We start from the raw sequence: 144,179 nt of genomic DNA on the forward strand, positions 1-144,179 counted from the left end.
TAGTTTGTTTGCTAGTCTCTGTCTGTTTTTCTGTCATTAAAATCTTACAGACTTTTTCTTCGATTTTTATCTTTTCTTAAACTTTTATCTTTTATTTATCTTTGCCTCACTAATATGTTCTTACCACTCCCTAAGTGTTTTATGAAGGTAATTATGATATTCTACACTTAAAGTTGTCTTTCTAAAGCTTTTACAAAAAACTGCCTTTTTCGCATTATTTTATTATTTTTATTAAAATATTATTTTTAATTAAATATTATTATTTAATATTTTATTATTATTTATTATTTTATTAATATATTTTCGAAAATTAACTTTACTTTAACCTTTAACCTTTAAAATTCACTTTTTACCACCCGTAACTTTTAATATTTCTACTTTTACCACCCTAACTTTCAGAAATTATCAAATAACCCCTCAAACACCAAAATAATTACTTCCTTGCCCTTTTATGAATCAAAAAGGTGTTCTTCATTGTTCTTCACCACACGCAAAGTGTTCTTCATATTCTTCATAAATTCTTCAGATTCTTTCTCTGTTTTTACCCGTTTTTCAGTCTTTTCAGCAAACGATTTTTACTATAATTCATAATAAATTAGCAGCCACTAAAACCCCATCTTTTCTACATGATTTCAACACAAATTGAACCTCAATTTAATCTTAGGGTTTCGTTTTTCCAGCTGCCCAAGAACATGAACTTTAAAGCTTGAATTTCATCAAATTTCATCAAAATTTCACCAAATTTTCACCAAGAATCAATCATATATGAAACCAATTTTTAGCACAGCCAAATTATACAACATTCACACATCTCAAACACAAATAATCAAGATTAATTTCGTGGCACCCTACCTGATTTCGCTGCCCCTAATTCAGTTAGATTTTTAGGTGGTCCTTAAGCACTTTTTCCTCCTAAATCACATCAAGAAAACACATATTTAAGCATGTTTCCTTGAAACTGAATCAAAAGAGAGATGGTGCAGCCAACTCACCTTGATCCCAGCCTTGATAAGTCATATAATCACGTAGAGAAAGAAGAGAGGATCATTTTGGTTGGATTGGAATTTTGATTTGAGTTTTAGTTCAGCAGAAATCAAGCTTTGAATATTTGGAACTAAGAACTTTTCTCTCTTTTTCTCTCTACCTATTTTCGGCCACAAAGTGAAAATGAGCCAGCCTTGGGGGTTTTGGGGGTGTAGGGTGAGTTGTGATTGGTTGGCTTGGAGGTGGATTAAAATAATATTAAAATATCTTAGATGTATAACTACTAAAACTAGGTGTATCAAAACACTTGTGAAAACATCTCTAAAAATTATTTTCTGAGCTACTAGCATAAATGACACTAGTAACATATTTATTATGAGAATAAAACATGTATAATGAGGCCTTAGCATTGCTAAAGTCATCAGAGAGTGCTGGTGCTAAGCTGCACCAGTAAATTGTGAACCCGGTTAAACCGATTTTCTATTTTTAACTAAAACTGACCAGGTAACCTTATAATATTATTCAAGAAGCTTCTAATACTAATATAATGATAATATCATCCTATTATCTCTCTTCTCTCATAAATCGAGTCCGGTTTGTCAAACTGAGACTATTTACGAAAAACCGAATTAAAACTCCTAACCGATACGGTTCAAAAACTAGGTTCTTCGCGACTGCATCATTGAGCTTGCCTCGGGAAAGGTTCTAACTTAAAGATGACATAATGACAATGAGGATTGAGATTCTTGATGATATATCAAAGGTTTTCTCCTTACTGATCTTCCGGAGAAATTCGTACTTTCAGAAAAAATCTCGTGTACTCGAAAATCGGGGTTGTTACAGGATTTATCAAACCTCCCCATATTTAAACCAAGCATGTCCTCATGCTTAAAGTTAAAGAGAAGATAAAGAACAGGAAATCAACTTTTTATGCAACTTCCTAAATGCAACTATTTCTATTCATGCAACTATTCTATCTAATTCTATCATCTATCAACTATATGTATATGCTTAATCAAAGTAATGCTATTTCCAAGGAAGCACATTCCGCAAAAAGAACCAAGAAAATAGCTACGTAATCAATTCAAATCCAAGAATTCAATTTGAGTTATCTCAAAGAAATCACAACTTGCAAGAATGAATAAGTGTAGGTGGAAGCATACAATCGAGCAATTGAACCCTCATCGGATGTGTATACTCTCTAGTCACTCAAGTGTATAGGGTCAATTCACTCGGATCTCCTCTAATCATTATTTCTAAAATATGCCCTTCATCTAACAATCGACAATCATTCTATGCATGCACACGCTCATCATGAGGTCTTTCTAAAGGTTGTAACGGGGTTAGGGTTAAGGTGGGAATGAATATGGTCAAGTGAGCTGAGATTTAAATCTTTTGATTGACTTAAGCTCTCATAAAACTCATATACAAAACAAACAATGTCAAAACAATTTACCCCTTTATCCTTCCCTTTTCTTACAATATCATGCATCTCCTTTTAATTCAAACCTTCATATGCATCCCCATTATTGAATTCTTTGTTAGGGTCCTTTGTCCCCTTTGTGCATTATATATATATATATATATATATATATATATATATACACACACATGGATCAAGAGCTAATGCGTATGAATCAATCCTTGAAAAGCATGATTTATACCCAATTCCAAGATTTTTACAATGAGTAATTAAGACAACTTCTATCTACCAATGTGCTTAATACTCCATATTTGCCTATTACACAACCTTCACCACTTAAATCAATCAAAGATCCAAATTAGGTGCTTGTACAATTGTTTTTCACTTAAGACTTGTATTGTGCTAAATTTGAGAATCAAAAAGGGATTATTAAGGCTCAAACTGGTTAGCAAGGGTAGATGAGAAGGGTTGGCTATTTGGGTAAGTCGGCTAATTGAAAAGAGGGCTTCAATCATTCAAATGCATGTACACCTAGAACAATGGATATATAGAATTGAACAAATTAAAGATCACAATCATAGAGGGAGAAACACACACAAGAAATGAATTAGTGATTGTATAATGCAACCACATGCAATAAAGTTCAAAACTCACATGTTAATGTGTTCTAGATCATCAAATATGCTTCACAAAATGTGCATTTCCTTTGCAAGTTTCCATAAAATTTTCCTTAACTCAAATCAAACTTTTGGATTACTCTAAAGAAAGTAAAGTTTATATACATATATATCATGTATGCTCCTATTTGTAAAAATGTTTTTTATTTTCTTTTATTTTTGTGTGTGTGTACATATATATATATATATATATATATATATATATATATATATATATATATATATGTATGTATGTATGTATGTATGTATGTATGTATGTATGTATGTATGAAAAATACGGTTTTTGGGATATGCTCCGGAAAATGTTCTTAAATTGATTAAGCTTATTCTTGAATATGTATGCATATGTATGTGATGAGTAACATTATGGTCAGTCTAGATTTTATCGAACAAAGATAATGTCATAGTATAGTCCTAAACCAACGTGTAACCATATCATCAAATTTTCATATAGTTGTCACAAAGTCAACCCCAATATAAAGTAACCGAGATTATTGGTCTCGGGTCGTCTTCAAGGGAATGGGCAAACATGTGCATCAATATTGGTTAGAATTCTGGGGTTGGGAGTCATAAACAAGAATTTAAACTACTAAGCTTAGCATGCAAGAAATCTTAAAGTGCAAGAAACTAAGTTAAAGAAACTAAAGCAAGGTGTAAGCAATTTCAATCTAGTAAGGACACATAAATCTACCTCTATTCTAGAACTAAGTAAACAACCAAACTAATTATAACAAGAATCAAGCAATTGAGATTTTTGGGTTTCAAATATGAATAATAAAAGGAACTCTTGGCTAGGTATAGGAATTGGGGTCACCATCCTTGTCTAATAACCATATCTTAACAATTATGAGGAAGCAAGCTCATTAAGTCTACTTCTACAAGTGAAGTACATCAAATGGCTTGATCAATTTCAACTCATAAGTCCCAATCCAACTACTAATTGGCTTAGTAATAGACTGGTGTCAATGGATATCAATTAGACCACTAGGATTCTCAAATTACCAAATCAATTAGACCCAATGACTCAAGTTTACCCAATTCCCTTAGCCTAGGCCAAGAGTATAGAAAACTACTCCATAATTAAAGGAAACATTTCATCAAACACATGGTATGCACTAACTAAAGACATATTCAAATTACAAATTAATTGGAAATTACAAGTACTCACTAACAATTATCAAGAGAAAACAACTCGAATAACACTATCAATCATAGAAAACATCAATACACTAATAAAAATTCAAAATCCACAAAGGTCATAAAATGAGAAAAAAAGATGAAAATGACAAGAGAACACAATTCCAACACAAGATCTAAACAAATTATAACTAGAGAACTCAAATTAAGTAATTGAAACTGAAATTAACAAGACCCAATTCAAAATTTCAACAAAGGAAAATCAAAACAAACTAAATCTAGAGAGAAGTAGGAGTTTCTCTCTCAAGAAAAAAAGAACCAAAAACTAGCTAAAATTATGTGTATTATGTGAATGATTGGATCCCCCCTTTCCCCCTTCAATTCCTAGGTCTTTTCCATGCAGAATCAAGTTAGATTTGGGCTTGGAGTCTCTCAGAAATCACCAGTCACGATTTCATTAATGATGACACGTGCTAGGCATCACATGTGCACGTCATCTGAGTTCTGTGAGCCACGCGTACGCGTCAGGCATGCGTACGTGTCGGTAGGATTTTGCAACACCACGCAAATGTGTCAACTTTCACGCGTCATTCCTAGCCACATGAGACCATGCGTGCGCATCGGCCACGCGTGTGCGTCACCACCAATTCTCCAAAACTCCATTCTTCATGTCCCTTCCACTTTTTCATGCCTCCTTTCCATCTTCTAAAACATTCTTGCCCTATAGATCCTGAATCCACTTAACAAACACATCACGACATCGAATGGTAATAGAAGATAATTAAAATATAGCATTTTTTAAGGTTAAAGAAGCATGTTTTAAACCATGAAGCAAAATTAGGAAGGAAATACAAAACCATGCAATTTATATGAATAAGTACGGAAAATACTGATAAAATTCCCAAATTCTACACAAGATAAATCACACAATTGGGGTTTATCAAACCTTCCCACACATAAACCAAGCATGTCCTCATGCTAAAAATTAAAAGACCAAAGAATATAGGAGAATGAGGTTTATGAAATGCAATTTACCTACATGGATGCAACTAATGCAAATGCTTTTATCTACTTGGTCAAAAGTGAATCAACATCCAACAACACACATGAACGAGTAGGGCTAAGGTAATATGATAACTCATGAACTCTACCAATTCAAATATCAAAATGACGTGTAAACAACTTGCAAGAAGAAAGCTTGTGAAAGTCATGAACAAGGAGTCGAGCATCAAACCCTCACCGGAAGTATATCCGCTCTATTCGTTCAAGTGTATAGGGTTGATCACTCAATTCTCCTCTAGTCATGCTTTCCAAGATTTTTTTTCATCTAACAATCAACAGTTATTCGGTGCATGCGTACATTCATCATGAGGGCTTATCTTTAGGTTGTAATGGGGCAAGGGTAAAAATATGGATGCATATATGATCAAGTGAGCTTGAAATTTGAATCCTTGATTAACCTAGGCTCTCACCTAACACATACAACAACCTATACAATTCTAATACACAACCTAACTACCCATTCATTCACTTTTCACACACATGCATTCTCTTTCAATTCACAACCCATATGCATTGGTTATTATTGGCTTTGCCTTGGGGCATTTTGTCCCCTTTTTATTGCTTTCTTTTTTTCTATATATTTTTGTTTCTTTTATTTTTCTATTTCTTTTTCTACATTTTTTTCTTTTTTTTTTCTTTTGCTTTTCTCTTTTGATGAATTATGTACAACGGTGCCATGTGCCAATGCATATGCTTCAAAAATTCAATATATAAGTGTGCACCCAATCCCCAATATTCTAATAAAAATACAAAAACACACATTTACCACTACAAGAAAAAGGCACATTTGTAACAAAAAATATTGTTACAAAACGTCGAAATTTTGAAACAAAAGTTTTTTGTAACAAAAAAAGGGTCCATTGTAGTAAGTCCCGTTACAAAAAGTTTTTGTAACGAAAAATAGAATTGTTACAATTCAAAACCATATTTCGTAACAATTTTTTTTGATACAAAAAACCAGAAGCCGTTACAAAAGTGGTAACAATTTTTTATCTTGAAGGTATTTTTCGCGACAGTCAATTTTTTTCCTATCAAAAAATTTTGTTACAAAATGTAACATGATTTTGTAACATATTTTTCTTTAGTTACGAAAGCAAATTAATTATTTTGTAACTACTTTTTTTTTATTACAAATTACATGCATAATTTACTAAATTATTTTTTAAATTAACTAATATATTAACAATGATAATGAGCAAGTTTACATGTATATAATATGCAAAAACATACATAAGTCAAACAAGATCTTTTTAGCTAAAATTGTCTTGAAACAAAATAACATTAGCTAGTGAGTACATTGATTAGTTCAACCAAAACATAAAAGTTCTAACATACAAAGTTCAACCAAAACATAAAAGTTCTAACATAGATTAGTGTCTCTATGCATCAAAACATTGTTGAGCCCTCAAAGTAGCATATGGTTACCATTTCAGCACTCCTGTAAATAAGAAAAACCAAAACAAAGAAGTTAGAAACAAGATATAACACTAATTATAATTTTTCCACTAAGCAATGTTTCTAAGCTTCCCCCCACTTAAGTGACACACACCCTCACTCACCTAAGCTAATCAAAGATCTAAATCAGAGGACATTTATTATTTTTCACTTAGGGGTATTGATATGCTAAATTAAAGAACAAAGGGGGGTTTAACGAAGGCTCAAAATTGGCTAACAATGGTAGATAAAAGGGTTAAGGCTATTTGGGTAAGTGAGCTATTGAAATAACGGCCTCAATAATGTAAATGCATTCATACACAAAATAATGGACATATAGAATCAACCAAATCCAGGATTGCAATCATCGAAAGAGAACAATGCACACAAGAATGGAAATAAGTGATTATAAGATGTAACCACATAATTGGGCTCAAAATTCACATGCTTGTGTGTTCTTTGCTCAAAAACCTTTTCCAGAATTAATTCTTTCAAGCAAGTTCAACCAAAATTTTTTTTTCAAATTGGTAGGGTTCCCTAAAAGTGGTTTCTTGAAAAAGAAATCATTACCCTAACGAAGTAGTCCTAGCAAGAAACAACTACCATGCAAAGATTGTTTAAATGCAAAAACTAGCCATGCAATGTAAATTATCCTAATTAACAAAAGAAAATTAAAATCTGGGTGTTGAAAAGAAGGGTTATTACCTATGGAAGTCACTAAACGACCTCCTCACACTTAGAAATTTGCACGATCCTCCATGCTATCGGTAATGCGCAAGGTGGGATTGGGGTCGGCACTTCCACTATCCATCTCTTGAGTGCTCACTTCACTTTGGTCTGAAGTGGATTCTGAAGTGTCCTGCTTCTCCATAGGTGGGTTAGCACAACCCAAGAGCTTTTTCAAGTAAGCAAAGCGGCGTTTGTTCCACTGCTCATATCGGTCTACCTTTTGAGTGAGCTCAACAAGCAATTGGTGGGATGATTTTTGTGGTGCTGATGAGGTGGTTGGAATGTCGGAAGGAATGACCATGTCAAGGCTTGCAGTTCCTGCAGGAGGCTTGAGATACTTTCCACTCAGGACGATATCGTCCTTCACTGGAATTATCGCCTTCACATTCTTAGCCTCGTGGGGAACTCTTGTGGCAGCAATCAAATTCGTTACCAAGGCGTGAAATGGAAGGTTGCCCTTAGTGTGAACGTGGTCCATTACTTGTCGGATGAGGTAAAGAATGTTGATAGGCCTCTCAGTGAGGATGCACTAGACAAGAAGGGCCAAGTCCGCTATGATGGAGGACTTGTGGGTGCTCAGGAGTACGTAGTGGGACATGATTTGGGCCCACACCCTAGCCTCTACAGTAAGCACTTGTGCCGAAATGCACTTAGGCTGGGCCTTGGCTCTCCCTTGGGTCCATTCTTCTCCAGGTTGGGCAAAGACCCTAAGGATAGAGCCCCAATCAAAACCGAGTCCGCTGCGCTATGGTAGGTCTTCTTGCTTACCATCCGTCCTATCTGGCACAGGTAAGACCTTGAGTATCCGCTGAATGGCTTCCTCCGATATGGGGACTTGCTTCCGGCACACAAAAAATAGTTGAAGAGAAGGTGAGTGATAGTTGGAGTAGAACTCCTCCACCCAAGAAGGATTAGCTTCCTGCAGTCTCCGATTGAGAAATCCCCATTATCGCCACTCGATGCGGGGTATGACAAATTGAACAAGGTGCTCCAGAGGAATGAGGAGAGGTTCAGAGTGGTAATTCCTTTCAACTAAAATAGGGAACATGAGCTCACAAAAATGATTGTAAACCTTGTGGAGTCCTTTGCAGGGTTGCCCTTCTCTTTATCATTAATTTGAATGACCCTTTTCACCCTCTTGGAGGGAGGCTTAACTTTTGGTACAGGGCGTGCCTTGGTAGTTGTTCTTTGAGGTGCCCTCTTTGTAGACAGATTTTTCGAAGCCTTTTCCTTACCCTTTTTGATGGCCATCCTGAAAAAAGAAGAAAAAGAGAAAATATTAAACTCAAAGAAACAACACTAAAAGAATAACATGCAAGTGAGCAATAATACCACAAAGGAATAAAGTGTCCTGAAGACATGGCAGCTGCAACATGTAAGCACAACAACAATATAATCATGGAGGCATATCACTAGCATGAGATGCAAGAGTGAGAGAATCATACAAGGATAAACCATGAGAAGAGTGGACTCAAGCATCAATAACATCAACAAGCAACACATGCAAGAAAGGTACTAAACACAAGAAAACCATTTACCTAGTCTAACCCTAAGACAATGAAGCATGCAAATGGAAAAAGGTGGGGTTAGAAAAAGTGGAATCACAAATCTTGCAATATGGTACAAAGAAGCAAGTCATAGGTAATGAGCACATGGATGGTAACGATGAAGCACAATAGGCTCAATACACATGAAGAAAAGCAAGTGTAATGAGAAAGAAGTACTAAGTTGAAAGCATAATATCAAATTTGAACTAAGATGTCATTGGTGCCTTTTAACAAATACTTGGTGTGCATCTTCCAAACAACAAGCAAGTTGGAGAAATTCAAAAATGTAATACCCTTAAATGAAATGCCAATCATCAAAATAACACAACATAACACAAATAATCCAAGAATTATCAAAATAACCTACCAATGCAAGAAATATAATGAAGTGCAACACCCATGGAAGAATGTAAAAATAAAGAGAAGAAGCAAAAATGGAATATAAACAATAAAATCAAAATGCAACTAAGAAGGAAGAAAGTACAGTAGTGAAATGCAATGAAAAGAGGGAATTTCAAAAAGCAAAAGAGAAAGATGAGAAATAAGACCTTGAGAGGAGGAAGAAAGTGAGGTTGAGTGTAGGTGAGAGTAGGAGAAGAGAGAGAAGAAGAAGAAAGGAGAGAGAAAATATGGGACCGCCGGAAGTGGTGGTTGCCGGTGGCTGAGGTCGCCGGTCGTTGTGGGCAGAGAAGTGGTGGTAAGGAGGGGGAAGAAGAGAGAAAGAAGGAATAGAATAGAGAAAGAAAACAGCGGCGCTGCACTCTAGTTGCGTCGGTAAGATGACGCGTGCGCGTTGCCCACGCTCATGCGTGGATGGCAAAAGAGCAATCGATACGTATGCGTCGTTTACGCTTACGTGTGGGGAGCAATTGTGCTCAACGCATAAAATTGTGCTAAACTGATGCGTGCGCGTCACCTACGCTTATGCATCGGAGAGGAAAAAACCTAGTGACGCGTAGGCGTTAAATGACGCGTACGCGTGGGAGTGATTATGCTCCTAGCACCCCTCCTGCATAATTCTAGCGCAACTCTCTGGTTTTTGTACTAGAAGTTGTGGAAATGTGATCGACGCGTACGCATCACCCATGCTTACATGTGGGGCGACCCTTTTTTATCTTTCATAAACATTTCGAAAGGCAATTTTAACACAATCTTTGTAGTCATTCAGGCTAGATAGTTTAAAAACACTCAAAATTTTATGCAATACTCAAAATTAAGCATTTTCTTCAACATTACCAATTCAACCAAACCAAGATCAATGAAATCCTCATGAAGATTCTAACAAGCTCAACAAAATTAAACAAAATCAAGCACACTTAGACAAACTCACAAAATCAAACAAAGACTCCAAAACTACATGCAATAAATTATGTACAAAGAGGATCATACCATGGTGGGGTGTCTCCCACCTAGCACTTTTCTTTAAAATCCTTAAGTTGGACGGTCATGAGCTTAAGATTCTCCTCCTCCGGGTGCATCCTCAAGAAGGAACACCTCCAATTCCTTTGGTGACTTATAACCATGATACTTCTTTACCCTGTGGCCGTTGACTTTTAAATGTTGCACCACTTTGAGGGTGGAATAGCTCAACCACTCCATAGGACTTCACTTTCTTCACTTTAAAGGGACCATCCCACCTTGAACGGAGCTTTCCGGGTATGAATCTAAGTCTTGAATTGTATAGAAGAACTTTATCACCCTCTTGGAAATCTTTCTTATAGATATGGTGATCATGAAATGCCTTAGTCTTCTCCTTATAGATCCTTGCATTCTCATAAGCTTCCATCCTAAGACATTCAAGTTCTTATAATTGCAACTTCCTTGTATACCCGCCTTGGTGAAGTCCATGTTTCATTGCTTGACCGCCCAATAGGCTTTATGTTCAATTTCAACTGGGAGGTGGCACGCCTTCCGAAAGATAATCCGAAAAGGACTCATCCCTAGCAGAGTCTTGTAGGCCGTCCTATATGCCCACAATGCATCACCCCATCGAGAACTCTAATCTTTCCTTTGTGGGTTCACCACTTTTTCTAAAACCCGCTTTATCTCTCAGTTGGACACCTCTGCTTGGCCATTAGTTTGGGAGTGGTAAGTGGTTGCAACCTTTTATAGTACCCTATATCGCTTCAGTAATGCTTCTATCTTCCTGTTGCAAAAGTGAGTACCTTGGTCGCTTACAATTGCTCATGGCGACCCATAGCAGCATACAATATTGTTTCTAATGAAAGAAACCACAGTATTAGCATCATCAAGGCGGGTAGGAATCGCTTCCACCCACTTTGATACGTAATCAACCGCCAATAGAATGTAAAGATATCCACTTGAGTTAGGAAATGGCCCCATAATGTCTATGCCCCATACATTAAAGATTTCAGAAAACAACATTGGTTGTTGAGGCATTTCATCCTTTTGGGATGCATTTCCTAAGTTTTGACATTGGTGACATGACACACAATATTGGTTAGCATCCTTGAATAATGTTGGCCACCAGAATCCGCAATTCAAAACTTTTTTAGTCGTCTATTTTGGGCCAAAGTGGCCACCACACTCGAATGAATGACAAGATTCAAGAATAGTTTGGAATTCGGACTCCGGGACACATCTACGAATCACTTGGTCTACCCCCTATTTCCACAAGTGAGGGTCATCCCAAATGTAGTACTTGGAATCACTCCTCAACTTGTCTCTTTGATATTTTGAAAAGTTAGGAGGGAAGATATTGGCGACCAAGTAATTTGCCATAGGTGCAAACCAAGGAGAGCTATTCGAAATAGCATGCAAACCATTTAAAGGGAATGAATTGTCAATCAGAAATGGGTCATACTTAAGATTTTCAAGGTGGCTCAGATGGTCTGCAACCAAATTTTGTGACCCTTTTCGATCCCTAATCTCAACGTCAAACTCTTGCAAGATCAAGATCCAATGTATGAGCCTAGGTTTCGACTCATTCTTTGTCAACAAATATTTTAGGGCTGTGATGAGCGGATAATTTATACGCTTTTTGGCATTATTTTTAGTATGTTTTTAGTAGGATCTAGCTACTTTCAGGGATGTTTTCATTAGTTTTTATGTTAAATTCACATTTCTAGACTTTACTATGAGTTTGTGTGTTTTTCTGTGATTTCAGGTATTTTCTGGCTGAAATTGAGAGACTTGAGCAGAAATCAGATTCAGAGATTGAAGAAGGACTGCTGATGCTGTTGGATTCTGACCTCCCTGCACTCAAAGTGGATTTTCGGGAGCTACAGAACTCGAAATGGCGCGCTTCAAATTGCGTTGGAAAGTAGACATCCAGGGATTTCCAGCAATATATAATAGTCCATACTTTGGCCAAGAATAGATGACGTAAACTGGCGTTCAACGCCAGCTTTCTGCCCGAATCTGGCGTCCAGCGCCAGAAAAGGAGCCAAAACCAGAGTTAAACGCCCAAACTGGCACAAAAGCTGGCGTTCAACTCCAAGAAGGACCTCTACACGTGCAACACTCAAGCTCAGCCCAAGCACACACCAAGTGGGCCCCGGAAGTGGATTTATGCATCAATTACTTACTTCTGTAAACCCTAGTAGCTAGTTTATTATAAATAGGACCTTTCACTATTGTATTAGACGTCTTTTTGACCATCTTTGAATGCATAGTTCTTAGACCATGGGGGCTGGCCTCTCGGCCATGCCTGGAACTTTCACTTATGTCGTTTCAACGGTAGAGTTTCTACACTCCATAGATTAAGGTGTGGAGCTCTGCTGTTCCTCAAAGATTAATGCAAAGTACTACTGTTTTCTATTCAATTCATCTTATTTCGCTTCTAAGATATTCATTCGTACTTCAATCTGAATGTGATGAATGTGACAATCATCATCATTCCCTATGAACGCGTGCCTGACAACCACTTCCGTTCTACCTTCGACTGAATGAGTATCTCTTAGATCTCTTAATCAGAATCTTCGTGGTGTAAGCTAGAATGATGGCGGCATTCAAGAGAATCCGGAAAGTCTAAACCTTGTCTGTGGTATTCCGAGTCGGATTCAATGATTGAATGACTGTGACGAGCTTCAAACTCGCGAGTGCTGGGCGTTAGTGACAAACGCAAAAGGAGGGTGAATCCTATTCCAGCATGATCGAGAACCGACAGATGATTAGCCGTGCTGTGACAGAGCATGTGAGCATATTTCTCACTGAGAGGAGGGGATGTAGCCACTGACAACGGTGATGCCCTTGCATAAAGCCAGCCATGGAAAGGAGTAAGACTGATTGGATGAAGATAGCAGGAAAGCAGAGGTCCAGAGGAACGAAAAGCATCTCCATTCACTTATCTGAAATTCCTACCAATGATTTACATAAGTACCTCTATCCCTATTCTATTAATTATTATTCGAAAACCATATTATTATTTTATATCCGCCTGACTGAGATTTACAAGGTGACTATAGCTTGCTTCACACCAACAATCTCCGTGGGATTCGACCCTTACTCACGTAAGGTATTACTTGGACGACCCAGTGCACTTGCTGGTTAGTTGTATCGAAGTTGTGAACCATGGTATTGGCACCATGTTCTTGGCGCCATTGCCAGGGAAAGAAAGAGCCATGAATTTTATATAATCAAAGTGTAATCACGATTCCGCGTACCAAGTTTTTGGCGCCGTTGCCGGGGATTGTTCGAGTATGGACAACTGACGGTTCATCTTTTTGCTCAGATTAGGTAATTTTCTTTTTGTTTTGTTTTCAAAAATTTTTCAAAAATCTTTCAAAAATTTTTCATCTGTTTTCGAAAAAAAATTAATTAAAAAAAATAAAAATAAAAATGTTTTCAAAAATCTATTTGTCTTCAGAATTTTTAAGAATGAATTCTAGTGTTTCATGAAGCATGTTGAAGCCTGGCTGGCTGTAAAGCCATGTCTAATTCCTTTGGGAATGAGTATGTTGGGCGTGTCATGTCTGAGTTACATACTAAAGCTTGGCTGGCTATTCAGCCATGCCTGACCCTTTGATTGGAGCTTTAGAGCATAAGATTCCTGGAATTCATATTAAAAATTTTGAATCCTTATTTTTCTCTTTTCTAAATAATTTTCGAAAAATATAAAATAAAAATCCAAAAAAATTCATAAAATCATAAAAATCAAAAATATTTTTCTGTTTCTTGTTTGAGTCATGTGTCATGTTATAAGTTTGGTGTCAATTGCATATGCATCTTGCATTTTTTTCGAAAATTCATGCATTCATAGTGTTCTTCATGATCTTCAAGTTGTTCTTGGTAAGTCTTCTTGTTTGATCTTGATGATTTTTTGTTTTGTGTTGTATGATGTTTTTCATATGCATTCTTGAATTCTTAGTGCGTAAGCATTAAAGAATTCTAAGTTTGGTGTCTTGCATGTTTTCTTTGCATTAAAAATTTTTCAAAATTGTGTCTATGATGTTCATCTTGACATTCATAGTGTTCTTGGTGTTCATCTTGACATTCATAGCATTCTTGCATACATTCATAGTTTTGATCCAAAATTTTCATGCATTGCATCATTTTAGTGTTTTTCATAAAAATTCAAAAATCAAAAATTAAATCTTCCCCTTTTTCTCTCTCATAAATTCGAAAATTAGATTTGAGTTTTTCAAAAGTTTAAAAAAAAAATCTAGTTGTTTTTATGAGTCAAATCAAATTTTCAATTTAAAAATCTCATCTTTTTCAAAATCTTTTTCAAAAATCAAATCTTTTTCAAAATTCTTAGTTATTTTCGAAAATTCCAAAAATATTTTTCAAAAATCTTTTTCTTATTTTTATATCAAATTTTCGAAAATAACAATAACAATTAATGTTTTGATTCAAAAATTTCAAGTTTGTTACTTACTTGTTAAGAAAGATTCAAACTTTGAGTTCTAGAATCATGTCTTGTGATTTCTTGTGAATCAAGTCATTAATTGTGTTTTTAAAAATCAAATCTTTTTCAAAACTAATTTCAATCATATCTTTTCAAAAATATCTTCTTATCTTATCTTTTTCAAAAATTTGATTTCAAAATATCTTTTCTAACTTCCTAACTTCTTATCTTTTCAAAAATTTGTTTCAACTAACTAACTTACTTTTTGTTTGTTTCTTATCCTTTTGAAAACTACCTAACTAACTCTCTCCCTCTAATTTTCGAAAATATCTTCCCCCTTTTTTTCAAAATTTCTTTTTAATTTACTAATTATTTTTATTTTTGATTTTAATTTTCGAAAAACTACTAACCTTTTTCAAAAAAAAAAAAAAACTTTTTTCAAAAATCACTAACTCTTTTTTAAAATTTATTTTCGAAAATTACTTCTCTCTCATCTCATTCTATTTATTTATTCATCTACTAACATCTCATCTCACATCTCTACCCTCCTCACAGTTGTGTTTCTTCCATTACATTACATTCTTTATCTCCCTCTTTTCTTCCACTCACTAAGGGATCCCTTTACTGTGGTATAAAGGATCTCTATTATTATTATTTTTCTGTGCCCTCTTCTTTGTCATATGAGCAGGAGCAAGGACAAGAACATTCTTGTGGGAGCAGATCCAGAACCTGAAAGGACTTTGAAAAGGAAACTAAGAGAAGCTAAAATACAACAATCCAGAGATAACCTTTCAGAAATTTTCGAACAGGAAGAGGAGATGGCAGCCGAAAATAATAATAATGTAAGGAAGATGCTTGGTGACTTTACTGCACCAAATTCCAATTTACATGGAAGAAGCATCTCCATTACTGCCATTGGAGCAAACAACTTTGAGCTGAAACCTCAATTAGTTTCTCTGATGCAGCAGAACTGCAAGTTTCATGGACTTCCATCTGAAGATCCTTTTCAGTTCTTAACTGAATTCTTGCAGATATGTGATACTGTTAAGACTAATGGAGTAGATCCTGAAGTCTACAGGCTCATGCTTTTCCCTTTTGCTATAAGAGACAGAGCTAGAATATGGTTGGATTCTCAACCTAAAGACAGCCTGAACTCTTGGGATAAGCTGGTCACGGCTTTCTTAGCCAAGTACTTTCCTCCTCAAAAGCTGAGCAAGCTTAGAGCTGATGTTCAAACCTTCAGACAGAAAGAAGGTGAATCCCTCTATGAAGCTTGGGAAAGATACAAACAGTTGACCAAAAAGTGTCCTTCTGACATGCTTTCAGAATAGACCATCCTGGATATATTCTATGATGGTTTATCTGAGCTATCAAAGATGTCATTGGATACCTCTGCAGGTGGATCCATTCACTTAAAGAAAATGCCTGCAGAAGCTCAAGAACTCATTGACATGGTTGCTAATAACCAGTTCATTTACACTTCTGAAAGGAATCCTGTGAATAATGGGACGCCTATGAAGAAGGGAGTTCTTGAAATTGATACTCTGAATGCCATATTGGCTCAGAACAAATTATTGACTCAGCAAGTCAATATAATTTCTCAAAGTATGAATGGAATGCAAGCTGCATCCAACAGTACTCAAGAGGCTTCTTATGCAGAAGAAGCTTATGATCTTGAGAACCCTGCAATAGCAGAGGTAAATTACTTAGGTGAACCTTATGGAAACACCTATAACTCATCATGGAGAAATCACCCCAATTTCTCATGGAAGGATCAAAAGCCTCAACAAGGCTTTAATAATGGTGGAAGAAACAGGTTTAACAATAGTAAACCTTTTCCATCATCCACTCAGCAACAGATAGAGAACTCTGAACAAAATGCTTCTAATTTAGCAAATCTAGTCTCTGATCTATCTAAGGCCACTGTGAGTTTCATGAATGAAACCAGGTCTTCCATTAGAAATTTGGAAGCACAAGTGGGCCAGCTGAGTAAAAGGATCACTGAAATCCCTCCCAGTACTCTCCCAAGCAATACAGAAGAGAATCCAAAAAGAGAGTGCAAGGCTATTGACATAAGCACCATGGCCGAACCTACAAGGGGAGTGGAGGACGTGAATCCCAAGGAGGAAGACCTCCTGGGATGTCCAGTGATCAATAAGGAGCTTCCCTCTGAGGAACCAAAGGACTTTGAGGCTCATCTAGAGACCATGGAGATTCCATTAAACCTCCTTATGCCCTTCATGAGCTCTGATGAGTATTCCTCTTCTGAAGAGAATGAGGATGTTACTGAAGAGCAAACTGCCAAGTTTCTTGGTGCAATCATGAAGCTGAATGCCAAATTATTTGGCATTGATACTTGGGAAGTTGAACCTCCCTTGTTCATCAATGAACTAAGTGATCTGGATCAACTGACATTGCCTCAGAAGAGACAGGATCCTGGAAAGTTCATAATATCCTGTACCATAGGCACCATGATCTTTAAGGCTCTGTGTGACCTTGGTTCAGGAATAAACCTCATGCCCCTCTCTGTAATAGAGAAACTGGGAATCTATGGGGTGCAAGTTGCAAAAATCTCATTAGAGATGGCAGACAATTCAAGAAAACAGGCTTATGGACAAGTAGAGGACGTGTTAGTAAAGGTTGAGGGCCTTTACATCCCTGCTGATTTCATAGTCCTGGATACTGGAAAGGAAGAGGATGAATCCATTATCCTAGGAAGACCTTTCCTGGCTACAGCAAGAGCTGTGATTGATGTTGACAGAGGAGAATTAGTCCTCCAAATGAATGAGGACTCCCTTGTGTTTAAAACTCAAGGATCTCTCTCTGCAACCATGGAGAGGAAGCATGAAAAGCTTCTCTCAAAGTAGAGTCAAACAAAGCCCCCACAGTCAAACTCTAAGTTTGGTGTTGGGAGGCCACAACCAAACTCTAAGTTTGGTGTTGAACTCCCATATCCAAACTCTAAGTTTGGTGTTGGAGAGTTTCAACAATGCTCTGAACATCTGTGAGGCTCCATGAGAGCCCACTGTCAAGCTATTGACATTAAAGAAGCGCTTGTTGGGAGGCAACCCAATGTTTATTTATCTAACTATATTTTTCTTAGTTATATGTCTTTATAGGTTCATGATCATGTGGAGTCACAAAATAAACAAAAAAATCAAAAACGGAATCAAAAACAGCAGAAGAAAAATCACACCTTGGAGGAGCATCTGTCTGGCATTCAAACGCCAGAATAGAGCATGGTTCTGGCGCTGAACGCCCAGAACAAGCATGGTTCTGGCGTTCAATGCCAGAAATGGCAGCAAATGGGCGTTGAACGCCCAAAATGGGCACCAACCTGGCGCTGAACGCCCAGAGTTGTGTGCAAGGGCATTTTACATGCCTAAATTGGTGCAGGAATGTAAATGCCTTGACACCTCAGGATCTGTGGACTCCACAGGATCATCTCAGGATCTGTGGACTCCACAGGATCCCCACCAACCTCATCATCTCTCTTTCCATTCATGATCATCCCTTCTGTTTTCCATTTACCACTCACATCCATACACCCACTACCTTCAAAATTCAACATCTCTCTCCCACCCAATCCCACCCATATGACCAAATACACACTCCCACCCATCTCCTCCATATCTTCTTATTCTTCTATTCCTTCTTCTTTTGCTCGAGGGCGAGCAACATTCTAAGTTTGGTGTGGTAAAAGCATAGCTTTCTTGTTTTTTCCATAACCATTGAGGGCACCTAAGGCCAGAGAAACCTCTAGAAAGAAGAAAGGGAAGACAAAAGCTTCCATCAAGGGTCTATAGCTCAGTGGTAGAACATTTGACTGCAAATCAAGAGATCCCTGAGATACCTCAGGGGATACATTTTCTTCCACACAATTATTAGAAGCAACTAAGTGTGGAACATCAAGAGCACTCCATCATCCTTCATGAAATCAGAGAAGATCTAAAAGCAATGAAGGAGGAGCAACAAAGACAAGGAAGAGACATAGAAGAGCTCAAAGACATCATTGGTTCCTCAAGAAGGAAACGCCACCATCACTAAGGTGGATTCATTCCTTGTTCTTATTTCTTCTGTTTTTTGTTTTCTATGTTATGTGCCTATCTATGTTTGTGTCTTCATTACATGATCATTAGTAGTTAGTAACTATGTCTTAAAGTTATGAATGTCCTATGAATCCATCACCTCTCTTAAATAAAAACTGTTTTAATTCAAAATAACAAGAAGTACATGAGTTTTGAATTTATCCTTGAACTTATTTTAATTATATTGATGTGGTGACAATGCTTCTTGTTTTCTGAATGTATGCTTGAACAGTGCATATGTCTATTGAAGTTGTTGTTCATGAATGTTAAATATGTTGGCTCTTGAAAGAATGATGACTAGGAGACATGTTATTTGATAATCTGAAAAATCATAAAAATGATTCTTGAAGCAAGAAAAAGCAGCAAAGAACAAAGCTTGCAGAAAAAAAAATAGGCAAAAAAAAATAGAAAGAAAAAGAAAAAGCAAGCAGAAAAAGCCAAAGCTCTTAAAACCAAGAGGCAAGAGCAAAAAGCCAGTAACCCTTAAAACCGAAAGGCAAGGGCAATAAAAAGGATCCCAAGGCTTTGAGCATCAGTGGATAGGAGGGCCTAAAGGAATAAAATCCTGGTCTAAGCGGCTAAACCAAGCTGTCCCTAACCATCTGCTTGTGGCGTGAAGGTGTCAAGTGAAAACTTGAGACTGAGCGGTTAAAGTCAAGGTCCAAAGCAAAAGAAGAGTGTGCTTAAGAACCCTGGACACCTCTAATTGGGGACTTTAGCAAAGCTGAGTCACAATCTGAAAAGGTTCACCCAATTATGTATCTGTGGCATTTATGTATCCGGTGATAATACTGGAAAACAAAGTGCTTAGGGCCACGGCCAAGACTCATAAAGAAGCTGTGTTCAAGAGTCATCATACTGAACTAGGAGAATCAATAACACTATCTGAACCCTGAGTTCCTATAGATGCCAATCATTCTGAACCTCAACGGATAGAGTGAGATGCCAAAACTATTCAAGAGGAAAAAAGCTATAAGTCCCGCTCATATGATTGAAGCTATGTTTCATTGATAGTTTGGAATTTATAGTATATTCTCTTCTTTTTATCCTATTTGATTTTCAGTTGCTTGGGGACAAGCAACAATTTATGTTTGGTGTTGTGATGAGCGGATAATTTATATGCTTTTTGGCATTGTTTTTAGTATGTTTTTAGTAGGATCTAGCTACTTTCAGGGATGTTTTCATTAGTTTTTATGTTAAATTCACATTTCTGGACTTTACTATGAGTTCGTGTGTTTTTCTGTGATTTCAGGTATTTTCTAGCTGAAATTGAGGGACTTGAGCAGAAATCAGATTCAGAGGTTGAAGAAGGACTGCTGATGCTGTTGGATTCTGACCTGCCTGCACTCAAAGTGGATTTTATGGAGCTACATAACTCGAAATGGCGCGCTTCCAATTGAGTTGGAAAGTAGACATCCAGGTCTTTCCAGCAATATATAATAGTCCATACTTTAGCCAAGAATAGATGACGTAAACTGGCGTTCAACGCCAGCTTTCTGCCCGAATCTGGCGTCCAGTGCCAGAAAAGGAGCCAAAACCAGAGTTAAACGCCCAAACTGGCACAAAAGCTGGCGTTCAACTCCAAGAAGGACCTCTACACGTGCAACACTCAAGCTCAGCCCAAGCACACACCATGTGGGCCCCGGAAGTGGATTTATGCTCAACCCTAGCAGCTAGTTTATTATAAATAGGACCTTTCACTATTGTATTAGGCGTCTTTTTGACCATCTTTGAACGCATAGTTCTTAGACCATGGGGGCTGGCCTCTCGGCCATGCCTGGACCTTTCACATATGTATTTTCAACGGTAGAGTTTCTACACTCCATAGATTAAGGTGTGGAGCTCTGCTGTTCCTCAAAGATTAATGCAAAGTACTACTGTTTTCTATTCAATTCATCTTATTTCGCTTCTAAGATATTCATTCGTACTTCAATCTGAATGTGATGAACGTGACAATCATCATCATTCCCTATGAACGCGTGCCTGACAACCACTTCCGTTCTACCTTCGACTGAATGAGTATCTCTTAGATCTCTTAATCAGAATCTTCGTGGTGTAAGCTAGAATGATGGCGGCATTCAAGAGAATCTGGAAAGTTTAAACCTTGTCTGTTGTATTCCGAGTAGGATTCAATGATTGAATGACTGTGACGAGCTTCAAACTCGCGAGTGCTGGGCGTTAGTGACAAATGCAAAAGGAGGGTGAATCCTATTCCAGCATGATCGAGAACCGACAGATGATTAGCCGTGCTGTGACAGAGCATGTGAGCATATTTCTCACTGAGAGGAGGGGATGTAGCCACTGACAATGGTGATGCCCTTGCATAAAGCCAGCCATGGAAAGGAGTAAGACTGATTGGATGAAGATAGCAGGAAGCAGAGGTTCAGAGGAACGAAAAGCATCTCCATTCACTTATCTGAAATTCCTACCAATGATTTACATAAGTACCTCTATTCCTATTCTATTAATTATTATTCGAAAACCATATTATTATTTTATATCCGCCTGACTGAGATTTACAAGGTGACCATAGCTTGCTTCACACCAACAATCTCCGTGGGATTCGACCCTTACTCACGTAAGGTATTACTTGGACGACCCAGTGCACTTGCTGGTTAGTTGTATCGAAGTTGTGAACCATGGTATTGGCACCATGTTCTTGGCGCCATTGCCAGGGAAAGAAAGAGCCATGAATTTTATATAATCAAAGTGTAATCACGATTCCGCGTACCAGGCTGCATGATCCGTATACACCACTATTTTGGAGCCTAGCAAATAAGATCTAACTCTATCCAATGCATGAACAATCGCTAGAAGCTCTTTTTTCGTAGTGGTGTAATTGGATTGCGCCGCATCCAATGTCTTTGAGGAATAAGCAACAATGTAAGGGAGCTTACCATTGCGCTGTGCAAGCACGGCACCTACGGCATGATTTGACGCATCACACATGATTTCAAACGGCTGTGTCCAGTCAGGACCCCTCACAATTGGTGCCGTGGTAAGAGCTCTTCTCAACTCCTCAAATGCTTCTGCGCAAGCACTATGAAACTCAAAGTCTACGTCCTTTTGTAGTAGGAGCGATAACGGCAATGTAATCTTGCTAAAATTCTTGATGAAGCGCCTATAGAATCTTGCATGTCCCAAAAAAGAACGGACCTCCATCACAGAAAAGGGGTGAGGTAAACTAGAAATGACATCAACCTTGGCCGAGTCCACGAAAATGCCGTTATCAGAAACTACGTGTCCTAACACTATGCCTTGTCTCACCATGGAGTGACATTTTTCGAAATTGATGACAAGGTTAGAGTCAACACACTTCTCTAAGACCTTAGCCATATTCTCCAAACAGCAATCAAAAGAAGTCCCATTGATAAACCACTATTTCATGGTTTATCTTGTGCTCATTTGAGTGGTTTTTATCAAGTCCTTACCCACTTCTTCATATGATTTTCATGATTTTACAATTACTTCCTAGTGTTATTCTATGGTTGAAAACTTGCTTCCTAGAGTCTTTAATTTGTGTATTCTAATTCTCCTTTATACCATTCGATGCCGTGATCCGTGTGTTAAGTGTTTCAGGCTTTATAGGGTAGGAATGGCTTAGAGAATGGAGAGGAAGCTTGCAAAAATGGAAGGAACACAAGAAACTAAGGAGAGAACCAGCGAGCATCGATGCGCACGCAAGGCTCACGCGTGCGCGCGACATGGAGAAATTTGCAGCGACGCGTGCATGTGTCTGACGCGTACGCATGGATTGGAGTTCGCACAAAGACACGTGCGCGTGGATGACGCGTACGTGTGACACGCCAAGACAACCAGTGACGCATACGCGTGACTGACGCGTACGCGTGACATGCGCGATCTGCAAAAAATTCAGAAAATGCTGGGGGCAATTTTGGGGCGAGTTTTGACCCAGTTTCCGGCGCAGAAACACAGACTAGAGCCAGGGAACATGCAGAGACCCAACACACATTCTCATTAGCATAGTTTTAGTTTTTAGATATGAATCTAGAGAGAAATCACGCTTCCTCTAGGTTTTCTTTCCATTCACAGTTTTATAGTTTTATGCTTTTGCTTTAGATATTGAGAGATTCATTACCTCCGTTGAAGTTATTATTCTAGTTTGTTTCCTTATTCCCTTACTCTTCCATATTCTTAATTCTTGTTTAGAGTTACAATTGGATTGTTTTTAGAAATTATTAATGAAAAGGATTATTTTTACTTTTAATTAAATTGTAGTTATTGTCTATCATGTCTTCCTTTTATTCCCCTTTTAATTCTGTGCAAGTAATTCCCATGTCAATGGAGTAGATTCCCAACTTGACATGGGGGTTGATTAAAAGGAGACACTTGAGTTAGAATGCTCAAGTGATTAGTTAAATTGGACGTTGTTGGCTAATTCTCTATTTACTAATGCTAGACCTTTCCAAGGGAGAGGACTAGGATTTGCGAATAAGAGTTTTGTCAATCACTTGACTTTCCTTTATTTAGTAAGGGTTAACTAAGTGAAAACAAAAACCTCTTTATACTACACTCGAGAGAATTCCAACAAGGATAAAACTTCCAATTAATCATTCCCCTAGTCAAGGCTTTTATTCTGAATATATAAATCCCTTTTTAATTTTCACTGCATTAATTTACAATTATTTATTTTCTGTTATTCAACTCTAAAAAATTCTCGGAAAACGCCTGATTAATAAGATAGCACCCTTTTGTCAACTCGTTGGGAGACGACCTGGGATTCATACTCCCAGTATTTTTATTCTAAATTTGTGACAACCTTTCTAAATTGATGAGTGGATTTTTGCTGGTTAAGAACTATACTCGCAATGTATTTCTATATTGATTTCTTAATTGGCCGATTTCCGCCCCCATCAATTTTTGGCGCCGTTGCCGGGGAGTTGCAATAGCGTGCTAAATTATTAGTTGGTGTAAATATTTTTTCAATTTAATTTATTTGCATATTTTATTTTATTTTATTACCATAAGCTATATGTTTCTCTCATTGAATGACGCATTCACTACCTGATCCGAGTTTAGCAGCATTTGAACCTGAAATTGAAAGAACTCTTTCACGTATTAGGCGAGCTCGGCGTCGGTTAGCCTCTGAGGGTGGTGAAGTGGTTGTTATCAATTCACCAGTCTCTTCTGAAGGCGAATCTGAACCGCCATCTGAGGGAGAAACAAGCTCTTCTACTACTAATTTGGTTGATTTACGTGCAACTAACATGGCAGCACCCAGGAGGATCACTCTATAGGAAGCTGGAGCCCCAGATTTTACACTGCAGCTGTATCAAGTGTGTCTTCCAAATCTGGCTACAGATTTTGAACTGAAGACTGCATTAATCAACTTGATGCCCAAGTTTCATGGCTTACCTGCTCAGGAGCCTATCAAGCACCTCAGGGATTTTCAGACAGCCTGTTCTACTGTTAGACATCATGGTGCAGATGAAACTTCTATTTTGCTAACCGCCTTCCGATTTTCTCTTGAGGGAAAGGCGAGGGAGTGGTACTACACTCAACTTGAAGCAACCGTTACTAACTGGGACACGCTCAGGAGAGAATTCTTGGAAAAACACTTTCCAGCTGAAGTTACCGACAGACTAAAGAAAGAGATCTCTTGCATTGTTTAAGGTGAATCAGAGACTCTTTATGAGTACTAGGAGCGCTTCAAGAATCTTCTGGACGCATGCCCCCATCACATGATTGACAAGTTGGTATTGATCAGCTACTTTACTCAAGGCATGAAGCCTCGGGATAAGACTATATTGGATGGTGCTAGTAATGGTTCTCTGAAAAAGTACAAGACTGTAGATGAAGCAAGGCAACTGATCAGCGACCTAGCTGAGTCCACTCGGAATCACAAGCACAGAAACAGCCACTCAAAGGCTGTTGCAGAGGTTTCCTCTAGTAGTGAGACTACTGCCATCATACAAGCTATATGTGAAATGACCAACCTACTGAGGCAGATGCAGTTGAATCAACAACAACCTCAACCTCCCCCACCACAACAAAGCCAACAGTTGGTTCCTGATGCACGGAAAACTTGTCTCTCAACAAATCTCCCTTCAGCAAGTGTACCGAAGTTGTCGTCAAGTAAAAACTCACAATAGAGTGAGGTCGAATCCCACAGGGATTGATTGATCAAGCAACTTTAATTAGAAGAATGTTCTAGTTGAGCGAATCCAGAATTTGGGTTGAGAGTTGCAGAAATTAAAATGGCGGGAATGTAAATAACAGAAAAGTAAATGCTAGAATTAAAGGACTGGAAGTAAATGACTGGAAATAAATTGCATAATTGTAAATGGGAATGGGGGATTTGCTCATAAAAGTAAATGACAGAAATTAAAGAGAATGGGTAAGATCAGAGATGGGGAGTTCATTGGGCTTAGGAGATGTTGCAATTCTCCAGATCAAGTTCATTTTCATCTCTTCCTCAATCAATGCACTCATTGATCTCCTTGGCAATCTTAAGTGATTGAATTACAATTTCTTGCAATTCAATCTCTCAAATCTTGATCAACAGCCAATTCCTTGGTCAATTGCTCATGAGAAGAGATGAAGTATGGTCACTGATTATACCACATGAATTTCCCAAACCAAGTATTGAGAGGGTTATAGTCACATACCCATCCAAACCCAATTTGGTCCAGCATGAGAAAGCATTTCTAGCTTGATCTCTTCATTCCTCTTTCAAGGTTCAAAAGAGATCCAAGTTTGAATAGCTTCTCTTCCAAGATAACTACTCAATGGGATGAAGATTGAAAGCTTTCAAGTAAAATCAAGAGGAAAGATAGAAGAAGAATAATGAAAATTAGTATTGATCCATCAAATTACAACAGAGCTCCCTAACCCAATGAAAGGGGTTTAGTTGTTCATAGCTCTTGAAAATGAAAACAAAGATGGAGAATACATCATAAAACTAGAAATTGCAAAGAAAGTAAAATATAGAGAATAGTTCCCTCTTTCCCAGCCTCCAGAACTCCTTTACAATTCAAAGCTACTCCTATATATACTACTCTTCTCAGCTTCTAGTTTACTCTTCAAGTCTTGGGCCTTTGGATCTTGAGTTTGAAGCAGTTCTTTTCTTCATTTGGGCTTGGCTTTACTTGCAGAGAGAAGGTGCTAAGTGGGTAGAGACTTCAGCTCAGGACGTTAGGGGTGTTAATATTTAGTGAGAATATAAGTTCGAGAACATTAGTGACACTTAACATTGTCACTAACGTTCCAATGCACCCCTTTGCCTTACGTTAAAACCCACGTTAACTAGGTTAACGTGGCTTTTAACGTTGCCTTGTTAATCCTTCGAGAACGTTAGTGACACTCAACATTGTCACTAACGTTCCAGTGTGCCCCTTCTTGTTTCAGGTTAAAGCTCACGTTAACTAGGTTAACGTGGCTTCTAACACGGTCCTTGCCAACCTTCGAGAACATTAGTGACACTCAACATTGTCACTAACGTTCCAACGTGCCCCTGGGTCTCACGTTAGAGTCCACGTTAACTAGGTTAATGTGGCCTCTAACGTAGCCATCTTTAGCCATCCCAACGTTAGTGACAATGTTGAGTGTCACTAACGTTGGCTCATCCTTCATTCCTCATCGTTAGCTTTCACGTTAACTAAGTTAACGTGGAGGTTAACGTGACTCTTGGGGGTTGTGTGGTTGCTTCAACGTTAGTGACAATGTTGAGTGTCACTAATGTTGTCGACAACTCTTCATCCTTTACGTTAGTTCCCACGTTAACTAAGTTAACGTGGGAGTTAACGTGGTACTTTGCACCATAGGCCAACGTTAGTGACAATGTTGAGTGTCACTAACGTTGGCTTCTCTTCCCCCCTTAACGTTAGAGGCCACGTTAACTAGGTTAACGTGGCTTCTAACGTGGCCACTTATGAGTAATTGCCAACGTTAGCGACAATGTTAAGTGTCACTAATGTTGGCTCAACTTCTCTTCTCCACGTTAGAGTTCACGTTAACTTAGTTAACATGACTCTCTAACGTGGGCATTGATGGCTTTTTGAGAATGTTATTTGCAATCACTTTTCTCATTAATCTTGCAAGTTACCTCCCCTTTTCTTGCTTCCTTTTTGGTCCTGAAATCAAGCAATAAAGTGCATCAAAGCTCTAGTCCAAGTCATGAGTAATGCAACATAATATTTGTCACTAAACTTATGCAAAATCCTCATGAAATTATGTAAAATGCACAATGTATGCTTGAATCAAGGCATAAGTGAATATTTACCCAAAACTAGCTTATTTCCTAAAGAAATGTATGAAACTATCCTAAAAACAGTAAAGAAAAGGTCAGTGAAACTGGCCAAGATGCCCTGGCATCACAACACCAAACTTAAAGCTTGCTTGTCCCTAAGCAAGTACTAGAACAAGAGAATGATGAATGGAATATCCAGAGGAATGAGTCATCCTTGTGGAAGTCATATTTCTGATTTTATGGTGGTTTCATGCATAGCAACTTAGGTTCATTCCATTACTGGCTTTCAGACCTTTATCATGTCCCTAAACACTTACTTTGTTTATATCTCATGAGACTTTTATTCATTGATCCTTTTATTGTTATTTCAAGGGTTATTTGTGTTATTTAGGCTAAGTGCTCTGTAAGGGGGCAACTCTTTAAGATAAGCTTTCAGCCAACACTCCCGAACCAATTGGTTCAAGGTGCTAGGTATTGAAGCACCCCTAAGGACTTACTCCCTCAAGTCTCTCCCCCATACATACACACCACAGGCATATAGTTTATTTATTTTCTTTTCTTGAGACTTTGTTGTCCAGCACCTCTTTGGGTTACTAAATGCTCTGTAGTGAGGGTTACTCTTGATAGTGGATTTTCAGCTGATAATCCCGGGTTAGTTAACCCAAGTTACCAAGTGATAAAGCACCCCTAAGAGCTTATTCATCCAAGTAGATCCCTCACACAGGAGCACCACAGACACTTGGCTCAAGATTAAAACCATTGATGCCTAGCCTTGTTGCTTACTCTTTTTCTTTTGTTTTTCACTTCCATTGTTCTTTCCCTTTTCTCTTATTAGGATCTTGTTATTAACTTAGTCTCATGAGTATATCCAAAGTCAAGTATTCAGGATAGATAGTTGTCCTCCTAACCTTGTGGTTGAACCAACTTAGCTAACTTATGACTACCCCAAAGATTCATGAATGCACCTCCACATTAGGAACCCTACTCTGGTCTTTTAAAAACATAAACATTCTCTTCTTCAATTGATTTAAAGGGGCAAGCATACAAGTAAGTTAAGTGATGGTGCAGTAACATAAAGACTAGTGCACATAGACCTATTCAGAACTTAAAAGACAGAATTTAAAAAGGGTTCAACTAAGAGTAACTATAAATCAGAAGAGCATTCGAGCTTCTAACTTTCAACAATTCTGAGTACAATGGAATTAGGTAACAATACAACCTTCGGTTGATGATCTCTGGTCCCCCTCTTTCTTTGTCATCATCTAGTTTTTGCTGCCTCGCTTCTTTGGGTGAAGTTGCACCATTTCCTTATAAGATTCCTGCAAGGTTACTGGAAGTTGCTTGTTCCCAAAGCACTTGAGATATAGTTAGCTTACATGTATGCTTGTGCCTCTTGAACTCAATTTGGTGTGTGAACACCAAACTTAGTTCTTTACCCAGTACAAGACATTGCATATATGCAGAGACCCTCATATCTTGTTATCAATAAAGCAATGATCACCTATAGTCTAACTACATCTAAGTGGTTTCTCTTGATTGGATGGAGCTAGTAATGTTCTTTTGGAGTGGAATGTAATTCTAACCAATGTCCTTTAGTGGAACACCAAACATAGAACTACACTATCACTCTTGGATTGTTCTGGTGTGGAACACCAAACTTAGCTCCTTACAATACAGGGGAAACAACTTTGTGATTTTTATTGAAATAAAGATGAAAGTGAAACTACCTGAGGTTGGGTTGCCTCCCAACAGAGCGCTCTTTTATCGTCGCTAGCTCGACGAGTCCTTGATTACTTGAGGTGGTATTTTACTCTGGAGTTTTCCCCCATGTTGCCCAGATAATGCTTGAGTCTTTGTCCATTCACTGTAAACGTCCTCCCTGAACCTTCATCTGTGATTTCGATGTGGCCATATGGTGATACTTTTGTAACCATGAAAGGTCCGGACCACCTCGACTTGAGTTTTCCTGGGAACAACCTTAATTTAGAATTGTAAAGGAGTACTGGCTGCCCTTTTTCGAAACTCCTGGGTGCCAAATGCATGTCATGTTTTCTCTTTGCCTTCTCTTTATACATCTTAGTGTTTTCATAGGCTTGAGTCCTGAATTCCTCCATCTCTTGCAGCTGCAAGATCCTTTTTGCACCAGCAGCAATGCTGTCAAAATTTAGTATCTTGATGGCCCAAAGAGCTTTGTGTTCTAGCTCCAATGGTAAATGACAAGCCTTCCCATAGACTAGTTGATATGGAGACATTCCAAGTGGAGTTTTGAATGCTGTTCTGTATGCCCAAAGAGCATCATCCAACTTCTTCGACCAATCCTTTCTAGATGCACCCACAGTCTTTTCCAGGATCCTCTTCAGCTCTCTGTTGGATATCTCAGTTTGCCCACTTGTTTGAGGATGGTAAGGTGTGGCTACTTTGTGTTTTACCCCATATCGTAAGAGGAGAGCTTCTAGTGGTTTGTTATAAAAGTGGCTCCCTCCATCACTGATGAGGGCTCTTGGGACTCCAAACCGGCTAAAGATATTCTTCCTGAGGAAGTTCATGACTACCTTGTTATCATTAGTTGGGGTTGCAATAGCCTCTACCCACTTGGAAACATAATCCACTGCTACCAGGATGTATTTGTTTGCATATGAGGTTGGGAATGGTCCCATGAAATCAATCCCCCACACATCAAACAGTTCCATTTCCAAGATGAAATTTTGTGGCATGGCGTTTCTTTTGGGCAGGTTTCCAGCTCTTTGGCATTCATTGCAGCTTTTCACTAGTTCCTTGGCATCCTTGAAAAGGGTGGGCCAAAAGAATCCGCTTTGTAACACCTTTGCTGCAGTTCTGTCCCCTCCAAAGTGCCCGCCATAGCATGAATCGTGGCAGTTCCACAGGACTTCTCTCCCTTCCTCTTCCGAAACACATCTTCTAAGAATTTCATCCGAACATTTCTTAAAGAGATATGGCTCATCCCAGACAAAGTATTTTGCATCATTCATGAGCTTCCTCTTTTGATGTTTATTGATCCCTGGGGGTAATGCCCCAGTTGCCTTGAGATTTGCAATATCTGCGAACCATGGTGCCTTGCGAACTGTCATCAACTGCTCATCAGGGAAGAGCTCGTTCACATTTCTATCATCTTCTCCACCTTTCTCATGAGGGATTCTGGAGAGGTGATCTGCCACCTTGTTCTCCACTCCTCTCTTGTCTCTGATTTCAATATCAAATTCCTGCAACAGTAAGATCCACCTTATTAGTCTTGGCTTTGATTCTTGCTTGGCAAACAAATACTTAAGTGCTGTGTGATCTGTAAAAACAATCACTTTAGCACCAATGAGGTATGATCTAAATTTGTCAAATGCAAAAACTATTGCTAGCAATTCCTTTTCAGTAGTGGTATAATTTCTTTGAGTTTCATTAAGGACTTTGCTAGCATAGTATATCACACGAACTAGGTTATCTTTCCTTTGTCCTAACACTGCCCCAACTGCAAAATCAGATGCATCACATATCAATTCAAATGGTAGGTTTCAATCAGGTGGGGAAATGATAGGAGCAGAGGATAACCTCATTTTCAAATGTGCAAATGCTAGCATGCATGTTTCATCAAAGATGAATGGTGTATCAGATACAAGGAGATTGCTTAAGGGCTTGGCTATCTTTGAAAAATCTTGAATGAACCTTCTGTAAAAACCAGCATGCCCTAAAACACTTCTAATTGCCTTGACATCACTGGGTGGGGGTAGTTTTTCAATAAGTTCTACTTTAGCTCTATCAACCTCAATGCCTTGGTGAGAGACCTTGTGACCGAGGACTATTCCTCCTATCACCATGAAGTGGCATTTTTCCCAGTTCAAGACCAAATTGGTCTCTTGGCATCTTTTCAATACCAAGGTGAGGTGATGTAGGCAACTAGGAAAAGAATCTCCGAATACCGAGAAATCATCCATAAAAACTTCAATGAATTTTTCTATCATATCTGAAAAGATAGAAAGCATGCAGCGTTGGAAAGTTGCAGGGGCATTGCATAATCCAAATGGCATGCGCCTATAGGCAAACACTCCATACGGACAGGTAAATGAGGTTTTCTCTTGGTCTCTTGGATCAACCACTATTTGGTTATATCCTGAATAACCGTCGAGAAAACAATAATATGCGTGTCCTGCAAGTCTTTCCAACATCTGATCCATGAATGGAAGGGGAAAATGGTCCTTTCGTGTAGCCTCATTTAGTTTCCTGTAGTCTATGCACATCCGCTATCCTGTGACGGTCCTTGTAGGTATGAGCTCGTTCTTCTCATTGGTAACCACAGTGATCCCTCCCTTCTTTGGCACAACATGTATGGGGCTAACCCAAGGGCTGTCTGAAATTGGGTATATGACTCCTCCTTGCCAAAGCTTCATAACCTCTTTCTGTACCACTTCCTTCATGATTGGGTTCAGCCTTCTTTGGGATTGAATTGATGGCTTGGCATCATCTTCCAATAGTATTTTATGCATGCATATGGCTGAACTGATTCCTTTCAAGTCAGCAAGGGTCCATCCAATGGCATCCTTATGCTCCCGCAGCACCTTGAGTAGCCCGTCCTCTTGATCTTGACTGAGGGATGAATTTATGATCACTGGGTAGTTTTCATTTTCTCCTAGATATGCATATTTGAGAGTGGGTGGCAATGCTTTGAGTTCAGGTTTGGGTGCTTCTGATTTTTCGTTCCCTTCCTTTGGTGCATCTGGTATATGTATTTCTGCTGTAACTACCTCTTCACTTGATTCAGATTCTTCCTCCACCAATCTCTCGTTTTCTTCAGGTTCATCTTCTTCAAATTTCTCCTCCACTTCATCCTCCAGTGCATCTAACCTCATGCATTCCCCCAATTGTTCCGGTGGATAACTCATGGCCTTGAACACATTGAATGTCATCTTTTCATTGTGTATAATCAGTGACCATAGAGTGCAGAATTCATGGAGAGTATGCATTGATTACAGGCGTCTCAACTAAGCTACTCACAAGGATCACTACCCCTTGCCATTTATTGATCAGATGCTTGATCGCCTATCAGGTAAATCCCATTACTGCTTTTTAGATGGTTATACAGGCTATTTTCAAATTCATATAGCTCCTGAAGATCAGGAGAAGACAACTTTTACATGTCCCTTTGGAACGTATGCATATAAAAGGATGCCTTTTGGCTTATGTAAATTTACCGGCTACTTTCCAAAGATGCATGATGAGTATCTTTTCAGATCTTATTGAAAGCTGTATGGAAGTTTTTATGGATGATTTTAGCGTATATGGCAATCCTTTTAACCTTTGCTTGGATAATTTAGATAGAGTATTAGACAGGTGTGTTAGTTCAAATCTTGTATTGAATTTTGAAAAATGTTATTTTATGGTAAAACAAGGGATTGTTCTACGACATGTTGTTTCTAATACTGGTATTTCTGTAGACCGAGCAAAGGTAGATGTCATTTCTAGTTTGCCTCACCCCTCCTCCGTGAGGGAAGTCCGTTCGTTCCTTGGCCATGCAGGTTTCTACAGGAGATTTATCAAGGACTTCAGTAAGGTAGCATTGCTTTTATCCAGACTGCTGCAGAAAGATGTTGAGTTCTAGTTCAGTGAGGATTGCATGCAAGCATTTGATAAGCTGAAAATCACCCTGACTCAAGCTCTGATTGTGAAAGGACCAGACTGGAGCCAGCCTTTTGAGATTATGTGTGATGCCTTCAACCATGCAGTAGGAGCGGTGCTGGCTCAGCGCAAAGGTAAGGATCCTTTCGTAATTGCTTATGCATCTAAAACCTTAGACGCTGCTCAGTCTAATTACACCACCACTGAAAAAGAGCTTCTGGCTATTTTTTTGCTCTGGATAAATTTCAAGCCTATTTACTTGGTACTAAGGAGGTAGTGTACTCAGACCATGCAGCTCTAAAATATTTATTAGCTAAAAAAGAGTCCAAACCAAGGTTGATACGTTGGATACTGTTGTTGTAAGAATTTGATTTAGAAATTAAGGATAGGAGTGGTACCCAGAATTTAGTAGCAGACCACTTGAGTCACCTTGAGCACATTAAGACTAACTCCACTCCTATCAACGATGCTTTTCCATTTGATAGCTTTAATGCAGTATCTGAAGTAGTTCCTTGGTCTGCACCTGTAGCTAACTATCTAGTCAGCCGTACTTTCCCTCCCAATTTTACAAAGCATCAAAGAGACAAGCTGAAAAGCGAGTCCAAATATTACATATGGGATGACCCATATTTATGGAGGTGTGGTGCTAACCAGGTAATTAGAAGGTGTGTGCCCCAATAAGAATTCCAGTCCATTTTAGAGGCCTGTCACTCTTCTGAGAGTAGAGGACATTTTGGCCCTCAAAGAACAGCTAGAAAAATTTTAGACTGTGGATTCTGGTGGCCTACTCTTTTTAAGGATGCTGCCGCCTTTTGTACATCTTGTTCCCTATGCCAAAGGTTTGGGAATATATCCAAGAGAGATTAGATGCCCCAACAGATTATGCTTTTCTGTGAAATTTTTTATGTTTGGCGTATTGATTTTATGGGTCCATTTCCAAACTCTAGTGGTTACCTTTATATACTATTAGCAGTAGATTATGTTTCTAAATAGGTGGAAGCAATTCCTACCCGCACTGATGATGCTAACACTGTTGTTTCCTTTATTAGAAACCATATTATCTGTCGCTTTAGATCACCACGAGCAATCGTGAGTGATCAAGGCACCCACTTCTGTAACAGGAGGTTAGCAGGATTACTGAAGAAACATGGGATAGTTCACAAAGTGGTAACAGCATACCATCCCCAGACCAATGGGCAAGCAGAGGTATCCAACAGAGAGATAAAGCACATTCTGGAGAAGATAGTAAAGCCTCATAGGAAGGACTGGAGCACCAGACTTGTTGATGCACTCTGGGCATATCGGACAGCGTATAAGACACCCATTGGGATGAGTCCCTTCCGCTTAGTGTACAGAAAGGCTTGCCACCTTTCAATAGAGGTGGAACACAAGGTTTTCTGGGCTGTGAGGGAGTGCAACATGGTATTTGAGAAAGTTTGTGCTGAAAGGAAGCTGCAACTGGCAGAACTGGAGACTCTTCGACTCAAAGCTTATGACAACGCCAGATTATACAAAGAGAAGGTGAAGGCTGTGCATGACAAGCATATTAAGAGAAGAGAGTTCAGACCTGGAGATCTGGTTCTCCTTTACAAGTCCAGGCTGAAACTCATGCCAGGCAAGCTGAGATCTAGATGGGAAGGCCCCTACAGAGTGGAGAAAGCAGAGCCATATGGAGTCTTCCACCTGAGTCATCCTTCAAGTCCCAATTTCATCAAGGTCAATGGACATCGCCTAAAGCTTTATCATGGTAAGAAGATGAAGGAACACAAAGCGCTAGAGGTCTTCCTCTTGGAGGACCCGCCAACAAAAATAGAATGAGCCTGAAGACCGTCCAACTTAAGGACGTAAAAGCAAAGTGCTAAGTGGGAGACAACCCACCATGGTATGATCGTTTCTTCTCACTCCTAGTTTGTTTTATTTTACTTTTCATAGTGGTCATTCATAATTCTGCATATTCATTCTGAAATCTAAATAAAAAAAAACATGCACACGACGCGTACGCGTTATAAGTGCATGCGTGAAAAAAAGGGAATTGAATAGAGAGTTGCACGGGAGCATGGCTGGAGGCGTTCCTTAGACACAAACACGCCCACGTGTACGCGTCCCTGGTGCGTACGCGTCGCTTGCGAAAACCCCAGCCCACGCGTACGCGTGACCCTGCAAATCGGCGTAAACAAGGTTTGGGCAGAGAGTTGTGATGGCTTGATGCTGGAAGGGTACTAGGAGAACAAGGAATGTCACGCGTGCGTATCCCTAACGCGTACGTGTCATTTTTCCTCCAGACCATCCATGCATGCGCGTCCCTCACGTGAATGCATCGGTTGAATTTTTGGTAATAGTGCGTGTGGGACAGAGAGTTGTGCATGCGCGACGCTGCCTTCGTGCCAAACGCACAACCCATGTCACACGTACGCGTCCCTGACGCGCATGCGTCAGTTGAAATTAGCGCGATCCACGCATACGCGTGCTCCACGCGCACGCGTTGCATGCGACGCACAGTTTAACTATATCTGCACCAGAATTCTTATCTTTTCTCACCCAATCCTAATTCTTTCTCCTTCCTTCTTTCTTCTTTATTCTTTCTTACTTTCTACTACTTTCTCCCTCCTTCTTCATCCCCTTCATCAAGGTTCTTTTCTTCTTCCCCTTTTACTCTTTTATTATTACTTTAATTTATATTCCTTTCTTCTTTTTCTTTTTAATTTCATAATCTATGTTTTCTTTGTCTTTCTTTTTCTTTTTACATCTTTTTAATTGGTGTTAGAAATTTAATTGGGTGATTCTTTTCTCCTATATTTTGCTTGTGGATATATTGAAGGATTAATTGACAATTTATATTACTTTTTTTTGGGTTTTTTGCATATTCAAATTCAATACTTTCAATAACATATTTACCATGCACACTAAGTGTTTGTGAACACTACAAGAAAAAAGGCCTATGGCCACGCTTTTTTCTTGCCACGCTTCAAAAGCGTGGCCAAAAGTGGTCAATGGCCACGCTTTTATGAGGGTGGTGATAGATTAGAGATTTGGCCACTTTTTTTTTGCCACACTTCAAAAGCGTGGCGAAAAGGATCAACGGCCACGCTTTTTTATGGGTGGCAATTGATTAGAGAAAAGGGCACGTTTTTTTCTGCCACGCTTCAAAAGTGTGGCCATAGAGAGAAACAAAGACGTTTTAAAAGCGTGGCGACAGGGTTTCATTACGGCCACGCTTACAAAACGTGGCTATATGCTGGTACACTTTTGCCACGCTTTAAAAGCGTGGCCAAAAGTTTCTTTTCTGCCACGCTTCAAAAGCGTGGCCAAAAGTTTCTTTTCTGCCACGCTTCAAAAGTGTGGCCGTAGAGAGCAACAATAACGTTTTAAAAGCGTGGCGAGAGGGGCCCCAACTGATTGAGCCAATCCCGGCTCCCAAACCCGGCTCCCAACCCGGCCCAAACCCGGCCCCCAACCCGGTCCCCAACCCTAATCTCTCTTTCCCCTTCGAAACCACTAACCCTAATCTCTCTTTCACCTTAGAAGCTACTCGCCTGTATCGGAAGAGCTCCTCCCTTCGCCCTTCGCCTTCCCCTTCGTCACTGATGGAAACCACTTCTTCTTCATCTTGTTAATCTTCATACCCTTCTTCTTTTTCTTGTTCTTCTTCGAATCATTGTGGATCTCTCTGTTCACCTTCAAGCTACAGTAAAGACGGGCGACGGCAAGCTCCTCCCTCTTCTTCTCCTCCAAGCCCTCGAATTCCAAAAGGTATGATCGATTTTCCTCTTTTTATTTTCTCGATTTTTCCGTTGTTTTTACTTTTAGGGCTTTCCCTTTTCATTTTCATTTTCCCCTTATTCGTTCTCTCTGATCGCATGTTCCTTCTTTGTTAAATGATAATGCTGAACACGCGTTGCTTGCGATGCTGTGGACGTACGTGTTTTTTTTGTGGAATGAGAAAGCCAGAAAGGTGCACTCTATTCACTATATTCTCCTATGATTTTCGACATCTTATGTTGACTGTTAATATATGTTGTTCACGGTACTAATGGATTCCATGAACTTTTTCCTACTATGATGAATGCTGATGATGATGAATGAAATGTCTCAGCCACGTGAGACACAAGGCTTCTGTAATTTACTTGTGTTGGTGTCAGAAAGAGTAAAATCTATCTTCTTCCTTGTGCAGTTGTGAATGATTGAAGTCAAAACCATATTTTATGTTGATAAATCGAATTATAGAAGTTGACTAGAACCAAATATTAATCTCATTATTTAAGTACATTAAATTGATGTTTTTAATTTTAATTTTAAACTAGTTATTTTAATTTTATTTTTATTTGGTGGATCGATGTTTTTTAAGTTAAGAGTATTACTTAATTTGTATGGACGATGATGAAGGAGCATTATTTCATCATCACTTTGTTTGTGTGTCTTGAATAATACAATGGTGGCCTGGGAGCCTAAAACAGTTGCATTTTTAAGACCAGCATCTTAGCATTTTTTTTTATTTCTTTTTAATTCTCCGCTTGATGCTTGTTAAGTGATTATATGTGCCAGTGTGTGTGTGCGTCTGTGAGATGATATGGTTGAAACTCCCGTGCTCATTTTAAGGGACTAACATCACTCATTTCTATTAAATATAAATATTATCTAACATGGTTCAAACTTTCTGTCCCGTTTTAAGGACTATTTAACGTTACTTATTAGCGTCAATTGTATTTTGTTTTGGATTCTTCTCTCTACTTTGCATAAAAACTCGCTTCTGATGAAAGATGCTGAAGTCACATAAAAAGTGTGTTTTCTTGATGGTTTTGGTATTCCATTAATTCTCACTATTTTTTGCCTTTTGCCTAAAAAATATTTTCACCACTAATGGCCTTCTTTATTATTAGCTTTCCCCTGAAGAGGTTTTAAGTTACTGACTTTATATGATGTCATTTCTATTGGTGGACTGTGACTTTGTGAATGAATTTTAAGATAATCATACAATCGTCTTACTTATCAATACTTGATATGATGTCGTTTATTTGAACTAATTAGTTACCTTTATTCTTTTTCAGCATGGCACTCTCGGGGCACTTGTCCAAGATTCAGTTAAGAGCCAGTACTAGACCCTGTTTTACTGTTTTCCCTTCCTTTCCCCTACTCCAATTCCCTGCTTCCCAGGTTCCCCATTCATCTCATTTGATTTTATTTCTGTTTGATTAATCTAGTTTAGCTCATTCTGTTTAGCTTGTTTAGTTCAACTAATTTAGTTTAGTTGAATTAGGTGGTTAGAGAATCTGGACTGGTTAGTGGATGTAGATTTTATTTTGTTTACTGCTGCTGTTCGGAATGAATTTGTCTTTCCTCTGAAAGTTGCTCTGGATGAACTTGTTTATTGTGCTGTTTTGGTGTTGAATTCTGGACTTGTGATTGTTGTTTGTTGTATTTTTTTTTTCATTGTCCAAAATAGATGTTGTGGAAGTGTTCTGTTTCATTAATTTTTCTTGGTTTGTTGTTGCTGAGTTCTGCTCTGCTTGTTGCTTGGTCCATATTATATGAACTGCAATGATTTCAGTCTGTGGAACTGGTTAAGTCATATGAATTCTGTTTGCTGCTTGCTTGAACTTGGGAAACATGCTATTTACTGCTGCTATTTAATAAGTGTTGCTGCTTCGTGCCATGTGTTAGCAACTTGTTTCCTTGTTGCGATTCTTTGTGCTTATTATGCATTCATGCTCATTACATCCTTAATCATTGGTTGCTACTGATTTCTCAATTTGTATTTCCTCTTCTGCTCACTTTCTATGCATGCATATATGATGTTCATTCTTGAATTCTTTTGGGGGGGGGGTGTTTGTCTAAATTTGCATGGTATTGGGAAATTATTGTGTGATCATGCAATTGCACTTGGATTCTTTTGCAACAATTATGCATGGATCTTATTTTTCATTTTCTTTTCACTATTAAGTAAATAATTAAATTAATTTCACATTGTACAAAAGCACATGGGACTGTGGCCAAAAACATTGGATATCTGAAAGTAAATAGAAATTAAATTGATGTTTTCAATGAGAAGGATTTCTGCTAATTCTGAGAGATTGAGGTTATTCATTTGTTTGTGATAGAAAACATTGTGTCCCTACTTTGATATGATTTCTGATGCTTGCATTGTACTGCCATTATCTAATATAATCTGAAATTCTGAACAGCCATTTGAATTTGTATTTGCATTTCTCAATCATGCACTATTATTATATTGTCTATTGTTAATTCAAGTATAGTACACACGTCCTTTTTTTTTCTTTTAGCCAAAAAAAAGCCTGAAAATATATAGAATAACATTGGAAGTATTATTTTTGCAGTAACAACCACTAATAACACTGAAGCTATTGAGAGAGAAGAAGAACAACTTTGAAGAGGTTCCACTATTTTGGCTTTGGTCCTTCCTCCCTGCTGGTGCCTTCGTCTCTGTCATTCCCTACTCAGTCTTCTCTGCCATTAGTCACAGATTTTGCAGTTTATTGCTTAGTTTTAAGGTGTAGAGCCTGGACCAAAGTAGTAGCTTCATCCACACTGAACATAAAACTTTCATTATTCTTTTTTCTTTTTTTCTTTTTTCCTTTTTTTTTCCACGCCACATAAATTGGAGCACATACATCCACCTTCCACTGTTCTTCTTCCTTTTCCCTTTATATCATTTATTTATATTTATAATTATAATGTCATTCTATTTTTTTTATAAAATTATATACAGTTTTTTATTTTTCATAGCATCTTTCAATTTATAAGGGTAAGAACTAATTCGTCACAAATTTCTTTTTAAAATTTGTTGTTAGCCAATAGATTATTATATATATAAGAAGGAACTCAAATTTTTAACACTTACTTAAATAGACAATAAATTAATTACTTGACCAACTTAAGTAAGTTTTGTTGTATAATTCTTTTATATAGAAAAAAAAGCTTTAGATAAAAATGGTTATCCCTTCACTTTTTTGTCTAAGAAAAAACAGATTTAGAAAAATAATATTTTAAAATTGGGAATGCTATTAAATACTATTAAATGAATTAGGTCATTTAAGGACATTCTACTCTCTTGCTATTTTTAATTAGCTGTTTAGGTTTCAATGTAGCTTATTATAGTGTTAGATGTTTGGAGCCACTTGAGGAGAGATAATTGTTTCATTTTATCTCATGATCGAACATGTGAATAATTACTAATAAAATTTATTTGTTAAAAAATGATTTATTTATACTAAAAAATATTAAACATATTTATATTTTAATATTTACTTAAGTCTTAGTCTATTTTTGTTCAGGCTTTCGATAGTTATCTATCCACTACTACTGCCACTTCTCTGTTCTGTTGCTCCTGTGGTAATATAATAATCTACTGCTGCTGAGTAGCTGTTCGCTGACGCTGCTACCTCTCTAATTCTAGATCTGCTGTTCTACCACTTTGTTGCTGTTGTGGAATGAATTAAGGCAGTAATTAAGGTTGGTTTATGCAAATTTAAATACATCTATTAATTTGTTATTGATATCATGCGTGCAACTTGGTGCTTTCCTGAGGCACTCATCACTTTAGGCACTTCTTTAAGCATTGCTAAAATTCAATTTTCTCTGTTATTTTATGTCTAATGCCTTCAAAGTATTTTCGAGGCTTGCACAATATTGTCTCTTAGTTAAGTAGGAAGCTAGATTTGTAGTTAGTGAGACGAACAGTAAGGACTTCAATTTAGAAACTTAGCTATCTACGTGAAATATATAGGTTTTCGATGGATATGTCAAAAGACTGGATGGATACACCACGTCGTGAGAAAGAATATCAAGTTGGTGTAGAAAGATTTTTACACTTTGCTTTCTCATCAAAGGGAGTTCCTCAAGGGGAAGAAATTCAATACCCTTGTGCAAAGTGTTGTAATATATTTTTCTTAAAGAGAGATGACGTATATGATCATCTAATATGCCATGGTTTTGTAAAAGGTTATAGGCGGTGGTTTAATCATGGGGAATCACTTTTTGCTATGGATATTGACAGTGACATAGGCGGTGAATATAACTGCAATGATAACATTGATGAGTTGTTACGTGATACATTTCGAGATAATACATAAGTTAACGGACAAAACATGGGGCCTAACGAATGTGCAAAGGAATTTTATAAATTGGTAGACGAGGCAAGCCAAGAACTATACCCCGGGTGTAAAGGATTCACAAGATTATCCTTTACCATTCGTCTTTAATTGTTAAAATGCTTGCATGGTTGGAGTAATGCGTCATTTACTTCTCTCTTGGAATTATTGAAAGAAGCAATGCCATATTTGAATATTCCTATTTCTTTTGATAAAACCAAGAATATGGTGATGAACATGGGTCTTGACTACCAAAAGATCGATGCATGTCGTAATGACTGCATGTTGTATCGGAACGGGTATGAGAATGACTTATCTTGTCATGTCTGTGGAACATCCCGTTATATTGAGCATCATGAAGAAGAGGATGATGTTACCTCATCTAGAAAGCCTCGCAAAGTAGCTGCAAAAACTCTTAAGGCATTTCCTTTTGATTCCCAGACTTCAACGGCTTTTTATGTGCACAAGAACTGTCCAAGCTATGTCTTGACATCACAATGAGCATGTTAAAGACGGGTCCTTAAGGCATCCTGCCGATGGTGAATCTTGGAAAGCATTTGACAATCGACATGAAGATTTTGCAAAAGAGCCTCGTAATGTAAGACTTGGGTTAGCAAGCGATGGATTCAATCCATTCCGAACTTTAAGCAGTACACACAGTACATGGCCTGTTGTTCTGATAGTGTATAATCTACCCCCTTGGATGAGCATGAAGCCTGATTATTTTATGCTTTCTTTACTCATTCCTGGACCACAATCACCGGGAAATGACATTGATGTCTATCTTCAACCGTTGGTTGAAGAATTAAAAGAATTATGGGAGTCAGGTGTTGAAACATATGATTCGAAAGAAAACAAAACATTCAACATGAAAGCATGCCTTTTGTGGACAATTAATGACTTCCCTGCGTATGCTATGTTATATGGGTGGAGTACAAAGGGAAAATTGGCTTGTCCATGTTGTAATGATGAGACTTCTTCTATCTATCTGAAACATAGTCACAAGACTGTTTATATGGATCACCGAAGGTTTTTATCCATTAATCATCCATGGAGGCATAACAAAAGGTCTTTCAATGGAAAAAATGAACTCAGGTCTCCACCGCAGTTATTAGAAGGTTCAGCTGTATTTGATATATTGCGAGAGGTAGATAATTCTTTTGGAAAGAAGCAAAAGAGATCAAAGAATGGCATATCAAATTGGAAAAAATAGTCAATCTTTTTTGATTTACCATATTGGAAGTCCAACATGTTTAGACACAACCTTGATGTCATGCACATAGAGAAGAATATAGTTGATAGCATAATTGAAACTCTTTTAGATATTCCCAGAAAGACAAAAGATCATGCAGCTGCTCGTTTTGACCTTAAAGACATGGGTATTAGAAAAAACCTTCAACCAAAAGATATGAAGGATGGAAAAAAAACTAAGTTAGCAAAGGCATGCTTTTCAATGACTCTAGCAGAGAAAATAGTCTTTTGTAGTGTGTTGAAAGCGGCAAAATTACCAGACGGTAGTGCTTCCAATATTGCTCGATGTGTGCATGAAACAGAAAAGAAGATTTCTGGTTACAAGACCCATGATGCTCATTTCATGTTGCATTACTTGTTGCAAGTACCAATCAAGAACATACTTCCTGACCATGTTGCCATCGCTCTAGTTCGATTATGTTCATTTTTTCGCCGAATATGTCAGAAGGTAATTAGCCTAGATGAGGTAGTTAACTTAGAAGCAAAGATTGCTGAGACATTATGCCAATTGGAGAGGATTTTCCCTCCTAGATTTTTTGACATAATGGTGCACTTGCCTATTCATTTGGCAAATGAGGAGAGGTTAGGTGGTCCAGTTCAATATCGTTGGATGTACCCTGTTGAACGGTATATGTGCACACTAAAATTGTATGTTCGTAATAGAAGTCGTCCAGAAGGATCTATTGCCGAAGGATATTTGGTGAATGAGTGTATAAATTTTTGCTCAAGATATTTGCATAAAGATGTTCATACAAGATTTAATAGAATCCCTCAGAACAATGATGAGTGTGTTTCAGATGAGGTGCAAACTCCTAGTTTGTTTCCATGCAAAGGATGTCCTCTTGGTGGAAGAATGGGAGATTTGTTTATTTTAGATGAAAAATCAGAAATACAAGGTCATGCATACATCCTAAATAATTGTGATAAGATCGAAGTCTACATGAGGTATTTTGTTCTATTCATTATCATTTGTTAGATCTCAATCATCATATTTAACCTTACTAACAACTAAGACTATGAATATTTAATCTCTTCAGAGAGCATGAGGAGGCAGTTAATGATAACAATCCACGAAGAACAAAGTGAGAGAAAGCCAAGGACCGCAGTCAACAATTTTTAGAATGGTTTAAAATTCGTGCCATGAAAAAGGATGTACCTGGTTGGGCAAAAGGGTTGGCTAGGGATCCAAATCGAGTTGCAAAAAGATTTTCAGGTTATATTATCAATGGGTATAGGTTCCATACAAGGCACCGTGTTGCGAGACGTAAAACTCAAAATAGTGGTGTCACATTAGAGGCATTGACGCCTAGTTTTGCTAGTGTGAAAGATAAGAACCCAATTGAAGCAAAAGTAGCCTACTATTGTAGAATAGTTGATATGTTTGAGTTAGATTATTATGGCCAATTTAAGGTAGTCTTGTTTAAGTGTGATTGGTATACAGTTGCAAAAGACAACTTTGGTCTTTCATATGTGTATTTCAATAAAAAATGCTACCAAGAAGAACCATTTATGCTGGCATCTCAAGTAAACCAATGCTTTTATGTGCAAGACCCATATGTCAGTGACAAGCACTATGTTATGAAAACAATTCCAAGAGATTTATTTAGGGTAAGTGATGACCTTGAGTCTGATTCCCCCATAATATATGCAAGGGAGCCATGCGAACCTGAAGTGATTCCAAGTTTTCCAAATGATAATGGCAAAATTGATCTAGTGAGGAATGATCTACGAGCAACTATTATAGATATGGATCCAAACATGTTTGCCAAACAATATTGTGAGGAAGACGAGGAAAGCGAATATGAATACATGGAGGACCTTGACTCTGAAACATCTTGACAAGTTTTTTTGGTAGAATCCTAAACAACCCACTTTCCTTAGTTTTTTTGCTTAGTTAATTACTTGCTTCAGTTGATTATGCTCATTTAATTATTATTATTTAATTAGCATTTTATTCATTGTTATTATTTTGTGTATGCAGAATGGAGAAAAGGGAGATCATTAAAAGAAAGCGGATACTTACCTTAGGCCAAAAAATGAAAGGAAAAAGCCCAAAAAAAAAACAATTCCTTTGAGGTTACACAAGTGAAGTCAAGTGCTGAATTGCTAAAACAATACAATATTAAGAGAGAAAGGACCATGGCTGAAAATAACAAGGCTACCTTGCAAGCTCAAGCTCCAAAGGATCCAACAAGCAAACAACCCATCACAATAGTGGAGGATGCATTTGAAGAGCAAGTTAGGACTTCGAATAAGACAAGGAAGGCTCAACCAATTGCACTTTTCAAGAATGCACGCATAATTGAAATGGGACAATGTTTGAAGTTGAAAAGAACTCTAAAACTAGGAATCAAAAGACTGCTGAACCTGATGCAATGGATCAAAATGACATAAATTCTGATGATGACGGAGAAGATACAAGCGAGATGAGTGCAACTTCAAATAAAAAAGGAATGAGTCTTGACATGTATTTTAAGGTACATGGGATAAATTTGGAAGATGAAGAAGATGAGGAAGATGAAGAAAATGAGCTTGATGATAATGCAAATGATGCGGGTAGTGGAGGACAAACTAGTAATAAAGGTACTTTTCTTGTTTAATTTATTGGCTAATTAGAGCTTATATTACTTCTCAATTGAATTATGTTATTTTATTCGGACTTAGGCACAATAAAGAAGAAAACCCATGGAAAAACTACGTGCAAAAAGCTTCATGCTACAGATTTTAATGATCGACGGGAGGTGGTATTTTTTCAAGGGCAGCCTGTAGGTCCAACCAACGAGGTTGTATTTGACCTCAATCAACTATTGGGCACAACAGTTAGAAACCCTCGTTTTGTGACTTTGTTATATACTAGTTGGCATGGTGTGCCTAATAAACTCAAAGAGGACATGTGGGAGTATGCTAATGTATGTAAATATGGCATTATAGATAATTTTTTGTTAATTTATTTGTCACATTATTTGTGCTAACCATTGATATTCTAATGTGTTGTGTTGCACAGCAAAAGTTCATTCTTCCCATAAGTTCAAAGCCGTGGGTAATGCAGGGATTTTGTGGTGCATGGAAAAAATATAAGAGAGAAATAAAAAAGAGCATTTTGTGAAGTACAACACGAAGAAAGAAATGATAAAGAACCGACCATTAGATATTCGCGAGGTTCAATTTCGCAAACTAATTCGGTATTGGAGTCTTCCGGCCATCAAGGTAATATTGCCTTTTATTTCTTCCTATACCATCAAGCATACTATCATTGATTCTTCATGTTCCTAAACTTAGGTTGATTCTTTATATTTAGGCTATCTCTGCTAAGAATACTGAAAATAGGTTGAAACAAACATGTCCTCACCGAATGGGATCCACAAATTTTTGAATAGTGCGTAAGCAGCTGGTAATATAACTTATTCTATGTGATTTCTCTTTTATATGTATTCATGGTGTAGTTGCCTAGTTAGTATGCTTCATGTAAAATTTTCTCTATGTACTCTAGCGCGACTCTAAAGAGAACAGTGAAGAACCGTCAAGGGCTGAAGTTTTCATAGCAACTCGCACAAGTAAAAAAGGAAAAGAAATTGATGCTAAAACACAAGCCACAATTGTGAGTTGTTTGTATTTGTATTTTGGATATGTACATTATGAATTATGATGTGATTTCTATCTAAATTGAGTTAATGCAACTTTGAACCTTATTGGTTGTTGCTTTTTGATAGACTGAACTTCAGAACCGCTTAGAAGCAGGAGAAAATGAAGAGGATGCATTTGTAGGAGTGTTAGGAAAAGACCAACCAGGTCGAGTTCGTTGTTATGGGGCTTCGATTACAAGAAGCTCTCTTAAAAAAGATGAGGAGATTTGCCACATAAAAGTTGAATATAACACTAAGGTCTCATCATTAGAGAAGAATATGGATGGTGTATGTGGTTTATTAAAGGTATTGGTGCACCAACTCAACCCTGGAATGAGCGATGAAGAGGTAGCAGCCTTAGTTCAAGCTGCCCAAGATTTTCCTTTGGATACCTCAAGTAGCAGAGCAAAAAATACTCCTCGCTCCTCCGAATCAACTCACATTCCACACAAAGATGATATAAGTAAAATTATAATATTTTTATTAATAAAAATGTTGGAATATAACCAAGTACTTCAATTTTGTTTGTTGTTGTTGAATTCGAACTTGGAAGGTTCTAATATGATTTTGAATAACTATGACTGGTGGAAAGAGTTAAGTTTGTTAGAACTTAGAAGGAATGAACTAGTTGCCATTGTTGTTCGTTTTGCATCTTCTTTTTCACTTATTTCACTTACTGGTTCCTTCTATATGAAAATTCTAAATGCACGATTCAAATTTCAGTGTGTTGTGAAATGTTAGAGAGATATTAATGGTACTGGCTGATATCATCATATTGTGTAGGCGCATGATCAAAATTAAATTGCTGCCAGAGACCTTATGCCACATTTACATCTTTATTTTGTTAAAAATAAGTAATATATGTTTCAGTTTTAGTTTGTTAGGTTTAGGCTTGGCTCAACAATAGAATATCAAACATTGGCTGAAGGAACATGAATGTTGTATCACGTTTTCATTGATGCTATAAATCAGATTTATTTATTGAACAATAAGTTGTTTGTTTGATATCAAATATAAAGGAGATTTTGAGAATCCTTGTGCAGATTAGTGGATATATGTAGCAAAATTAAATCTGATTGTTAGAACACTTTTTATATTACAAAAATTAAGTTTGATGTCAAATCTGATTGTTAGAAAAATTAGTGGGCTGAAGTTTACTGCATCATCCATTTTTCATTTGTAGTTGTTCATTTGTGTTTTTTATTTTGTAGGGCACAGGTCAAAATAATTTACCTTGCAATGATACATGAAGTTTTTATATCTTGGCATGAAGTACAAGAAGACTTTGATTAATTAGGAATTCTAATTCATGTATTAGGAATTTCATGAGAAGTTATGACTTTCACTTTTGGTATTTTGAAGAAGACTTTGATTATGAATTCTAATTCATGTATTAGGAATTCATGAGTAGTTATGATTTTCACTTTTGGTATTTTGTTAGTGTATGTTGTTATGTGATTACACACTTATTTTGGTGACAATTTTATGAAAGTTGGATTACTTAATTATTGGTCATTGACTAAATTAAAAATTATCTATGAATTCATGTAAGGTTTTATTTATGAAGATTAAAAAGGGAACTAGGTTACTGACCATCTTTTTTGCCACGCTTAGAAAGCGTGGCTGTATCTAAGCTTTTTCGCCACACTTTTCAAGCGTGGCCATACCTGCTCTACTACCACGCTTTCGCCACGCTTTACACGTGTGGCCGTACCTCCCCTTTTGCCACGCTTTAAAAGCGTGGCCTTATCTCCTGTTTTTGCCACGCTTTACAAGCGTGGCCATATCTGCTCTTGTTTCCACGCTTTAAAAGCGTGGCCATATCTGGTCTACTGCCACGCATGAATAGCGTGGCTAGATCTGCCCTATCGCCACGCTTTTACAGCGTGGCCATATCTCTACCTATCGCCACGCTTTTAAAGCGTGACCATATTTCCCACCTACAGCCACGCTTTTCCAAGTGGCAGTTTGTAAAAAAGCGTGGCAAACAAAAAGCGTGGCAATAAATTACAAAAAGCATGGCGATAGAGCAACCGCCACCGTTTGATAGGCCACCCTTTCGAAAGCGTGGCGATAGCTTAAAAAGCGTGGCAAAAGACGTGTTTTCTTGTAGTGGAAAAAGCCCATATGGCATTGTGTATTCTTTTTAAATTATTCTATCCTTCTACTCTAATGCCTGTTTTTCACAAAACCCCTTCAATATTTTATTAATTGAATATAATTGTCAATACAAACGTGCTTGTTAGTTTGTTACGAGTGATAATAAATTTAAGTTATTGATGCTTGATATATGCTACTCATGCCTTTGCCGGCATGTTAATAAACATCATGCATCTATTGCCATAACATGCACTTGCTATATTTCCAGGGATGAACTGATCACATATTGTCACGACCATGTGTTAACGTCATCCTTCTTTACCATGGCATTGATTATCACTTGTATTATCCTCCTCCTTGCTTTAACCCTTAGCTTTACATGTTACTTTCCTTTTCCCTTTTCAGGATGGCCACCAAGAAGGGTAAAGAGAAAGCTACTCCCAAACCACCGACAAGGAAAGGAACAAAAAGAGCACTAGCTGCGGAACCATCCTCAACAGCAGTCAAACCAACAACAAAGAGGGTTAAGAGAATCATTAAAGTCAATAAAACAGAGAAAGCCTTTCCAGCAAGGAATACTGCGCAGTTCACTAACCGCTGCTGTGAGCAGATGTTCCCTATCCTAGCTGAGCGGAACTATAACAATGAGCACCTATTCATCCTCTCGACCCACATTGTTGATTTCGTAGAGCCCCGGATTGAGCGTAGATAATAGGGATTCTTATAGAGACAGCCACGGCAGGTTAATCTCTCATGGGTAGTTAAATTTTACTCCAATTTTCACATGCCAACCCTACAGTCTGTCTATGTCCGTCAGAAGCAAGTCCCCATAACTGAAGAGGCTATTCAACGAGCTTTAGATCTTCCCCCTGCTCTAGAAGGATTGGATGCATTCCAAGAAGCTTGCTTCAAATGCCAGACATACCAATCTGATTGGGACACCGTCTTCAGAATTATAGCACAACCTGGCAGCAGATGGATGATACGTGGTCAGGAGGGCATTTTCGTCATCTTAGAGTTAAGGGACAGAATGGTAATATCGTCACATTCAAAGATATGAATACTAGAAGAATCATACCATGCCGGTCTTGGACATCTAGAAGACCAAGAGTTCGTCTCAAAAACAGTGGTGCTGAAAGGGCGACAACTCATAAGGCCCAATAGGCTAAGTCAGGACAGCAAGAAGCCCAATAATGCTTTTCAAATTCAGTGCGAGGCATAATTTATTATTTATTTCGAATTTATTAGGCTTTTATTTTAATTTTTTTTTCTGTTAGAGTTTGTTAGAAGATTTGATTTAGTTATAATTTGCTTAGTAGTATTTTTAGGATTTTAAATTTAAATCAAATTTGATCAAATCCAATAAGATCAAATCTGATTTAAATTAGTTATCATATCTTTAGGATTTTAAAATTTAAATCAAATCTGATTTAATCTAATAAGATCAAATCTGATTTAAATTAGTTATCTTATCTTATCTTTTAGCTAGTTTGTTTGGGGTCTATTTAAACACCTCCTAGTGAGACAATTTTAATAACTTTTGATGAATAAAATTTCCTTAGTGCTTTATGCACGTTTTTTTTAAGTGTGATTAAGTGAGGTGAGTGATTTGGTTCGCTGGTTGTATGGAGAAGATTGAGTGATTCAATTTTCATCCCTCTGATCTAGGTTGTCAAGGACAAGTTCTTTTAAGGTCTAGTAGGGAATCCTTTCCGGTGACCTAGGTTGCTAAGAACAGGTTTCTTAGACATCTAGTAGGAAAACCCCTTTATCTATCCATCCTTGTGTTTTATATTTCTTATCATCTGGTATCAGTTACAGGTCGTAGGTAAATTCTTATTTATCTACACGTTCCATGGGTCTTGTTTAGTCTTTTTTTTTTCTCTTTAATTTTCTGTAAATTCACGTTAGAGTCAAACGAAAAAAAAAACGAAAAAAACAAATTTTCTTTTTTTAATTTTGTTTTTGAAATTATTCCATCTTTAAGTTAGTGTTTGGAAAAAAAATAATAAAAAAAATGATTGCTTATCACGATAGTGATGAATAAGAAAGCTCATATGCGAAAAAGAGTTCTCTGTTTCAAATCCCTGCATTCAAAGGGAGGGATGATCCTGAAGCGTATTTCAGATGGGAAAGGGAGGTATAATCGATTTTTGCAAATTGAATCCTTTCGGAAGAAAAGAAGGTTCACGATAAGAAAATAATAAGATAGATAAAGGGTTTTTCCTACTAGACCTCTAAGATACCTGTTCTTAGCAACCTAGGTCACCGGAAGGGATTCCCTACTAGACCTTCAAAGAATCTGTCCTTGACAACCTAGATCAGAAGGACGAAAACTGAAAGAAACCACCACGTAGATCACCTTAGTGTTGGATCCTCCAATCTTCCTCATGCAACAAGTGAAGCAAATCACTCACCTTACTTCTCACACAATAAAAAGTGCTTAAAAGCAGCTGAAATTTATTCATCAAAGTTATGTAAATTGTCTCACCAAAGGTGTTTAAATAGGCACCTAATAACTAACTAAAAGATAAGATAACTAATTTAAATCAGATTTTATCTTATTGGATTAGATCAGATCTGATTTAAATTTTAAAATCCTAGAGATATGATAACTAATTTAAATCAGATTTGATCTTATTAGATTAGATCAGATTTGATTTAAATTTAAAATTCCTAAAAATACTACTAAGCATAGCAGATTTAAAATAAGTCTTCTAACAACTTTTGACCACATAACAAACTAAAACAAAAGTCTAGAATTTCGAAATTTAAAGATAAATTATGCCTCCCACTGAATTCGGAAAGTATTATTGGGCTTCTTGCTGTCCTGACTTAGCCCAATGGGCTTTGCCCATTCTTCCTTGGTTAGAACTTGATGTAACTCCATATGCACAAGCGCTGCCAGGTTCCCAAAACTCTCCTTGAGCTTCTTTGCACGTGCTCTAGTGATGGGGCCCTCTAGAAGTGTGAAATTCCCATTCTGCCCTTTTGTCTGAGAATGCCCCTGTTGTCTTTCCGAGCATGTATCATTCCCTCCTTCCTCAAAAAGATTCATCCTCGAATCTGTGTCCATATCAAAAGGAGAGAGATCAGAAACATTGAAAGTAGCAGAGACATTATACTCACCTGGTAGGTCAATCTTGTAGGCATTGTCATTGATCTTCTCAAGCACTTGGAATGGGCCATCCCCTCTAGCATCAAGTTTAGTCTTCCTCTGAGTAGGAAATCTCTCCTTCCTCAAATGTACCCAAACACAATCTCCTGGTTCGAAGACTATATGCTTTCGGCTCTTGTTAATCCTTTCAGTCGTGGTTTTGTTCTTCCTCTTAATTAGGTCACGAGCCTTTGCATGTATTGCTTTAACTATCTCAGCCTTGCTAGGTCCATCTAAACTAATAAGATCACTCAAAGGTAAAGGCATTAAATCTAAGATAGTGAGAGGATTAAAACCATAGACAAGTTCAAAGGGTGAAAACCCAGTGGAAGAATGGATTGTCCTATTATAAGCAAACTCAATAAAAGGTAAACAATCTTCCCAGGTTTTCAAATTCTTACCAACAACAGCACGCAATAAGGTTCCCAATGTCTTATTTACGACTTCAATTTGACCATCAGTTTGAGGGTGACAAGTAGTTGAGTATAACAATTTTGTTCCCAACTTACTCCACAAAACTTTCCAAAAGTGACTTAAGAATTTGACATCACGATCAGAAACAATAGTTTGGGGAACACCATGTAAGCGCACAACTTCTCGAAAGAATAGGTCAGCAATATGTGTGGCATCATCAGTTTTATGGCAAGCAATGAAATGAGCCATTTTACTAAATCTATCTACCACAACAAAAATGCTATCTCGACCTCTCCTAGTTCTAGGCAAACTAAGAATAAAATCCATAGAAATATCAACCCATGGATGCACAGGAACAGGTAAAGAAGTATACAAACCATGTGGTAAAGACTTAGATTTAGCTTGCTTACATGCAATGCATTTAGCACAAAATTTCTCAATATCTTTACGCTTGTGGGGCCAGTAAAAATGCTCAGATAAGACATCCAAAGTCTTATGCATACCAAAATGACTCATCAAACCCCCACTATGTGATTCTAGAACAAGTAACTCCCTAATAGAACAAGTAGGTACACAAATCCTATTACCCACCCCGAAAAAGAAAGCCATCATGCTTATAGAATTTGTTATATGCACCATGTTCGCATGCAACATAGATATAGGTAAAAGCAGAATCAGTTGCATACAATTCCTTCATACACTCAAAACCTAACAGTTTAGAAGTAAGGGTTGTGATTAAGGAATACCTTCTAGATAATGCATCAGCAACCATATTCTCTTTACCTTGCTCATAGGCGATTACATATGGAAAAGATTCAAGGAATTCTATCCATTTTGCATGTCTCTTGTTCAGCTTCCCTTGGCCCTTCAAGTGTTTGAGGGATTCATGGTCAGTATGTACCACAAATTCCTTAGGTAGCAAAAATGCTGCCACACTTCCAAAGCCCGCACCAAGGCATAAAGCTCTTTATCCTAAGTGGAGTAGTTGAGACGGCCCCCATTCAACTTCTCACTGAAATAGGCGATTGCTCGCTTTTCCTGCATCAAAACAGCACCTATACCAATTCCGGAAGCATCACATTCGATTTCAAAAGTTTTAGAAAAATCTGGTAAAATAAGAATGGGTGCAAAACACAATAATTCTTTCAAAGATGTTAAAGGCAAGTTCTTGTTCCTGATCCCATTTAAAGTTGACATATTTCTTGATGATTTCAGTTAAAGGTGCAGTGATAAACCACTATTTTATGGTTTATCTTGTGCTCAATTGAGTGGTTTTTATCAACTCTTTACCCACTTATTCATATTATTTGCATGGTTTTACATTTGCCTTCCTAATTATGTGCTTTGATTGAAAACATGCTTCTCTGGCCTTAAGTTCCCTATGTTTAAATCCTCTCTTATTACCATTAGATGCCATATGTGTGTTAAGTGATTTCAGAGATTACAGGGCAGGAATGGCTCAGAGGATGGAAAGGAAGCATGCAAAAGTGGAAGGAATACAAGAAGTTGGAGAAATTGCTAAGCTGTCCAGCCTGACTTCTTCGCACTAAAACGACTATAACTTTAGCTAAGGAGGTCCAAACGATGCGGTTTTAGTTGCATTGGAAAGCTAACGTCTGGGGCTTCGATTTGATATATAATACGCCATAGAATGCTTATGAAAAATAAGAAAAGACACAAAACAAGAAAATATAAAGATCAAATAAGAAGACTGGCCAAGAACAACTTGAAGATCATGAAGAATGCAATGCATGAATTTTCGAAAATAATTTTTAGAAAATTAAAAAGATGCAATTGACACCAAACTTAAAACTTGACTCTAGACTCAAACAAAAAACACAAAATATTTTTGGTTTTATTATTTTATTAAACTTTTTTTTGATTTTTTTTTTCGAAAATTAATTGGGAAAAACGAAAAAGAAGAAAATATTTTTTTTTATTTTTCGAAATAAGAAATAAAAAGCTTAAAATTAAAATAAAATTACCTAATCTGAGCCACAAGATGAACCGTCAGTTGTCCAAACTCGAACAATCCCCGGCAACGGCGCCAAAAACTTGGTGCGCAGAAATCATGACGGTTCCATTCCTTGGTAACGGCACTGAAAACTTTATACGCACGTTCATAATCTTAATTCTTTGTCACAACTTCGCACAACTGACCAGCAAGTGCACTGGGTCGTCCAAGTAATAAACCTTACGTGAGTAAGGGTCGATCCCACGGAGATTGTCGGCTTGAAGCAAGCTATGGTCACCTTGTAAATCTCAGTCAGGCGGATTCAAATGGTTATAGAGTTTTAATAATTAAAAGATAAATAAAACATAAACTAGGATAGAGATACTTATGTAATTCATTGGTGAGAATTTCAAATAAGCGTATAGAGATGCTTTCGTTCCTCTGAACCTCTGCTTTCCTGCTGTCTTCATCCAATCATTCATACTCCTTTCCATGGCAAGCTTTATGTAGGGCATCACCGTTGTCAATGGCTACATCCCATCCTCTCTGTGAAAATGGTCCAATGCGCTGTCACTGCATGGCTAATCATTTGTCAGTTCTCGATCATACTGGAATAGAATTTACTATCCTTTTGCGTCTGTCACCACGCCCAGCACTCGCGAGTTTGAAGCTCGTCACAGCCATCCCTTCCCAGATCCTACTCGGAATACCACAGACAAGGTTTAGACTTTCCGGATCTCAAGAATGGCCATCCATGGGTTCTAACTTATACCACGAAGATTCTAATATCTCGGACTCCGTCCCCTGTATTAGATATCAAAGAGATATTCATTCTAGCTTGTTTGCATGTAGAACGGAAGTGTTTGTCAGGCACGCGTTCATAAGTGAGAATGATGATGATCGTCACATAATCATCACATTCATCATTTTCTTGGGTGCGAATGGATATCTTAGAATAGGAATAAGCTTGAATTGAATAGAAAAACAGTAGTACTTTGTATTAATTCATGAGGAACAGCAGAGCTCCACACCTTAATCTATGGAGTGTAGAAACTCTACCGTTGAAAATACATAAGTGATAAGGTCCAGGCATGGCCGAATGGCCAGCCCCATGATATAAGAACTAAACGTCCAGAGATGTAAATACAATAGTAAAAAGTCCTATTTATAAAAACTAGTTACTAGGGTTTACAAAGATAAGTAAATGATGCAGAAATCAACTTCTGGGGCCCACTTGGTGTGTTCTTGGGCTGAGCATTGAGCTTTACACGTGTAGAGGCTTCTCTTGGAGTTGAACGCCAGTTTGTAAACTGTTTCTGGCCTTTAACTCCACTTTGCAACCTGTTTCTGTCGTTTAACTCCAGAATGCAGCATGGAACTGGCGTTGAATGCCAGTTTGCATCCTCTAATCTTGAGTAAGTATAGACTATTATACATTTCTGAAAAGCCCTGGATGTATACTTTCCAACGCAATTGAGAGCGCGCCATTTGGAGTTTTGTAGCTCCAAAAAATCCACTTTGAGTGCAGGGAGGTCAGAATCCAACAGCATCTGCAGTCCTTCTTCAACCTCTGAATCTGATTTTTGCTCAAGTCCCTCAATTTCAGCCAGAAAATACCTGAAATCACAGAAAAACACATAAACTCATAGTAAAGTCCAGAAATGTGATTTTTATTTAAAAACTAATAAAAATATACTAAAAACTAACTAAATTATACTGAAAACTATGTAAAAACAATGTCGAAAAGCGTATAAATTATCCGCTCATCACTTATGAACCTTCCCATGTTAAGATTTGAATGTTCTATTTAATATATTTTGAGGTATTTCAGTTTATGATTGTTTTATTCTATTTATGAATGCTTTTTATTTAATTTAAAATTTTTCCTTTTGGCTTTGGTTGAGTCAATGGAGACACTTGAGTTATCAAACTCATTGTTGATTGAAAATTGGAATTCTTCAAGAATTAATTCAAGTTCCAATAACTCTAGCCTTTCCCAAGGAAAGACTAGGACATGAGGAATCAAAATTAATTCATCCACTTAACTTACCTTCATAGTTAGAGGTTAACAAAGTGGGAGAAAAATCCAATTCTCATCATAATTGATAAGGATAACTAGGATAGGACTTCCAGTTCTAATACCTTGCCAAGAGTTTATTTGATTATTTCTATTTTTTTTTCTTATCATTTAACATACTGGTTCCTTACTTTCAAAACCCCCAATTTACAAGACTCATAACCAATAATAAGAACATACTTCCCTTCAATTTCTTGAGAAGACGACCCGAGGTTTAAATACTTGGTTATCAATTTCAAAGGGGTTTGTTACTTGTGACAACCAAAACGTTTGTAAGAAAGGTTGATTGCTTGGTTTAATAACTATACTTGCAACGAGAGTTTACTATAACTTCTAAACCATCAACATTCAGTTCTTCAAAAATGGCGCCGTTGCCGGGGAATTGCAAACGTGTGCCTTATTGTTGGTTATTGTAAATATTTGCTTTTTACTTGTTTATTTGTTTTTATTTTTGTTTCTATTTTTGCTTTTTCATAAATTAAGAGGTTATTGGTTTTTAATTAGTTATTAAAAAAAAAGTTTTTTCAAAAATTTGTTCTCCGTGTTCATCTTAACCTTCAAGTTGTTCTTAGTTGTTTTCTTCATTTTGATCCAAAAATTTTAAGTTTTGTGTCATTTTATTGTTTTTCTCTTTCCTCATTAAATTCAAAAATTCAAAATTTAAAACTCAAATTTCAAATTTCAAATTTCAATTTTCAAAATTCAAATTTATAAAATTCAAAATTCAAAATTTCAAATTTCAAATTTCAAAAAATTGAATTTTCAAATTCAAAATTTAAATTTAAATAACCTTTTAATTTAAATTTATTTTTATTTTCATTTTTAATTTTTATTTGCTACTATGAACACTCACCCCTTTGGCTATGAGTCTGGTTACAATTATATTGCAGGAAGAGGAAATTACAATGAGAACAGGCATCAAGGTTGGAACAATCGAAGATGGGAGGAGCCACAAGGATTTGATCAACTCTCATGGCAACAACCACCTCCAATGGACTATCAACAACCACCACCATATGCCTATAAACCCTCTCCTCAACATGACTTTGGACCACCATACTCACAAGCCCCTTTTCACCATTCACCTCCATATGACCTTAACCCGTATCCACCATACCAACCACATTATGAGCCAAATGAACCCTCCTATCCACCCCAAACCTCCATGGAGAAAGCACTTACTGATCTAAACTCTACTATACAAGCTCTCGTCGCCCAAATCGGACCACCAAATACCTTCAACAATCAACCCTCAAGCTCTAGTGCACTTCCTTTTCAACCACAGAATGATCTCTCCATCCCATCACCACCACCTCAATATTTGCCATCTCCATATCCATCAAACCAAGAGCACTATGATCCTACTTATGGTTTATCTTGTGCTCAATTGAGTGGTTTTTATCAACTCTTTACCCACTTATTCATACTATTTGCATGGTTTTACATTTACCTTCCTAATTATGTGCTTTGATTGAAAACATGCTTCTCTGGCCTTAAGTTTCCTATGTTTAAATCCTCTCTTATTACCATTAGATGCCTTGATATGTGTGTTAAGTGATTTCAGAGATTACTGGACAGGAATGGCTCAGAGGATGGAAAGGAAGCATGCAAAAGTGGAAGGAATACAAGAAGTTGGAGAAATTGCTAAGCTGTCCAGCCTGACCTCTTCGCACTAAAACGGTTATAACTTTAGCTACAGAGGTCCAAACGATGCGGTTCTAGTTCCATTGGAAAGCTAACGTCCGGGGCTTCGATTTGACATAATATGCCATTGTTGCCCTGACGCTAGGTGATGAGAACGTGTGCTGCACGTGGACGCATCGCAGTTTTGAAAATCAGCGTGGCAGATTTCTTCTCCAACGATTTCTAGGCTGTTTTCGACCCAGTTTTCGGCCCAGAAAATACAGATTAGAGGCTATAAAGTGGGAGAATCCATTCATTCATATAACAAGCTGATATTTTAGGATTAGATGTAGTTTTTAAAGAGAGAGGTTCTCTCCTCTCTCTTAGGATTTAGTTTTAGGATTTAGGATTATTTCTTCTTCATCACAGGTTCAATGTTCCTTTAATTTATGTTTATACTTTTATTTTATTGTTCTAATTGATATTTATCTTTTCACTTTAGCTTATGAACCTTCCCATGATATGATTTGAATGTTCTATTTAATATATTTTGAGGTTTTTCAGTTTATGATTGTTTTATTCTATTTATGAATGCTTTTAATTTAATTTAGAATTTTCCCTTTTAGCTTTGGTTGAGTCATTGGAGACACGAGTTATCAAACTCATTGTTGATTGAAAAATGGAATTCTTCAAGAATTAATTCAAGTTCCAATAACTCTAGCCTTTCCCAAGGAAAGACTAGGACCTGAAGAATCAAAATTAATTCATCCAGTTAACTTACCTTCATAGTTAGAGGTTAACAAAGTGGGAGAAAAATCCAATTCTCATCATAATTGATAAGGATAACTAGGATAGGACTTCCAGTTCAAATACCTTGCCAAGAGTTTATTTTATTATTTCTATTTTATTTTTCTTATTATTTAACATACTGGTTCCTTACTTTTAAAACCCCCAATTTACAAGACTCATAACCAATAATAAGAATATACTTCCCTGCAATTCCTTGAGAAGACGACCCAAGGTTTAAATACTCGGTTATCAATTTCAAAGGGGTTTGTTACTTGTGACAACCAAAAAATTTGTAAGAAAGGTTGATTACTTGGTTTAGTAACTATACTTGCAACGAGAGTTTACTATAACTTTTAAACCATCAATCTTCAGTTCTTCATGCAGCAATAGTAGAAAAATCTTTAACAAACCTCCGATAAAAACCCGCAAGACCATGAAAACTTCTAACATCAGAGACACTCTGAGGTGTGGGCCATTCTTTAATAGCCTTCACCTTCTCGTCATTTACCTCAATTCCTGCAGAACTTATCACAAAACCTACGAATACGACTTTACTCAGACAAAATGAGCACTTTTGGAGATTAGCATACAATTTTTCTTTTCTAAGTACCTCTAAAACAGATTGAACATGCAAAATATGATCATCAAGACATTTATTGTAGATAAGGATATCATCAAAATAAACAACCACAAATTTACCTAAAAACTCTCGCAAAACATGATTCATTAGTCTCATGAATGTAATAGGTGCATTAGTCAAACCAAATGGCATAACTAACCACTCATACAAACCATATTTAGTTTTGAAAGTTATTTTCCATTCATCACCAAGTTTCATTCGTATTTGATGATAACCACTCCTTAAATCTATTTTAGTAAAAATAACAGAACCATGCAATTCATCAAGCATATCATCAAGTCTAGGAATAGGAAGGCGATACTTTACCGTAATCTTATTTACAGCTCTGCAGTCAACACACATCCTCCATGAGCCATCCTTCTTGGGCACTAATAGTACCGGAACAGCACAAGGACTCGTGCTTTCTCTCACAAAACCCTTAGCCAAAAGGTCCCGACTTGCCGTTGCAGTTCTTTCGTCTCCTCAGGATTGGTCCGGTAAGCTGGCCGGTTAGGAATGCTTGATCCGGGGACAAAGTCAATCTGATGTTCAATGCCTCGTAATGGAGGTAAACCTGAGGGCATCTCATCTGGAAACACATCGCCAAATTCCTGCAAGAGTGAAATAAAAGCACTAGGAAGGTTATGGTTAGTTTTAATGGTAGAAATTAAAGACTCTCTAAATCGTACTAACACCAATGCTTTTTTTCCTAAACTAGCATGCTTCAGATCCCTCTCTTTTGCATAAAAACATATTTTGTGAGCACTCTCACTGACGTGGCAGAAATTGGCGAGTTAAGAAATTGTTATAAGAGATGCGTTGCAAGTACAGTTCTTAACCAACCAAAAATCCGTTTATCAATTTAAAAAGGGTTGTCACAAAAATTAGAATTAAAATACTGGGAGTATGAGTCCCAGGTCGTCTCCCAACAAGTTGCAGGAAGATGTGCTATTTTATTAATCAGATGTTTTCAAAAATGGTTTGAGTTGATAAACAGGAAATTAAATCAGAGAATTTAGATAATTTAAATAAAAACCTTGACTGGGAGTAGATTAGTTGGAAGCCCTATTCTTGTTGAAGTACTCTCAAGATTAATTGATAATTGAAGGTTACTCTGCTTAGTTATCCCTTACTAGGTAGAGGAAAGTCAAGCAAGTTGGAAAGCTATTTCTAGTCACAAGTCCTAATCCTCTCCCTTGGGAAGGACTAGTGTCAATGACTAGAGGGTGATCCAACAATAAACCCAATTACAATTTTTCTCTTGAGTAATCCAACTCAAGGTTTCCTTTCAATCATCTCCCAATCAAGTTATGGAACTACTTGCTCATTATATTTGTAAAATCCACGAAATAAGAAAAGGAAATATTGAAAGACATGATAAATAATAATCAAAGAAATCAATTAAAAATAAAAATAGTTCTTGTATTAATAAATTCTAAAAATAATCCAATAATAATTCTTGAGCAAATAAAGGACATGGAAGAGTAAGTGACAGGTAAGGAAACAAACTAGAATGACGAAGTCTTCACGGAGGTAATAACTCTTCTCAATATCCCGATCCAAAAAGCAAATAAAATCAAAATCTTAAGAACTATGAATGTGTAGAGAGAAAACCTAGAGGACCGGAAAAATCAGATCTAAAACTAAAACTAGGTGGAATGAATGTTGTCGTTTGGTTTCTGCATGTTCCCTGGCTCTAGTCTGCTTTTCTGGGCCGAAAACTGGGTCAAAATAGGGCCCAAAATCGCCCCCAGCGAATTCTGCAGATTCTGCAGATCGTGCACGTCACGCGATTGCGTCATCCAGGTGTTCGCGTCATCTAGCGTTTTTCCTTGCCACGTGTACGCGTCGTCCACGCCTTCGCGTCACTGGTGCAGTTTCCAATCCGTGCGGTCGCGTGAGCCATGCATCCGTGGTGCACGAAATTGTGATTCACACTTTTCACAATTCCGCACAACTAACCAGCAAGTGCACTGTGTCGTCCAAGTAATACCTTACGTGAGTAAGGGTCGATCCCACGGAGATTGTTGGCTTGAAGCAATCTATGGTTACCTTGTAAATCTTAGTCAGGAGATTAATTATGATTATCAGTTTGAATTGCGAAAAATAAAAGAGCATGAAATAAATACTTGTTATGCAATAATGGAGAATATGTTGGAGTTTTGGAGATGCTTTGTCTTCTGAATCTCTGCTTTCCCCCTGTCTTCTTCTTCACGCACGCAAGGTTCCTCCTATGGTAAGCTGTGTGTTGGTGGATCACCGTTGTCAATAGCTACCATCCGTCCTCTCAGTGAAAATGGTCCAGGTGCGCTGTCACCGCACGGCTAATCATCTGTCGGTTCTCACTCATGCTGGAATAGGATCCATTGATCCTTTTGCGTCTGTCACTACGCCCAACCCTTGTGAGTTTGAAGCTCGTCACAGTCATTCAATCCTTGAATCCTACTCGGAATACCACAGACAAGGTTTAGACTTTTCGGATTCTCAAGAATGGTGCCAATGGATTCTAGCTTATACCACGAAGATTCTGATTAAGGAATCCAAGAGATTGAGAACGGGAGTGGTTGTCAGGCACGCGTTCATAGATTGAGAATGATGATGAGTGTCACGAATCATCACATTCATCATATTGAAGTGCGAATAAACATCTTAGATAGAAACAAGCGTGTTTGAATAGAAAACAGAAATAATTGCATTAATTCATCGAGACACAGTAGAGCTCCTCACCCCCAACAATGGAGTTTAGAGACTCATGCCGTTAAAGAGTACAAAGTTCAGATCTAAAAATGTCATGAGGTATAAAATAAATCTCTAAAAGTTGTTTAAATATTAAACTAGTAACCTAGGTTTACAGAAAATTAATAAACTAAGATAAATAGTGCAGAAATCCACTTCTGGGACCTACTTGGGGTGTGCTGGGGCTGAGACTTAAGCTTTACACGTGGCTAGGCTGTTTCTGGAGTTAAACGCCAGGTTGTAACCTGTTTCTGGCGTTTAACTCCAACTTGTAACCTGTTTCTAGCGTTTAACGCCAGACTGCAACATGGAACTGGAGTTGAACGCCATTCTATATCGTCTATCCTTGAGCAAAGTATGGACTATTATATATTGCTGGAAAGCCCTGGATGTCTACTTTCCAACGCAATTGAGAGCGCGCCAATTGGACTCATGTAGCTTCAGAAAACCCATTCCGAGTGCAGAGAGGTCAGAATCCAACAGCATCAGCAGTCCTTTTTCAGCCTGAATCAGATTTTTGTTCAGCTCCCTCAATTTCAGCCAGAAAATACCTGAAATTATAGAAAAACACATAAACTCATAGTAAAGTCCAGAAATATGAATTTTGCCTAGAAAATAATGAAAATATACTAAAAACTAACTAAAGCATACTAAAAAGTACATGAAATTAACCCCAGAAAGCGTATAAAATATCCGCTCATTAGTCCGCGTCACTTCTCGCTGGTCATCTCCTTAATTTCTTGTGTTCCTTCCATTTTTACAAGCTTCCTTTCTAATCTCCAAGTCATTCATGCCCTATAAAGCCTGAAACACTTAGCACCCAGGTCACGGCATCGAATGGAATAAAGGAGAATTAAAATACAAAATTAAAAGTCTACAGGAAGCAAGTTTTCAACCATGAAGTATTTTTAGGAAGGAATTATAAATGCATGCTTATTTAATGAATAAGTGGTTAAAGATTTGATAAAACCACACAATTAAACACAATATAAACCATAAAATAATGGTTTATCAACCTCCCCACACTTAGATATTAGCATGTCCTCATGCTTAGTTGAAGGAGATAAAATAAATGAGTAGGAACATGTAGAACTCATGCAATGCAATGCAACCTATATATGTGAATGCAACTACATGATTTTTTGTCCACTTGGTCAAAAGTAAATAAGCTCTTCAAGACAATCACAAATCAAATTCCACTAATTCAATTCTTATACAGTAACAACAGATAAAAATGCAAGAAAGTCGCTAATGAAAACAGGGAACATAGAATTTAAGCATTGAACTCTCACTGATGATGTATGTATGCTCTAATCTCTCTAGTGTATAGGGTAATCACTCTATCCTTCTCTAGTCATGCTTTCTAATTTTTGTTCTTCACCTAACCAATCAACAACATTTAATATACCAATGCAAACATCATGAGGTCTTTTCAAGGTTGTAATGGGGCCAAGATAACGGTAAGGATACAGATATGGCTAAGTAAGCTTATAAATTGAATCTTTAATTAACCCAAGCTTTCCCTAACACACATATATATTCTTTATAGCTTAAATTTTATACCTAGCTACCCAAAATTTCTCTTTCACATTCCATACTCATGTATCAACTTTTATTTTAATTTTATCATACATGCATTGATCTTTGAATTCTTAACTTAACATTGGGGTAATTTTGTCCCCTTATTTATTTATTGAAAATTTTTTTTTTCTCTTTTTTTTTGAACATAAATATAAAAATAAACATAGCTTATCAATGCACATAGATTTTTTTATTCTTATGGTTTCACATGAGCAGGTACCCAAATTTCCATTATATCATCGTGACACATTCCCTCATTATCTTTTGTTCCCACAATTTTTCCATACTTAATTAACACATAATTCTATCTTAAGCTAACCAAAGATTCAATTGGGATATGAAATTGTTTTTCCGCTTAAGGCTAGTAATGTGGTAAAATAAAGAACAAATGGGATTTAAAGGCTCAAAGTGGCTAACAGGTAATTGCAAGGGTAGGCTTAATTTGGATAAGTGAGCTAAACAAATAACGGCCTCAATTATATGCAAGCATATAAGTGTATTAAATATTGGACATATAGGATGAAACAAAATATAAATTACAATCATAGAGAAGTAAACACACAAGAACAAAATCATCATGGTTAAATAATGTAACCATGTAAATAAGCTCAAAATCTCACAGGTTGTGTGTTCTTTTAGCTCAAAAACCCTGTTCCAAATACAACTTCAAGCAGATTTATCATAAAAGTTTAGATTAAAATTAGTGAAATTTTGTTCTAAAAATAGGGTCTTAGAAGAAACTTATTGTCTTTTCAATCAAGTAGAACATGCATGCAACTAATCTATTACTATGCAATCTATCCTATTCTACAAAAGAAAAACTAACTAAATATCCTATTTTATTGGTTTTAGGGAAGAGAATTTACCTCTGGAAGTCAGGTACTGACCAACCTCCCCACACTTAAGGCTTTGTACCGTCCTCGGTGCCATCTGTTAGAAACAAAGGTGGGCTGGCAGTAGTATCTCCACAGTCGGGATCATCATGGCTCCCTGTGCTGGTAAAGAAAGTAGAGTCTGGGGTGTCTGAGTCTCTGTATTTTCCTTTAAGTAGCTCCTTGAGGTATGTGAATCGCGCTTGTTACGGCGCTCTCTTAGCTTGGCTTTGTGTTCTAGTCGATCCAACCTTTCAAGTATCTGATGGAGCAGTTGATTGGTTGTAGGTGCTTGTGGTGTTGAAGGAGGAAGCTCTTCAGCCGGTTCAGGAGGCTGGCTTGTAGTGGCTGCTGGAGGTCTGATGTATTTCCCGTTAGGGACGTACTGATCATCCCGTGGAAGCATGGCTTTGGTGTCGCCAGCTCTGTAGGAGACTCCGGCTGCTGAGACAAGATCTAAGACCAAGGCGGGAAAAGGTAAGTTGCCCGCAATTTGTACGTGTCCCATGGCATTCCGGATGTGTCTTGATAGGTTCAGAGGCTGGTCTGTAAGGATGCACCATAGTAGAATGGCCATGTCTGTAGTGAAGGAGGACTCGTGGGTGCTCGGAAATACGTAATGGGACATAATCTGTGCCCATACGCGAGCCTCCAAGGTAAGTGCAGAAGCCAATATTCCCTTAGGACGGGAACGATGGTATCCGTAGATCCATCTGCTGCCAGGTAGTGCGATAACTCTAAGAACAGCGTCCCAATCAAATTGGTACATCTGGCGCTTGAGTGCGGCTTCTTGAAATGCGTCCAGTCCTTTTGGAGTAGGGGGAAGATTTAGAGCTCGTTGAATGGCCTCTTCTGTAATGGGGACTTGCTTCTGTCGAACATAGACAGACTGCAGGGTCAACAGGTGGAAGTTGGAGTAGAACTCGACAACCCATGAAAGATTAACCTGCCGTGGCTGTCTCTGGAGGAAACCCCATTGTCTTCGTGCAATTTGTGGCTCAACAAATTCAGCAATATGGTTTGGGAGGATAAGAAGGTGTTCGTTGTTGTAACTCCTTTCTTCCAGGATGGGGAACATATGCTCACAGTAGCGATTGGTAAATCGCGCAGTGTCCTTTGCTGGGAAGGCTTTCTCTTTATCATCAACCTTTATAATCCTCTTAATTCTTTTCGTTGAGGGTTTGACTGCAGTTGAAGATGGCTCTGCCACTAATGCTCTCTTTGTTCCTCTTCTTTCTGGTGGTTTGGGAGTAGCTTTCTCCTTGCCTTTCTTGGTGGCCATCCTAAAAGGGAGAAAAGAGAAAGTATGTCAAAATGTCAAGGGATAGAGCAAGGAAGAGAACGGAAAAGGTGGTAATGAATGCACATTAAAAGGTAAATGATGTTAACACATGGTCATGACTACATGTGAAAAGTTATCAACGGAAAATAGCTAGTGCATATGATGACAAGTGAATGCAAGGTGTTTATTGATATGCAGGCAAATGCATGAGTAGCATAGATCAAACATTCAATGTCCAAGTTAGATTACCATAGAATTCAAACTAACAACCTGTTTGTAATAACATTTATATTAAATTAATAAATAATAAAAAGGGTTTTGTGAAAAGCAGGCATTTAGAGTAGTAGAATAAAAGAGATCCAAAAATAGTGCACAATGCCATACGGGCGTTTTCACAAACACATAGCATGCATGGTAAGTAAGCTACGGAAAATAATAAATGGAACATGCAGGCAACCCTTAAAAAATTAGCATATAATTGCCAAACAAGTTCTTAATAATCCACAAGCAAACCATAAGGAATAATAATGACCTTACTAAATATCTAACACCAATTAAAAGAAAAACAAAGAAAAAGAAAAACATGGCTAATGCAAGTAAAAAGAAAAAGAAAAAGAGAAGAAAACATAAATTAAGAAGGAGAATAGAAAAGTAAAAGAGGGGAGAAGAAAAGAAAACCCTTGATAATGGTGGTGAGAGAGAGAAAGTAGAAAGTAAGAAAGAAAGAAGAAGGAAGAAATAAGGAGGGAAAAGAAAAAGTAGGATTTGGGGAAGAGAAAGATAAGATATTTTGGCATATTAGGTTAAGCTGTGCGGCGCAAGCGATACGTACGCGTGGAAGACGCGTTCGCGCGACTTGCGCCTAAATTAACTGACGCGGTCGCATCGGTCAAGCGGACGCGTGACGCATTTTGTGCTACTGGCGTGAGGGCAGCCTCGCGCTCGCACAACTCTCTGTTCAAAATGCATTATTGCCAAATATCAGGGTGACGCGGTCGCGTGGTCTATGCGATCGCGTGAGTGGTCATGAGAGGGATGTGACGCGGACGCGTGAGCCATGCGTCCGCGTGGTAAGGCTTGTGCGTTCAGCACCAGTCCAGCACCAGTCCAACACAACTTTCGGTCGTGCACCCTTTCTGATGTCGATTTTCAGGTCACGCGTCCGTGTGGGTGACGCGGACGCGTCAGTGATGCGGTCGCGTGGGGTGATTTGTGCTAAAGGCACGCCTTCAGCCACACTCTCGCGTGACTCTCTGTTTGTTTATTTATTCTTTCTGAACCACCTGCGACGCGGACGCGTCGGCGACGCTGTCACGTCGCGTGCTCTCCCTCTTTTTTTTATAATTAAAATTAAATATGCAAATGCAGATGCAAGCGGAATGTGCTAATAAAGAGAAGAGTTATTGGAAAAGAAAACTAAGAGAAAAAGAAAGGAACGATCATACCATGGTGGGTTGTCTCCCACCTAGCACCTTGCTTTAACATCCTTAAGTTGGACGCTCCATTAGCTCAGTCTTCTGCTGTGAGTGGATTCTCCAAGAGGAAGATATCTAACTCCTTTTTTTTCATCACCTTCTCACCATGATAGAGCTTCAAACGATGTCCATTAACTTTAATGAGTTCAAAGCTTGAAGGGTGACTTAGGTGAAAAACTTCGTACGGCTCAGCCTTCTCGACTCTATATGGACCTTCCCACCTTGATCTCAACTTGCCTGGCATGAGCCTTAGTCTAGAGTTGTAAAGGAGGACTAAATCCCCAAGTTGGAACTCTTTCCTCTTGATGTGCTAATCATGTACAGCCTTCATCTTTTCCTTGTACAGCCTTGAGTTCTCATAAGCTTCTAGGCGAAGGCTTTCCAATTCTTGCAGTTGCAACTTCCTTTCAGCTCCGGCTTTCTCAAATCCCATGTTGCACTACTTTACTGCCCAAAAGGCTTTGTGCTCAACCTCAACTGGGAGATGACAGGCTTTTCCATAAACTAAGCGGAAGGAACTCATCCCAATGGGTGTCTTGTATGCTGTTCTGTATACCCAGAGTGCATCTTGTAGCCTAGAGCTCCAGTTTCTTCTATGAGGTTTGACTATTTTCTGCAATATATGCTTTATCTCTCTGTTTGACACCTCGGCTTGCCCATTAGTCTGAGGATGGTAGGCTGTTGCTACTTTATGAGTTATCCCATGCTTCTTCAGTAATCCTATCAGTCTCCTGTTACAAAAATGGGTGCCTTGATCGCTCATGATTGCTCGTGGTGATCTAAAGCGACAGATAATATGGTTTCTAACAAAGGAAACAATAGTGTTAGCATCATCAGTGCGGGTAGGAATTGCTTCCACCCATTTAGAAACATAATCTACAGCTAACAATATATAAAAATAACCATTAGAATTTGGAAATGGACCCATGAAGTCAATGCCTCAAACATCAAAAATTTCACAGAAAAGCATAATTTGTTGAGGCATCTCATCCTTCTTGGATATATTACCAAATTTTTGGCATGGGAAACAAGATTTATAGAATCCAGCAGCGTCTTTAAAAAGAGTAGGCCACCAGAATCCACAGTCTAAGATTTTTCTAGCTGTTCTTTGAGGGCCAAAATGTCCTCCACTCTCAGATGAGTGACAGGCCTCTAAAATGGACTGGAATTCTGATTGAGGCACACATCTTCTAATTACCTGGTCAGTGCCACATCTCCATAAATATGGGTCATCCCATATATAATATTTAGACTCACTTTTCAGCTTGTCTCTTTGATGCTTAGTAAAGTTTGGAGGAAAGGTGCGGCTAACTAAATAATTAGCTACAGGTGCATACCAAGGGACTACCTCAGATACTGCTTGCAGGTTATCAAATGGAAAATTATAAGCTATAGCAGTGGAGTCATCTTTAATGTGCTCAAGGCGACTCAAGTGGTCTGCCACTAGATTCTGGTTACCACTCCTATCCTTTATTTCTAAATCAAATTCTTGTAGTAGCAATATCCAACGTATAAGTATTGGTTTGGATTCCTTTTTAGCTAATAAATACTTTAGAGCTGTATGGTCTGAATACACTACTACTTTAGTACCAAGTTAATAGGCTCGGAATTTATCCAGAGTAAAACCAATAGCAAGAAGCTCTTTCTCAGTAGTAGTGTAGTTAGACTAAGCAGTGTCTAAAGTCTTAGACGCATAAGTAATGACAAAAGGGTCTTTACCTTCACGCTGAGCCAGTGCTGCTCCTGTTGCATGGTTGGAAGCATCGCACATGATTTCAAATGGCTCGCTCCATTCGGGTCCTCTCACAATTGGAGCTTGAGTCAGGGCAGTCTTCAGTTTATCAAATGCTTGTTTGCAATCCTCACTCAACTCGAACTCAATGTCTTTCTGCAGTAATCTAGATAAGGCAAGTGCTACCTTACTAAAGTCCTTAATGAATCTCCGGTAAAAACCTGCATGACCAAGGAACGAACGGATTTCCCTCACAGAGGAGGGGTAAGGTAAACTAGAAATAACATCCACCTTTGCTGGATCTACAGAAATGCCAGTATTAGACACAACATGTCCGAGTACAATACCTTGTTTAACCATAAAGTGACATTTTTCAAAATTTAATACAAGGTTTGTACGGACACATCTATCTAATACTCTAGATAAACTATCCAAGCAAAGGCTAAAGGAATCACCATAAACGCTAAAATCATCCGTAAAAACCTCCATACAGTCCTCAATAAGATCAGAGAAAAGACTCATCATGCACCTTTGGAAAGTCACTGGTGCATTGCACAAGCCAAAGGGCATTCTCTTATAAGCATAATTCCCAAAAGGACATGTAAAAGTAGTCTTTTCCTAATCTTCAGGAGCTATATGAATTTGGAAATAGCCTGTGTAACCATCTAAAAAGCAATAATGTGATTTACCTGACCGGTGATCCAGCATTTTATCAATGAATGGAAGAGGGTAGTGATCCTTACGAGTGACTTGGTTGAGACGCCTGTAATCAATGCAGACCCTCCAGGCGTTCTGCACTCTGGTTGCTATGAGCTCTCCATGCTCATTCTTCACTGTAGTGACTCCAGACTTCTTAGGCACCACTTGTACTGGGCTTACCCATTCACTGTCTGAGATAGGATAGATGATATCTGCCTCCAGTAGTCTGGTCACTTCCTTCTTGACAACCTCTAAGATAGTGGGATTCAGTCTTCTCTGGGGTTGACGAACAGGTCTTGCTCCCTCTTCTAAAAATATTCTGTGCTCACAAACTTGAGGGTTGATGCCTACTATGTCTGCCAAACTCTACCCAATTGCCTTCTTGTGCCTTCGCAGCACACTAAGTAACTGCTCTTCTTATTGAGAAGTGAGTTCCCTTGCAATGATAACTGAAAACTTCTGCTTGTCCTCAAGGTAAGCATATTTGAAGTGTGGAGGGAGGGGTTTTAATTCTAACTTCTGCTCATGGCCAGGCTCTGGATTGTCTGGAGTTGGTGACAATGGTAAAGTACTTTCAGTGTCCTCTGAAAGTGTCCCCACACTCGGACCTTGTCCTATGTACTTCTCTTCTAACTCCTCCTGATGAACTTCAGCCACGGTTTCATCTATGATGTCACACTGGAGGATAGAATGATCTTCTGGATGGTTACATTCAGATTGAAGCTTACTACTCGCCCGTCTATTTCAAAAGAGTATGTTCCTGAAAAAGCATCCAATTTGAACTTCGATGTCTTCAGGAATGGTCTTCCGAGTAGGAATGATGATGGCCTCTCTGAGTCATTTTGGGGCATCTCCAGGATATAAAAATCAATGGGGAAGGTGAGCCCCTTAATACCCACTAATACATCTTCAGCAACTCCAGCTACTGTAATAATGCTTTTATCTGCTAACACAAAACGAGCTGCCAACCTTTTTAAGGGAGGGAGCCTCAAAATATCATATATAGACAAAGGCATTATACTAACACATACTCCTAAATCACACATGCAGTCAGAAAATATGACACCACCAATAGTACAATTAACCATACATGGACCTGGGTCACTACACTTTTCAGGTAAACCTCCCATTAAAGCAGATATGGAACTACCTAAAGGAATAGTTTCTAATTCATTTTTTTTGTCTTTATGTATGCATAAATCTTTTAGAAACTTTGTGTATTTAAGTACCTGTCGAATGACATCAAAAAGGGGAACAGTTACCTCAACCTTTTTGAATATTTCTACCATTTTGGGATCAGGTTCCAACTGCTTCCTGGGCTTCCTTGCAAGTTGTGGAAATGGAATAGGAATGGCGTTTTCTACAGTGTCTGTGCCCTTTGGTGGTTCTTCCTGTGATTGAGCTTCTTCTTTTTCAGCCATGTCCTGTATGTCATCTCCTTCCTCAACATCTTCTATTTCCACTACCTCTTCAGCTGAGGCGTGTTCTGATGGGTTTGGCTCTTCCTGATTCCTCTCCTGCAATGTGGTTCCGGACTTTAGGGTGATGGCATTAATGCTACCCTTTGGATTGGGTAATGGTTGAGAGGGGATTCCACTGGAGTTCAAAGGCTGGTGATTAGAGTTATTCATTGATCCAATCTGTGAGACAAGAGCTTGCAAGGTAGAGTTCAGATCACTTAGAGTAGAATTAAGGTTGTTTTCCATGGCCTATTGTCTCCGATCAATAGATTGTAGTAAATCATCATTAGAAGATGAAGAAGGACAAGTGATTTGAGAGGTCTACTGTTGGTTGTGCTGTGATCCCTGAAATTGCCTCAGGTGAGGTGCTTTGTAAGGCTGGTTCTGGTTCTGCTGCCTGTTGTTGTTATTATTCCACCTCTGATTTTCATGATTGTGTCTGCCTCCTCTGTTATTGTTGTCTCTCCAACTCTGATTAGAATTATCTTTCCAACCTTGGTTGGAATTGTCCTGCCATCCATGGTTATAGTTACCACCTTGATTGTATCCTTGATTGGGATGGTCATAGAAGTTATGAGTGGCTGCCACAGTGTTGTCTTCTTGCTGGAGCTGTGGACATTCATCAGTATAATAGCTATAATTAGCACAGATTCTGCACACTCTCTATGGGACTAACTGTTGGCTTTGCTGTGGTGGAGAAGGTTGAGCTTGCTGAACTTGTTGTTGATTCAATTGCATCTGCTTCAGTAAGTTGGTCATTTCACAGATACTCTGAGTTAGAGCAGTAGTCTCTCTGCTAGAGGATACTTTTGCAACTGCTTTTGAACGGCCCTATTTCTGTCTGTGATTCCTTGTAGATTCAGCTAATTCGCTGATCAGTTGCCATGCCTCATCAGTGGTCTTGTACTTTATCATAGACCCACTGCAGGCACTTTCCAATGTGGTCTTATCTTGGGCCCTCATGCCCTGTGTGACGTAGCCGAGCAACACTATCTTGTCAATCATATGGTGGGGGCATGCTTCCAGAAGGTTGTTGAAGCGCTTCTAATATTCATAGAGAGTCTCGGATTCATCCTGAACAATCATGGAGATGTCTTTCCTCAGTTTGTCAGTAACTTCAGTTGGAAAGAATTTTTCCAAAAATTCTCTTCTAAGCATATCCCAGTTAGAGATAGTTGCTGTGGGTTGAGTGTAGTACCACTCTCTCACCTTTCCCTCAAGAGAGAACGGGAAAGCTTTCAACAAAATAGAAGTTTCATTCGCACCATCGTGCCTGACAGTAGAACAAAGGCTGCTTGGAAATCTCTCAGGTGCTTGATAGGCTCTTGAGCAGGTAAGCCATGAAACTTAGGCATCAAGTTGAGCAGTGTAGTCTTTATTTCAAAGCCTGTAGCCACTGTTGGGTGATGCGCTTGAAACGGTTGCATTGTGAAATCAGGGGCTCCAGCCTCCTGGATAGTAACTCTACTTGGCGCTGCCATGTCACCTATACGTAAATCAACCGAATCAGTAAAACGGGGGCTTATTTCTTCCTCAAATAACGTTTCAGATCCGCCCTCAGAGAGGACTAACCGACGCCGAGCTTGCCTTATACGTGAAATAGTTCTTTCAATCTCAGCATCGAATAATGGCAAGCTTGGATCAGGAAGTGAACGCGTCATTTAACGAAAGGAACATGCAGCTCATAGTAACAAAATAAAATAAAATGCAAATAAATAAAATCCAATCAATAACTTAGCACTCTATTGCAACTCCCCGGTAACGGCGTCAAAAATTGACGTGGCGGAAATTGGCGAGTTAAGAAATTGTTATAAGAGATGCGTTGCAAGTACAGTTCTTAACCAACCAAAAATTCATTTATCAATTTAAAAAGGGTTGTTACAAAAATTAGAATTAAAATACTGGGAGTATGAGTTCCAAGTCATCTCCCAATGAATTGTAGGAAGATGTGCTATTTTATTAATCAGATGTTTTCAAAAATGGTTTGAGTTGATAAACAGGAAATTAAATCAGAGAATTTAGATAATTTAAACAAAAACCTTGACTGGGAGTAGATTAGTTGGAAGCCCTATTCTTGTTGAAGTAATCTCAAGATTAATTGGTAATTGAAGGTTACTCTGCTTAGTTATCCCTTACTAGGTAGAGGTAAGTCAAGCAAGTTGGAAAGCTATTTCTAGTCACAAGTCCTAATCCTCTCCCTTGAGAAGGACTAGTGTCAATGACTAGAGGGTGATCCAACAATAAACCCAATTACAATTTTTCTCTTGAGTAATCCAACTCAAGGTTTCCTTTCAATCATCTCCCAATCAAGTTATGGAACTACTTGCTCATTATGTTTGTTAGATCCACGAAATAAGAAAAGGAAATATTGAAAGACATGATAAATAATAATCAAAGGAATCAATTAAAAATAAAAATAGTTCTTGTATTAATAAATTCTAAAAATAATCCAATAATAATTCTTGAGCAAATAAAGGACATGGAAGAGTAAGTGACAGGTAAGGAAACAATCTAGAATGACAAAGTCTTCACGGAGGTAATAACTCTTCTCAATATCCCAATCCAAAAAGCAAATAAAATCAAAATCCTAAGAACTATGAATGTGTAGAGAAAAAACCAAGAGGAGAGGAAAAATTAGATCTAAAACTAAAACTAGGTGGAATGAATGTTGTCGTTTGGTTTCTGCATGTTTCCTGGCTCTAGTCTACTTTTTTGGGCCGAAAACTGTGTCAAAATAGGGCCCAAAATTGCCCCCAGTGAATTCTGCAGATTCTGCAGATCACGCACGTCACGCGATCGCGTCATCCAGGCGTTCGCGTCATCCAGCGTTTTGCCTTGCCATGCGTGCGCGTCGTCCACGCCTTCGCGTCACTGGTGCAGTTTCCAATCCCCGCAGTCGCGTGAGCCATGCGTCCGCGTCACTGCAATTTCCTCTATGTCGCGCGGTCGCGTGAGCCATGCGTCTGCGTCACTGCAATTTCCTCTATGTCGCGCGGTCGCGTGAGCCATGCGTCTGCGTCACTTCTCGCTGGTCATCTCCTTAATTTCTTGTGTTTCTTCCATTTTTGTAAGCTTCCTTTCTAATCTCCAAGTCATTCATGCCCTATAAAGCCTGAAACACTTAGCACCCAGGTCACGGCATCGAATGGAATAAAGAAGAATTAAAATACAAAAGTAAAAGTCTCTAGGAAGCAAGTTTTCAACCATGAAGTATTTTTAGGAAGGAATTATAAATGCATGCTTATTTAATGAATAAGTGGGTAAAGATTTGATAAAACCACACAATTAAACACAATATAAATCGTAAAATAATGGTTTATCACTCACTCTCCACAGATGCTTCTCTTTTAGAACTCTCTTTTCCACTCAGACCCTGACTCTTTTTCGCACACGTTTCATCTCTCAAAGCCCTCTCTTTACCCTCTTGTTTTTCAATTTTCTCACATCCTAAAGACTCTTTAGTAGATTTGCGCATGTTCAGTTGCTCCAGGTACACTTCTTTAGGTGTCAAAGGTGCAAAGGTAATCTTCTTCCCAAGATAAGTGAAGGAGTATCGGTTTGTGAAACCGTCATGGACCACCTTCCTATCATATTGCCATGGACGGCCTAGGAGTAGATGACAAGCCTGTATAGGAACCACGTTACAAAGTACCTCATCACTATATCTCCCAATAGAGAACTGTATGCGGGCTTGCTTCATAACCTTCAATTCACCAACATCACTTAGCCACTCCAGTTTGTAAGGGTTAGGGTGTTTGGTGCATTTCAACCCCAATTCGGTGATCAAAGTAGAGCTAGCAATGTTTGTATGACTTCCAGCATCAATGATCATGAGTCCAACTTTACTTCCCAATAAAACCTTTGTATGAAAGATGTTCTCTCGCTGTTCTAGACGATCGTCCTTGGCTTGTACATTTAAGATCCGCCTAGTAACAAGGGCCTCGCCACTAACAGCATACTCAACTATATCTTCATTATCTGTAGTATCATCCGCATGTGGCATGTCTTCATACCCATCTGAGTTATCAGATTCTGAGAAGATATCATTTGCTTTAATTACCATGGTCCTTTTATTTGGACACTCGGAAGCATAATGGCCTAATCCGCGGCACTTAAAGCAAGTAATATCATGATGCCCTGCAGGAGGTTTAGAAGTAGAATTAGGCGTGTGCGTCTTCCTGTTCTGCTCTGTGGGTTTCTCATTTGATTCAGTAGGTTTGGATCCAGTCTTCTTGTAACAACCCTGATTTTCGAGTACATGAGATCTTTTCTAAAAGTACGGATTTCTCCAGAAGATCAGTAAAGGGAACACCTCTGCTATATCATCAAGTATCTCAATCCTCATTATCATTATGTCATCCTTAAGCTAGAACCTCCTTTGAGGCAAGCTCGATAATGCAATCGCGAAGAACCTAGTTTTTGAACCGTATCGGTTGGCAGTTTTGATTCTGATTTTCGTAAATAGTCTCTGTTTGACGAACCGGACTCGATTCATGAGAGGAGAGAGATAATAGTATAATATTATCATTTTATTAGTATTATAAAATGCTTGAATGATATTATAAGGTTACCTGGTCTGTTTTTGTTAAAAACAGAAAATCGGTTTAACCGGGTTTACGGTTTATTGGTGCAGCTTAGCACCAGCACTCTCTGATGAATTTAGCAATGCTAAGGCCTCATTATACATGTTATATTCTCATAATAAATATGTTACTAGTGTCATTTATGCTAGTAGCTCAGAAAATAATTTTTAGAGATGTTTTTACGAGTGTTCCAGTACACCTAGTTTAGTAGTTGTACACCAGAGATATTTTAATATTATTTTAATCCACCTCCAAGCCAACCAATCACAACTCACCTTACACCCCCAAGACCTCCAAGTCTGTCTCATTTCATCATTTTGGCCGAAAATAACAAGAGAGAAAAGAGAGAAACTTTCATGAACACTTAATCTTCAAAGCTTGATTTCTTCTGAGCTAAAACTCAAATCAAAACTCCGTTTTCACCAAAATGATCCTCTCTTATTCCTCTACATAACCATGTAACTTATCAAGGATGGAAATAAGGTGAGATGGCTGTCTCCCTCCCTCTTCAATTCGGTTTTCAAGGAAACATGCTTAAACATGTGTTTTCTTGATGTTCTTCCTTAGGAATCATGCTTAACTTGACTTGAGGGCCAAGAAACGTGAATTTCCAGCAAGTCTAAGGTGAGATTTCTCTTCCTAACATACTGAGTGAGATTTGGTCAGTTGAGAGTTTTTGGATTTAAAGTTTTTCTTGATGTGATTTAGGAGGAAAAAGTGCTTAAGGACCACCTGAAAGTTTAACCGAATTAGGAGCAGCAAAACCAGGTAGGGATTGACGAATTTAATCTTGATTGATTGTGTTTGAGTTGTGTGATTATGATATGGTTTGGCTGTGCTTGAAATTGATTGTTTGTATGAGTAATTCTTGTTGAAATTTTGGTGAAATTTTGATGAAATTTGATGAAATTCAAGCTTTAAAGTTCATGTTCTTGGGAAGCTGGAAAAACGAAACCCTAAGCTTAAATTGAGGTTCAATTTGTGTTAAAATCATGTAGAAAAGATGGGGTTTTAGTGGCTGCTAATTTATTATGAATTTTGGTAAAAATCGGTTGCTGAAAAGACTGAAAAACGGGTAAAAACAGAGAATGAATCTAAAGAATTTATGAAGAACATGAAGAACACGTTGAGTGTGGTGAAGAACATTGAAGAACACATTTTAGATCTTAGAAAGGGCAAGGATGTAAAATTTTTTGTGTTTAAGGGGTTATATGGTAATTTCTGGAAGTTAGGGTGGTAAAAGTAGAAATATTAAAAGTTACGGGTGGTAAAAAGTGAATTTTAAAGGTTAAAGGTTAAAGTAAAGTTAATTTTCGAAAATTTAATAATAAAATAATAAATAATAATAAAATATTAAATAATAATATTTAATTAAAAATAATATTTTAATAAAAATAATAAAATAATGCGGAAAAGGCAGTTTTCTGTAAAAGCTTTAGAAAGACAACTTTAAGCGCAGAATCTCATAATTACCTTCATAAAACACTTAGGGAGTGGTAAGAATATATTAGTGAGGCAAAGATAAAAGAAAGACAAAAAGTTGAAGAAAAGATAAAAACTAAAGAAAAGTCTGTAAGGTTTTAATAACAGAAAAACAGACAGAAATTAGTGAACGAACTAGGGCAACATAGTTAGTCCTTGAGTTGCGACTAGGGTTAGGTATTATATGAAAAGTTAAACTATTTCAGTATAGACTTAATGAACCTATACTTGGAACAGGCAAACTATTCATACCGAAAATTACATAAACTTTAAATACATACGTTAAGCAGAGAAATCAGAGCAGAGTAGAGAAATACAGAAAATAGAGTAACCGGAGTAAAGTAAAGAGATAAAGAGAAAAAGAGTAATATAGATATAGATGAAAAGAGTAATCAGAGAAGAGAAAAGAGAAACAGAGAATAGAGTAATTAAAACAGAGTAAAGAGATACAGAGAAAAGAGAAACCAGAACAGAGTAAAGAGATATAAAGAGAAGAGAAATATATTAAAGAGCTATATTTATATATATTAGTTGCTTGATGCAACCCAGAGCTATATTTATATATATTAGTTGCTTGATGCAACCCAGAGCTATATATATATATATTAGTTGCTTGATGCAACCCAGAGCTATATTTATATATATATTTGTTGCTTAATGCAACCCAGAGTTTCTGTAGGGAAACTAAGTTACCTACAACCATTTTCCGCTTCCCCAGAGTAGAGCAGAGTATATATATATTTTCCTGCAGTAAGCAGAGGCTGTCTCAAATGAGCGGCTATTATTATATGCGCATTTATTTAGGAACGGAAAATCGTATCCGGGAAATCGGGATTACTCGTGACCGGATAAATGTCGGGATTGCGGGCAGCCAACCGACACATGAGCTCATGGCTTGTACTAGGGCTAGACATGCATCATTCTTGTCTGTGCATCATTCGCTGTTGCATTCTTTCTTGTGTGTGATCTATTTCTTTATGTTTGTCTGCTTGTTATGCTTTCTGTTGTCTCTACTTTCTCTTTCTATCTTTATCTTCTGTTTACTACTTCGCTATATTATGTTATTTGTCTACTAATCAACCCCAAATAAATAAACGTAACTAATAACCCCGACCCTACTAAGAACTCCCCAGTTCTTATCCCTTCTCTCTCCCTTTCCCCTTCAGATGGAAGTAAGAGTACCTTACCATAGTTCGCTGATGACCGTTCGCAAGAAGAGGATTCTGCTCTAGATAGTCTTCTTAGTCTAGGGTGAATATCGTTCTCTGATTATATATATATACTGTGAGACCAGCCAACGTCTGCACCCCGTTCGTATGCGTACTTTAACCTAAATCCTGTGTACGAGATTCCTATTGTGTGGCTACTTCATGAGGTACCAGAGACACGTCCTATGGAAAAGTCTGATCGTGCAGAGGAGTAGCAGATGATGTTCTACCTTTTGGTGACGTTCCATCTGACTTGAGTTTTGAAGACCTAGAACGTACTTTCCCTCGCTTTAGTAGTTTAGAGGGACTAGGTGAGTATAGAGTCTAGGCTAGCCTAGGTGCCAGTTTAGGGACCTCTTGAACAGGTCAGGACCTGGGATGTTGTATGTATATATATGTATATAGATATTATTTAGCTATATCTAGGGGTGTTCTAACTAACAGTCTATATGCTAATAAAGGCTGAATCACTGAATGTTGTTAACTGCTTGTGATGTATTTATGTGTGGTTATTTATAACTGTTTTATCTGTTATTACTTGTGAATTGATTATGAGTGATTCCGTCTATTAATCCAAACGTTTCAAAAAAAAAATACACCACGCAAATTAACTACGCGTTTAACAATGAATCAGGCTCATATGATAAATAATAGATAATAATTAGGAAGACAAATTGGTAGCGCTCAGTTACAATTTGGTATCAGAGCAGTTCGTTCCCAGTAGAGCCTGGGGAGTGGACTGACTATGCTTCATTGCATACTCTATTGTGTGTCTCATGCGTATAGGATATCCCAGTGATATATGTTGCATGATTGTCTCTGTGTTTTTATTTTGGAAATGTTCACACTTGACTTGAAGTGTTAAGACTGATCACCTTAACAATGATTGTTTGGTGTGAACAAGACTACAATGGGTTCACGGAGACAAGGCGTACGGGAAGGAATTCCTAATGTTAACTATGAGAGGGAACAGGAAACGTTTATGGCTACCATGAACAACGTGGCTGAAGTAGTGCGTGAAGCTGCTGTAGCAGCGGCTAGGGTTGTTGAACGTCTCGGAGTGAGAAATGGGAACGAGAATGAATACGGAGAAGATAATGGGAATGATGAGAATACTTAGGGCATCCTAAAAGACCTATGACCCTTGCGACCTTTTTGAAGGTTAATCCGCCTAAGTTTAAAGGCACACTCGTTGTGATGGATACTGATAACTGGTTTCGAGGTATTGAACGATCACTGAGAGCGCAACATGTTCCGGAAGGACAACACGTGGAGTTTGCTACTTATATGCTCGAGGGAGAAGCTGAGTACTGGTGGCAAGGGATACAGCGACTGCTACAACAAAATGAAAATGACATTCCTTAGGATATCTTTAGGGACGAATTTTATAAAAAGTATTTTCTGGGAGCAGCACGAGATGCTAAAAAGATGGAGCTTATGCAGTTGAAACAAGGGGATATGACTGTTGCTGAGTATACCCGTAAGTTCAATGACTTGTGCCGTTTCTCCAAGATTTGTCAAGGGAACCCAGAAGACTTTGAGGAATGGAAGTGCTTGAAGTTTGAAGGAGGCCTTCGTGATGATCTGATGAGTTCAATAGTTCCGCTGGAGATACGTAATTTTGCTGAATTAGTCAACAAGAGTAAGTTAGTAGAAGAATGTATTAAGAAAGTGACTGTGGCCAAGGTGAGTCGCCAAGGATTTCCACCAAGGCGTCTTAGCAATCATCAGGCAGCTGGAAGAAGGGTGCATTTTAAAGTGCGTGGCATACGATAGCATAAGAACCTATAAGTTGGTAACATTACTACTCGCCGTACGGGTAAGAATGAAGGTAAAGTAAGGCAAGGCAATGGTGAACGAGCCCATCAGGCTTACATAAACAGTGCATGTAAGCAATGCGGAAAAGAGCATGATAACAGGTCTTGCCAGTTTGGATCACCTAACTGCTATGCTTGTGGAGAACTTGGACATATTGCCAAGGATTGTCCGAAGGGATTTACTCGAAATCCAGTCAGAACCCAACAACAAGGAAAAGTGTTTGTTATCACTATTGACGATGTTGTGCAATCGGATGCCCTCATTCAAGGTCAGTGTTATGTCAAGAATCGATTTCTAACTGTATTGTATGATTCGGGTGCATCGCATTCTTTATTTCCCTAACTATTGCTCACGAGTTAGGATTATATTTCTTTAAATTGAATTTTTACTTGATTGTCCATACACCTGCATCCCAAAATGCTTTGACCAATTTAGTGTATCTGCAAGTACCATTCGCTATTAGGAACAGGACTTTTATACACTATATAATCTGTTTGCCTCTATATGGTTTAGAAGTTATTTTAGGATTAGATTGGTTATCTAAGTATCATGTTTTCCTTGATTATTTTAAAAGAACTGCTATTATTCCATCTGATAGTCTATGTACTAAACCATTTCTGTCCCACACCTTACATCTGAGTTCTGTAAGAGTTACCTTAGGCGGGAGTGATTGTGAGGGGTACATTCTGTTAGCGGCTAGCTCAAATGATAGTGAATTAAGCTTAGAACAAATCTGAATGATGAGGGAATTTCCTGATGTTTTCTTGGACGACATACCTGAGTCTACTCCTCAGTGAGAGATAGAATTTGTAACAACCCCGATTTTCGAGTACGCGAGATCTTTTCTGAAAGTACGAATTTCTCCGGAAGATCAGTAAGGGGAAAACCTTTGATATATCATCAAGAATCTCAATCCTCATTATCATTACATCATCTTTAAGTTAGAACCTTTCCCAAGGCAAGCTCGATGATGCAGTCGTGAAGAAGCTAGTTTTTGAACCGTATCGGTTAGGAGTTTTGATTCGGTTTTTCGTAAATAGTCACAGTTTGACAAACTGGACTCGATTTATGGGAGAAGAGAGATAATAGGATGATATTATCATTATATTAGTATTAGAAGCTTCTTGAATAATATTATAAGGTTACCTGGTCAGTTTTAGTTAAAAATAGAAAACCGGTTTAACCGGGTTCAGAATTTACTGGTGCAGCTTAGCACCAGCACTCTCTGATGACTTTAGCAATGCTAAGGCCTCATTATACATGTTTTATTCTCATAATAAATATGTTACTAGTGTCATTTATGCTAGTAGCTCAGAAAATAATTTTTAGAGATGTTTTTACAAGTGTTCCGATACACCTAGTTTTAGTAGTTATACATTTGAGATATTTTAATATTATTTTAATCCACCTCCAAGCCAACCAATCACAACTCACCCTACACCCCCAAAACCCCCAAGGCTGGCTCAGTTTCACTTTGTGGCCGAAAATAGGTAGAGAGAAAAAGAGAGAAAAGTTCTTAGTTCCAAATCTTCAAAGCTTGATTTCTGCTGAACTAAAACTCAAATCAAAATTCCAATCCGACCAAAATGATCCTCTCTTCTTTCTCTACATGATTATATGACTTATCAAGGCTGGGATCAAGGTGATTTGGCTGAACCATCTCTCTTTTGATTCAGTTTCAAGGAAACTTGCTTAAATATGTGTTTTCTTGATGTGATTTAGGAGGAAAAAGTGCTTAAGGACCACCTGAAAATCTAACTGAATTAGGGGCAGCAAAATCAGGTAGGGTGCCACGAAATTAATCTTGATTATTTGTGTTTGAGATGTGTGAATGTTGTATAATTTGGCTGTGCTAAAAATTGGTTGCATATATGATTGATTCTTGGTGAAAATTTGGTGAAATTTTGATGAAATTTGATGAAATTCAAGCTTTAAAGTTCATGTTCTTGGGCAGCTGGAAAAACGAAACCCTAAGCTTAAATTGAGGTTCAATTTGTGTTGAAATCGTGTAGAAAAGATGGGGTTTTAGTGGCTGCTAATTTATTATGAATTATAGTAAAAATCATTTGCTGAAAAGACTGAAAAACGGGTAAAAACAGAGAAAGAATCTGAAGAATTTATGAAGAACATGAAGAACACTTTGAGTGTGGTGAAGAACAATGAAGAACACCTTTTTGATTCATAAAAGGGCAAGGAAGTAATTATTTTTGGTGTTTGAGGGGTTATTTGGTAATTACTGAAAGTTAGGGTGGTAAAAGTAGAAATATTAAAAGTTACGGGTGTTAAAAAGTGAATTTTAAAGGTTAAAGGTTAAAGTAAAGTTAATTTTCGAAAATATATTAATAAAATAATAAATAATAATAAAATATTAAATAATAATATTTAATTAAAAATAATATTTTAATAAAAATAATAAAATAATGCGAAAAAGGCAGTTTTCTGTAAAAGCTTTAGAAAGAAAACTTTAAGTGCAGAATCTCATAATTACCTTCATAAAACACTTAGGGAGTGGTAAGAACATATTGGTGAGACAAAGATAAATAAAAGATAAAAGTTTAAGAAAAGATAAAAATCGAAGAAAAAGTCTGTAAGATTTTAATGACAGGAAAACAGACAGAGACTAGCAAACAAACTAGGGCAACATAGTTAGTCTTTGAGTTGCGACTAGGGTTAGGTATTATATGAAAAGTTAAATTGTTTCAGTATAGACTTAATGAACCTATACTTGGGACATGCTAACTATTCATACCGAAATTTACATAAGCTTTAAATACACAGATTAAACAGAGAAATCAGAGCAGGGTAAAGAAACTATGAGCAAAAGGCTTATTGAAAGGTTAATTGTTGCTTGAGGCAACCCAAGAGATATTGTTTGCTTATTCGTTGCTGAATACAACCTAAGAGATAATATTTATTATCTGTTGCTTTAAGCAACCCAAGAGTTTCTGTAAGGAAACTTGGATACCTACAGCAATTTTCCGTTCCCAAGAGTATATTTCCAGCGAGTAGAAAGCAGAGGCTATCTCAATAGAGCTGCTAATAATTATATGCGCATTTATTTGAACGGAAGATCGTATCCGGGAAATCGTGAACTCGTGACCGGATAAATGTCGGGAATGCAGGTGCTAAGCGACACATGAGCTAATGGCCTGTACTAGGGCTAGACATGCATCATTCTTGTCTACGCATCATTCTCTATTGATTTCCTTCTTGTGAGTGAACTATTTCTTTATGTTTGTCTGCTTGAGTGTTATGTCTGTGCTTTATTTCCTTGTGTTCTTCTGTTTGTGTTCTGTTTTCTGTTTTCCTATCTATTTTAACTACTGTTTACTACTTTATTGTATTCTAATATCTATCTGCTGATCGGAATCAAATAAATGAACGTAACAAATAACCCCGACCCTACTAAGAACTCCCCAGTTCTTACCCCTTCTCTCCCTTCCTTCCCCCTCAGATGGAGACGGGCGTGATCTTCTATGAGTTCGAGGACCCTTACGTTTACGAGGATCCGGTACATCACAGTTACTTCATTATGGGTTTGGAGCCTCGTATTAGACGATATGTGTTACCTAATCGAGCTTTTCAACATCCTTTGTCTAGCCCACATTTTGACCCCGATGATCCTTACGACTTTCCCTTATCCTGGTTACATCCTGACGCACCTGGACATCCTTTTCCTGATTATCCCGGGCACCCTATACCAGCCCAACCTTTGAATGAGGTAGGACCTGAGCCTATCATTCCTGATGAGCCTGAGTTAGCTGGTGACTACATACCTGTGATACCACCAGAGCGGGACTTTCCCCCTGAGCCGATCCCTGACTTTCCACAGCCTGATGAGCCGGCACTACTAGACGGTGGGGTAGCTCCTATATACGCGAACGGACCTAGGCTCGCGAATGGTTTTATACATAGTGACAACAGTGTTTCTGGTGGATCTGAGGGTATAGCTGTAGCTGTGGATGATGAGGAGGAGGAGGATCCTGAGATAGAGATAGAGCAGGATGAGGAGATGGACGAGCCTCATGGCGATTCTCCGAACGGCCACGTGTAGATATAGCTTGACTGCGGAAGGGGCATTCTTTTGATGACACTCTAGTCTGACATTATCTATTAGTTAGTCTCTCACTTGTGTTAGTACACCCGAGAGCTAGGAGCTATATAGTGGTTAGGCTAGCCTGGGTGCCAGTTTAGTGGCTTTTTTGTATGGGCCAGGCCCTGGGAGTGTCGTGTATATATTAGCTACGTAGGATGACGAGGATGTAAACTGACTTGATCTTGTGTAAATGCTGCATGTTTTGTTATAGTGTACATGATGTATATTATCAGTTGTGTTTCTATGTTTCTTTATGCCACTTTTCTATTACTCTCAATGTATGCTTGTTTATTTTACTTTGTTATCCGCAACGATACGATATAAAAAAAAAGTTACCTGTAAAATTGGCATCGCTCTAACAAGGAACAGGCTCATATAGTAAATAATAGTTAATAATTAAGAGGGATAAGTTAGTAACACTTAGCTTCTTGTATGACCATGGCATACTGGGAGTTGGGTCGTTACAAGTTGGTATCAGAGCAGTTCGTTCCCAGTAGAGCCTGGGGAGTGGACTGACTATGCTTCATTGCATACTCTGCTTATGTGTCTCATGCTGTTAGGGTATCTTCAAGATACATTTGGCATGAATGTCTATGAGTGCTCATTTTGGGAATGTTCGTGCAAAACCTGAGATATTAAGACTGATCACCTTAATGTTGATTGTTTGGTACGGATAGGACCGTAATGACTGCGAATAGGCAAAGTTTAATCGAGCTCCGAACGACAAATCGATGCGAGGCATAGCTATCTTCATAGCTGTTATGATCTCCATGGCTATGACTATGCCAAATTTGGATGCTGTAAGGAATGAACGTTTGTTTCACTTTTGAGGAATCTGGACACACAGTTAGGATCTACCTAAGAAAGTTTGTTCGAAACCCAGTGTGAATCCAGCAACAAGGTCGAGTGTTTGCTATGACTGCTGACGATGCTTAATCAGACGCCCTGATCCAAGGTCAATGTTATGTCAAAAATTGATTTCTAACTGTACTGTATGACTTGGGTGCATTGCGTTCTTTTATTTCTTTAACTGTTGCTCGTGAGTTGGGACTAGATTTTTCTGAGTTGAACTTTGATCTAATTGTCCATACACCTGCATCTCAAAATGCTTTGACTAGTTTAGTGTGCCTACAAGTACCATTCACTATTAGGAATAGAACTTTTATACATGATCTAATCTGTTTGCCTCTATGTTGTTTAGAAGTTATTCTAGGGTTAGATTGGTTATCTAAGTATCATGTTTTCCTTGATTGCTATGAAAGAACTGCTGTTATTCCGTCTGATAGTTTAGATATTAAACCATTTCTGTCTCATACTTTATATCTGAATTCTGTAAGAGTTGCATTAGACGGGAGTGATTGTGAGGGGTACGTTCTGTTAGCAGCTAGCTCGAGTGACAGTGAACTAAGCTTAGAACAAATCCGAGTGGTGAAGGAATTTCCTGATGTTTTCTCGGACGACATACCTGAGTTTCCTCCTCAGCGAGAGATAGAATTCAGCATTGAACTAGTACCTGGAACCGGACCGATTTTCATAGCACCATATCGGATGTCACCATTGGAACTTGCAGAGTTGAAGAAGCAGTTGGATGAGCTACTTGGAAAGAAATTTATTTGTCCCAGTGCATCACCTTGGGGAGCTCCAGTATTGCTAGTAAAGAAGAAGGATGGTGGAATGCGACTTTGCGTGGATTACCGGCAGTTAAATAAAGTCACCATCAAGAACAAGTATCCACTTCCACGGATAGATGATTTAATGGACCAGTTGAAAGGTGCAACTGTGTTCTCGAAGATTGATTTGCGATCGGGCTATCACCAGATTCGAGTGAAAGAGTCGGATATACCGAAGACTGCATTTAGAACTCGACATGGTCACTATGAGTATACGGTTATGTCGTTTGGACTAACTAATGCTCCTGCGATTTTCATGGATTACATGAATCGTATTTTTCGTCCATACCTTGATCAGTTCGTAGTAGTTTTCATAGACGATATTCTCATCTATTCGAAGACAGAAAGAGAGCATGAAGAGCATCTAAGAACTGTATTGCAAATACTAAGGACTCGGAAGTTATATGCTAAACTATCAAAGTGCGAGTTCTGGATAGAGAAGGTGGCATTTTTGGGACACGTTATATCACAGAGAGGAATTGCAGTGGATCCTTCAAAAATTGAAGCAGTAGTGCAATGGGAACCACCTACGACCGTTACAGAAGTTCGGAGTTTTCTCGGACTTGCTGGATATTACCGGAGGTTTATTAAAGGGTTTTCTCAGATAGCCTTACCTCTGACTAGCCTTACACGAAAGGAAGTTCCGTTCGTTTGGACGGCTGAGTGTGATAGAAGTTTCAAGATGCTTAAGGAAAAGTTAACAACTGCACCTGTATTAGTACTACCCGACCCACAGAAACCTTTTGAAGTATACTGTGACGCTTCTCATAAAGGACTTGGATGTGTGCTGATGCAAGACAAAAATGTGGTGGCTTATGCTTCCCGGCAGATGAGACCTCATGAACGAAATTATCCGACGCATGACTTGGAGTTGGCTGCAGTAGTGTTTGCTCTGAAGATCTGGAGGCACTATTTGTATGGCGCTCAACTAGAAGTTTTCTCTGACCACAAAAGTTTAAAGTATATCTTTGACCAGAAGGATCTAAATATGCGACAGCAAAGGTGGATGGAGTTCCTGAAGGACTATGATTTTAAGTTAAGTTATCACCCAGAAAAAGCGAACGTGGTGGCAGACGCCTTGAGCAGGAAGAATTTGAGTATCTCTTGGATGATGATAAAGGAAGAGAAGCTACTTGCTGAATTTGAGGACCTTAAGTTGGCTATGACTGAGACGTCAAGTGGAGTCCGTTTTGCCCAATTGCATATAACACCAGATTTTAAGATTAGGATTCAGCAAGCACAAGCACAGGATTCAGAAATGATGACGATGCTGAGACGGATGAAAGTAGAGGAACCAGAAGCTGTAAGACTAGATCGTAGCAGTCTCTGGAGATACGAGAACAGAATTTGTGTGCCTAGCTCTGGAGATTTGCGGGAAAGGATTCTTGCAGAAGCCCATCAAAGTAGATTTTCTATGCATCCTGGAGTAACAAAGATGTATCAAAATTTGAAACAAATGTTCTGGTGGCTGGGCTTGAAGAAAGAGGTAGCTGATTATGTCTCAAAATGTTTAACCTGCCAGAAGGTGAAGGTGGAACACCAGAAACCATCAGGAATCCTGTAACCCTTAGAAATACCACAATAGAAATGGGAGCAAATCACTATGGATTTTGTCACGGGATTGCCAAGGACCTCAACTGGACACAATGCCATTTGGGTAATTGTGGACAGGTTGACAAAGTCAGCGTACTTCCTTCCGATTCAAGTTGACTATACATTAGAAAGGCTGGCATGGATATATATTCAAGAAATCGTACGATTACACGGAATACCTTCGTCAATTGTTTCAGATCGAGATTCGAGGTTCACTTCCAGATTCTGGGGAGCTTTCTAGAGAGCGTTGGGAACAGAATTGCATATGAGTACAGCATACCATCCTCAGACAGACGGACAATCAGAGCGGATAATCCAGACATTGGAAGACATGCTAAGATCTTGTGTGATGGATAACCAAGGCAGTTGGGATAGGTATTTGCCATTGGTCGAGTTTGTCTACAACAACAGTTACCAACAAAGTATCGGGATGGCACCATATGAAGCTCTCTACGGAAGAAGGTGTCAGACACCATTGTGTTGGAATGACGACGGAGAAGCTAGTGTCTTAGGTCCAGACTTAGTGCAAGAAACTACTGAAAAGATAAAGGGGATTCGCCAGAAGATCCAGACAGCACAGAGCCGTCAAAAGAGCTATGCCGATAATAAACGTAGACCCTTAGAGTTTAGTGAGGGAGACCATATCTTTCTTAAAGTAACCCCGACTACTGGAATAGGTAGAGCCCTTAAGACTAAAAAGCTTAACCCTCGATACATAGGACCTTTCCAAATACTTAAAAGAGTCGGACTAGTAGCTTATCAAGTAGCCCTTCCTCCATATCTGTCAAACCTTCATGATGTTTTTCATGTCTCGCAACTTAAGAAATATATTCCCGACGAAAGTCACATTTTACAACCAGAGACAGTACAGTTACGAAATGATTTGACATATCAAGCATCACCAGTTCAGATCGTAGAAAGAGGTGATAAGCAGCTAAGAGGCAAAACTGTTCGCTTAGTCAAAGTAGCTTGGGGACAAAGAGGAGAAAAAGAGCACACTTGGGAAATGGAAGATAAGATGAAAGCCGATTACCTGCATTTATTCTCAGGTAACTAAAATTTTGAGGGCAAAATTTTTTGTTAGGAGGGTAGAATGTAACAACCCCGATTTTCGAGTATGCGAGATCTTTTCTGAAAGTACGAATTTCTCCGGAAGATCAGTAAGGGGAAAAACTTTAATATATCATCAAGAATCTCAATCCTCATTGTCATTATGTCATCTTTAAGTTAGAACCTTTCCCGAGGCAAGCTCGATGATGCAGTCGCAAAGAACCTAGTTTTTGAACCGTATCGGTTAGGAGTTTTGATTCGATTTTTCGTAAATAGTCTCAGTTTGACAAACCGGACTCAATTTATGGGAGAAGAGAGATAATAGGATGATATTATCGTTATATTAGTATTAGAAGCTTCTTGAATAATATTATAAGGTTACCTGGTCAGTTTTAGTTAAAAATAGAAAACCGGTTTAACCGGGTTCACAATTTACTGGTGCAGCTTAGCACCAGCACTCTCTCATGACTTTAGCAATGCTAAGGCCTCATTATACATGTTTTATTCTCATAATAAATATGTTACTAGTGTCATTTATGCTAGTAGCTCAGAAAATAATTTTTAGAGATGTTTTCACAAGTGTTTCGATACACCTAGTTTTAGTAGTTATACATCTGAGATATTTTAATATTATTTTAATCTACCTCCAAGCCAACCAATCACAACTCACCCTACACCCCCAAAACCCCCAAGGCTGGCTCATTTTCACTTTGTGGCCGAAAATAGGTAGAGAGAAAAAGAGAGAAAAGTTCTTAGTTCCAAATCTTCAAAGCTTGATTTCTGCTGAACTAAAACTCAAATCAAAATTCCAATCCGACCAAAATGATCCTCTCTTCTTTCTCTGCATGATTATATGACTTATCAAGGCTGGGATCAAGGTGAGTTGGCTGCACCATCTCTCTTTTGATTCAATTTCAAGGAAACATGCTTAAATATGTGTTTTCTTGATGTGATTTAGGAGGAAAAAGTGCTTAAGGACCACCTGAAAATCTAACTGAATTAGGGGCAGCAAAATCAGGTAGGGTGCCACGAAATTAATCTTGATTATTTGTGTTTGAGATGTGTGAATGTTGTATAATTTGGCTGTGCTAAAAATTGGTTGCATATATGATTGATTCTTGGTGAAAATTTGGTGAAATTTTGATGAAATTTGATGAAATTCAAGCTTTAAAGTTCATGTTCTTGGGCAGCTGGAAAAACGAAACCCTAAGCTTAAATTGAGGTTCAATTTGTGTTGAAATCATGTAGAAAATATGGGGTTTTAGTGGCTGCTAATTTATTATGAATTATAGTAAAAATCATTTGCTGAAAAGACTGAAAAACGGGTAAAAACAGAGAAAGAATCTGAAGAATTTATGAAGAACATGAAGAACACTTTGAGTGTGGTGAAGAACAATGAAGAACACCTTTTTGATTCATAAAAGGGCAAGGAAGTAATTATTTTTGGTGTTTGAGGGGTTATTTGGTAATTACTGAAAGTTAGGGTGGTAAAAGTAGAAATATTAAAAGTTACGGGTGGTAAAAAGTGAATTTTAAAGGTTAAAGGTTAAAGTAAAGTTAATTTTCGAAAATATATTAATAAAATAATAAATAATAATAAAATATTAAATAATAATATTTAATTAAAAATAATATTTTAATAAAAATAATAAAATAATGCGAAAAAGGCAGTTTTCTGTAAAAGCTTTAGAAAGAAAACTTTAAGTGCAGAATCTCATAATTACCTTCATAAAACACTTAGGGAGTGGTAAGAACATATTGGTGAGACAAAGATAAATAAAAGATAAAAGTTTAAGAAAAGATAAAAATCGAAGAAAAAGTCTGTAAGATTTTAATGACAGGAAAACAGACAGAGACTAGCAAACAAACTAGGGCAACATAGTTAGTCTTTGAGTTGCGACTAGGGTTAGGTATTATATGAAAAGTTAAATTGTTTCAGTATAGACTTAATGAACCTATACTTGGGACATGCTAACTATTCATACCGAAATTTACATAAGCTTTAAATACACAGATTAAACAGAGAAATCAGAGCAGGGTAAAGAAACTAAGAGCAGAAGGCTTATTGAAAGGTTAATTGTTGCTTGAGGCAACCCAAGAGATATTGTTTGCTTATTCGTTGCTGAATGCAACGTAAGAGATAATATTTATTATCTGTTGCTTTAAGCAACCCAAGAGTTTCTATAGGGAAACTTGGATACCTACAGCAATTTTCCGTTTCCAAGAGTATATTTCCTGCGAGTAGAAAGCAGAGGCTGTCTCAATAGAGCTGCTAATAATTATATGCGCATTTATTTGAACGGAAGATCGTATCTGGGAAATTGTGAACTCGTGACCGGATAAATGTCGGGAATGCAGGTGCTAACCGACACATGAGCTCATGGCCTGTACTAGGGCTAGACATGCATCATTCTTGTCTGTGCATCATTCTATGTTGCTTTCCTTCTTGTGAGTGAACTATTTCTTTATGTTTGTCTGCTTGAGTGTTATGTCTGTGCTTTATTTCCTTGTGTTCTTCTGTTTGTGTTCTGTTTTCTATTTTCCTATCTATTTTAACTACTGTTTACTACTTTATTGTATTCTAATATCTATCTGCTAATCAGAATCAAATAAATGAACGTAACTAATAACCCCGACCCTACTAAGAACCACCCAGTTCTTACCCCTTCTCTCCCTTCCTTCCCCCTCAGATGGAGACGGGCGTGATCTTCTATGAGTTCGAGGACCCTTACGTCTACGAGGATCCGGTACATCACATTTACTTCATTATGGGTTTGGAGCCTCATATTAGACGATATGCATTACCTAATCGAGCTTTTCAACATCCTCTGTCTAGCCTGCATTTTGACCCCGATGCTCCTTACGACTTTCCCTTATCCTGGTTACATCCTGACGCACCTGGACATCCTTTTCCTGATAATCCTGGGCACCCTATACCAGCCCAACCTTTGAATGAGGTAGGACCTGAGCCTATCATTCCTGATGAGCCCAAGTTAGTTGGTGACTACGTACTTGTGATACCACCAGAGCGGGACTTTCCCCCTGAGCCGATCCCTGACTTTCCACAGCCTGATGAGTCGGCACTACCAGACGGTGGGGTAGCTCCTATATACGCGAACGGAACTGTGCTCGCGAATGGTTTTGTACATAGTGACAGCAGTGTTTCTGGTGGATCTGAGGGTATAGCTGTAGCTGCGGATGATGATGAGGAGGAGGATCTTGAGATAGAGATAGAGCAGGATGAGGAGATGGACGAGCCTCACGGTGATTCTCCGAACGGCCACGTGTAGATATAGCTTGACTGCGGAAGGGGCATTATTTTGATGAAACTCTAGTCTGACATTATCTGTTAGTTAGTCTCTCACTTGTGTTAGTACACCCGAGAGCTAGGAGCTATATAGTGGTTAGGCTAGCTTGGGTGCCAGTTTAGTGGCTTTTTTGTATGGGCCAGGCCCTGGGAGTGTCGTGTATATATTAGCTATGTAGGATGACGAGGATGTAAACTGACTTGATCTTGTGTAAACGCTGCATGTTTTGTTATAGTGTACATGATGTATATTATCAGTTGTGTTTCTACGTTTCTTTATGCCACTTTTCTATTACTCTCAATGTATGCTTGTTTATTTTACCTTGTTATCCGCAACGATGCGATATAAAAAAAAAGTTACCCGTAAAATTGGCATCGCTCTAACAAGGAACAGGCTCATATAGTAAATAATAGTTAATAATTAAGAGGGATAAGTTAGTAACACTTAGCTTCATGTATGACCATGGCATACTGGGAGTTGGGTCGTTACAGAATTCAGCATTGATCTAGTACCTGGAGCCGGACCGATTTCCATAGCACTGTACTGGATGTCATCATTGCTTGCAGAGTTGAAGAAGCTGTGAGATAGGATCGTAGTGGCCTATGGAGGTACAAGAAAAGAATTTGTGTGCCTAACTCTGGAGAATTGCGACAAAAGATTCTTGCTGAAGCTCACCAAAGTAGATTTTCTATGCATCCTGGAGTGACAAAGATGTATCGAGATTTGAAACAGATGTTCTGGTGGCCGGGTTTAAAGAAAGAAGTAGCTGATTATGTCTCAAAATGTTTAACCTGCTAGAAGATGAAGGTGGAACATTAGAAGCTATCAAGAACCCTGTAACCCTTAGAAATACCACAATGGAAATAGGAGCAGATTACTATGGATTTTGTCACGAGATTGCCAAGAACCTCAACAGGACGTAATGCCATTTGGGTGATTGTGGACAGGTTGCCAAAATCGGCATGCTTCTTTCTGATTCGAGTTGATTATACTTTAGAAAGGCTGGAACGAATATATATTCAAGGAATTGTATGACTACATGGGATACCTTCATAAATTGTTTCAGATCGAGTTTCGAGGTTTACTACTAGATTCTAGGGAGCTTTTCAGAAAGTATTGGAAACAGAATTGCACACGAGTATAGCATAACATCCTCAGATAGACGGACAATCAGAGCAGACAATCCAGACATTAGAAGACATGTTACGATCATGTATAATAGACAACCAAAGCAGCTGGGATAAGTATTTACTTTTGGTCAAATTCGTCTACAACAACAGTTTCCAATAAAGTATCGGGATGGCACCATATGAAGCTCTCTACGGAAGAAGATGTCGGACACCATTGTGTTGGAATGACGATGGACAAGCTAGTGTCTTAGGTCCAGAATTAGTGTAGGAAACTACTGAGAAGATAAAGGAGATTCGTCGGAAGATCCAGATAGCACAAAGCCGTCAAAAGAGCTATGCCGATAATAGACGTAGACCCTTAGAGTTTAGTGATGGAAACCGTGTCTTTCTAGAAGTAACCTCAATTACTGGAATAGGTAGAGCCCTTAAGACTAAAAAGCTTAACCCACGATACATAGAACCTTTCCAAATACTTAAAAGAGTCGGTCTAGTAGTTTATCAAATAGTCCTTCCTCCTTATTTATCAAACCTTCATGATGTTTTTCATGTCTCGCAACTTAAGAAATATATTCCCGACAAAAGTCATGTTTTACAACCAGAGACAGTACAGTTATGAAATGATTTGACATATCAAGCATCACCGGTTTAAATCGTAGAAAGAAGTGATAAGCAGCTAAAAGGCAAGACTATTCGCTTAGTCAAAGTAGCATGGGAACCAAGAGGAGAGGAAGAGCACACTTGGGAACTGGAAGATAAGATGAAAGTTGATTACCTGCATTTATTCCTAGGTAACTGAAATTTTGAGGGCAAAATTTTCTTTTAAGAGGGTAGAATGTAACAACCCTGATTTTCGAGTACATGAGATCTTTTCTAAAAGTACGGATTTCTCCAAAAGATCAGTAAAGGGAACACCTCTGCTATATCATCAAGTATCTCAATCCTCATTATTATTATGTCATCCTTAAGCTAGAACCTCCTTTGAGGCAAGCTCGATAATGCAATCGCGAAGAACCTAGTTTTTGAACCGTATCGGTTGGCAGTTTTGATTCTGATTTTTGTAAATAGTCTCTGTTTGACGAACCGGACTCGATTCATGAGAGGAGAGAGATAATAGAATAATATTATCATTATATTAGTATTAGAAAATGCTTGAATGATATTATAAGGTTACCTGGTCTGTTTTTGTTAAAAACAGAAAATCGGTTTAACCGGATTTATGGTTTACTGGTGCAGCTTAGCACCAGCACTCTCTGATGAATTTAGCAATGCTAAGGCCTCATTATACATGTTATATTCTCATAATAAATATGTTACTAGTGTCATTTATGCTAGTAGCTCAGAAAATAATTTTTAGAGATGTTTTTACGAGTGTTCCAGTACACCTAGTTTTAGTAGTTGTACACCAGAGATATTTTAATATTATTTTAATCCACCTCCAAGCCAACCAATCACAACTCACCTTACACCCCCAAGACCTCCAAGGCTGTCTCATTTCATCATTTTGGCCGAAAATAACAAGAGTGAAAAGAGAGAAACTTTCATGAACACTTAATCTTCAAAGCTTGATTTCTTCTGAACTAAAACTCAAATCAAAACTCCGTTTTCACCAAAATGATCCTCTCTTCTTCCTCTACATAACCATGTAACTTATCAAGGATGGAAATAAGGTGAGATGGCTGTCTCCCTCCCTCTTCAATTCGGTTTTCAAGGAAACATGCTTAAACATGTGTTTTCTTGATGTTCTTCCTTAGGAATCATGCTTAACTTGACTTGAGGGCCAAGAAACGTGAATTTCCAGCAAGTCTAAGGTGAGATATCTCTTCCTAACATACTGAGTGAGATTTGGTCAGTTGAGAGTTTTTGGATTTAAAGTTGTTCTTGATGTGATTTAGGAGGAAAAAGTGCTTAAGGACCACCTGAAAGTTTAACCGAATTAGGAGCAGCAAAACCAGGTAGGGATTGACGAATTTAATCTTGATTGATTGTGTTTGAGTTGTGTGATTATGATATGGTTTGGCTGTGCTTGAAATTGATTGTTTGTATGAGTAATTCTTGTTGAAATTTTGGTGAAATCTTGATGAAATTTGATGAAATTCAAGCTTTAAAGTTCATGTTCTTGGGAAGCTGGAAAAACGAAACCCTAAGCTTAAATTGAGGTTCATTTTGTGTTAAAATTATGTAGAAAAGATGGGGTTTTAGTGGCTGCTAATTTATTATGAATTTTGGTAAAAATTGGTTGCTGAAAAGATTGAAAAACGGGTAAAAACAGAGAATGAATCTAAAGAATTTATGAAGAACATGAAGAACACTTTGAGTGTGGTGAAGAACATTGAAGAACACCTTTTAGATCTTAGAAAGGGCAAGGATGTAAAATTTTTGGTGTTTAAGGGGTTATATGGTAATTTCTGGAAGTTAGGATGGTAAAAGTAGAAATATTAAAAGTTACGGGTGGTAAAAAGTGAATTTTAAAGGTTAAAGGTTAAAGTAAAGTTAATTTTCGAAAATTTAATAATAAAATAATAAATAATAATAAAATATTAAATAATAATATTTAATTAAAAATAATATTTTAATAAAAATAATAAAATAATGCGGAAAAGGCAGTTTTCTGTAAAAGCTTTAGAAAGACAACTTTAAGCGCAAAATCTCATAATTACCTTCATAAAACACTTAGGGAGTGGTAAGAACATATTAGTGAGGCAAAGATAAAAGAAAGATAAAAAGTTGAAGAAAAGATGAAAACTAAAGAAAAGTCTGTAAGGTTTTAATAACAGAAAAACAGACAGAAATTAGTGAACAAACTAGGGCAACATAGTTAGTCCTTGAGTTGCGACTAGGGTTAGGTATTATATGAAAAGTTAAACTGTTTCAGTATAGACTTAATGAACCTATACTTGGAACAGGCAAACTATTCATACCGAAATTTACATAAACTTTAAATACATACGTTAAGCAGAGAAATCAGAGCAGAGTAGAAAAATACAGAAAACAGAGTAACCAGAGTAAAGTAAAGAGATAAAGAAAAAAAGAGTAATATAGATACAGATGAAAAGAGTAATCAGAGAAGAGAAAAGAGAAACAGAGAACAGAGTAATTAAAACAGAGTAAAGAGATACAGAGAAAAGAGAAACCAGAACAGAGTAAAGAGATATAAAGAGAAGAGAAATATATTAAAGAGCTATATTTATATATATTAGTTGCTTGATGCAACCCAGATCTATATATATATATTAGTTGCTTAATGCAACCCGGAGCTATATTTATATATATATATTAGTTGCTTGATGCAACCCAGAGCTATATTTATATATATATTAGTTGCTTAATGAAACCCAGAGTTTCTGTAGGGAAACTAAGTTACCTACAGCCATTTTCCGCTTCCCCAGAGCAGAGCAGAATATATATATATTTTCCTGCAGTAAGCAGAGGCTGTCTCAAATGAGCGGCTTTTATTATATGCGCATTTATTTAGGAACGGAAATTCGTATCCGGGAAATCGGGATTACTCGTGACCGGATAAATGTCGGGATTGCGGGCAGCCAATCGACACATGAGCTCATGGCCTGTACTAGGGCTAGACATGCATCATTCTTGTCTGCGCATCATTCTCTGTGGCATTCTTTCTTGTGTGTGATCTATTTCTTTATGTTTGTCTGCTTGTATGCTATTTCTGTGTTTTATTTTCTTGTGTTCTTTTGTTTGTGTTCTGCTTTCTATTGTCTCTACTTTCTCTTTCTATCTTTATCTTCTGTTTACTACTTCGCTATATTATGTTATTCGTCTACTAATCGACCCCAAATAAATGAACGTAACTAATAACCCCACCCAACTAAGAACTCCCCAGTTCTTACCCCTTCTCTCTCCCTTTCCCCTTCAGAAGGAAGTAAGAGTACCTTACCATAGTTCACTGATGACCGTTCGCAAGAAGAGGATTCTGCTCTAGATAGTCTTCTTAGTCTAGGGTGAATATCGTTCTCTGATTATATGTATATACTATGAGACCAGCCAACGTCTGCACCCCGTTCGTATGCGTACTTTAACCTAAATCCTGTGTACGAGATTCCTATTGTGTGGCTACTTCATGAGGTACCAGAGACACGTCCTATGGAAAAGTCTGATCGTGCAGAGGAGTAGCAGATGATGTTCTACCTTTTGGGGATGTTTCATCTGACTTGAGTTTTGAAGACTTAGAACGTACTTTCCCTCGCTTTAGTAGTTTAGAGGGACTAGGTGAGTATAGAGTCTAGGCTAGCCTAGGTGCCAGCTTAAGGACCTCTTGAACAGGTCAGGACCTGGGATGTTGTATGTATATATATGTATATAGATATTATTTAGCTATATCTAGGGGTGTTCTAACTAACAGTCTATATGCTAATAAAGGCTGAATCACTGAATGTTGTTAACTGCTTGTGATGTATTTATGTGTGGTTGTTTATAACTGTTTTATCTGTTATTACTTGTGAATTGATTATGAGTGATTCCGTCTATTAATCCAAACGTTTCAAAAAAAAAAATACACCACGCAAATTAACTACGCGTTTAACAACGAATCAGGCTCATATGATAAATAATAGATAATAATTAGGAAGACAAATTGGTAGCGCTCAATTTCCGGTATGATCTAGACATATTGAAAATTGGGTCGTTACACTTCTCCCCGAAATTAGCACCTCTCGAATCCCACCTTGAAGTAGAATTATGCAGCCTTTTCGCCTTTTGCTGTCTTTCCACCGTGATAGCTAGGTTCACCAAGTCTTCCATAGTCACAAATGGGAGATGTTCTACAGTATTTGCAATTTCTCGGTTCAACCCACTCAAGAAACGTGCCATAGTAGCCTCAGACTCCTCCTCAATGTTTGCTTGGATTAGCAGCATCTCCATCTCCTTATGATACTCATCTACAGACTTAGAACCTTGGTATAATCGTTGGAGCCGTTGATGTAGCTCCCTGTAGTAGTAAAAAGGGACAAACTGTTGTCGCATGACCTTGTTCATCTTCTCCCAAGACAGAATTGGTGGTTTTCCATTCCGCCTCCTCTGTTTGTCCAGCTCGGCCCACCAGACAAGGGCATAATCTGAGAATTCTACAGCCGCTAGTCTTACCTTTTTTACATCAGAGTAGTTATGACACTGAAATAAGAGCTCTACCTTGCGTTCCCATTCCAGGTACACCTCAGGGTCACTTCTGCCTTTAAATTCTGGGATGCGCATCTTGATAGCATTAAGGTTATTATCAATATCTGCCGGTTGTCTATGATGCCGGGATTTGGATGAAGTCTCCTCCTCAGAATCCGTAGAATCATTATGAATAGATTCTCGTGATCGTGCTTTTCACCTAGGGGAAAAAGAGTTAATTCGAGAATCCATCTCATCAAGACGTTGTTGAATCCCTGTAAGGATGTTGGAAAGTGCATCGAGGCGGAAAGTTAGTTGTGGATCGGGGTTCCCTTCAGTGTTAGCCATCAATGAACCTGTAAAAGAAAAGACCTTACAGCACTCTTCTCACGTGTATCACTCAGAATAGGACACTCGTGTTTCACTCAATACGTGGCTTTTACCCTCTGATGAGCTCACCACTCTTGCCTTTTTCCACTCTTGGATTGCCTTAACAAGTTGCACTTCGAAAGATGAGGAATTGAGACACCAAACTAAGATAATCTGAATGATAGAAACGTTCAACTTGACAAGAAGACAATTAAAGTATGTGACAAAGGAAACAATGAATGATACTAGGATAACAAAAACTAGCAAAATTGAATCCTAAGTGGAATCCAAGGAAAATTTAAAAAGAGAAAACAAAGGGAAAATTTAAAATTTCTTTTTTTTTTATTATTTTTTGTTAACTGGAATAAACAGAAATTGCAGTAATAGAATTTAAGGAAGAATTTTTTTTTCGTTTTTTTTTAACTGGAATTAACAGAAATTGCAGTAATAGAATTTAAGGAAGAATTTTTTTTTTTGTTTTTTTTTTTGGAATCTAAAGTAAATTTGCAGAAATTGAAGAGAAAAATAAAGAGATTAAACAAGACCCATGGAACGTGTAGATAGATAAGAATTTACCTACGACCTGTAACTGATACCAGATGATAAGAAAATAATAAGATAGATAAGGGATTTTTCCTACTAGACCTCTAAGATACCTGTTCTTAGCAACCTACGTCACTGGAAGGGATTCCCTACTAGACCTTCAAAGAACCTGTCCTTGACAACCTAGATCAGAGGGACGAAAATTGAAAGAAACCACCACGCAGATCACCTTAGTGTTGGATCCTCCAATCTTCCTCATGCAACAAGTGAAGCAAATCACTCACCTCACTTCTCACACAATAAAAAGTGCTTAAAAGCAACTGAAATTTATTCATCAAAGTTACGTAAATTGTCTCACCAAAGGTGTTTAAATAGGCACCTAATAACTAACTAAAAGATAAGATAACTAATTTAAATCAGATTTGATCTTATTGGATTAGATCAGATTTGATTTAAATTTTAAAATCCTAAAGATATGATAACTAATTTAAATCAAATTTGATCTTATTAGATTAGATCAGATTTGATTTAAATTTAAAATTCCTAAAAATACTACTAAACATAGAAGATTTAAAATAAGTCTTCTAACAAACTTCTGACCACATAACAAACTAAAATAAAAGTCTAGAATTTCAAAATTTAAAGATAAATTTATGCCTCCCACTGAATTCGAAAAGCATTATTGGGCTTCTTGCTATCCTGACTTAGCCCAATGGGCTTTGCCCATTCTTCCTTGGTTAGAACTTGATGTAACTCCATATGCACAAGCGCTGCCAGGTTCCCAAAACTCTCCTTAAGCTTCTTTGCACGTGCTCTAGTGATGGGGCTCTCTGGAAGTGTGAAATTCCCATTTTGCCCTTTTATCTTAGAATGCCCCTGTTGTCGTTTCGAGCATGTATCAGTTCAAGTGGTACAAGCCAATTTTTCCAATCCTGCCTGTATATGGTGGACTGAATTAGGAAGATCTAGAAGACGGTTCGGAAAGCGCCCAATTAGCAGCTGGGAGAAGATGAAGAAAATCATGAGGAGGCAGTTTGTGCCATCATCATACCACAATACATTTTTTGGCAAATTTTTTATGTTACAACAAGGCTCACAATCAGTGGTGGAGTACCACAAGGAGTTTCTATATTTGATGGACATGGCTAATATTAAAAGGAGTCCTGAGGTTCTTAAGTACCGATTTTTGTTTGGATTACGTGAAGAACTTGTAGATGAAGTCCAACGTTATCGTTACACGACCATGGACAATTTGGTCAAATTGGCCATTGACTGGGAGCAAGTGCAACAAATGATAGATCGCCATAACCAGAGGAATTCTCGTACGCCTATCTTTCATTCTTCTTCAAAGCCAGGGATGGAAGAATTTGTTGAGTATGCTATTGAGGGTGATGTGTCCTTAGAAGATTCAACAGTGCAGAATTTCTCAACTGGGTCCTTCGGATGTGAGTAATTTGAAAAATATGAGAGAAAAGAAATTGAGAAAGAGAATGAGTGTTTAAGTGAAATGAATCCATGTTTGATTGAAAGCGAGAGTTTTGAGAGAAAAGATGAGAATAGTGAGCGAGAGGAGTCAATGAGCAAAAAAGAAACTGAGTTCAATAAACACACTTGTGAGAGAGATCTAGAAAGTTCTAGTTTAGACAAGAGTGCATTAGTCTCATTGAAATCCACAGAGTCCTTAGTTTCTCATACATCTAACCATGAAATTCCTAGTGTTTTTATATCAACTTTCCCAGGCTTTGTAGATTCACTTATCAATTATGGAGGCATTAAAATGGATGAAAAGAAAAGAAGACAAATTGCACACCTTGGACAAGATGGTGAACGTATGGTTGGAAAGATTGAACTAGCAAAGGACATAGCCACAATTCAGTGGGTAGATGAGAGTCATCAAACCATGGTATTTAAACCCAGAGATTGGGTTTGGATTTCTTGGAGGGACGAAGAGCATCTCATTCAAGATTCGAGGACGAATCTTTTTGAAGAGGGAGAGAATGATACGTGGTCAGGAGGGCATTTTTGTCTTCTTAGAGTTAAGGGACAGAATGGTAATCTCGTCACATTCAAAGATATGAATACAAGAAGAATCATACCATGCCAGTCTTAGACATGTAGAAGACCAAGAGTTCGTCTCAAAAATAGTGGTGCTGAAAGGGCGACAACTCATAAGGCCCAATAGGCTAAGTCAAGACAGCAAGAAGCCGAATAATGCTTTTCAAATTCAGTGGGAGGCATAATTTATTATTTATTTCGAATTTATTAGGCTTTTATTTTAATTTATTTTTCTGTTAGAGTTTGTTAGAAGATTTGATTTAGTTATAATTTGCTTAGTAGTATTTTTAGGATTTTAAATTTAAATCAAATCTGATCTAATCCAATAAGATCAAATCTGATTTAAATTAGTTATCATATCTTTAGGATTTTAAAATTTAAATCAAATCTGATCTAATCCAATAAGATCAAATCTGATTTAAATTAGTTATCATATCTTTAGGATTTTAAAATTTAAATCAAATCTGATCTAATCCAATAAGATCAAATCTGATTTAAATTAGTTATCTTATCTTATCTATTAGCTAGTTTGTTTGGGGTCTATTTAAACACCTTCTAGTGAGACAATTTTAATAACTTTTGATGAATAAAATTTCCTTAGTGCTTTATGCACATTTTTTTAAGTGTGATTGAGTGAGGTGGATGATTTGCTTCGCTGGTTGCATGGAGAAGATTGAGTGATTCAATTTTCATCCCTCTGATCTAGGTTGTCAAGGATAAGTTCTTTGAAGGTCTAGTAGGGAATCCTTTCCGGTGACCTAGGTTGCTAAGAACAGGTTTCTTAGACGTCTAGTAGGAAAAACCCCTTTATCTATCAATCCTTGTGTTTTATATTTCTTATCAATGGATCTATGGATACCATCGATCCCGACCTAAGGGCATATTGGCTTTAGCACTCACCTTGGAGGCTCGAGTGTGGGCACAGATTATGTCCCACTACATCTTTCCGAGCACTAACAAGTCCTCCTTCACTGCAGAAATGGTTGTTCTCCTATGGTGTATCCTTACAGACCAGCCTCTCAATCTACCAAGACACCTTCGGCATGCCATAGAACACGTACAGATCGCGGGCAACCTACCCTTCCCCACCTTGGTTTTAGATATAGTCTCGGCAGTCGGAGTCTCCTACATAGCTGGGTACACCAAGGCCATGATTCCACGGGATGATAAATACGCCCCTAACGGGAAGTACATAAGACCCTCAGCAACCACTACCAGCCGGCCTGCAGACCTGGCCGGAGATACTCCTTCTCCTTCCACACCACAAGCACCTTCAACAAATCAACTACTCCTTCAGATACTTGAGAGGTTGGACCGGCAAGACCAAAAGGCAAAGCGAAGAGAGCACCATAAAAAGCGCCGATTTACATACCTCAAGGAGCTGATTGTTGGCAATCATCCACCTGAAGAAGACCAAGACACCCCGGACTCCACTTCATCTACTAGCACAGGGAGCCATGACAATCCCGACTGTGAAGATGCTGCTACCAGCCCCCTTTGTTCTTGACTGATGGCACCAAAGACGGTGCCAAGCTTTAAGTATGGGGAGGTCGATCAGTACCTGACTTCCGGAGGTAATTGTTTTTCTCAACACCAATAGGTTATTTTTCTTTTGTTAGGATAGGATAGATTGCATAATAAGTGTTTGCCTGTATGTTCTATTTGGTTGAAAAATAATAAGTTTTTTTTTTAAGACCCTATTTTTGAAAAAAATTTAACTAATTTAAATTAAAACGTTTGTGTTAAAACTTTTTTGGAGATTGTAATTTGGAACATAAATTGTAGCTAAGAACACACAACTTGTGAGATTTGAGCTTAATTGCATGGTTACACTATTTAACCATAACATTTTATTCTTGTGTGTTTTCTTCTCTATAATTGTAATCTATATTCTGTTCCATCCTATATGTCCAATGTTTAATGTGTTTATATGCATGCATATGATTGAGGCCATTATTTTATGATTAGCTCACTTATCCCAAATAGGCTACCCTTCCATTTACCTTTGTTAGCCACTTTGAGCCTTTTAATCCCCATTTGTTCTATATTTTACCACATCACTTGCCTTAAGCAGAAAAATAAATTAATTATCCCAAATTGAATCTTTGGTTAGCTTAAGATAGAGATTGTATGTTAATTGAGTGTGGAAAAACTATGGGAACATGGATTAATAGGGAATGTGTTATGATAAAATATTGGGAATTTGGGTACCTACTCATGTAAGACCAAAAAAATTAAAAGTCCATGTGCATTGATAAGTTATGTTTGCTTTTATTAAAAAAAAACCAAAAAATATTCAATTAAATAAATAAACAATGGGACAAAATTACCCCAATGTTAAGTTAATGAAAAGATCAATGCATAGGTGATACAAATTAAAAGAAGAGTTGATGCATGAGTATGTAATGCAAAAGTGGGAACTTTGGGTAGCTAGGCATGAATTTAGCCATACATATATCCTCACCCTTGCCTTAGCCCCATTACAACCTTGAAAAGACCTCATGATATTTGCATTGGTACATTAAATATTTGTTGATTGGTTAGGTGAAGAACAAAGTTTAGAAAGCATGACTAGAGAAGAGTAGAGTGATTACCCTATACACTTGAGTGATTAGAGTGCATATACACCATCAGTGAGGGTTCAATGCTCGATTCTATATTCCCTGCTTTTATGAGCTATCTTCTCACAAGTTTACTTGTTTTTACTGTATGGTTTGAATTAGTGGAATTTGATTTATGTTTGTCTTGAAGAACTTATTTACTTTTAACCAAGTAGATAGAAACATCTTAGCATATAGTTGCATTCATAATGATAGGTTGCATTGCATTGCATGAGTCTTACTTTTCCCTACTCATTTATTTTATCTCCTTGAGCTAAGCATGAGGATATGCTAATGTTTAAGTGTGGGGAGTTTGATAAACCACTATTTCATGGTTTATCTTGTGCTCATTTGAGTGATTTTTATCAAGTCCTTACCCACTTATTCATATGATTTGCATGATTTTACAATTCCGTCCTAGTGTTATTCTATGGTTAAAAACTTGCTTCCTAGAGTCTTTAATTTGTGTATTTTAATTCTCCTTTATACCATTCGATGCCGTGATCCGTGTGTTAAGTGTTTCAGGCTTTATAGGGCAGGAATGGCTTAGAAAATGGAGAGGAAGCTTGCAAAAATGGAAGGGACACAAGAAACTAAGGAGATAACCAGTGAGCATCGACGCACACGCATGGTTCACGCGTGCGCGCGACATGGAGAAATTTGCAGCGACTCGTGCGTGTGCCTGACGCGTACGCATAGATTGGAGTTTGCACAAAGACGCGTGCGCGTGGATGACGCGTACGCGTGACAAAATTGACGTGGCAAAAATTGGCAGATTAAGAATTATTAAGAAAAATGGCGTTGCAAGTACAGCTCTTAACCAACAAAAATCCACTTGTCAATTTAGAAAAGAGTTGTCACAAAATTAGAATTAGAATACTGGGAGTATGAGTCCCAGGTCGTCTCCTAACGAGTTGCAGAAAGATGTGCTATTTTATTAATTAGAGGTTTTCCAAAATGGTTTGAGTTTGATAAACAGGAAATTAAATCAGAGAATTTATGTAATTTAAATAAAAATCTTGACCGGGAGAAGATTAATCAGAAGTTCTATCCTTGTTGGAATTTTCTCAAGATTAATTAATAATTAGTAGTTGTTCCACTTAGTTAACCCTCAACGAATGAAGGAAAGTCAAGTTAAAAGCCAACTTCTATTCACAAGTCCTAATCCTCTCCTTTGGGAAGGATTAAAGTTAGTGACTAACAAGCCACCAACAACGAACCAATTACAATTGAACTCTTGAGTATTCCAACTCAAGGTTCTCCTTTAATCAACTCCCAATCAAGTTGGGGAACTACTCCATTATCATAAATATAGACTTCACAAAATAAAGATGGGAAATAAAAAGAGACATGATAAACAATAATCAAAGGGATTAATTAAAAAAAATAGTCCTTGTATTAAATAATTCTAAAAAATAATCCAATTGTATCCTGGACAAATTAAGGATAAGGAAGACTAACTAAAAAAGTAGAGAAAACAAACTAGAGAGATGAAGTCTTGCGGAGGTAACAACTCTTCTCGATATCCCAATCCAAAAAACAATAAAAACAAAATCCTAAGAACTATGAATGTGTAGAGACAAAATCCAACTCTTCTCGTCCACACATTCGCGTCACTCGTGCAGCTTCCAATCCACGCGTTCACGTCAGGCACGCAAGCACGTCACTGCAATTCCTCTATTTCGCGCGGTCGCGTGAGCCATGCGCCCGCGTCACTTCTCGCTAGTCATCTCCTCAATTTCTTGTGTTCCTTCCATCTTTGCCAGCTTCCTCTCCATTCTCTAAGCCATTCCTGTCCTATGAAGCCTGAAACAGTTAACACACAGATCACGGCATCGAATGGTATAAAGGAGAATAAAAAAAAATATTCAATTAAAAGATCTTTAGAAAGCAAGTTTTCAATCATAGAAGAATTTTAGGAAGGAATTGTGAATACATGCAAATCATATGAATAAGTGGGTGAAAGACTTGATAAAACCACTCAATTAAACACAATATAAATCATAAAATAATGGTTTATCAACCTCCCTACACTTAAACATTAGCATGTCCTCATGCTTAGTTGAAGGAGGTAAAAATGAATGAATAGGGGTATGTAAGACTCATGCAATCAATGCAACCTATATATATGAATGCAACTATATGATTTTGTCTATCTGATTAAAAATAAATAAGTTCTCTAAGACAGAACATAGAGCAGATTCCACTAGTCTAAATCATACAGTAAAAGCAAGTAAATTTGTAAGAAGACAGCTTGTGAAAGCAGGGGACATGGAGTTGAGCATTGAACCCTCACTGATGGTGTGTGTTCACTCTAATCTCTCTAGTGTATAGGGTAATCACTCTATCCTTCTCTAATCATGCTTTCTAATTTTTGTTATTCACCTAACCAATCAACAACATTTAATGTACCAATGCAAACATCATGAGGTCTTTTCAAGGTTGTAATGGGGCTAAGGTAAAGGTAAGGGTATATATGGCTAAGTGAGATTATAAATTGAATCTTTAATTAACCCAAGCTTTCACCTCATCATATATGTATATTCTATATAACTTTAAATTTCATACCTAGCTACCTAGAATTTCCTTTTCACATTCCATACTCATGCATCAACCTTTATTTTGATTTTATCACATGTGCATTGATTGTTGAACTTTAACTTATCATTGGGGTAATACTATATATATATATATATATATATATATATTTGAACATAAAAATAAACATAGCTTATCAATGCACATAGATTTTTAATTTTCATTTTATAGTTTCACATGTGTAGGTACCCAAATTCCCATTATCTTATCATGACACATTCCTTTATTAACCTTTATTCCCACAATCTTCCCAAACTCAATTAACACACAATTTTTATCTTAAGCTAACCAAAGATTCAATAGGGATACTTAATTGTTTTCTGCTTAAGGCTAGTAATGTGGTAAAATGTAGAACAAATGGGATTAAAACGGCTTAAAGTGGCTAACAAAGGTAATTAAAAGGGTAGGCTTATTTGGGATAAGTGAGCTAAACAAATAATGGCCTCAATCATATGCAAGCATGTAAATACACTAAATAATGGACATATAGGATAAAACAAAATTCAAATTACAATCATAGAGAAATAAACACACAAGAATAAAATAGTTATGGTTAAATAATGTAACCATGTATTTAGGCTCAAAGTCTCACAGGTTGTGTGTTCTTTAGCTCAAAAACCATTTTCCAATTACAACTTCAAATAATTTTAACATGAGGGTTTTGATTTAAATTAGTGAAAGATTTAGGTCTTAGGAAAAACTTATTATCCTTTCAATTAAGTAGAACATACATGCAATTAACCTATTACTATGCAATCTATCATATTCTAAAACAAAAATTTGAAAAACTAACTATTTTATTGGTGTTAAGGAAGGGAAATTACCTCCGGAAGTCAGGCACTGACCGACCTCCCCACACTTAAGGCTTTGCACCATCCTCGGTGCCATCTGTCAGGAATAAAGGGGGGCTGGTAGCAGTATCTCTACAGTCGGGACCGTCATGGCTCCCTGTGCTGGTAAATGAAGTGGAGTCCGGGGTGTCTGGGTCCTTGTCAGGCCTGTGGTTGCCTATGAGTAGCTCCTTGAGGTATTTGAATCGGCGCTGGTTGCGGCGCTCTCGTAGCTTCACTTTCTGTTCTTGTCGATCCAACCTCTCCAGTATTTGATGGAGCAGCTGACTTGTTGAAGGTGCTTGTGGTGTGGAAGGGGGAATGTCTGCAGCTTGTTCTGCGGACTGGCTGTTAGTGGCTGTTGGTGGCCTGAGATATTTTCCGTTAGGGACGTACTGATCATCCCGTGGAAGCATGGCTTTGGTGTCCCCAACTCTGTAGGAGACTCCGGCTGCTGCGACAAGATCTGAGACCAAGGCGGGAAAAGGTAGGTTGCCTGCAATTTGGACGTGTCCCATGGCGTTCCGGATGTGTCTTGGTAGGTGTAGAGGCTGGTCTGTGAGGATGCACCATAGTAGAACGGCCATGTCTGCGGTGAAGGAGGACTCATGAGTGCTCGGAAAGACGTAGTGGGACATAATCTGTGCCCATACGCGAGCCTCTAAGGTAAGTACGGAAGCCAATATTCCCTTACGTCGGGAACGATGGTATCCATAAATCCATCTGCTGCCAGGTTGTGCGATAACTCTGAGAACAGTGTCCCACTCAAATTGGTACGTCTGGCGCTTGAGTGCGGCCTCTTGAAATGCGTCGAGTCCTTCTGGAGCAGGGGGGAGATCCAAAGCTCGTTGAATGGCCTCTTCTGTAATGGGGATTTGCTTCTGACGGACATAGACAGACTGCAGGGTTGGCAAGTGGAAATTAGAGTAGAACTCGACTACCCATGAGAGATTAACCTGTTGTGGCTGTCTTTGTAGGAATCCCCAGTGTCTATGTTCGATTCGCGGCTCGACAAATTCAGCAATATGGGTCAGGAGGATAAGCAGGTATCCGTTGTTGTAATTCCTTACTGCCAGGATGGGGAACATCTGCTCATAGTAGTGGTTGGGAAATCGCGCAGTGTCCTTTACTGGGAATGCTTTCTCTTTTTCATCGACCTTGATAATCCTCTTAATTCGTTTCGTTGAGGGCTTAACTGCAGTTGAAGAGGGCTCTGCCACTAATGCTCTTTTTGTTCCTCTCTTTGCTGGTGGTTTGGGAGTAGCTTTCTCTTTTCCTTTCTTGGTGGCCATTCTGAAAGGGAAAGAATAAGGATGTTAAGAATCCGAGGGTTAGAGCAAGGAAGAGAACGGGAAAGGTGGTAATCAATGCACATTAAAACGAATGATGTTAACACATGGTCATGACTACATGTGAAAAATCATCAATGATAATATAGCAAGTGCATATGAAGACAGTTAAATGCAAGGTGTTTATTGGCATGCCGACAAAGGCATGAGTAGCATAGATCAAGCATTCAAAGTTCAAGTAAGATTACCAAGTCTGTCAAACTAACAATCTCTTTGTAATAACAATTATATTTAATTAATAAAATATAAAAAGTGTTTTGTGAAAAGCAAGCATTTAGGCTGGGTTTGGTAAAGCTTTTTCAAGAGGTGCTTGTGCTTTTTAAAAGCACAAGCACGTCATTTTACATTTGGTAAATTAAAAAACCCAAGTGCTTGTGCTTACGGCTTTTAAAAGTTTGGGGTGCTTTTGAAAGCACCTAGGAGGGAGCTTTTCAAAGCTGGCTTATGCTTACCAAATTTTTTTCATTTTTCCGCACATATTTCCCGCTATTATATTGCCATTAAAATCCTCGTATATTTCTAACTTCTCATCCTAACCTTCACAAATTCTAACACAATCTTCATATATTTTTTATTTTTCAACCTAATCTTCACAAATTTCAATACAAATACATCTCTATCACATATTAGGTATGAACTTCTATCTATTTATGTTTTTTTCTTGCGTTAATTTTGTATTTTTTTAGTAGATCTATTATGTTTATTTTTCTCTGTTCTTTGAAACGGGAAGAGGTTGATCTGGTTTATGAAAACCAATCATAAAATTTTCTTTGCATGAACATTAGTCAAAATTATAATAACAACATATATATATATATACATATGTAAATATAGATATATAATCATCAGAGTAGTTTATTTGAGATAAGTGTCCTATTTTTTGTGATCTGTAAAGGTGAGCCATCAATATATATAGGTGAATAATGAACGTACCCAGTACTAACATTGGATTACATACAAATTTTATTATTGACTAATGATAAATCTATTTATATTAGTACAGAGAATAAATCAAGTAAATATATTAATTATTAGTCTCTAAAATTTGAGTTAGTATCAAAATAAAGTGTTAATTAATTCAATTAGAACTCCAAAATTTGATTCATGAATCATATTATCAGTTTATTGTTTCTTGTGATTTTTTTTTTCAAGTAATGTTAATTAATTATTCTATGATTTTTTTGTTTTTATAATATATCTGGTTCCTGTGTTATTATTGGCCTACTAGAATAGAATAATATTGTATGTTTATTAATCTTATTAATTGATAATAATATTTTATAAAGTTTATTATTGTGTAACACATAACAAGTATTTAGGTATACCTGACTTAAAATTTTATGATTTACTTTCTTTTCAATCTTTCAATTTTTGTATGAACTTGTGGAATAAATTTTGTTATCATATGATAAGTTTTGATAGATACAACAATGAATTTGATCACATCTGAAGAAAAAAATGATGGAAAAGAAATTGCACAATGGAACAAACATCTAGTAGATATCTTTTGTGCTTTGTGTGTGAAAAGTATTGAAGCTGGTAGCAAACCGGGCACACATTTTGATACCAAAGGTTGGAAACAATTGATAGCTGAATTCACAAAAGCTACGGGAAAAGAATATAATAGAAAATTGGAAAAATTGGAAGCAATTGAAAGGGAACGAGACTGGACTTGGATGGGATTATGCTAAAAAGACAATTGATGCAAGTGAAGAGTGGTGGGCTAAAAAATTAGCGGTTAGTATTCTTAAGCTTAGTTTGGTAAGCATAGTAGCATACATATTGATATATATATATAATTAGTACTGAGTATCAATATTTTATGTAGGTTATTCCAAAGGCTAAAAAATTTAGAAAAGAAGGGATTCATCCAGATTTTGAGGCAACATTGGATAGGATGTTTCAAAGAACAGCTACAACATGAGAAGATGCTTGGACTCCAACTTCCGGAATAGTTCCTTCTTCAATTGAGAAAGATACACAACTTAAAGATAGTGAGGATTCTGATATAGAGCCTGAGTCTAGTGTTATAAACATTAAAAGAAAAAGGGAAAATTTCACTAATGCTAATACTTACAAGAAAGTAAAAAAAGTTGGAGGTGCTCAGAAATTGTCACACCAAATTGATAGAATTTGTGAGGCTGTGAAACGTAAGAGCTCCAATAAAAATGATACTTTGGGACCTAGCATAACTCAAGCAATAGAAGAACTGGACGCTATACCAGATATAGATCCACTTGGACAAATTTATATGTTTGCAACTCGTCTCTTCTTGGATAAAGATAAAAGAGAGTTGTTCGTTGCCTTAAAGCATAAAGAAGTCAAAGTTGCGTGGTTAATGATCGAAAAGAATGTCCAAGAGGAGAAGGAGAACAGTTTATTTACAAAGCTTTTTTAAGATTTTTTTACATTCATTTTATAGACCATGAGTTGTGTCTGCTATTTACATTCATTTGCTTGGATTTGTTTATTTTATTTGATCTTTTTTATTGCAAATAAAAATTACAATACTTTCATTTCTTGATATATTATTCTATTTTTTTTAATCCTTGTGTTCTTTCTTTTAATATAATTATTATACAGTGCATTGGAATATGGAAATTGATTATGATGAAGAGGAAGAGGAAGAATTTGATCGAGTTTTAACTTCCACATTATGTTTGGTCTTCCAATATTATAATAAGTATATCTATAAAAGATCATGCATGACTTCTACACAAACGGGAAACAAGTGGCTTAAAGAGATATTAGAAGGGAATAATAGTCGTTGTTGCATCATATTTAGGATGGAAAAAGATATTTTTAAAAGACTATGCTATGATTTGGAAACAAACTATGGTTTATGTGCCTCAAGGAGAATAAGTGCTGCAGAAACACTAGCAATTTTCCTATTTGTACTAGGAGGTGGAAACTCAAATAAGTCAACTAAGGAGCGGTTTCAACATTCCGGTGAAACAATAAGTCGAAAATTTGAAGAAGTGCTACAAGCTGTGTGCAAAATGGCCATAGACATTATACAACCAAAGGATCGTGATTTTAAAGAAGTGCCTACAAAATTAAGGAATGATGATAGATATTGGCCTCACTTTAAGGTAATTTATATACTATTTATTTTACATAATATTATAAATAATTACAAAAAAATTATTATCTTTCATTGCATGTGTTGGTATTAAATTTGTTTTATAGTATTTGTAAAATTGATACTCTAATCATGTTAATCATAGAATGCAATTGGTGCTATAGATGGAACTCATGTGCCAGTGATTGTGTCTACTGAAGACCAAATTCGATTTATTGGTAGAAAAGGAATTCCAACCCAAAATGTTATGGTTGCATGTAATTTTGATATGGAATTTATTTTTGCTTTTGCCGGTTGGGAAGTGATAGCTCATGACACAAGAGTATTTTTACATGCAATTGGTACATCTGAGTTGAACTTTCCAAAACCTCCACCAGGTAATACTTGATTATCTTTAAGATTAAATTATATACTCCATATATAGATTTAATTTCTTGTCATGTTTTCTTTTATTTAATAATATACAGGTAAATACTATTTAGTAGATGCAGGCTATCTAGAAAAGAAAGGTTATCTAGGACCATACAAAGGAGCAACATATCATTTGCCAGAATTTCGTCGTGTTAATGGACCTTCTGGATACTACGAAATATATAACTATGCTCATTCTTCACTTAGAAGTGTGATAGAACGTACATTTGGAGTTTGGAAAAAGAGATGGAAAATTTTACGAGATATGCCTAGTTTTAGCTATAAAAAACAAATTCAAATTGTTATTGCAACAATGGCTCTGCATAACTACATTAGACGTTATTCTACAAGTGATCGTAAGTTTAAAAAATATGATCAGATGGATGTTGAGCTTGAAGAAGAAGATGGATATGGCAATGAAGGTGAAGCTGAAAATGGAGTTGAAAAAGTTGGAGATGAGTTTCTTGGAACTATGGAGATGGTTCGAAATAATATAGCATCAAGTTTGATTAGTGGAAAAAATTAGGTTATAGTGATTTAGGTAATTTAGTATTTTTAGTAATGATGTTTAGGATAAAATAAATTTTTATGATACTTATACAAAATTTTAAAGTTAAAAAATAAAAGAATTTATTTATTATATTTATGTTAATTATGAATTTTTTATTTTAACATTATTTTATTTTAAAATATTATATAAATTTTTAAAAAATTTGAAAAAAGAAATTATTTTTTGTTATAAACATGTTTATTATAATTTTTTCAACTTTAAAAGCTGTTTTACCAAACACAATTATGGTGCTTGTACCTATTAAAAGTCATTTTTAATTTGATTTTACCAAACGTAAGTACTGCAGCTTTTAAAAAGCTATCTTTTAAAAGACAGCTTTCATAAGCTACTTTTAAAAAGCAAAAGCTTTACCAAACCCAGCCTTAGAGTAGTAGATTAAAAGAAATCTAAAAATAGTACACAATACCATACGGGCGTTTTCACAAACACATAGGATGCATGGTAAATAAGCTATTGAAAGTATTAAATTGAACAATTCCTTAACAATCTACAAGCAAATCATAAGAAATAATGCCCCAAATAAATTCCCAACACCAATTAAAAGAAAAAAAAGAGAAAAAAAACATGGATAATGAAACTAAAAAGAAAAAAAAGAAAAGAAGAAGAAAACATAAAAATAAGAAGAAGAATATAAAAGTAAGGAGGGAAGAAGAAAAGAAAAACCTTGATAATGGTGGTGAGAGAAAGTAGAAAGCGAGAAATAAGGAAGAAGGAAGAAAATGGGGGAAAGAAAGAAGAAGGGAAAAGAAAAAGTAGGATTTGGGGAAGAAAAAGATAAGATATTTTGGCAGATTTGGATAAGTTGTGCGGTGCAAGCGATGCGGACGCGTGGGGTACGCGTTCGCGCGAATGGCGATTAGATGGACCGACGCGGACGCGTCGTTCACGCGGATGCGTGACATGATCTGTGCTAGTGGCGCGAGGGCAGCCTCGCGCTCGCATAACTCTCTGTTTGAAACCCATTGTTGCAAAATTTCAGGGTGACGCATTCGCGTGGTGGATGCGATCGTGTGAATGGCCAAGATTGGAAAACGACGCAGACGCGTGGGGCACGCGTTCGCGTGGTAGGGCTTGTGCATCTAGCACCATTCCAGCCTCGGTCCAGCGTGACATTCTGCCATACACCCTTTCTTACGTTGATTCTCAGGGCACGCGTTCGCGTGCTTGACGCAGACGCGTGGGAGGCATTTTTCCCACATGATGCGGACGCGTCAGCGACGCGGTCGCGTGGGTCAAATTGTGCCAAAGGCACGCCTCCAGCCATGCTCTCGCATGACTCTCTGTAAAATCTTTTTTCTTCCTTGAGGCACATATGATGCGGACGCGTCGTGTGCCATTTTTTTTTTTTATATGCAAATGCATATTCAACTATAGGCGCTAGTATTGAGAATAGTTATTGAAAAAGGAAATAAAAGAGAGGGTGGGGAACGATCATACCATGGTGGGTTGTCTCCCACCCAGCACTTTGCTTTAACGTCCTTAAGTTGGACGCTCCACTAGCTCCGTCTTCTGCTGTGGGTGGATCCTCCAAGAGGAAGATCTCTAGCTCCTGGTTTTTCGCCATCTTTACGCCATGAAATAACTTCAAGCGATGTCCATTGACCTTTATAGTTCAAGGCTTGAAGGATGGCTCAAGTGAAAGACTCCGTATGGCTCCGCTCTCTCAACTCGATAGGGACCGTCCCATTTGGATCTCAGCTTGCCTGGCATGAGCCGTATTCTGGAGTTGTAAAGGAGGACTAAGTCCCCAGGTTGGAACTCTCTTCTCTTGATGTTCTTATCATGCACAGCTTTAACCTTTTTATTTATACATCCTGGAGTTTTCATAAGCTTCTAGGCGAAGGTTCTCTAATTCTTGCAGTTGTAACTTCTGTTTAGCTCCGGCTTTTTCATAGTCCATGTTGCATTCCTTTACCACCCAGAAGGCTTTGTGTTCTAACTCAACTGGGACATGACAGGCCTTTCCATAAACTAAGCGGAAAGGACTCATCCCGATTGGCATCTTGTATGCTGTCCAATATGCCCAAAGCGCATCTTGGAGCCTGGTGCTCCAGTCTTTTCTATGAGGCTTGACTATCTTTTGCAGTATGCGCTTTATCTCTCTGTTAGACACCTCGGCCTGCCCATTAGTCTGGGGGTGATAGGCTGTTGATACTTTATGAATTATCCCATGCCTCTTCAGTAATCCTGTTAGTCACCTGTTACAAAAGTGAGTGCCTTGATCGCTCACGATTGCTCGTGGTGATCCAAAGCGATAAATAATATGGTTTCTAAAAAAGGAAACAACAGTGTTAGCATCATCAGTACGGGTTGGAATTGCTTCCACCCATTTAGAAATATAATCTACAGCTAATAGTATATAAAGGTGACCATTAGAATTGGGGAATGGACCCATGAAGTCAATGCCCCAATCATCAAAAATTTCACAGACAAGCTTAATTTGTTGTGGCATTTCATCCCTCTTGGATATATTACCAAACCTTTGGCATGGGGAACAAGATTTACAAAATTCAGCAGCGTCTTTAAAAAGAGTAGGCTACCAGAATCCACAGTCTAAAACTTTTCTAGCTGTTCATTGAGGGCCAAAATGTCCTCCACTCTGAGATGAGTGGCAGGCCTCTAAAATGGACTGGAATTCTGATTGAGGTACACACCGTCTAATTACCTGGTCAGCACCACACCTTCATAGATATAGATCATCCCATACATAATATTTAGACTCGCTTTATAGCTTGTCCCTCTGATGCTTAGTAAAATCGGTAGGAAAAGTGTGGCTAACTAGATAAATAGCTACAGGTGCATACCAAGGAACTACATCAGATACTGCCTGTAAGCTATCAAATGCTAAATTATCACTGATAGGAATGGAGTCATCTTTAATGTGCTCGAGGCGACTCAAGTGGTCTGCCACTTAATTTTGGTTACCACTCCTATCTTTAATTTCCAAATCAAATTCTTGCAGCAGTAGCATCCAACATATTAGCCTTGGTTTAGACTCCTTTTTATCCAATAAATACTTTAAAGATGCATGGTCTGAATACACTACTACCTTAGTACCAAGTAAATAAGCTCGGAATTTATCCAGAGCAAAAACAATAGCTAGAAGCTCTTTTTTAGTAGTAGTGTAATTAGATTGAGTAGTATCTAAAGTTTTAGATGCATAAGCAATTACAAAAGGATCGTTACCTTCATGCCGAGCCAGTGCTGCGCCTACTGCATGATTGGAAGCATCACACATGATTTCAAATGGTTGACTCCATTCTGGTCCCCTCACAATCGGAGCTTGAGTCAAGGCGGTCTTTAGCATATCAAATGCCTGTTTGCAATCCGCACTGAACTCGAACTCAATGTCTTTCTGCAGTAGTCTGGATAAGGGCAGTGCTACTTTACTGAAGTCCTTAATGAATCTCCTATAAAAACCTGCATGGCCAAAGAACGAACGGACTTCCCTCACAGAGGAGGGGTAAGGTAAACTAGAAATAACATCCACCTTTGCTGGGTCTACAAAGATACCAGTATCAGAAACAACATGTCCTAGAACAATTCCTTGTTTCACCATAAAATGACATTTTTCAAAATTTAAAACAAGGTTTGAACTAACACACCTGTCCAATACTCTACATAAATGATGAGCGGATAATTTATACACTTTTTGGCATTGTTTTTACATAGTTTTCAGTATAATTTAGTTAGTTTTTAGTATATTTTTATTAGTTTTTAATTAAAATTTACATTTCTGGACTTTACTATAAGTTTATGTGTTTTTCTATAATTTCAGGTATTTTCTAGCTGAAATTGAGGGACTTGAGCAAAAATCAGATTCAGAGGTTGAAGAAGAACTGCAGATGCTGTTGGATTTTGACCTCCCTGCACTCAAAGTGGATTTTCTGGAGCTACAGAACTCCAAAAGGCGCGCTCTTATTTGCGTTGGAAAGTAGACATCTAGGGCTTTCCAGAAATATATAATAGTCCATACTCTGGTTAAGGATAGACGACGTAAACTGACGTTGAACGCCAGTTCCATGCTGCATTCTAGAGTCAAACGCCAGAAACAGGTTACAAAGTGGAGTTAAACGCCAGAAACAGGTTACAAACTGGCGTTCAACTCCAAGAAAGATCTCTACACGTGTAAATCTCAATGCTCAGCCCAAGCACACACCAAGTGGGCCCCAGAAGTGGATTTCTGCATCTTTTACTCATTTTTGCAAACCCTAGTAACTAGTTTAGTATAAATAGAACTTTTTGGATCAGATCTTTGATCAATTTTATGCTATCTTAGACTTTCATGGGGGCTGGCCATTCAGCCATGCCTAGATCATTATCACTTATGTATCTTCAACGGTAGAGTTTCTACACTCCATAGATTAAGGTGTGGAGCTCTACTGTTCCTCATGAATTAATACAAAGCACTACTGTTTTTCAATTCAATTCAAGCTTATTTCTTCTCTAAGATATCTATTCGCACCCAAGAACATGATGAATGTGATGATTATATGACGCTCATCATCATTCTTACCTATGAACGCATGCTTGACAAACACTTCCGTTCTACATGCAAACAAGCTACAATGAGTATCTCTTAGATATCTAATATAGAGGACCGAGTCCGAGATATTAGAATCTTCGTGGTATAAGTTAGAACCCATGGATGGCCATTCTTGAGATCCAGAAAGTCTAAACCTTGTCTGTGGTATTCCGAGTAGGATCTGGGAAGGGATGGCTGTGACGAGCTTCAAACTCGCGAGTGCTGGGCGTAGTGACAGATGCAAAAGGATAGTAAATCCTATTCCAGTATGACCGAGAACCGACAGATGATTAGCCATGCAGTGACAGCGCATTGGACCATTTTCACAGAGAGGATGGGATGTAGCCATTGACAACGGTGATGCCCTACATAAAGCTTGCCATGGAAAGGAGTAGGAATGGTTGGATGAAGACAGCAGGAAAGCAGAGGTTTAGAGGAATGAAAGCATCTCTATACGCTTATCTGAAACTCTCACCAATAAATTACATAAGTATCTCTATCCTAGTTATATTTTATTCATCTTTTACTTATCAATTCATAAAACCATTTGAATCTGCCTAACTGAGATTTACAAGGTGACCATAGCTTGCTTCAAGCCGACAATCTCCGTGGGATCGACCCTTACTCACGTAAGGTTTATTACTTGGACGACCCAGTGCACTTGCTGGTCAGCTGTGCGAAGTTATGACAAAGAATTAAGATTATGAACGTGCGTATAACATTTTCAGCGCCGTTACCAAGGAATGGAACCGTCACGATTTCTGCGCACCAAGTTTTTGGCGCCGTTGCCGGGGATTGTTCGAGTTTGGACAACTGACAGTTCATCTTGTTGCTCAGATTAGGTAAATTTATTTTAATTTTAACCTTTTTATTTTTATTATTCTTATTTTAGAAAAAAATCAAAAAATATTTTCTTTTTCGTTTTTCCCATTTAATTTTCGAAAAATACAAAAAAATTTACAAAATCATAAAATCAAAAATATTTTTTTGTGTTTCTTGCTTGAGTCTACAGTCAACTTTTAAGTTTGGTGTCAATTGCATGTTTAAAAATTTGTGCATTTTTCGAAAACTCATGCATGCATTCTTCATGATCTTCAAGTTGTTCTTGGCCAGTCTTCTTGTTTGATCTTCATATTTTCTTGTTTTGTGTCTTTTCTTGTTTTTCTTATGCATTTTCAATTTGTAATGTCTAAAGAAAAAAAAATTTAAGCTTGGTGTCTTGCATGTTTTCTTTTCTTGAAAAATTTCCAAAACTAAGTTCTTGGTGTTCATCTTGACATTCAAAGTGTCTCTGGTGTTCATCTTGACATTCATAGTGTTCTTGCATGCATCACATGTTTTGATCCAAAATTTTCATGCATTGAGTCTTTGGGTTGTTTTTCTCTTTCTTCATTGAAAATTCAAAAATAAAAAAAATATGTTTCCCTTTTTCACTCATAATTTTCGAAAATTTGATTTGATTTAGTCAAAAATTTTAAAATTTAGTTATTCCTTATGAGTCAAATCAAATTTTCAATTTAAGAATCTTATCTTTTTCAAATCTTTTTCAAAAATCAAATCTTTTTCATTTTCTTTCATAATTTTCGAAAATTCCAAAATGATTTTAAATTAAAAATAAAAATATTTTTATTTTAATTTGTTTAATTTTTGAAATTCTCTCATCTTTCATCCCCTTCTGTTTATTTACTCATCTACTAACACCCCTCTTTCACCCAAGAATTCGAACTCATTCCTCACCCTTGTGTTTGGATTCTCCTTCTTCTATTCATATCTTCTTCTACTCACATAAAGGAATCTCTATACTGTGACATAGAGGATTCCATATTTTCTGTTCTCTTCTTTTTCATATGAGCAGGAATAAGGATAAGAACATTCTTGTTGAAGCTGATCCTGAACCTGAAAGCACTCTGAAGAGGAAGCTAAGGGAAGCCAAAGTACAACTCTCTGGAGAAAATCTGACAGAAATTTTCGAAAAAGGAGAAAACATGGTCGAAAATAATAACAATGCAAGGAAGATGGTTGGTGACTTTACTGCACCAAATTTTAATTTACATGGAAGAAGCATCTCAATCCCTGCCATTGGAGCAAACAATTTTGAGCTGAAACCTCAATTAGTTTTTCTGATGCAACAGAACTGCAAGTTTCATGGACTTCCATCTGAAGATCCTTTTCAGTTCTTAACTGAATTCTTGCAGATCTATGATACTGTTAAGACCAATGGGGTTGATCCCCAGGTCTACAGGCTTATGCTTTTCTTATATGCTGTAAGAGACAGAGCTAGAATATGGTTGGACTCTCAACCTAAGGATAGCCTGAACTCTTGGGATAAGCTGGTCACGGCTTTCTTAGCCAAGTTCTTTCCTCCTCAAAAGCTTAGCAAGCTTAGAGTGGATGTTCAAACCTTCAGACAGAAAGAAGGTGAATCCCTCTATGAAGCTTGGGAGAGATACAAGGAACTGACCAAAATGTGTCCTTCTGACATGCTTTCAGAATGGACCATCTTGGATATATTCTATGATGGTCTGTCTGAGCTATCAAAGATGTCACTAGACCATTCTGCAGGTGGATCCATTCACCTAAAGAAAATGCCTGCAGAAGCTCAAGAACTCATTGACATGGTTGCAAATAACCAGTTTATGTACACTTCTGAAAGGAATCCTGTGAGTAATGGGACGCCTATGACGAAGGGTGTTCTTGAAATTGATACTCTGAATGCCATATTGACTCAGAATAAAATATTGACTCAGCAAGTCAATATAATTTCTCAGAGTCTGAATGGATTGAAGGAATCATCCAACAGTACTAAAGAGGCATCTTCTGAAGAAGAAGCTTATGATCCTGAGAACCCTGCAATAGTAGAGGTGAATTACATGGGTGAACCCTATGGAAACACCTATAATCCCTCATGGAGAAATCATCCAAATTTCTCATGGAAGGATCAACAAAAGCCTCGACAAGGCTTTAACAATGGTGGAAGAAACAGGTTTAGCAATAGCAAGCCTTTTCCATCATCCACTCAGCAAAAGACAGAGAGCTCTGAGCATAATCCATCAAGCATAGCAAACATAGTCTCTGATCTATCTAAGGCCACTCTAAGTTTCATGAATGAAATGAGGTCCTCCATTAGAAAATTGGAGGCACAAGTGGGCCAGCTGAGTAAAAGGGTCACTGAAACCCCTCCTAGTACTCTCCCAAGCAATACAGAAGAGAACCCAAAAAGAGAGTGCAAGGCCATTGATTTAACCAACATGGCCGAACCTACAAGGGAGGGAGAGAACGTGAATCCCAGTGAGGAAGACTTCCTGGGACGTCCAGTGATCAATAAGGAGTTTTCCTCTGAGGAACCAAAGGAATCTGAGGCTCATCTAGAGACCATAGAGATTCCATTGAACCTCCTTATGCCATTCATGAGCTCTGATGAGTATTCTTCTTCTGAAGAGAATGAAGATGTTACTGAATAGCAAGTTGCCAAGTACATTGGTGCAATCATGAAGCTGAATGCCAAATTATTTGGATCTTCAATGAACTGAGTGATCTGGATCAACTGACATTGCCTCAGAAGAAACAGGATCCTGGAAAGTTCTTAATACCTTGCACCATAGGCACCATAGCCTTTGAAAAGGCTCTATGTGACCTTGGATCAGGGATAAACCTCATGCCACTCTCTGTAATGGAGAAACTAGGAATCTTTGAGGTACAGGCTGCCAAATTCTCATTAGAGATGGTAGACAAATCCATGAAACAGGCTTATGGACTAGTAGAGGACGTGCTAGTAAAGGTTGAAGGCCTTTACATCCCTGCTGATTTCATAATCCTGGATATTGGGAAGGATGAGGATGAATCCATCATCCTTGGAAGACCCTTCCTAACCACAACAAGAGCTGTGATTGATGTGGACAGAGGAGAATTGATCCTTCAACTGAATGAGGACAACCTTGTGTTTAAAACTCAAGGATCTCCTTCTGTAACCATGGAGAGGAAGCATGAAAAGCTTCTCTCACTGCAGAGTTAACCAAAATCCCCACAGTCAAACTCTAAGTGTGGTGTTGGAAGGCCACAACCAAACTCTAAGTTTGGTGTTGAACTCCCATATCCAAACTCTAAGTTTGGTGTTGGGAAGTCTCAACAATGCTCTGAACATCTGTGAGGCTCCATGAGAGCTCACTGTCAAGCTATTGACATTAAAGAAGCGCTTGTTGGCAGGCAACCTAATGTTATCTAATTATATTTATCCATTTTCTATTGTTATTTTATGTTTTCTTTAGGTTGATGATCATGTGAAGTCACAAAAACTACTGAAAAATCAAAAACAGAATGAAAAACAGCATTGAAAACAGCACACCCTAGAGGAAGAGCTTACTGGCGTTTAAACGCCAGTAAGGAGCATCTGGATGGTGTTTAACGCCAGAACAGAGCATGAAACTGGCGTTAAATGCCAGAAACAAGCAGCAGTCTGGCGTTTAAACATTAGGACTGCACCTAGAGGAAAGCTAGCGTTAAACGCCAGAAACAAGCTCCATTTGGAAGTTTAACGCCAGAAACAAGCATGGAGCTGGCGTTTAACGCCAGAAACAAGCATGGAAGTGGCGTTAAACGCCAGAATTGCACAATGAGGGCGTTTTACACGCTTAATTGAGGCAGGGATGTTAAGTCCTTGGCCCCACTGGATCTGTGGATCCCACAGGACCTCTTCAGAATCTATGGACCCCACAGGATCCCCACCTACCCTTCTTCTCTCCCTCCACCCCTTTTCATAACTCTCTTCCCCAAATACCCCTCACCAATGTGTTAGAAGGTCTCCCTGCTCATTCCTTATTGTTGTTACTCTAGACTTCTGGGGCACCACTTGCACTGGGCTGACCCATTCACTATCTGAAATGGGGTAAATGATATCTACTTCAAGTAGTCTGGTTACTTCCTTCTTGACAACTTCTAAGATGGTTGGATTCAATCTTTGCTGAGGTTGTCGGACAGGCTTTGCTCCTTCTTCTAAGAATATTCTGTGTTCACAAACTTGAGGGATGATGCCTACTATATCTACCAAGCTCCATCCAATTGCTCTCTTATGCATTCTCAATACACTAAGCAGTTGTTCTTCTTGTTGGGAAGTGAGCTCCCTTGCAATGATAACTGGGAACTTCTGCTTGTCCTCAAGGTAAGCATACTTGAGGTGTGGATGAAGGGGCTTTAATTCCATTTTTTCTCATGGCTTGGCTCTGGATCATCTGGGTCTGGTGAAAATGGTAATGAATCTTCAGTATGTTCAGAGGGTGTCCCCACACTTGGATCTTGCTCCAGGTGACTCTCTTCCATTTCTTCCTGGTGAGTTGCAGCTATAATATCATCAATGATGTCACATTGGAATATGGAGTGATCTTCTGGGGGATGCTTCATAGCTTCATCCAGATTGAAGCTCATTGTTCTGCCATCTACCTCAAAAGAATAAGTTCCCGAAAAGGCATCCAGCTTGAACTTCGAAGTTTTTAAGAACGGTCTTCCAAGCAGGATTGATGAAGACTTTCCGGAGTCATTTTGGGGCATCTCCAAGATATAGAAGTCAATGGGAAATGTGAGCCTCTTAATGCTCACTAACACATCTTCAGCAATCCCAATCACTGTAATAACGCTTTTATCGGATAACATAAAACGAGCTGCCGACCGTTTTAAGGGAGGGAGCCTTAAAGCATCATATATAGACAAGGGCATAATAGTCACGCATGCTCCTAGATCACACATACAGTTAGACAATTTCACACCTCGAATGGTACAGTTAACCATACATGGGCCTTGATCACTACATTTTTCAGGTATATTTCCCCTTAAAGCAGATATAGAACTACCTAAAGGAATAGTTTCTAATTCATTAATTTTATATTTATGTATGCATAATTCTTTTAAAAACTTTGTGTATTTAGGTACTTACTGAATAACATCAAAAAGGGGAACGGTTACCTCAACCTTTTTGAAGATTTCTACCATTGTGGGATCAAGTTCCATCTGCTTCCTGGATTTCTTAGCAAGGTGTGGAAATAGGATAGGAGTGGCATCTCTTACAGCTTCAGCTTGCTGGGATTCTGATTTCCCTGGTTGGGTTGCTTCTGCTTCAGCCATGCTTTGTGTTTCATCTTCTTCTTCAACATCCTCTACCTCAACCATGTCCTCAGCTGGGGCGTGTTTGAGTGGGCTTGGCTCTTCAAGATTCCTCCCTTGTAGTGTGGTTCCAGACCTCAAGGTAATGGCGTTGATGCTACCCTTGGGGTTGGGTAATGGTTGAAAGGGGATTCCACTGGAGCTCAAAGGCTGGTTGTTGGAGTTATTTAGTGATCCAATCTGTGAGACAAGAGCTTGCAAGGTAGAGTTCAAACCATTTAGAGTAGATGTAAGATTGTTTTCCATGGCCTGCTATCTCCGATCAATAGAGTGTAATAACTCATCATTAAAAGATGAAGAGGGATAAGTGATCTGAGGGGTCTGCTGAGATACTTGAGGCTGCCTTAGGTGAGGTGCTCTGTAGGCCTGATTCTGATTCTGCTGCCTGATGTTGTTATTGTTATTCCACCTCTGGTTTCCATTGTTATCTCTGCCTCCTTTGTTATGATTGTCCCTCCAACCCTGGTTAGAATTATCTCTCCAACCTTGGTTGAAATTGTCCTGCCACCATGGTTGTAGCTGCCACCTTGATTGTATCCTTGATTGGGACGGACATAGAAGTTATGAGTGGCTGCCACAGTGTTGTCTTCCTGCTGAAACTGCGGACATTCATCAGTATAATGACTATAATCAACACATATCCCGCATACTCATTGTGGAACCAACTGTTGGCTTTGCTGTGGTGGAGAGGGCTGAGCTTGCTGAGCTTGTTGTTGACTCAACTGCATCTGCTTCAGTAAGTTGGTCATTTTACATATACTCTGAGTTAGAGCAGTAGTCTCTTTGCTAGAAGATACCTCTGCAACAGCTCTTGACCGGCTTTGTTTCTGCCTGTGATTCTGAGTAGATTCAGCTAAGTCACTGATCAATTGCCATGCCTCATCAGTGGTCTTGTACTTTTTCAAAGACCCATTGCTAGCACTTTCAATTATGGTCTTATCTTGAGGCTTCATGCCCTGTGTGACATAGCCGAGCAACAATATCTTGTTAATCATATGGTAGGGACATGCTTCCAGAAGATTGTTGACGCGCTCCCAGTATTCGTAGAGAGTATCGGATTCGTCCTGAACAATCATGGAAATGTCCTTCCTCAGTTTATCAGTAACTTCAGCTGGAAAGAATTTTTCCAAAAATTCTCTTCTAAGCGTATCCCAGTTAGAAAAAGTTGCTCCGGGTTGAGTGTAGTACCACTCTCTCGCCTTTCCCTCAAGAGAGAATGGGAAGGCTTTTAACAAAATAGAAGTTTCATCTACACCATCACGCCTGACAGTAGAACAGGCTGCCTGGAAATCCCTAAGGTGCTTGATAGGCTCTTGAGCAGGTAAGCCATGAAACTTGGGTATCAAGTTGAGTAGTGCAGTCTTTAATTCAAAATCTACAGCCACTGCTGGGTGATGCGCTTGATACGGTTGCAGTGTAAAATCAGGGGCTCCAGCTTCCTGGATAGTAACTCTACTAGGTGCTGCCATGTCACCTGCACGTAAATCAACCGAATCAGTAGAAAGGGAACTTGTTTCTTCCTTAAGTGACGTTTCAGATTCGTCCTCGGAGAGGACTAACTGACGCCGAGCTTGCCTTATACGTGAAATAGTTCTTTCAATCTCAGGATCAAATACTGGCAAGCTTAGATCAGGAAGTGAACGCGTCATTCAATGAAAGAAACATGCAGCTCATAGTAGCAAAATAAAATACAATGCAAATAAATAAATTCCAATCAATAACTTAGCACTCTATTGCACCTCCCCGGTAACGGCGCCAAAAATTGACGTGGCGGAAATTGGCAGATTAAGAATTATTAAGAAAAATGGCGTTTCAAGTACAGCTCTTAACCAACAAAAATCCACTTGTCAATTTATCTGCTATTATTTGTGAATTGATTACGAATGATTCTATTTATTAATCCAAACATTTTTAAAAATAAAAAAGTATCTCACAAAATAACTACGCTTTTAACAATGAATAAGGCTCATATAATAAATAATAGATAATAATTAGGAAGACAAGTTGGTAGTACTCAGTTTCTAGTATGATCATGACGTACCAGAAATTGGGTCGTTACAATTAGGTATCAGAGCGGTTCATTCCCAGTAGTATTAATCACACTTTTCACAACTCGTACCACTAACCAGCAAGTGCACTGGGTCGTTGACAAATAGATTTTTTCCGGTATAGAAATTATCAAATGATCAATCGTAGTATAGTCTAAACCGACGCAAAATTCTTCATCAAACAAATCTACAATCTATATCCGAGAGTACTAGTCTCCCGAGTCGTTCTCCCTTGGAATTGCCAAAGTGCGCATCTTATTGATTTAGTAAGCTTTGTTGGAATTCTTTGAAGGTTTTAGCAAAGCAATGAGAAACAAACAATCAATTATCAAAAGACTTGGCTTAGGGTTGGCATTTGAAATCCTATCCTTATAGTCCATTCAATGTTGACAACAATTAGGCCTTGCTCCATTTAGTTATCCCCTAGGTATAGAGGAAGGTCAAATGAAAGTAATCAACTTGAGTCACAAGTCCTAGCTTCACCTTATGGGAATCTAGCTTTAGTGCACTCCAAGCCAACTAGCAATCCCTAATTCCAAATCAACTATTGATACACTATTCAACTTCTTCCAAAGACCAAACCCTATGCCAAGTGTGAGAATTCTACTCCATAGCTAGTGTTGTCATTTTATCAAACATGTAATGAGCAAGAAGGAAAGTCATAGTAAAATGAGAAGAAAAGTCAAATTGAAAGTATTGCAACACAAAGATCTAACAACAAGTCTCAAAGAGTGGCAATGAAAATCCAAAATAGAGATGAAATCCAAAATTACAAAGTTGAATTCTAGATCTATGAGAATTGATCAATTGTATCTACTACTTGAAATTGGAGAAGAAAATCTATGACATGAACAAAGTGGAGTGAGAATTGTAGTGGATCTCACCAAAAAGTCATTGAAAATTCAGAAATTAGATGAGGATGAACCCTAGGGAAGCTTGGAATCTCCCTCTTCTTCTCCCCAAAAAGTGTAACTAACTCTCTCTTCTCTCCAAAAAAAGGAAAATATCTAGATCTAGAAGAGATGAACTAAAAGTGTCCTTAACCCTTGTTCCTTTGGTCTTCTTAAGCTTTTCCCGCCAAGGTGTTTCTCCAAGGGTGGAATCCTTAACTGCCTCCACGCCTAAGTCACGTGACTTCTTAAAAAATCATATTCGCAAATCGGCGCGCACGCGCAAGGCACGCGCGCGCGCCGTTGAGACGTCTTGTAGTGTGCACGGACGCGTGATGTACGCGTACGCGCCCATGAAGATCCTGGCTTAGCCGCTTCTCAAGCCGGCTCTGGGCTTTGGCTTCACGTTGCTCTATCCGCGCGGGCGCGCCAGGTGCGCGCACGCGCCCATGCGGAAACCTTCAAAGCTTAATCCTCATGCTTCCTTCCTTTGTACCCGTCTTCCTTCTCTCTTTCGGTCCATTCCTACTCTATATCCTGAAACCACTTAACACACAAGTCACGGCATCGAATGGCATCGAGAGAAGATTAGAAATGTATCTATTTTAGTGCAAAACAAGCATGTTTTCATTCATGAGGCAAAACTAGGGAAGGAATGAAAAATCTTGTATTTTCTCATATGGAAAGTGTGTGGAATCATTGATAAAACCCCTGAAATCATCACAAGATAAATCCTCAAATTGGGGTTTGTCAACCTCCCCACACTTAGATTCTAGCATGTCCTCATGCTTAGAGAAATACAAAGAAACACAGAAGACCGAGGGATCGCAAAAGTATAAGACTCATGAAGTGCAACCTACTTATATGCATGCAACTATGACTAGTGCTACTATCCACTTGGTTGGGAACAAATTAGCCTTCTTAGGACATATGCGAGCACATGGGACATGATGGTGGTCAAAGCATAGGACTTGCCACTTTCTAAGCATCAAATGCAATATGTGCAACCTTGCATGAGGAATGCTCGCGAGAGCCGGGAATCAAAGGATTGAGTATCGAACCCTCATCGGAAGTGTTTGCACTCTAATCACTTAGTATTTGGGGTTTATTCTCTCAATTCTCCCCTAATCATGCTTTCCAAGATTTGTTTTTCATCTAACAATCAACAATTATTCAGTGCATGCATACAATTATCATGAGGTCTTTTCCTAGGTTGTAATGGGGTTAGGGTCAAGGTAGGGTCATATATGGCTAGTGGGCTTAGGATTTGAATCTTTGATTAACTTAAACTTTCCCACCTAACCTATATAATGACCTATACAATTAAGTACTATCCTAACTACCCATTCCTCACTTTTCCACATACTCATGTATTTTCTTTTTGTTTCACAATACTTATGCATTGATTCCTCTTGAGCTTCACTTTAGGGCATTTTGTCCCCTTTTTATTATATTTTTTTTCTGGTTTTTTTTTCTTTTTCTATTTTTCTTTTTTTTTTCTTTTCCATATTGTTCTTCTTTTTCTTTTGTTCTTTTGTTTTTCTCAAATTTTTTTTTTATATACAAGAGCGTCAATGCATAAGGTTTTACATTTGATCAATTCATGAGTATGTACCCAATTCCCAATATTCCAATAATAATACAAAATACCCTTCTATTCACCCAATGCCCCAAGGTTCCCACACTTGAATGATACTCACACACACTAGCCTAAGCTAATCAAAGATCCAAATAAGGGCTTTTATTGTTTTCCGCTTTAAGGCTTGTAATGTGCTAAATTAAGAACAAAGTGGGTTAATCATAGGCTCAAGTTTGGCTAACAACGGAAGATAGAAGGTAAGGCCATTTGGGTGAGTGAGCTAATGAAATGATGGCCTCAATCATATAAATGCATGAATACAAGGAATAATGGGACATATAGATTCAAACAAATCAAAGATCACAATCATGGAAGGAGAATAATGCGCACAAGAAGGAAAGATAAGTGGTTATAAGATGTAACCACACCATTAGGCTCAAATCTCACAAGCTTGTGTTCTTAGCTCAAAACCATGTTCCAAAATATAATTCTTCATGCAACTTTTGCATCAAAGCATGTAAAATTTGCAATGCCATGGTTGCCCCAAAATGTTGGTTTTCCTAGGAGAGAATTTCATTGTTCCAACCAAGTGGACTTATCATGCGAATGGTGCTAACTAAAACCTAATCATGCAACCTATCCTAATTTATTCAAATTTATTTAGATGTTACCTACAGAGATCGGTCGGCCGACCTCCCCACACTTAAAACTTAGCACGGTCCTCCGTGCTAGAGGTTAGGCGCACTCGGCCGAGTGTGCCACATCTCCAATACCATTGCTATCTCCGCTTGAAGTTGCGGTGGAGGTGGAGATATCGGGTTCTTCCATAGGTGGGGTGATTACGCTTAGAAGCCTCTTCACATGAGCATAGCGGCGTTGGTTACGCCTCTCATAGCGGTCTAATTTGTTGTGAAGGTCTTCAAGGCGTTGGGCGGCCGATTTTTGTGATGTAGATGAAGTGGTGGCGTGGCAAGTTGGTGTGGGCAGTGCAATGTCCATGGTGACTTCCGGAGGCTTGAGGCATCTCTTGGTCGGAATGATATCACCCCCGACCGGTATTGAGGTTCGCCTATCTTTAGTCTCCCGGTTGACGCCGGCTTTCGCAACTAATGCCGTCACTAAAGCGGGGAATGGTAGATTTCCCTTGGCATGAATGCGCCCCATGGATTGGCGGATGGCACGCGGAACGTCGACCGGTTTCTCGGTCAAGATGCACCATATCAATAAGGCAAGCTCGGAGGTGATGGATGACCCATGTGTGCTCGGGAGCACGTAGTGAGCTAGAATTTGGGCCCATGCCGTAGCTTCTTGAGTGAGGTGGCGGACATCTAAACCCTTGGGTCTTCGCTTTATGGTTCCCCGAATCCAATATGCGTCGGGTAAAGCAATGACGCGGAGGATTGCGCTCCAATCGAATGCGCGGTCAACGCATGTAGCTAAGACCTCTTGGTAGGCGTCATAGGCATCCTGTGGCGGTGCAATTCCAAGGACCTCTCGGATGGTTTCCACTGTGACGGACACTTGTTTCCGGCGCACAAATATTGATGTGAGATGAGGTGAGTGGAAGTTGGAGTAGAATTCCACCACCCATGAGAGATTGGCCTCCGTTGGTTGCCTCAAGAGGAACCTCTATTGCCTCCGGTCAATATGTGGCATCACAATCGGACTGAGGTGAGCCGGTAAGACTAGGAGGGGTTCCGGATGGTAATTCCTTTCAATCATTCTGGAGTAAACAAGTTCGCAGTAACGGTTGGGAAACTTGTTTGAATCCTTAGGTGGGTTGTCCTTCTCTAGAACGTCAACGGGGCCCTTAGTCTTCTTCAGGAGGGGCTTGGCCGTTAGTTCTTGGCGCGCTCTATTGGAGGCCGGCTTCTTGGGACCTTTCCCGTTGTCCCTTTTGATGACCATCCTGTAGAAGCAAGAAAGGAAAATATCAAACCCAAAGAAATGGAGGTACATGAGCTCTATGTAATGAAAGTTATGCCATAGAATATGGGTATCTTTGTTACATGACAGCTGCAACATGTAACGAGGATAATGTGTGAAGAGCAAGGCAAATAATTTTCATGTGGTGCAAGGGTAGTTTAAGCATGCAAGGAAGAGGCATGAGAGGCACATACCCTTAGGGGCCATAAGTAGAAGGCAAGCTTAAGAAAATGGGGATGAATGGTTTGTGGAAAGTGGGGATGCACTCAAAAGTGCTTGGTTGAGAGGCAAGATAATCACAATAAGGCAAAAATTCAAGTGTGCCTTTCATCGAACACTTGGTGTGCATCCCTCAAGTAGTATGTGATTATGTGAAAATGAGAGCAATGTAACTTTCCACAATTCATTATTAATGAATGTAATGCATATTGAGTGCAAGAAAAGTAAGTAACACCATTCATCTATGCATGTAAGTTAGTTTGAGACCCAAATGCTCATGAAGAATTGGATTGAGAGAGAAGAGGGAGCAAAGACATCCCAAGGGAGGAACTAGAGAAAGAGGGAAGAGAGAAGAAAAAGAAGAGGGAAGCTACCTAAAAGATGGTGCAATTAAATGGCAGATTAATGGACTAAGAGGGGGCCTAGTATACTACCTTGTGAGATGTAGAAAGATATGGAAAGAAGATAGGTGGAATGAGAATGAAGGGGTGAGTGTGTCCCTTTTATTTTTTTTAAGGCGTCGATCACCGGCACGTGCGCGCGCGGTGCGCGCTCGCGCAGGGAGCGAGATGGGCTAGGGGCGCGCGCGCGCGCAGGTCGTGTGCGCGCCCATGCGCTTGGGCTGGGGGCACAGGAGAGGCATAGGGGTGGCCTAACTCTCTGGAAGAAGTACCAGAGATGGCTGCAGCGCGTTTTGGCGCGCGCGCACACAGTGCGCGCGCGCGTTCTCGTGGTTGTGCCCCAGGCATGAGAGGGGCCTGGAGGGGGCTCAACTCTCTGTGAAATGGCCCAGAGAGGAGTGCAGAGTGAAAGGGCGCGTGCGCGGCTGTGGCGCGCGCGCGCATTCCGTGCTTGCTTTGGATGGACGCGTGCGCGCCAGGTGCGCGCACGCGGCAAGGGTGTTGGGCTGGTGGCTTAGTGTAGGCTTGAGAGAGGCTTAACTCTCTGTAGAATGTACTAGGGGGGCAGCAAAGCAATCGGCGCGGACGCGCGCCATGCGCTTGCGCGTCGATTGGCGGATTTCACTCATGTGCGCGGACGCGCCATGTGTGCGCACGCGCAGAGGGGTGGGTTTTTCTAATTTTGCAAGTGGTTACACCATTTTCAACATTTCAAACCCCCTTTTCCATACAGCCACTTAAGCACTATAGCAAATGAAGTCAACAAATGAAGGGAAGTTGTCATTAAAATCTAGCTAACAAACATGAAGTCAAGTGTCTATGTACAAGTCTCAAAGGAAGATCTTACCATGGTGGGGTGTCTCCCACCTAGCACTTTTGTTTAATGTCCTTAAGTTGGACTTTCAGCAGCTTATAGTGTTTATTCAAGAGTTTCATCCCTCAAGAGGAACACTTCAAATTCCTTGGCGTTCTTTCTTTGCTCACCATGATACGATTTGAGACGGTGCCCGTTTACCTTGAAGATGTCCGGGCTTGATGGGTGGCGCAAGTGATAGACTCCATAAGGTTCTACTTTCTCCACTTGGTAGGGTCCATCCCACCTTGATCTAAGCTTTCCGGGTAGTAATCTCAACCTTGAATTGTAGAGAAGGACTAGGTCACCGGGTTGGAATTCTCTTCTCCTAATGTTCTTGTCATGGATGGCTTTCAACTTTTCCTTATAAAGTCGAGAGTTGTCATAAGCTTCCAATCTCATACATTCTAATTCAGCCAATTGAAGCTTTCTCTCTACTCCGGCCCCACCCAAGCTCATATTACACTCTTTTACGGCCCAATAAGCTTTATGTTCGATCTCTACCGGTAGGTGACATGCTTTGCCATATACAAGCCGGCAGGGGCTCATGCCAATGGGTGTCTTGTAAGCCGTTCGATAGGCCCACAATGCATCGGAGAGTTTAATGCTCCAATCTTTCCTATTCGGCTTTACAATTCTTTCCAATACATGCTTGATTTCCCGGTTAGAGACTTCGGCTTGGCCGTTTGTCTGAGGGTGGTAAGCCGTGGCGACTTTGTGGATGATGCCATATTTTCTCATGAGGCCGTCTATTCTTTTGTTGCAAAAGTGGGATCCTTGGTCACTTATGATTGCTCTTGGGGCGCCAAAGCGACAAATGATGTTGTTCCTCACAAAAGAATACACAACATTAGCATCATCCGTTCGGGTGGGAATTGCCTCAACCCATTTTGACACATAATCGACGGCTAACAAGATGTAGAGAAAACCATTGGAGTTTGGAAATGGTCCCATGAAGTCGATTCCCCATACGTCAAAGATTTCGCAAAAAAGCATATTTTGTTGGGGAATTTCGTCCTTCTTGGAAATATCTCCAAACCTAATACATTGGGGACAAGATTTGCAATAGAGAGAAGCATCTTTGAGAAGAGTTGGCCACCAAAATCCCCAATCAAGGATTTTTCTTGCCGTTCTTTGGGGTCCGTAGTGACCACCTCCTTCGGAAGCATGGCAAGCGTCCAAGATTGCTTGGAATTCGGTTTCAGGTATGCACCGTCGCACTATTTGGTCCGCTCCACACCTCCACAAATAGGGATCATCCCAAATATAGTATTTGGATTCGCTTTTCAGCTTATCCTTTTTGTGTTTGTTGAGATTGGGAGGAAAAGTGCGTGAAACCAAATAGTTTGCTATTGAGGCATACCAAGGAACCACTTCCGAGATTGCATGCAAGGCATCTAAAGGAAAGGAATCATTGATAGGAGTGGTGTCGCCTTTTGTGTGTTCGAGGCGACTTAAATGGTCCGCCACTAAGTTTTGGGCACCGCTCCTATCTTTGATTTCCAAGTCAAATTCTTGTAATAAGAGCACCCAACGAATTAATCTCGGTTTGGATTCCTTTTTTGCCAACAAGTACTTTAGTGCCGGGTGATCGAGTACACTACTACCTTGGAACCAAGAAGATAGGCTCGGAACTTGTCCAAAGCAAAAGCAATAGCTAGAAGTTCCTTTTCGGTAGTGGTGTAGTTGGATTGGGCTCCGTCTAATGTTTTGGAAGCATAAGCTATGACATAGGGAATCTTACCTTCGCGTTGTGCTAACGCGGCTCCTATCGCATAATTCGAAGCATCACACATGATTTCAAAGGGTTGAGTCCAATTGGGTCCTCGTACAATAGGGGCTTGTGTCAATGCTACCTTGAGTTTGTCATATGCTTCCATACATTCTTTGCTCATCTCAAATTCGGTGTCTTTTTGTAGTAATCGAGAGAGAGGTAAGGCCACCTTGCTAAAGTCCTTGATGAATCTCCGGTAGAATCCTGCATGTCCAAGAAAAGAACGGACTTCCCTCTCGGAGGAGGGGTAAGGTAAACTGGATATGACATTTATTTTTGCCGGATCTACGGAGATGCCTTCCTTTGATACTATGTGTCCCAAAACAATGCCTTGTTTGACCATGAAATGACATTTTTCAAAATTTAAGACAAGGTTTGTTTTGGTGCATCTTTCTAAGACTTTTTCAAGGTTACCTAAGCAATGCTCAAAGGACTCACCATACACACTAAAATCATCCATGAAAACTTCCATTGATTGCTCTAGAAAGTCCACAAATAGGCTCATCATGCATCTTTGGAACGTTGCCGGTGCATTGCATAGGCCAAATGGCATACGCTTGTAAGCATACGTTCCAAAGGGGCAAGTAAATGTGGTTTTTTCTTGGTCTTCTAGAGCAATATGAATTTGGAAGTATCCGGAATAGCCATCAAGAAAACAATCGTATGATTTACCGGCTAACCGATCAAGCATTTGATCGATAAATGGTAGTGGAAAATGGTCTTTTCTTGTGGCCGCATTCAATCTTCGGTAGTCTATGCATACTCTCCACGAATTCTGCACTCTTGTTGCTATAAGTTCACCACTTTCGTTTTTGATTGTTGTCACTCCGGACTTCTTTGGCACTACTTGGACCGGGCTTACCCATTCACTATCCGAGATAGGATAGATGATGTCCGCCTCAAGTAGCTTAGTGACTTCTTTCTTTACCACCTCAAGAATAGTTGGGTTGAGTCTCCTTTGAGGTTGTTGGATTGGTCTTGCTCCTTCTTCAAGAAATATGCGGTGCTCAGATACTTGGGGGCTTATTCCCACTAGATCCGCCAAACTCCACCCAATTGCCCTTTTGTTTTTCCTCAATACATTCAGCAATTTTTCTTCTTGTTGAGGAGTTAACTCTTGTGCAATTATCACGGGTAGCTTTTGGGCTTCATCAAGGTATGAATACCTTAAGTGAGGTGGTAGTGGCTTCAATTCCATCTTCTTGTCATTCCTTGAAGTTTGAGTTTCCGGATGGCTTGTATGATGTGTGGTATTTAGTTCGCTTGACTCTTCATTTGCCTCTTTGACCATGTACTTCTCATCTAATCTTGCAAGATGCACTTCGGCTACTATGTTATCGATTGGGTCACACCGAAATAGAGAATGGTTCTCCGGTGGATGCTTCATTGCTTCCTCTAGGCTAAAGCTTACAACTCTTCCATCAATTTCAAATGAGTAGTTCCCCGAATAAGCATCAAGCTTAAATCTAGAAGTTCTCAAGAAGGGCCTTCCAAGTAGGATAGAGGATGCTCTTTCGGTTTCGCTTGACGGCATTTCAAGGACATAGAAGTCAATCGGAAATACCAACCCCTTTATATTCACCAATACATCTTCCGCAACACCCGCTACGGTTATTATGCTTTTATCCGCTAGGACAAATCTTGCCGTCGACCTTTTTAGTGGGGGCAAGTTCAATACCCGATAAACGGAGAGCGGCATGATGCTAACACATGCTCCGAGGTCACACATACAATCTCTAAATTGAACTCCATTGACGGTGCAAGTGACCATACAAGGGCCCGGGTCATCACACTTCTCCGGTAATGTTCCCATCAAAGCGGAAATAGAACTCCCCAATGGGATGGTTTCCAATTCAAGGATTCTATCCTTGTTTATGCATAAATCTTTGAGGAATTTAGCATATCTAGGAACTTGATGGATGGCATCGAAGAGGGGGATGGTTACCTCAACTTTCTTGAACATTTCTACCATTTTGGGGTCGAGTTCTATGCGCTTTTTTGCTTTCTTTGCAAGTGTTGGAAATGGAAGTGGTTGAGCAATTTCTTCTTCCAAGGTTCTTTTGGCCTTGGTTGTCTCCCTTGTTGGTTGGGCTTCATCTTCAACTGTGGCTTGTGGTGTCTCCTCTTCCACTACCTCTTCTATATCTATTCTCTCTTCCCCTTGGGCGGTTGTGATAGGACTTGGGTCCTTTGCTTCCTTCTCTTTTAGTTGTGTACCGGATCTAAGGGTGATGGCATTGATGCCCCCTTTTGGATTTGGTTGAGGTTGGGAGGGAATGGCACTTTGGATTGGGGGTTGAGGAGTGGGGGTCGATGGTGTGTCCATACGTGCAAGAAGAGCTTGTAATGTAGAGGTGAGGCCGGTGAGGCCGGAAGCAAGTGTGTTTTGTAATTCCTTTTGGCCTTGGATGATGGTCCGGAGTGTTTCGTCTTGGTTGGAGGGGGTGGTTGCATATGTGAGTTGAGGAGCTTGTGATTGATTGGGTGGTGGTCTTTGATGTGGTGGTTGATATGTTTGGTAGTTTCTTTGTGGGTTTTGTTGATTGTATGGTTGATTTTGTAAGTTGTATGGTCGGTTTTGTGAGAAATTTTGCGAGTTGTTGTTCCATCTTTGACCTCCTCCATTGTTGTTGTTATCCCTATTCCCTTGTTGATGATTGTCTTTCCAATTTTGATTATTGTGTCCACTTCCTTGGTTGTAGCCTCCTCCTTGATAAGGGTGCCCTTGGTTAGGATTACCTCCTTGGTAGTACCCTTGATTGGGGCGGTCATAGAAATTATGGGTGGCCGCCAAAGTGTTGTCTTCTTGAAGGTTTGGGCACTCATCCGTATAGTAAGAGTAGCAAGAGCAAATGCCACATACTCTTTGAGGGACCAATTGTTGTTGGTTGTGTTGTTGAGATGGTGGAGGGTGTTGTTGATATGATTGAGGTTGTCGTGGTTGTTGTTGATTCAATTGGAGTTGCCTCAAGACGGATGTCATCTCATTCAAGGATTGAGTTAGAGCGGTGACTTCACTACTAGTTGATACCTCGTTCACGGTCCTTGGACGGTTGACTCTTCGCCTCATATGTTGATTGGATTCGGCTAAGTCAATAATAAGTTGCCATGCCTCCTCCGCGGTTTTATATTTGGACAAAGAACCATTGCTAGAAGTGTCCAAGAGGGTTCTATCTTGCTCTCGCATCCCTTGACATATGTATCCAAGCAATACTTGAGTGTCGAGCATGTGATTAGGGCATGCATCTAGTAGTTTGCGAAACCGTTCCCAATACTCATATAGTGGTTCCGTCTCACCTTGCACAATACAAGACATTTCTTTCCTTAGCCTATCCATCTTTTCCGGGGACAAGAATTTATCCAAGAATCCCCTTCTAAGTAGGTCCCAATCGGAGGTAACTTCACTAGAGAGAGTGTAGAACCATTCTTTGGCCTTGTCCTCAAGAGAGAAAGGGAAAGCAAACAACCATATAGCAACTTCATCGGACCCTTCCCGTCTAGTAGTCGAGCATATGCGGTGGAAGTCTTTGAGATGTCGAATAGGGTCTTGTGCGGGAAGCCCGTGAAACTTGGGTAGGAGGTTGATCAAAGCGGTCTTCAATTCAAAATTCGCATTCAAATTGGGGTGGGTTACATGAAGGGGTTGAAGGACATAATCCGGTGCACCCGCTTCCTTGATGGTAACTCTCCTTGGAGCGTCCATGGTATTAGTACCTAAAACAAAAGAAGAATTGTTAGTGAGATTGATGGGAGTATGATTAATGCCTTCGTTGAGTGACGGTTCAATGTCCACTTGTAGTAAGGTGGTTGAGGTGGTGAAAACCTCTTCACCCTTTCCAAATCTTAGCCGCCTCCGAGCTTGCCTAATATGAAACAAAGTTCGTTCTATTTCCGGATCAAAAGGGGCTAAACTCGGATTCGGTTGTGAACGCGTCATGCAATGAAGGGGAAATGGAATTCATTGTAACGATGAGGCGTTAGTCAATTGAGCAATTTACAATGAAGTGCAATTATGTACATATATACACACTTAATCCAAAACAATAACATGGCACACTAAGCAAACTCCCCGGCAACGGCGCCATTTTGACAAATAGATTTTTGCCGGTATAGAAATTATCAAATGATCAATCGTAGTATAGTCTAAACCGACGCAAAATCCTTCATCAAACAAATCTACAATCTATATCCGAGAGTACTAGTCTCCCGAGTCGTTCTCCCTTGGAATTGCCAAAGTGTGCATCTTATTGATTTAGTAAGCTTTGTTGGAATTCTTTGAAGGTTTTAGCAAAGCAATGAGAAATAAACAATCAATTATCAAAAGACTTGGCTTAGGGTTGGCATTTGAAATCCTATCCTTATAGTCCATTCAATGTTGACAACAATTAGGCCTTGCTCCATTTAGTTATCCCCTAGGTATAGAGGAAGGTCAAATGAAAGTAATCAACTTGAGTCACAAGTCCTAGCTTCACCTTATGGGAATCTAGCTTTAGTGCACTCCAAGCCAACTAGCAATCCCTAATTCCAAATCAACTATTGATACACTATTCAACTTCTTCCAAAGACCAAACCCTATGCCAAGTGTGAGAATTCTACTCCATAGCTAGTGTTGTCATTTTATCAAACATGTAATGAGCAAGAAGGAAAGTCATAGTAAAATGAGAAGAAAAGTCAAATTGAAAGTATTGCAACACAAAGATCTAACAACAAGTCTCAAAGAGTGGCAATGAAAATCCAAAATAGAGATGAAATCTAAAATTACAAAGTTGAATTCTAGATCTATGAGAATTGATCAATTGTATCTACTACTTGAAATTGGAGAAGAAAATCTATGACATGAACAAAGTGGAGTGAGAATTGTAGTGGATCTCACCAAAAAATCATTGAAAATTCAGAAATTAGATGAGGATGAACCCTAGTGAAGCTTGGAATCTCCCTCTTCTTCTCCCCAAAAAGTGTAACTAACTCTCTCTTCTCTCCAAAAAAAGGAAAATATCTAGATCTAGAAGAGATGAACTAAAAGTGTCCTTAACCCTTGTTCCTTTGGTCTTCTTAAGCTTTTCCCGCCAAGGTGTTTCTCCAAGGGTGGAATCCTTAACTGCCTCCACGCCTAAGTCACGTGACTTCTTAAAAAATCATATTCGCAAATCGGCGCGCACGCGCAAGGCACGCGCGCGCGCCGTTGAGATGTCTTGTAGTGTGCGCGGACGCGTGATGTACGCGTACGCGCCCATGAAGATCCTGGCTTAGCCGCTTCTCAAGCTGGCTCTGGGCTTTGGCTTCGCGTTGCTCTATCCGCGCGGGTGCGCCAGGTGCGCGCACGCGCCCATGCGGAAACCTTCAAAGCTTAATCCTCATGCTTCCTTCCTTTGTACCCGTCTTCCTTCTCTCTTTCGGTCCATTCCTACTCTATATCCTGAAACCACTTAACACACAAGTCACGGCATCGAATGGCATCGAGAGAAGATTAGAAATGTATCTATTTTAGTGCAAAACAAGCATGTTTTCATTCATGAGGCAAAACTAGGGAAGGAATGAAAAATCTTGTATTTTCATATGGAAAGTGTGTGGAATCATTGATAAAACCCCTGAAATCATCACAAGATAAATCCTCAAATTGGGGTTTGTCAGTCGTCCAGGTAATACCTTACGTGAGTAAGGGTCGATCCCACGGAGATTGTTGGTCTGAAGCAAGCTATGGTTATCTTGCAACTCTTAGTCAGGATATTAATTTGTGGTTATCAGTTGACTTGCAAATGAATAAGAGAGCATGAATTAAAGGTTACTTGTTATGTAGTAATGGAGAATATGTTGGAATTTTGGAGATGCTTTGTCTGCTGAATCTCTGCTTTCCTCTGTCTTCTTGTTCACACACGCATGTTCCTCCTATGGTAAGCTGTATGTTGGTGGATCACCGTTGTCAATGGCTACCATCCGTCCTCTCAGTGAAAATGGTCCAGGTGCGCTGTCACCGCACGGCTAATCATCTGTAGGTTCTCGATCATGCCGGAATAAGATTTACTATCCTTTTGCGTCTGTCACTACGCCCCGCACTCGCGAATTTGAAACTCATCACAGTCATCCAATCCCTGAATCCTACTCGGAATACCACAGACAAGGTTTAGACTTTCCGGATTCTCATGAATGCTGCCAATGTATCTAGCTTATACCACGAAGATTCTGATTAAGGATTCTAAGAGATACTCATTCAATCTAATGTAGAACAGAGGTGGTTGTCAGGCACATGTTCATGGATTGAGAATGGTGATGAATGTCACGGATCATCACCTTCATCATAATGAAGCGCGAATGAACATCTTAGATCGGAACAAGCGTATTTGAATAGAAAACAGAAATACTTGCATTAATTCATCGAGACACAGCAGAGCTCCTCACCCCCAACAATGGAGTTTAGAGACTCATGCCGTCAGAGATTACAAAGTTCAGATCTAAAATGTCATGAGATACTAAATAAATCTCTAAAAGTTGTTTAAATACTAAACTAGTAACCTAGGTTTACAGAAAATGAGTAAACTAAGATAGATAGTGCAGAAATCCACTTATGGGGCCCACTTGGTGTGTGCTGGGGCTGAGACTTAAGCTCCTCACGTGCCTGGGCTGTTTTGGGCGTTCAACGCCAGGTTGTAACCTGTTTCTGGCGTTAAACTCCAACTTGTAACCTGTTTCTGGCGCTGGACGCCAGACTGCAACATGGAACTGGCGTTGAACGCCAGTTTACGTCATCTATCTTTGAGTAAAGTATGGACTATTATATGTTGCTGGAAAGCCCTGGATGTCTACTTTCCAACGCAATTGGAAGCGCGCCAATTAGACTTCTGTAGCTCCAGAAAATACATTCCGAGTGTTGAGAGGTCAGAATCCAACAGCATCAGCAGTCCTTTTTCAGCCTGAATCAGATTTTTGCTCAGCTCCCTCAATTTCAGCCAGAAAATACCTGAAATCACAGAAAAACATACAAACTCATAGTAAAGTCCAGAAATATGAATTTTGCCTAAAAACTAATGAAAATATACTAAAAACTAACCAAATCATACTAAAAACTATATGAAATTAACCCCAAAAAGCGTATAAAATATCCGCTCATCACAACACCAAACTTAAACTGTTGCTTGTCCCCAAGCAACTAGACAAATAAAATAGAATACAAATAAGTCATGAAGAAATAATATCTCAGAGTTCTTGAGTGAAGCTCAGATTCTAATTAGATGAGCGGGACTAGTAGCTTTTTGCTTCCAAACAATTTTGGCATCTCACTTTATCCATTGAAGCTCAGAATGATTGGCATCTATAGGAACTTAGAATTCAGAAAATGTTATTGATTCTCCTAGTTCAGTATGTTGATTCTTGAACACAGCTACTTTATGAGTCTTGGCCGTGGCCCTAAGCACTTTGTTTTCCAGTATTACCACCGGATACATAAATGCCACAGACACATAATTGGGTGAACCTTTTCGGATTGTGACTCAGCTTTGCTAAAGTCCCCAATTAGAGGTGTCCAGGGTTCTTAAGCACACTCTTCTTTTTGCTTTGGACCTTGACTTTAACCGCTCAGTCTCAAGTTTTCACTTGACACCTTCACGCCACAAGCACATGGTTAGGGACAGCTTGGTTTAGCCACTTAGACCAGGATTTGATTTCCTTAGGCCCTCCTATCCACTGATGCTCAAAGCCTTGGCTCCTTTTTATTACCCTTGCCTTTTGGTTTTAAGGGCTATTGGATTTTTCTGCTTGCTTTTTCTCCATCTCTTTTTTTTCTGCAAGCTTTGTATTCACTGCTTTTTCTTGCTTCAAGAATCATTTTTATGATTTTTCAGATTATCAATAACATTTCTCATGTTCATCATTCTTTCAAGAGCCAACATATTTAACATTCAAGAACATCAAATTCAAAAGACATATGCTCTGTTCAGGCATTCATTCAGAAAGCAGAAAGCATTGCCACCACATGTAAATAATTAGAATTTCTTTTAGTAAAATTTCAAATAATATTGCCTCCTTATTCTAAAGAAAATCTTCTATTTTATTCAGGTTTAATGATGATGACAAAAATAAATTATAGCTTAATTGGAGATAAAATAACTACTAATTACTACTATAACTTCTAAGGTAAAACTCAAATAAGAACAATTATCACAGAGTTAAGGCTAAGATTAGAACTCAACAACCTTGAGTTTGGGATGTGGATGTTCCTCTAGTCTGTGAGGTGCTTGGTCCTTGATGAGCGGATAATTTATACGCTTTTTGACATTGTTTTTAGTATGTTTTTAGTAGGATCTAGTTACTTTTAGGGATGTTTTTAATAGATTTTGTGTTAAATTCACATTTCTAGACTTTACTATGAGTTTGTGTGTTTTTCTGTGATTTCAGGTATTTTCTGGCTGAAATTGAGGGACTTGAGCAGAAATCAGATTCAGAGGTTGAAAAAGGACTGCTGATGCTGTTGGATTCTGACCTCCCTGCACTCAAAGTGGATTTTCTGGAGCTACAGAACTCGAAATGGCGCGCTTCCAATTGCGTTGGAAAGTAGACATCCAGGGCTTTCCAGCAATGTATAATAGTCCATACTTTGGCCAAGAATTGACGACGTAAACTGGCGTTCAACGCCAGCCTTCTGCCCAAATCTGGCGTCCAGCGCCAGAAAAGGATCCAAAACCAGAGTTGAACGCCCAAACTGGCACAAAAACTGGCGTTCAACTCCACAAATGGCCTCTGCACGTGCAACACTTAAAGCCCAGCCCAAGCACACACCAAGTGGGCCCCGGAAGTGGATTTATGCATCAATTACTTACTCATGTAAACCCTAGTGACTAGTTTATTATAAATAGGACCTCTTACTATTGTATTTGACATCTTTGGATGCCTGGTTCTTAGATCAGAGGGGCTGGCCACACGGCCATGCCTGGACCTTCACTTATGTATTTTCATACGGTAGAGTTTCTACACTCCATAGATTAAGGTGTGGAGCTCTGCTGTTCCTCAAAGATTAATGCCAAGTACTACTGTTTTCTATTCAATTCTTCTTATTTCGCTTCTAAGATATTCATTCGCACTTCAACCTGAATGTGATGAACGTGACAATCATCATCATTCCCTATGAACGCGTGCCTGACAACCACTTCCGTTCTACATTAGAATTGAATAAGTATCTCTTAGATCTCCTAACCAGAATCTTCGTGGCGTAAGCTAGAATGATGGCGGCATTCAAGAGAATCCGGAAGGTCTAAACCTTGTCTGTGGTATTCTGAGTAGGATTCAATGATTGAATGACTGTGACGAGCTTCAAACTCGCGAGTGCTGGGCGTTAGTGACAGACGCAAAAGGAGGGTGAATCCTATTCCAGCATGATCGAGAACCGACAGATGAATAGCCATGCCGTGACAGGGTGCGTGAGCATATGATTCACTGAGAGGAGGGGATGTAGCCACTGACAACGGTGATGCCCTTGCATACAGCCAGCCATGGAAAGGAGTAAGAAGGATTGAAGGAAGAAGTAGGAAAGTAGAGAAAGAAAGGGCACAGTATCTCCATTCGCTTATCTGAAATTCCTGCCAATGAACCTACATAAGTATCTCTATCCCTTTTATTGTTGATTTGAATCTAATAAAGTATCATGTTTAAATCCGCCTGACTGAGATTTACAAGGTGACCATAGCTTGCTTCATACCAACAATCTCCGTGGGATTCGACCCTTACTCACATAAGGTATTACTTGGACGACCCAGTGCACTTGCTGGTTAGTTGTATCGAAGTTGTGACAATTATGAATTAAGATCAGAGCACCAAGCTTTGGAGCCTGGAGATCACAATTTCGTGCACCGGTCCTTCAAGAGATAACTTCTGACGCTTCAGTTCCTTTAAGTCACGCCCTTGCTCTTCTTGCTCCCTGAGCAGTTTGCAGAGCATATTGTTTTGATTTTGCTGTTCTTCATTTATTTGGTCCATAGATTCTTGCAACTTGGTAACAGATGCTTCAAGTTGTTCCCAATATTCAAATTGAGGGACTTTTAGGAGAAATTATTGTGCCTTCCTCTTGATGGGGTCATCTTGCACTTGTTGTTTTTCCATTGTGGTTTTAGTGATTGGTTACTCCACTGAAATGTACTCCATTATTCCCATCCTTACTCCAGCATCTTTGCAAGCATAGAGATTAGGCTTGGATAAGCCAACCTGGCATCTTTGAAGTTCTTGTTTGCAAGTATGTAAAATTTAGATGGAATCAGTTGATGAACTTCCACTTCTTTTCCCAACATAATGCAATGGATCATCACTGCTCTTTTAACGGTGACTTCAGAACGGTTGCTAGTGGGCAATATAGAACGCCCAATGAAGTCCAGCCATCCTCTGGCGACTGGTTTGAGATCTTCTATCTTGAGTTGATTTGGGACACCCTTGCTGCTGGTGGTCCACCTGGCTCCAGGGATGCATATATCCTCTAGAATCTTTTCCAGGCCCTTGTTTGTTCTCATCATTCTCTTATTGAAGGAGTCTGGGTCATCTTTCAACTGAGGTAGCTTAAAGATCTCCCTGATTTTGTCAGGGTGGATGTGAACAATCTTTCCTCTGACCATAGTCCGATAGTCATAGAAGGCAGTTCTAGATATTCTCTGCCTGTCTGTTTGCCACAGATTAACGTAGAACTCCTGAACCATATTCCTTCCCACTTTTGTTTTAGGATTAGCTAGGACTTCCCAGTTCCTGTTTCGAATCTGCTCTTGGATCTCCGGATATTCATCTTCTTCCAGATCAAACTTGACTTCCGGGATCACTGATCTTAGACCCATTATTTTGTAGTAATGGTCTGAATGTTCTTTGGTTAAGAACTTCCCTTGATTCCAAATTGGTTTTGGAATACTCTCTTTCTTGCCTCTTGGAGTGGGTTGTTTTCCTTTAGGAGCCATGATCTTAGTGGGTATAGTTTAGTGATCACGGATAAACACAACCAAACTTAGAGGTTTTCTTGTCCTCAAACAAAAGAAAATAAAGGAGAGGGATAGAAGGAGAGCTAGTGTCGAATGGTGGATGAGAGGAGGGAGGCCGAATGTGGATTTAAAAGGGAAGAGGGGGTGGGTTTTCGAAAATATTAAAAAGATAAGATAGAAGATATGATTTATAAAAAATAAGTATGATATGAAAAGATGTGATTTAAAATTGAAAAGATGTGAAAGATATTTGAAAAAGATAACTTTGGATTTTGAAAAAGATAATGTGGAGATTTGAAAAAGATGTTGATGAGTTGAAAAGATTTTAGAAGGAAAAAAAATAGATTTGTTTTGGAAAATTTGAAAAAGAGTTGGATTGGATTGAAAAAGAATTTGTGTTTATGGATTAAGATACATTTGATATTTTTAAAGTAGGGTTTTTAGAAATTAGGGTTTTTAGAAATTAGGGTTTGTAACATGCTTATGCAAGAAACCATGAATTGAGACATGAAAATTAAAATTAAAATAAAAAATGTAAAATAAAAACAAATTTACCTCCTCCCCACCATCCTGGCGTTAAACGCCCAAATGCTGCATGTTTTGGGCATTTAACGCCCAAATGTTGCTTCTCCTGGGCGTTCAACGCCCAGCTGTTGCTTCTTTCTGGCGTTGAACGCCAGGAACTCCTTTGTCACTGGGCGTTTTTCTGAACGCCCAGGATGCTGTCAATCTGGCGTTAAACGCCCAGAAGCTGCTTCTTTCTGGCATTTAACGCCCAGATGGCTATCATTACTGGCGTTAAACGCCCAGTAGATGCTCCTTTTGGGCGTTTAACGCCCAGTTGTGCCTCTTACTGGCGTTTTCTTGCCAGTGAGCTCTTTTTCTCTGTTTTGAGTGCTGAATCCTTCTGTAACCCTGTGAACCTATGCAATTGACTCTTTGCCTTATTAATAGTGAACTTTATATAAACAAATAAAATCAAGAATAGGGCAAAACAACAGAAAAAGTTTTGCCAATGGCTGGGTTGCCTCCCAGCAAGCGCTTCTTTATTGTCTTTAGCTGGACCTTGCTGAGCTTTTAATCTAGCTTCAGCCTTGAGCACTCTTGCTCAACATTGCCTTCAAGATAGTGCTTGATTCTCTGTCC

The 144,179-nt window shown here is 38.5% G+C and overlaps 2 protein-coding genes, 2 non-coding genes and 2 pseudogenes across 4 annotated transcripts; 3 read left to right on the forward strand and 3 right to left on the reverse strand.

Moving 5' to 3' along the window:
- Positions 1–16,016: 16,016 nt before the first annotated feature.
- LOC148567569 (small nucleolar RNA R71) lies at positions 16,017–16,124 on the reverse strand. The gene has a single exon (XR_015881810.1). It is a non-coding gene; the product is annotated as a small nucleolar RNA R71 (small nucleolar RNA).
- A 24,342-nt stretch (positions 16,125–40,466) lies between these two features.
- LOC148567570 (uncharacterized) lies at positions 40,467–42,036 on the forward strand (annotated as a pseudogene).
- An 8,543-nt stretch (positions 42,037–50,579) lies between these two features.
- On the reverse strand, positions 50,580–97,200 carry LOC148567571 (uncharacterized; annotated as a pseudogene).
- On the forward strand, positions 82,813–83,412 carry LOC148567572 (uncharacterized). The gene has a single exon (XM_088485649.1). It carries the CDS (start codon positions 82,813–82,815, stop codon positions 83,410–83,412), a length of 600 nt encoding a protein of 199 aa, XP_088341775.1.
- LOC148567573 (uncharacterized) lies at positions 90,458–91,057 on the forward strand. Its single transcript, XM_088485650.1, has one exon. The coding sequence runs from the start codon at positions 90,458–90,460 to the stop codon at positions 91,055–91,057; it is 600 nt and encodes a 199-aa protein (XP_088341776.1).
- A 21,431-nt stretch (positions 97,201–118,631) lies between the features above and the next one.
- Positions 118,632–118,739, reverse strand: LOC148567574 (small nucleolar RNA R71). Its single transcript, XR_015882891.1, has one exon. It is a non-coding gene; the product is annotated as a small nucleolar RNA R71 (small nucleolar RNA).
- Between the last annotated feature and the right edge of the window lie 25,440 nt (positions 118,740–144,179).

The sequence above is a fragment of the Arachis ipaensis genome, chromosome B4 (genome assembly GCF_059453495.1).
Source record: "Arachis ipaensis isolate K30076 ecotype BB chromosome B4, ASM5945349v1, whole genome shotgun sequence".
NCBI lineage: Eukaryota > Viridiplantae > Streptophyta > Magnoliopsida > Fabales > Fabaceae > Arachis > Arachis ipaensis.

Bases quoted from the DNA above. Each gene is read 5' to 3' on its own strand.
- LOC148567572 (XM_088485649.1), top strand. From the start codon at position 82,813: ATGGAGACGGGCGTGATCTTCTATGAGTTCGAGGACCCTTACGTTTAC.
- LOC148567573 (XM_088485650.1), top strand. From the start codon at position 90,458: ATGGAGACGGGCGTGATCTTCTATGAGTTCGAGGACCCTTACGTCTAC.